Raw genomic sequence first — 131,426 nt, 5'->3', positions numbered from 1 at the left:
GCAATCAGAAGGGTTGTCTGCTATAAACTGAACTAAACTCAACGCAACGGTTCCGTCACCCGCTTTAATATCAAGTGTGGAAATGTCTCCAATGTGGGACGTAGCGACAATAGTATATTTATTAAAAAGTTAGTGTCCATTATTAGCGTCATAAAAAAACCCTACCTACATAATCTTTGATGGGATTTTGTATCAACTGAACTGCGAATGATAACCAGGTTATGCTCTATTGAAGAATTACACCGCTCTAATAACAAGGGCAGTCCGTGTGCATCTGAGTCTGGTCATGCCAGCAATGTTTCAACTTCCAAAATACTCAAAATGTCTTAATTTTTTGGGATAAAAACGCTATGATTATCCCGTTGTAGCGGTACAAAGATAAAGACGGCCGTCAATCACAACCTTGGTGCACAAGCGATAACATTTATATTGTACACCTGATAAATTGTGCCGATAAAGTTATACGGCCCTGTGATTGCTAGAATATAGAGGCTGACTATTACACCTGGGGCTCAATAAACATTCACGGCTATATACTCTCTGTGACGGAGTGTTCGTTCACACACGATCGAGGACTCTCAATGCAGAAAATTGCCCTTTCCTTTGTAATTGCTTACGTTGTAAGTAGCGAGCATGTGACCACGATGACCAGAAAGATTGATGCACTTGACTTACTCTTTGAGACACACTGAGTAGATAGCACGTAAATGCACCCAATCATTTAATATTACTTCATACCATTGTAAAGACTTTCAAAATTCCAACAGAATTACAAATTACTTTCAGCGAACACATCTATACCCGTTCCTCTACAATTGAATGTTAAATATATGAAGAGACAAGCTTTTATTGAAAAGGCAATGAAGTTAGATACATGAGTATTACCACAGCGAGAAAAAGCTGCTGAGTGCACATTTTTTGGATGTTTACGTCGGGAAAGAAATGATCGACAATTTTATCATGAAATGTAAGTACAACGACCCCTTTTTGACTAGATATTTCCAAGTGCCTTTTTATGAAGTCTTTTGAGATAAAGTAAAAAAAATTACAATATTATCACGACATTTTCTTGCGTTTCAATATGCAAGCCTTAAACTGCACGACCCATGGATAGCGATCTACCTCAAGCAGGATCTCGATTACAGTCAACATTTGAAATTCTTCCTCATCGTCATGTTCCTACCGAAGTGGCGATAAAACGAATGGAACTGTTTTTGACAATTATTTTGAACAGCTTCCTGTCACGGCCGGGCGTGGGAAATTGATATCTCGTAGTCGTAGCTCAAGTTGGTTCTTTGTAGGGTGGGTGGATGGATTTGCCCGATGGACCAGCGGACTGTTGCGCCCTTAACAAAAAAATAATCAACCAGCGGGCTCAAGCAGCTTCGCTATTCGGATAATTAGAGTCTCTCGTTACTGGTCCGCGAGCTATATAGTCAAGACGGATAACATACACATACGCCAGCATAGGGACGTTGTGGATAACGCACCCCCACACTAACTTTCTAAGAAAAGCATCAATGTAATCTGTCCCGGACAAGGAAATAAAAGAAGCAATTTTTCGGCGACCTCCTCCGTACTAGTTACTTCACTGACTATGATTAGCACAAACAATACCACCCTTTGTCGGTTTATTCATGAATATTGCAAACACGGAGACCGAGGGATATTGTCATTGTGCTGGTGGTAGGGTATCACATTTTACTGACAAGGATGTGCAATGAGTGTGTGTGGATTATAAATTTATTGTCGATTGTAGTTGATTAGTAAATATAAATATCAACATTTCCTTTTCTAAGGAAGTTAATCTAGTGGGGCAAAAGATTATTTTCATATCATTTCAACATTTTCCCTCTAATCTTTAAATGCCAACAAATACCAAAATGTGATCAGTCTCCATGTCATTCACTTCTTCCTGAAGTATGTTACCTGCTTTCCTTTCTGTACGCAGTTTCGAGAAATTTACGTTTGCAACTTACACCTTCGTAGGAATCCGTGACGTCATCGATCCAACGGGATGTATACGTGTGTGTAGTATACAGTGAGGATTCGGTGGGCTTCATCCTTGCGGATTCTTGTTGGAAACAGTTAGAATATGTGAATAAAGTCATTTAAAACAATTACTTTAAGGGGCGAATTTCTCTCATTTACACAAACTACGGCAGACAGGTACCAGAGATGAAAGTATTTGCCCTATACTTGGCCTAAATTGGTCCAAGGAATTGAGCGCAATAAACAGTGGGCGGAAAATCAAAAGTTATCGATTGTGTGACATCTAACAATGTTAACTGTAATAAGCTGTTTTAAATAGTAGTTAGGTTGGAAGCAGAGTCTTGCGTGTCTCGTAATTTCTTAATCTACTAAACAAGTGGCTCGTCAGGATTGTGACTTAACCACTATGACCGGACATCCTTATGGTGAACGAATGACTCAGCCGATAATTACATCTATGTTTCATAAGTGAATCGGTACATTCATTGATAAAAGGGAGTCTTCGACGACTCTTCTGAACTTTTTACTCGGGGTCGCAAGACCCTATTTGAGACACACATAAGGAAGAGCGCAATCATCAAAATACAGGAGCTGTGAGTTGGACAGTGAGAGATCGACACGTGTCTTTAGGTCGGAACCTACATCGAGAAGAAGCTCGTATGTGGTGAGAGCAAACAGACACTGAAAATATCACTTAATGTTATAAGAACTTTCCGATAATTTACATCACTTATCCGACAGGAAGAATTTGTCTTTCTTTTTTCAATCTGAGGCTTCGACTCTCAAACTACCATTTACACGAGAATGACTTTTCAATCAGGTGCCGTCTTCTTATGCTCCGAATGCTTTCCCCTATACTAATCTGTCCCCACTCATCCCAAAATATTGAACACAATGCCACACTAAAGAACGCCAACCTTCGAGAAAGCAGAGAAGATCAAATATGTCATCAAGTCTATAGACCGCACGTTTTGTTGGCAGAGTACTCCTCACGTACAACTTTTCTGACCCTACCAATCTTTGCTTTGCTGCTCAACGGCTTGTGCGTACTGTTTGGATTTCAAACATACCGTCTTTAATCATTGTGTTCAGGCTAAAACCCGTTACCCGCGAAGCGTCTTTAATAGATAGGATATAGGAAGAATGTTTTGTGTTCTTTTATGATAAACAGAAACAGATCTTTTTGGAAAGACGCAATGTTGTAAATTTACCGAGAATACACTTGTTAATCCTAAGACTAAAAAAAAAATATGTATATTTTCTATACTCTTTAACTTTACCTCAATTTTTAACGATTTTCTTATCTATGGTGAATATGTTCAGAGTCGACACGTTTCCAATGGAGTGCGGCGAATTATTGAAACACAGGTATTTTTTTATTTCCAAATATGGTTAAGAGGCGTGACAGCCGTAGAACGCCAACAGCACAGTATTGGCGGAGCACCTTGGTTTTGTTGGGCCAGCTAAGTGAAAATCGGTGATTGGCCATCACTAACGAAGGTGAACGAACTCTCTTAACTGGATATTTCATCGATAGATTGCGTGTTACGTTCTATGGAACGAAGAAAAAAACCGACAATATCTTGATATATATATTAGCCTCAAAAAAGGTATGAGAGCCAAACATAAAGTTAAATGCATTCCATGCAATTTGATTAAAGCCGTTATATGAACACATATACCTGTTGTTCCGATTAATCAATATCAGATTTCGAAATGGCTATCAATTTAGTGAGAAAGAAGATTGCAATGATGATGATGATGATGATGATGATGATGATGATGATGATGATGATGATGATGATGGGGAAGAGGAGAAGGAGGAGGAAGAGAATTTTAATAGTGGTAGTGGTAATGATGATGATGACGACGACGACGACGACGATAAATACGATGACGTCAGCGAAACTGAAGATGGCGACGGACAACGACTGTTGTTTTTTCTAATCGCTCTTCTATGTTATGCTGTTGATAACGGCGATTTATTAATAGTATGGTGGTCAACCAGGTGCGCAAAATATACTGAGGACGTTTTCTGTGACTCAGCTGAAGCAGTGCGCAATGGTTTAGAATAGTTGGAACACGTGGTTGCCAAACGACTTTTAATCAATAGGTGGCGGCCGCTTTTATATGTGAGTATAGAGGTTGTAATTTGATTTTGTGGTTGTGTTCATCTTAATGTTGTCATAAACTCCTGATGAAAAAACGCACAAAGGGTCGCGGAGTAATTATTACACTTGAGTTAAACGACACATCGACACATCCCATGGAACGCGCATAAACGGAAAACTAGTGTAGGAGCTGCCTTCTCAAATACAAACGAGGCTATAGGTGTGTAAGGGCAGCATGCGCACTGCACGTGCATGTTGATACACCAACACGCAGTCGTTGAAAGTGTGGTCTGCATTAGCCAGAAAAATTGACCAATTTACATCCCGGCGTTGATATTTGACGGATCGTACCCAGTTGTGTGTTTCTCAAATGTGACTTTGAACGAATCTGTGCAGAAATGGATTAAACCGAAGTGTCACAGATTGAATCAAAGGCTGAAGGTCGTAAAATTTAACGCGTATAATTGAACTTCCTGTGATGTGCAATAATTGCGTCTTGCTCATGTCGGTTACAGTTGACAACATACTTCATTTCTCATACAGCCTGGGCAACACTAAGCCAGAAAGATGAAAGCTATTAATATGGGAGCTTGGTTATTAACCTTGACAATATTGCTAATTGCGATTATTAATAAAATGGAAACACACAATGAAATTTTAATATACCTTCCTCCTACATTTCAATATCTCTTCGAAGTTGTGACGTCAATGAACGTTTCGTTTTGTTGTTTGACTCATCGATTAACCGCGAACGCCCTTGCTCACTGTGATGCGGTTTGATCCAGACGACAAAGCCTGCTGACGGCGAGATATCACACGGTTGTATGCAAAGCAAGAATGTGGCATTGCCTAGTCTGGAGGACTAACGCCTAATCATGATAAAACACGAGTTTAACAATCATCATTGTCCCTAATTTCTTCTCTCTAAACTGTCAGTCAAAACGAACAGTCATCAATTGTTTGAAGTGATAAAAGCAAGTCGATGCGTTACTTGTCATCTTTTTTCAGTTGGCTTTTCCGTCAATTTGCTCGGTTACAGTTACTCAGGGGGGCAGTTTCGTCTCTGAGGGGTTTTAGAAGAAGAAAACTACGGGCATGACTACTTCTAATCTCTTTGTTCATGCTTTTGTCAAGATTAATTTTAGGCGGATGACTACGCAAAAGTAAAAAAAAATATTGCCAATTTCTTTGTAATTCCAAATGCTGAAGGGAACAGAGAGTAAAAAAAAGAAAATAATAAAAAAAGGTAGCGTTATTTTTGTAGATACTTTATGCCCTTTCATTTTGTGTAGTGAATATTGCTTTACGGAAAAATTCAGCCCCTAAGGATGTTGGGAGCTAGGTAAGACTGAAGCGTTACTGTTTCCTTCAAGCGCTGAGTTCTAAAACGTTCCTCTGCAAAAGATTGTTTGAAGAAAAGAGTGCGTTGCTTACCAAATATTGAAGATTCCATTTTACATTCAACAAAAGTGCTCAGAAAAACAGTATAGGGTCAACATTTTGTCACACTATCTTTCCTCTTGAAAGCTATAGCATGGTGACACCATTATTTGAATACTGCTTTTCAAAACGCATTCCTTGGTGAAAGTTTCAAGATATTGACAATATTACTAGGATGGTTTTCTCGCATTTCTACATGAAAACCAATACAGTTGGCTGATACTGTACTATACCCATTGGCCGGGTAGTCCCCTACCTTTAAGCGAAGGTATTCACTTGGTCTAACAAAGCAAATATTATTGAAAATTTTGGTTCCTTACACATTACCACGCCGTACTGTCGATAAATCATTCGCACTTTTGCGGATCTGCGTAAGATTATCTTTTTTGAACAAAAGAGGCTCTATATTGATTCGCGGATACTGTCCACATCAATTTCGTGATGTGAAATTTCTGATTTTTTTTATGGTTATTCGTTAGGTACTGCTACACCAGGGATTTTTCGTATAGAGATAATGTTATATCCTCCTAACACTTTGAATTTGTGAATGTCGTAGACTTTTGTGAAAACTTTCAAGTTTTCAAGATAAAATTTTTTGTTGAAAATAAACGATGACAGAGGAGGTAAAGACAATCGAAAAAGAAAACAGTCGGAGTGAACTTTGTCAGAACATTATTTTATTCTTCCTGCTTATTATCATGCGAAACATTTTCACTTGTCCCGAGATCGAAAACGTGAGATATTTGTATTTCTACCATTTCTAAACCTGCCAAACCTTGGCAGGCGAAATTATGCAAATCATTGTTCTAACAACACGACTTCGAAGATGGAGCTGGTTACCTCAGGAACATTCAAGATTCTCATAGTGAAGGCTTTGGGGACAGATATTTGGACGCTCAAATACCAAATTTTGCATGGTTAACTCTGATTTTTATTGTTAATTTCCTAAGTTGGAGCAAAAGATTAAGTATTTCACTTTCAAGGGGCGCACTACCACAAGGTCGTAATGAAAGTGGCCGAAATAATCCATAACCTGCCCGAAAATACATTTTATTATTCCCGGGACCGCTTAATGGTTTAAAATCCTTTCTTAATAATAATGTAGACACCAATCTAATCCCAAAATTTATCAAGCATTGCCTATACGTATGACCATAGGGCAAATAAGCTTTGAGATTTTTTTTCCTAAATAGCTCAAAGCGTCCTACAAATTCCCCTTTTCATGTATTTTTTATTTTTGTGTGCTTAATCCCTTCTCTCAGTATTTCATTTGCCATTGATTCAGCTTTTGACCTTGAATCATAGTGGAGATGTAAGTCACACAATTAATACTATATCCGTGACCGATGGCTGGAGGCAATGAGCAAACGACTCTTCGCATTAACTCTTGACTCAATGACATTTTCCGATAAGATTTCAAACATGGTAGTCGTCAAAAAGCTTCTCATGACACAAATGCCTCTTTTTCTTACTTCTAGAGGGTAAGTGTAGCCGACTTTTCACAATGATGAATAAGAAGATTCGACTAACACGTCAGGGACAAATTTTCGGCCTCTTTAAATCCTATTTTTTCTCGACCTGAGTACAGCCTGCGTTGACCGATTTTAAAACCTGTACTGAGAAACATTTCTTTTACCATAATTGCTTTTGTGAAAATCTGAACTTTATCTCATGGCCTTGAGTCAACACAGAGAAATGTGACTGTTTTGAATTTCAAACAAACTAGGTAAAATTGAAATAATTTTCTTCTCTCCTCTGAAAGTTTGTTCCTCTCACTGACAGCAAAAAAGTTGCTCGGTAGCCTCACATTTCATCACGAAAATAGTAGGCTATTGTTTCCTCCAGGAAGGCAATGAGACAATTTTAAAATGTTCATTTTTTCGAGGTTCATAGAGCTTTAACTTTATATCTTCAAGTTGCCCTTTTCAATACTAGAAGGGGGATGGCAATACCCTCTAATGTCTATGCTCTTTGCCACTCCCACGTCAAAACTTTACTCTACAACCGGATATCGTACGATGTTGCATTTAACGAAGACGGACAAGAAGCACGAGGGGTATAGCGTTTGAATATTTCATGCTGGCACCGAGCATGTTTGTTTCCCAACGAGTCAATCAATGATATCTACCACACAACTCTCTCTAGTTTCAGAGATCACGTGTGCGTTTAGGCTCCCCGGAATGTCGGCGAAATCTCGAAATCTGGAAAACTGCAGCATTGCAATGGGCGATGAACGGCTGAAGACCGCTCTTAAGGGACGGACCAATAGATCTTTGGAGGTGGGGGTTGTCACAATCAGATTGTGAATATTTTTTTACAATTGTAAATTTTGGATTTTTTTTTCCAAGTGAGTCATGATGTGCTAATTTTTTCTGAGTAACTGTCAGATTTATCATTTTTTGATTTTATAATCTAGTTTGAAGATTTTTTCCCTAATTTCTTTGCTTTTTTTGTTTTTGACTACCCCCTCCAAAGATCTAATGGTCCGTCCCTAAGAAAAGAAAAGACGGCTTTCTGCGGTCAAATCTGCATTTCAATGGCCGTTTACACACTGTTCAGTGCTATTTTCAAACACACCTTACAGTGTACACATTACCGCAAATCGATGTAAATTTTTCAGTATTTTTATATACCCCGGAAAAAGTCCCTCAATATCCAGCATTATTTTTAACATCCGGCAAAATCAATTAATAACCCTCAGCACTTGTAAGTTGTTTGTATTCGATGTATATCATGTAGGCAGCACGAGATATGGTTACGGATTTACGAGCTACGACATTTCAGTTGGGAGTTAAAGCGTTACATTAGAAATGGATGCATATGCTAGAGAAGTGGCGGGAAAACCTCCGCTGAAATGAAACTTTTATAGTAAGTTTTAATCGTCAAACTTCCGTTTGTCTTCCCAAATTCCCAAAGTGGCATTACAAGGCTGTCCACGTGTGATTCCGGATGAAAAACTTAAAACTAGAGTGGTTATTCCTCAATTTGAGATTACTTCGGTAGCATGCATAGCTCTTTATTTACAAGGGACTAGGGAGAAGTTGAGAAATGGTTGCGCAGAGAGAGAAAGTATTCATTCTTGGCGTGTGTAAGCCTATGATAGAAAAGAGACAAAAGATTTTTATGAACCAACGAATAAGTAAAACTATGCGGCCTATTATTGTTTTGTCTTTCCATCGCAGTGTGTCCTTTAAACAAAATAGAAGTCAGGACATCATGATCAGAGGACAGTAATAGATATGCGAGAGATGTTGATAGATGTGGAAAGTTTGATTTTGACCTTCTTGCAGCAGTTAAATCCACCATCAATAGCGATAAACGCGATTAAATGAAATTCTGGGTGTGGGAAGGTTATGTAGGAGGGGAGTGGGCTAGGATATTAAAGCCTCTTCTGTATCCGTCAGTTTTAGAGTCTGGCCGTCAATATTTGTCATCGAGTCTGTTCCAATCTTTCTCAGTTCATAGTGTGATGAATGTCCCTGTTTGCCGAGACAATGAACACCCAATATTTCTACTCTTTCTATTTACACGTGTATATTCTGGGGTTTTTTTTGTAATATCCGCTATACATGTGACTTAACTCCAGCTCATTCTCCAACAGAAAAGTTTGAACCAGCCAACCAAAGCTCAGAGAGGAGTGGATCGTACATCTTGTATTTCATGCAATGAAATTCTAATATTCGACCGTATTGTAGAGTTTCTCAACCAAATCAAAATTCCGCCTACTGGGCCTGTGGCTAGGATCAAGATATATAAATTGCACTTCATTATCTGTAGAATTAGTCTCAGTTCCTTCGATAGCGTCTTCAGTCCCTTCGAATCAAATCAAGAATATATCAAACGTCTTACATCTACGTTCTTTCGAACTTCCTAAATATTTGATATTTCCGTTCACTGCCTTCGAGGGTTCGTTCCATGTACTTTTTAATCAAGCCAAATACACCCCTTTCACGTTTGTAATTTATTTATGAGTGGACCCATTCACAGTCGTATATTGTGTTGCCTGATATATCTTATCATACAACGACCATGTAATCCTGCAGTCTGTCATCGTCACGTGATACGATGAGGAGTCCAGAGCGGGTCTTCTTGACGACAACATAAACCTTGTTTGATCTTCTATACTTATCACAGAGCAAATCTGACTTTCGTTTCTTTAGGTCGGCGACGCCATTTTCTATGTTCACTGTATCGAAGCACTGTTTTTACTTTACACAACTCAACAGAAGCACTCCGATATTAGCATGCAAAACAGCATCATATCTGACTCGCACAATACGCTAGGACATCACACTACACTACACTACACTACACTACACTACACTACACTACACTACACTACACTACACTGCACAGCACTACACTTCAATGCACTAAACTATATGCTGCACAGCACAGCACTACACTACACGATACCACACTAGTCTGCACTGAACTACACTACATTTCACTACTCTACAGTGCTCTACTACGGCGCGCCAAATGTTTCAAAAATATTTATCGTCATAGAGTAAAAATAAACTGTCAAATTTTCTTTCTAAATAAAATTGCATACCACGCGGCGGCCGCTATGTATCGAACTACACGTAACCGTGGGTTAAGCCTCTGAACGGAGTGTGGCAAAGGAAAAAATACTCAGGCTAAAACACTCCGTTTGGATTCGAGGCAACGTTTTCAGTAGTACATGTAGAACGCGAACGCGCCCGACTTGACAAACACTGATCAAGCGCCACTATTTCTCTATATACTGATTAAAGGTATACAGTCACGTGTAATCTAAATATACCCATATATGGTCAAAGGGGCGTTCCTTGGTATTACAGATGTCCATGTGAGGGCGCTGCTTTTATAAAGCGGCCACCCGCTTAAAATCTGTGATTGGTTAGATTTTCTCTTTCCATGGTAACTGTGGCAAAATTGGAACAGGTGACAGTATACCTTTAATATAGCTCTGGGTGGCAGGGCTTTGAGTTACCGGCGTTACACGGCCAGACCGTATAACGCCGGTAACTCACCGCCCTGGCACCCAGAGCTACTGTATAGGCTACTGCACAAATATCGTAGCTCCATATATTGGACAGTGTGGAAATAAAGCTTTCTGCAATGGGGATCGACATGTCGTGTATGTGCCGGTCTAGCCCTGCGAGTATAATGAGAATGTCTGGCGTTGCGAAGGCCGGACACTCTCGCCATACTCGTTAGGCTTGTGCCGGTCCTGAGGGATCGCGTTTGCATCATAGTGCGTGTTTATAGTTGCGTCGCTCGTCTTGTCGAACACGGGAAACGATGGACGTTCTCTCAACACGCGGCAGATTTCTTCAAAACTATTCATTTTTAATGATTTGGGTGATCTTTGAGGATAGACGAGTAATTATCAAACAACCAGGTGGTTTATTACCATGGTATTTGAATTCATTCCATCGTAGAAATCCACGGTTACATCACAGTCGTTTGGAGAGCTATTCAGCGCTGGGACTATTCGCCCCATAGACGAGTATACAGAAGCGAGAAATACCCCAAGTCAGGAAATGAAATGGCTATTTCGTATAGGGATTGTGCCACCATGTCATCTTCGACGTTCGATTTTACCGTGAAAAGTAGCAAGTTCATCTATCATGTAACCGTCGACCGTTCCCTATCATTCTCAAAATTCATACCTGGTACTTGATTTGCTTCACAAACGCTCGTTTCGTGTGATTTTCGGCCGAATTCGACGGACACGTCGCTAAAACATAAGCGTGAGCAACATTCCGGTCACCTTACAGTGGACGTTGGGCACCTCCACTTTACTGACGTTAGCGCCGCGTACCCATGAGGGGTGACTGGAAGGTTGTTCATGCCTTATGTTTTGGCGACGTGTCTTCTGAACTGGGCCGAAATCACACGAAATTCATACCTGATACTTCATCTGCTTACAAAATGCTCATTTCCTGTGATTTTCGGCCGAGTTCGAGAGACACCTGGCCAAAACATAAGCGTGAGCAACATTCTAGTCATCCCTCATGGGTAGGCGGCGCCAACGCCAGTAAAGTGGAGGTACCCAAGAGGTGACCGGAATGTTGCTCACCCCCAGGTTTTGGCGAGGTGTCCGTCGAATTCGGCCGAAAATCACACGAAACAAGCGTTTTTGAATCAGATAAAGTATCAGGTATGAACTTTTAGAATGATAGGGAACGATCGACGGTTGCATGATAGATGAACTTGCTAATTTTCACAGTGAAATCGGACACGGAATGTTACATGGCGCGGTTTTTATAGCCATTCTGTTTCCTGACTTTGGGTATTTCTCGCTTCTGTATACTCATCTATGGGGCGTCCCAGCGCTGAATAGCTCTCCAAACGACTGTGGTTACATGCGGTTCGATACATAGCGGCCGCCGCGTTGTATGCATACCACGCGGTGGCCTCCGGCCGCTATGTATCGAACCACACGTAACCGTGTAGAAATCATATAACGGCGATGACAGAGCGGCTCGGTGCAAGGCCTGCATTTGAGCACAGGCGTACGGAACGTTTCGTAGATCGTCGTCGGATGGGAAGTGACTGACACTGTGAGGCCGAAGGCCGAACCTCAGTACTGCATATTATACAGTACCGAGGTTCGGCCTTCGGCCTCACAGTGTCAGCCACTTCCAATCCGACGACGATCTACGAAACGTTCCGTACGCCTGTGCATGTGAGCCGCCTGCCGTACCGCACCTAAGGCATCCATATGTTCACAGTGTTGCTATGAAGGGACATGGGTTGTACGTCTCGCTCGTGATCTGAACTGTGGACTGTCTCAAATTGGCTCAGTTAACTTGACTCTCTGGAACTATTCACTGTTAACCTGGACGTTCTTTAGGTGATATTGCACTTCACTTCATCAAGTACGGTTTCAAGTAGCTCTGCGTGGCAGGGCCCAGCCAAACAGAGCTAGGTTTCAAGATGTCAAATTTATCACTGAAATGCTCAATTAATATTTCGTCAAACATTTGAGTATGTGGTGATCGCATTCCCGGCTGTTGGGGATTCATCGATCGAAGGAAACGTGAACCATGAGTTTTTTGAATAAATTAATTGGAATTTCGCGCGTTTGGGTTTTTTTTGTGTGGCGAGTGCTCGTTTTTTTTCCTTTTTTTTCCCTTTTTTTCTTTTTTTTTGCTGTGGCGAGTGCTCATTTGTTTTTTCTTTCCACAGGCCCACGCGATTTTTTGTATTTGCTGTGTCCATGGCATTTTTTATTTTTTTATTTTTATTTTTTTTATTTATTTTTTTTTAGTAGATGATGTCCACTTTTGTCTAGCCATCACTGGCGAATTTTTTCTGTGATTTTCTCTCTTTAATGTTAAAGCGGCTGGTGGTTCATACTATATTTTTGATTATCTACAATACGTTTTTTATGAGACGTACTGCTTTTTAATTTTCTTAAGTACATAAATAATTTTATGTATGCATGGCTTTTTTTGTCTGATTCTTTTATAATGATTTTCTGTATGTGGTTCACATTTTTATTTTTTGTAATATTTTTTCCGAGTGGTAGTAGTGGTTTTTTAGTGATTTTCCTGTGATTTTTGTGTACGTACCACTGTAAACATCTTATACTTTTTTTTGTAAAATCAGCTCTAATTGCACCTTTTACGCGAACTATTATACGTGACTGTATGTATGTCGATAGGTACGGATGTATGACTTTTTCAAATCGTTGAAAATTGTTTATTTCCTAATTACGCTTTAAAGAATATTCTCAAGTTAAAATGAAGTATTAAATGACATTTCTGTCTTTTGGTTTTTAATTATACTTTTCTTACTTATTTCCTACCGTAATGACACCTAATTTTTATTTCAATCGAGAAAGACAGTTTATTTTTGCACTGAATCGATAAATATTTTTGCAACATTTGGCGCGCCGTAGCTCTACATTACATTACACTACACTACGTTATTACGCAACGCAATGCAACACAACGCAACGCAACACAACACAACACAACACAAGGGTACTACGCGATACATGAAAATAATTTGGACAGTCTGAGGTGTCATCTTGGTGTAGCTCTGTCTTTGTCCGTCGTTGAGGTAGTACGGCACGCCAAATGTTTCAAAAATATTTATCGTCATAGAGTAAAAATAAACTGTCAAATTTTCTTTCTAAAAACAAGTCTTAAACGTGTATGAATAATAAAGAAAAAAGTTCTTTCGTCCATATCATTGCATTTTATTAATGTACCTTTTCATAAAAATAGCATTCATTTGAAAATACGTGTCATTAAATATTTGAATGTGCCTGTACAGATAAAGATGACGTGCAACCGTCTTTCTTGATTGAAATAAAAATTCGATGGAATTACGGAAGAAAATAAACAAGAAAAGTATTATTGCAAAAAAAGGGCAGAATGTTATGTAATGCTTAATTGTAAAATATTCTTTAAACCGTAATGAGAAATTAAACTTTTCAAAAATTTGGAAATACCACACTCCCATACTTATTGACGTACACATACACGTGTATTTGATATAAAGGTGCAATGAATGCTGATTATAAGGGAAAAAAGAAAAAAAAATCAAGCACACACAAAAAATATTGAAATGATTAAAAACAAACCACAAATAGTACTTGCACTACTACAATAAACAAACGAACCACCATCAGGTCTGACTAAAAAAAGAAAGAGAATCGCAATTGAAAAGTCGACCGAGATCGCGCCGGCGTTGAGGCTTTAAAGAAACCAAAACGAGGTCAGCTTGGAAAAAAAACCAAAGCGAGGTTACAAAAAAAAAAAAAAAAAAAAAAAGAGGTTACCAAAAAAAAAAAAAAAAAACTCAGTAGAAAAAAAAGAGGCCCGTTCGAGAAAAGAAAACAGAGTGGGACACCCCGCAGAAAAAGCCCAACATGAAAATTGAATATAAATTGTCAACGTCATGATTGTTACAGTTTAATGCCAGAGGGTTTGGGATCATCACACTCGGATGTTGGACATGATATTTGGGGTATTTCAGCGATAACTCTCAGCTTCTAGTCTTCAATATCATCTCATGGACGTCCAAGTTACCGACACGTCCCATTCTATATTAAACAGTTACCAGTTTTGGTTAAAAGTGGACAAAACACTCGTGGTGGTTCGTCGGCTGCCAGCGGTCCCCTCGCTCCAATGTACACTCAAGGTGGTAAGCCAGCGGCCGGCGGTCCCGTCGCTAGTACAGTAGGCCTACACGCCGGCAACCAGCGATCCCCTCGCTGTAAAGTGTAGGGCCGCCTCTCCCAAACCATAGACAGTCTGTGCCCAAACCCCAACAAAACGATGGCTTGCCGCTAGCCCACGGTTACGTGTGGTTCGATACACAGCGGCCGCCGTGTGGGTATGCGTAGTAAAATTGCATACCACGCAGCACGCTGTGGCCTAGTTCTGCATGGCAGGGCTGTGTGTTACCGGCGTGACACGGCCTCCCGTATAACGCCGGTAACACGTACACAGCCCTGCCATGCAAAGCTAGCAGCGGCCGCTATGTATCGAACCACACAAGTATCCCGTGGGTTTAGCCTCTAAACGGAGTGTGGCAAAGGCAAAAATACTCGGGCTTAAACATTCCGCTTAAATTCGAGGCAACGTTTTCACTAGTACCTGTAGAACGCGAACTCGCCCGACTTGACAAACACTGATCAAGCAGCCGCTATTTCTCTGTATACTGTAGCTCAACACAACCAGCAAAGGGAGTGGTAGGGCTACGGAACCGCAGCAAGGCCGGGCTGTGAGTTACCGTATACGGCCAGGCCGTATAACACCGGCGTTATACGGCCAGGCCGTATAACGCCGGTAACTCACAGCCCTGCCCTGCCACCAAGAGCTATGTATAGGCTACTGCACAAATATCGTAGCTCCATAATATTGGACTGTGTGGATATAAAGATTTCTGCAATGGGGATCGACATGTCGTGTATGTGCCGGTCTAGCCCTGCGAGTATAGTGAGAGTGTCTGGCGTTGCGAAGGCCGGACACTCTCGCCATACTCGTAGTCGTAAGGTAAGGCTTGTACAGTTGCGTCGCTTGTCTTGTCGAACACGGAAAGCGATGGACGTTCTCTCAACACGCGGCAGATTTCTTAAAAACTATCCATTTTATCATGATTTGGGTGATCTTTGAGGATAGACGAGGAATTAGCAAACAACGAGGTGGTTTATTATCATGGTATTTGAACCCGACGAATTGAACCATACGTATAAAACTATGTAGGCCAAACGGCGATGACAGTGCGGCTCGGTGGAAGGCCTGCAGTGGGCTCCCTGCCATACCGCGCCTAAGGCATCGATATGTTCGCAGTGTTGCTATGAAGGGTCATGGGTTGTACGTCTCGCTCGTGATCTGACCTGTGGACTGCCTGAAATTGGCTCAGTTAACTTGACTCTCTGGAACTATTTACTGTTAACTTGGACGTTCTTTAGGTGATATTGCCCACTTCATTTCATCAAGTATGGTTTCAAGTAGAGCAGGGCCCAGCCAAACAGAGCTAGGTTTCAAGATGTCACGTTATCACTGAAATGTTCGATTAATATTTCGTCAAACATTGGAGTATGTGGTGATCGGATTCCCCGCTGTTGGGGATTCATCGATCGAAGGAAACGTGAACCATGAGTTTTTTGAATAAAATAATTGTAATTTCGGGCTTGTTTTTTTTTCTGTGGCGAGTGCTTGTTTTTTTCTTGTTTTTTTCTTTTTTCTTTTTTCTTTTCTTTCTTTTTTTTTTTTGCTGTGGCGAGTCCTCATTTATTTTTTTCTTTCCACAGGCCTACGCGTTTTTTTTTGTATCTCTGTTCATGGCATTTTTTTTGTTTTTTTCGTTTTTATTTTATTTTATTTTATTTTTTTGTAGATGAGATCCACTTTTGTCTAGAGCCATCACTGCCGAATTTTTTCTCTGATTTTCTCTCTTTACTGTCAAAGCGGCTGGTGATTCATATTATATTTTTGATTATCTATAATACGTTTCTTATGAGACGTAGTGCTTTTTAATTTTCTGAAGTACATAAATAATTTTATGTGTGCGTGGCTTTTTTTGTCTGATTCTTTTACAATTATTTTCTGTATGTGGTTCACGTTTTTATTATTGTACTATTTTTTCCGATGTAGTAGTGATTTTTAGTGATTTTCTTGTGAATTTTTTGGACGTATCACTGTATAAAATATTTTTCTTTTTTCTTTTGTAAAATCAGCACTCATTGCACCTTTTTCGCGAACTATTATACGTGTATGTATGTCGATAAGTATGGATGTATGACTTTTTCAAATCGTTGAAAATTGTTTATTTCCTAATTACGCTTAAAAGATTTTTTCTCAAGTTAAAATGAAGTATTAAATGGCATTTCTGTCTTTTATTTTTTAATTATACTTTTCTTACTTATTTCCTTCCTAATGAGACCGAATTTTTATTTCAATTGAGAAAAACAGTTTATTTTTGCACTGAATCGATAAATATTTTTGAAACATTTGGCGCGCCGTAGAGGTAATATGCGCCTGGAAAGTGAAAGACTTAAACTTTTGCTCAAACTCTCCTCAAGAAAACTCAAATCATTCTCTTTTCCAAATCATGAATAAAAATCAGGGGATACTTCGCCAATTGTGGTACCAGAGAAATAAATTACATAATATTTGCCGAGAGTTGAAATTCAAAATGGTCGCCATCCCTGTGTTAACTTTAATTGGGGAATATTAAGTTTCCGATTGTCATAAAAATAAGACGGTGAAAATTTTATTCACCTCAAGCGCTTGAAAATTATCCCATCCATATGGTAGATCAGAAAGGTATTGTTAAGAGTTTAGAAGTCTAATATATGTCCCTGAGGCCCGCGTTCTACCTTAAAAGAACTACAGAATCAAAAGTAACGGGGTGCGGTAAAAGGGAGCGCCCCCTCTTCCGCAGAAGAAATGTTTTCAATCGAATGGCGTAAATAGCACGCCCTTGAGCTATTTTAAAATGTGTCACTGATAACTCCTGACAGCACAGCCAATAAGACACGATTACCGAAACATATAAGAGAGCACCTGTTGTTATCGGTTAGGAAAGGCTATTTGTGACGCTCATCATATTTCACGAATGGTTTTACTTCAAGCAATGTCAACAACCACCGATAGATCAAACTCAGCTTTCACTACTAAAATAGCAGTCATCGTCACCTGCAAGTTCACGGCCATAGATAGCAAATAAGTAAAGTTCGTGATGGCGACCATTTGTCCTGGGAACACGCAGCTGTTCAAGTGGAATAATCGTTCTAATATTTTTTCTATGGGCATAAGGTTCACGAACTGGCGCCCCCTCGCCTTGCCGCCCTGTTTCCGTGGGTATAGAGTAGGGCCTTGTGAGTTAAATCGCCATCCATCCGTTAATTTAGCCCAGTTAATGAAAGCAGAAAGGTGAATATGTGGAAACAAATAAACGATGCCTAGCGTTTAAATGCCAATTTCAGTCGGGGCTCAACCTCCAGAACACCATATTATTCAGTGTTCTTCCACGAGTAATGTCCCGCAACAGGCGCGGAACGTTCTGTAGCAATCCTCGACGAGGGTGTCGATGTGGAAATGTCGTACAATCACCACTGATACTGTTTCGTCCCCAGAAGTCCTGCTCGAATCATCAACTTAACCTGATCAACATTTCTAATTTGTGGCATTCTGAAGACTGGAGAGTTTGTGCAATCTAACATTCACAGGGCACGATTTTGTCACGATTACAAGCTCATCATTTATCAAAATGTCAGAACATAACCAGAAAACGATATCAAAGGCGATAACACAGGCATGGTTATGGATCTAAGTACGGCACAACTGTCATAATCCCTATTACAAAAGACAGTTGAGCAAGAAGCAATGGCATGCTAGGTATATCGAGTAATTGTGGACGTTCCAAAAAACCGTTTTCACAATTATTTGTACACGCCTTTTGCTGTAAGTTGCAGCCGTGCGCCTCAAATCTCAGTGATCTAGAAAAATAACGCCGGTATAACAACTATTCACATAAAACGATCCTGGTCTTATGATTTAGAGTTCGAATATTGCTTTGCTATCGACGGTAGTGCGGATAAACTGCACAGGAATACACTTAGGGCGCGGGCATTTTCGGATATCTATCGGTACATTGAATCTGGGTTTTGGCAGACAGTTTTCGAAATCCCTTTGCGCCAATTATGATCAGAATAGTATCTTGAATTGATGTAAAGGACAAGCGTTAACATATTAACTTTATCATATCTGAAACTTATCATATTATATTAAACGAATATTATGAACAAAATTAACAAAGTCAGCCTGCAGCCTTACCTTGGATGTAAGCTCAAAGAATTTATTTTTCTTCCATTGCTGTGACGATGTTGTTTAATAAACTTGAAAAGTTATTCAAAAGAGTGGTCTCTTAACTTTTGTATTTTTGATACTAAATGATCGATTAGCGATGTTAGTAAAACTGACCTCTCTATTTAAGGTAGAGCAATTCTAAGTGTTATTTTTAACCCAGGTAGCAGATAGCTTTTCTGTTCATGATATATTCACAAGTTTAGACTGTTCGGCGGCCTTTACAGGAAGATGGATGTGTGAATTATTTTTGAATATTGAATATTGCTGAACAATAAGTGGAAATGTTTCGTGTAAACCGAGCACTGACGTCATATTTGCTCTGGATTCGATCTGATGTAGCTTTTGCTGATAGTTTACACTGAATTCTGTCCGATTGTACTCGAACAAATGATAATGTCTTTAAGAGATAGACAGAATCACAAACAAAACGAAAAGTGGGCCAGCGTTGAGGAGGTGGTGAATAGATGCACTAAAAATTGATCGGTGATTTTTTTCAATTTTACTCAGGTTTTGTCAATGAATCAGGTCATGTTGTCATGGTAAAGGTAACAAAGAAAATAAAATGATTTTGAGAGTGTTTATATTAATGTTGTGGCGGTCGATGGGCAGACGTACATATGCACTGTGTCTGAGAATCAATATCATGTCGATTGTCTTAACGAAGAGACGCTGCATTGACGCACACAGGTTGGATGACTTTGGCGTCGTACACGTGTTGGATTCATACACATCCCCAAAGTGTCTGTGAGATATTCCTTATCTGATTCTCATACTGTGTGCCAAAGATCATTCCGAGAAAGCGATATATCTCTTCCCCGAAACACCCAGCTTATCGTGTCGTTTTGGCTGACACGTCGGAGCTCATCGCGTCCAGGGTTCGGTCCAATAAATAATCTAAGCAAATCGCTCTTTATGACATCTTGACGGGATTATCAACGGGTTACAAGTTAATAAGACTAGTCAAGCATCGATTATGTTCCTCCGTTGCGTCTGATAACAACGTCCTTCACAGGTTATTGCCTTTGTAGTTATGATGTACTCAGCAGGGTCTACTCGGTAAGGTTTCAAAATGAAGTGATCGATCAGACACTGAGTTTATCCAGAATTGTGATATATTTTGGTGGAGAGAGAGAGAGAGAGAGAGAGAGAGAGAGAGAGAGAGAGAGAGAGAGAGAGAGAGAGAGAGAGAGAGAGAGAGAGAGAGAGAGAGAGAGAGAGACAGACAGACAGACAGAGACAGAGAGAGATAGAGAGACAGACAGAGATACAGACTGGCAGAAAGAGACAGAGAAAGAGAGGCACAGAGAGAGGAGAGAGAGACAGACAGACACTGTCAGACAGACAGACAGACAGACAGACAGACAGAGACAGACAGACAGACAGACAGACAGACAGACAGACAGACACAGACAGACAGACAGACAGACAGACAGACAGACAGAGGCAGACACTGTCAGACAGACAGACAGACAGACAGAGACACAGAGACAGACAGAGAAGACAGACAGACAGACAGACAGATATAGAGACAGCTAGACAAAGAGAGACAGAAAGAAAGCGAGACAGAGAATCAGAGACACCGAGATAGAGAGAAAGAAAGATAGAAACTTGTATGTGTGTGTTAACTTTTATGGATTTCTTTAAGTGGAGACGATACGACCTGAACGAATTCATTTCTGAACATTTTATCAAGGCATGGTGTTCTGTCGTGTCGGCATCGCTGACTGTTCGACTGGGAGTTGATTTAATACGCTCCTAAACGGTCATTGCAATAGTAACGGCAGACCTTATCGTATGATGAGTCAGAAACCCACTTTATCCATGCGTTCGAATCGCACGTTTGCCTGAGAAACTTCCATACATCAAAGAGTTTTTCTTTGTGGGTGGGTTGACACACATCCCTGATTGTCATGTAGCCACCGTCAGGCTACACTCAAAAAGGCCAGAGAGGCTCTGCGCGGAACGCCCCGTAGAAAGAGGCGAGCAAAATTAACACAGTGGTTGTTATGCTTTGATCGATAGCTTCGTAAAGGTCCTAGATTCAATATCTAGCATAGGGGCATTCACATTAAGTATGTTACGGATAGAAAGAATGAGAAATATCCATATTTTGAAATGTTGTGTGCAAAATACTGATGCATGAATTATAAATGAAATTGTAAAAGAAAACTGAGTATATTGTTGGGGAAATATACCTTGTTCTCAGGAACGGGGGCTCATGGGATATATTCGTGTTAATTCAACTCGTAAAACGCACCTCATTATGTATTTATGGCGCATTATAAAGTAAATTTACCATATAATGCGTCAGACTTCATATACCTACGTGTATTCTGGCTTGTAATTCAACGGATCAAGGTCGGAGACGTGACCGACCACGCTTCTGGGGTTGAAATTTACGGCGTACAAAAAACCAAGTTCCGGCTCAAAAGAGGACGCTGGCACGTCTTTCGGTGGGAAAGTCAACCGAAAGCATTGGTCCGAGCAAGCGAGACAATTGTCGCTTGGCGTGGGAACGTTTGGTATTTAGACAGCGCAAAGATGCGATGCAAAAAACCGAGTGTGCTTATATCAATAACGCCGCGCATGATTTCTGTTCGGTGAACTTGTGTAAAGCTTGCGCTCCGATATATAGAGGACTGGCTTGTATGTTAATATCGGGCTGTAAATCCAATTAACGGAGAGAAAAAGACAGTCGGTAATACAGAGGATATTGAAACGAGCTCTGAGTTTACTTTTTATATATGCGGGCCATTGTGTTTCATCGCTTTTGTTTGACAAGTTAGAGCAACAGTTGTTTTCGCCTAATATTGTTTAATATTGAGTGTCCCACATTTAAGTGAAGTCTCTCAATGTGTTGGAATATTGAAAACAGCCGAAAAGCTCGCATACAGATAACGGAGCAAGTTCATGTCTGTAATCTCGGGATAAGATTGTCTCGTTCGACTTGCTTCACACCAGTTAAGAAATCATCAAAACGTCACCGGAGGACACTGTGCAAAAGACGTAACCAAATACGGTGAAAATATTTAATTTCCGTCTTTCTCCCTCAATTGCTCTACATATTTATAAAGACGAAAGACCATAATTGGGTTTTGACAATTTCATTAATTGTTGGCGGTTCATTTGCTGAAATAATATGTACTAGCTCGCAGTTAACGAGAAAATTAAAATAAGTAAATTCATTTTTATTGTCCTGTCTAATCATAATTATGTGCTTAACAATCATACGTTTGCCTATCAAAAGATTTGAACTACGTTATCCCGTCCTACTAAACTGTAAAGATTGTCTAGAGAGCGGCGACGTGGAGACTGAAGACGATAAATTTAACGATGAAGGCCCGTGACATTTGGAGACTGGTTTCCTCGAAAAAGCTTCCTAACCATCAATATTTAAATTGTATTACACGATTTCCAACCCGGGCTTGCGTCTTCTTTGTTTACGCTCTTAAGTCGATTTCAGTCATGATACAGACAACGACGTGCGCCGGTACCGTGGCTTCGCGGAAACGGCACAACAAACGAATCAAAGGCACTTCTATTTGTACAGAGAACGGAAAGAAAAAGGCCAGTCCCTCGTCATCCTACGGAGGAGGAGTTATTAACCTTTGACATCACAAAACAGACGGGTCACACTTGCTCTCTCTGGCATACACCAATATATTAGCACATTAATGTATACACACCCCCAGGCGGTGGTAATTTTCGAAGTTTCGTCAGTAAGGGATACTTGAAAAAACGCGGTGCCCTTAAAATCTATATTGTACGTCAATATTACTGACTTCATCTAAAATCCAGGGCAAGTACAATTTTTATGGGATATGGATCAGGCAACATTATTTTGACAGTTTCTTAGTTGCTTGGCTTAATCGAGAGCAGGCTAGACTGTGTATAGTACAGAAGAGAAACATTGAGAACGAATATATATGTATATATATATATATATATATATATATATATATATATATATATATATATATATATATATATATATATATATATATATATATATATACTGCAAATGCTCTCGGTCGAAATATTAAAACAAAGAATCGCTCCGCACAAAAGGAAGACAAACAAACACATAACCAAAGTTACATTATACGCCATGCTTTTCCCCCTTCGGTTAAATATCATTAAAACTATTACCTTGGAATATTACGCGCCGTGCTCGTGCACTAAATCATCGCGAAGTGACTTTTATCTCAGGCATTATTCCGAGAAATGATTGACTCTTATGTGGCTTTCTTTATGGTGGGTAATTCATCACTGCATAGCCGGGAAGCCACGTCTGGAGGAACAAAAATACAATAAAAGACCAGAGAGCGACAGAAGTGTTGCGTGACAGACCTGGCTAGTAGGCACTGACACAGATATGGGCCCCAAGGTGGCAATAAATGAAATAGGGCACCGAGATTAATACACTGTTGGAATTAGACAAATTGAGAAAAATATAGTCGATGATGTTGAAATACTATAACTTTAACGAGTTGGCGCAAGTGGGGGTGATTTCGTTTACCAGGGCAATCTTAACGACTGACTTAAAAATAATGTGGTAGATCGCAGCCTCTACCCGAGATGGAATTCCATCTCGCGGCTTGGCGCAGCCTGACTTATGGCGATAAGCCATCTCAAATGGAGAAGACGTAGAGAGGAGACGTACTTAAAATGGGCCTCCCTTCCGCTGTCGTGCGTTTTGAAATTATCTCCATCTTGTTGTGGCTGTAGATTATGTTGGTTAATGGGACCGCACTTTGTGAATACCGTTGAAAGACATTCGGATTTGTCAGGATATATCTCAACATGAAAGTGGTTAAGTGTAAAACTCGCCTTTGAGTCGATACTGAAAAAATTTAAACTTTTGCTCTATCTTTCCTCGAGGAACCTTTCAATCTTTTTCACTGCCAACAATAAAAGTAAGCGGTCACCGTGCAACCTTTGGTATTAGAGAAGCGAATTACCTAATATTTACCGTTATTTGAAATTCTAAATGGCCACTGTTAACTCTGTGAGGAAAATGGATTTTTCAATTTTCGCTAGGGTTGAACACGTCTATCGCTCCACCGGCTTCAAAATGACTCCACACACGAATAAAAGGATTGTAAAAATACGAGCGTCAGACTCTGTATATCTGTCCCTGAGACGCACAGCATCTTAAGTGGACAGTCAAGCACAGTCGCCGTTTTATTTTTCTCAACGCTATATAGACAAGAATCTCGAAAAATACACCGCTTAAAATAAGGTGGCGTAGCACATAACGCAGCCTATTTTGCTCAATATCACTTTTTCGCAAAGATTCATTCAATTTTCATTAATTTGTCAAGCCAAAATTAAAATTTGGAAGGGTTCACCTTTTAGTATGACAAACAGTTTCTAGTTTGGTGAGACAGGAGTGTAAATTTATGCAAATTTTATGCAAATCACCCTATTTTCTAGCTGCTTTTTTCTTCCATGTTCAAAATTTCAAAAATTAACTCCACTCAGGCTCGGTCAAATTTGGTGAAATTTTCACATTATTTTAAAATACTTTATAACATAATGACAATTTTGTTTGGCAAGAAAATTCTTACATTTTGAATAAGAGTCCTTTCAATTTTGCTTTATCGCTTTATCACTTTTTTGACGCCTGCCATTTAAAAATGAGAAAAGACGATGCAAAACGAAACTGTCGATTTTTTGCACTCATACTAGTATGAAATGAGATACTTAATTTCATGAAATAAGTTTTTGACTGAAATTCATTCTTATCATTAATACCAAAATTGGAAGTTTACCCTTTTCATCCTTCGAATACACTACTGCTACCATACTAAACTTTAAATTCTCTTTGTTTTTTTTAGAAACTGCATTGTACAAAGGGGTTTTATGTCATCTTTGATAAGTAATATTGCTTCCAAAGAAAGTACGTTAGTTGTATTCAACGTTACTTTAAGGAGAAGCTGAAAAAAAACAGGATATTTTACTAGACTAACCAACCGACTTCCAAATATAGAAAGCGGGCATACTATAAATATACGCCGACGAGCTAACAATTGCTCTGGAGATTTCATTGTAAACTATCGCACGGATCGAAGATATTTATTATCAATATAATATTTTGCTCCTGGTCGATTTTGAGAATGTATTCGTCACAGGAAAGGCGCTAGAAGCAACGTCTTTTGGAATGTAACATCGTTGATGCTATTATGTCAGCTAGATTTGTTAAGAGGTCACGCTGAAATGGAATGAAACTGCGCACGACCGGTTCACATCACACCCAGACTGGACGTGTGAAAACTAAACCTCCGCCAACGAGATTAATAGAACGTCGTTAAACAGTTCTGCGCGTCGTACACGTCACTGTCACGAGTGCAATTTTACCAAATAGCTCCTAGAGGATATAACAGTCGTATATGAGACTGAATCTCTAAAAATAGATCTTGCGTATCTTCACTGTGTGTTTATCATGTATGAACATTTTTATGTGACATACATTCTTCCTCTTTTCAACCACCACTACTTGCAAACGGAAGCTGTAATTTTTATCTTCTTTGGAAACATTATCCTTTTAAATGCGTTTTACACTTCGAAACATCGAAGCCATTTCCAGAGCCTCAGATTCATGATATATTCATGAAAATGATATTGGAAAGTAAGATCTGCCTAAAGAGTCAGGTGTTGCCACTGAAAGCCGAATGTTTGGAAACCTTCAGAGAAGATGCATCGTCATAGCAAAATCCATAAATATATGACTATGACTAACAAAATGGCAAAAGACATGAACAATGATGTTTGTACTCTGTGGGCAATGAAAGAAATGAAAGAAGTGGATCAACCGCCCTGTCTCTGCTCCGATTCCAGTCTCCCAATCTCTGCCTTCATGCCTGCCTCTCTGTTTCTGCCATCCGTGTGTTCCTGCTCTCTCTCTCTCTCTCTCTCTCTCTCTCTCTCTCTCTCTCTCTCTCTCTCTCTCTCTCTCTCTCTCTCTCTCTCTCTCTCTCTCTCTCTCTCTCTCTCTCTCGCTCTCGCTTTCTCTGTTATCCTTTAATCTATGTCCGTCTGTCTATCTATCTATCTATCTATCTATCTATCTATCTATCTATCTATCTATCTATCTATCTATCTATCTATCTATCTATCTATCTATCTCTAGCTTCTCGCATGTCCCTATTCTGTCAATCGACATATCCGTTCGACATGTATAAATCGCTAAGTCTGTCTAGCACAGAGAAAGTTTAAAATACCAAGTCAAGTGCTGTTTGAAATGGAGGTTTGATCCGATAGCCGTGTTGACTAAAACATTCTCTAGAGACGTCTTTATGAACTTATCTTCCTTGCAAATGCAAATGAAATATTTGTGGGTCGTGTTACGGACATCTATTTCATACGTACAGAAATGATCCATCTGGGAGAATGATGACGCACAACGCAACACTGGAATCATTCTGATCTTCTGATATACTTCTCCTGTAAAAGGTCCATAACAAGTATCTTTCAAACACGTCCTATGACCTCGTTATAGAACACCAAAACGTATATATCTTAACACCTGAGGTATGACGACATGCGGCAGTGACAAAATATGACCCACCTGGATAAATTTTCAATCCAAAACTTTAATTATATATATATATATATATATATATATATATATATATATATATATATATATATATATATATATACACATATATAACAAGTATCAACTATTTAAGTTTCATGCATCCTGCAATCCTCAAACAGAACTAAATTAGTTCTGTCTGAGGATTGCAGGGTGCATAAACCTTAAGTAACAGACATTATCACTCTGTACATGAAGTAATTTATGTTATTATTTGTGATGCCCTGCTCTAAGCATCGAGCACTGTAATTTCCCATCTGTATACTTGTGTGTATATATATATATATATATATATATATATATATATATATATATATATATATATATATATATATCTTCAGCCATATATGTATATATGTACATATCTTCAGCCCATTCGCAAGTTTTTTGGTCAAATTCTTACTAACTTTCTGAATCAATATGCATGAAAATAAAGTGTGACATATTGGTCTGGGGTCGTTTCACCCATCTTTCTTACTAGTCTTTTTATTGTAATTTAACTTCTTGGTAAAATTGTCAAAATTATTATTTTTTGAGTATTTGTCATAAACTCTTGTTTTCGCCTTTACCTGTCAGGTTTCAAGTCTCAATGATTGAAATTCGTCGCAAAATGATACATCGGGGTATTAAAAATAAAAAGCCCGACATGATCACATTTCCAATCACCATGGACACGTCAGCATATTAATCGCTATCATCATAGCTGTAAATATTGATCACGTGACCCTGGATTGCTTGACTCATTTCAATTTTGCAGTCGTCGAGATCTGTATGCGCTATGCAATTAAGAACAATCGCAAATATCATACCATATAGTTATCAACATTAAGGTGACAACGAGATACCCTACTCAACCTTCGTTCTCCTGTACAGGCCGTCAGCAATCATCCTTAAATTTGGCCATATTTATTAATCAAGGCGAGGGCTGCAGAGTGAGGTACGCTCTTGGTTTTTTATTGCGTGCTTCCGTTTCGACGAGGCGTTTTGTGCGTGCATCTGAAGAGAGCCCGCAGTGCTGCTGCTGCCCGATTACTGCATAAATAGGCCGTCAGCTTCCAAGCTGACGAATGCTGGTATAACGATAGTGCTCGGAGCTGCATCGCCTCTAAGCATCTCTTCTAATACATCCGGTCGAGCTACAGGAAATTCAAGGATAAGAAGCAGGGGAAAAAAGAAATCTTGACCGCCCAAGAAGGAAAAGTAAGTGTTTTTCCCTGAAAGCTCTTCCTGTTTTTGTGTCATGCAATGGAGAAACAATTTTTATGTGAAAAAGCTGGTAAAATTTGATTTGCAATACATTCGCTCATACATTGAAAGGTTTGTCAAGGTAGTCGTACCTGTTTGGTAAAGTATTGTGGTGCGAACGAATTTTCATTTCGCAACGGCACGGTTTGGACAATGGCCACCGAAGAAGTTTGTGTGTTGTTGACGATGCACATATGAACCAAAATATGTCTTCTTGCAAAGTGAGGGTATACGTGTTTCTCCGCAGTTTTTTGATTGCACGGTTCGCTCTCCTCTTGTAAACAAAAATGATGGAAGTGTATTGGCGTCTGAATTTGAAAATTTACAATTATATGACGGACTAATGCCGAGCCGCACACGTACAGCTAGTAATTATGACTTCATATTTAACAAGTGCGCGACAAAAAAAAGTTTAAGCAGTGGAAACGAGTGTGTGGCTTCTGAAAATATGAAAAAGTTCATGTCGATAGTGCAGTGACCGTCACGTCAAAACTTTGGCGTCACTGTCAGCGATTTTGTCAAAGAAATTCTTTGGAGAAAATGAGTAAAGGTCGTTTACTGCCGAATAGTGTCTAATAGGACTCTAAATAAAGAACAATTTTTGATTTATTTCTGCGCATTCAAATTGATGGCATACTGTCCGTTTCTATTATAAGGAAAATTACCTCACTATTTAAGGTGGGGAGGTTAACTGATAACTTCGATTTCTAGAGAGGGGTGTCTTAAGGGCTCTGTCAGATATGATTTTACCACTTCGGAGGGGCGCTGGATAAGGGAAACAAATATGAAAATCTTACCAATCGATCACTTTCATTTTCCCCGTAAAACGCCTAGCGAACGCGTCTATTTCCTGTTTCGCACACTTTTTATCAACTGGCACATTTGACTATGCGGTTATTCCGTACTACGGTGTTCACAGCCAAAACGCAGAAATGAAATTACGATCAGATGATGCGAATTACCACCATTTTTCGGTGGAACATTTGGTTCATCTGAACCAATGGGAATGTCTACGAAAATCTTTGAAATCGTTCGCATTGACTGTCACACAAAGTAATTTGGGTGATTGTGTGCAATTAGCACTCGAAAGAAGCGAAATACAAAGTCGTATGCATGAATGAACGAACGTTCGTTAACGTTGAAACCTGAGAAGGATTTTTTTATAGATTATTGATGTATTGTATACTAAAAGTATGATAGCAAAACGATTTTCTGATTTCGAGATAATCTCTTGACCTCGTCGAATGATGTAATCGGAAATACCTGTCGTTGCCATGACACCTGGTTATTTAAAAACATGTCGTACGCCTTTTAATTATTTTCACACTGTAGATGAAAGTTCTTGCATGCTTGGTAGTAATGTTCATAGAATGGCGCCAAAAGAAGACATTTTTTGAATTGACAGTATTAACGTCTGACTTTAGCGTGAATTGGCTTTTGCAGTGCCATGGGATGGGTGGAAGTGTTTAATCATTGTCTAAAAATAAGTGGACGATTACCATTAAAGACAAACTGTGATTTCTTTTTATCACCAAATATCAAGGAGAAGAGAAATGATTTAAGTGAAAAACAGCAATGTCAAATGAATCGCCCAGAGTCTGGCCCGACCTCTTGAAAAAAATCAATCTTTTTTAAGAAAAAAGCCCCGCTTTTAAATACTCTTTCAATTAACTTCCTATTAAAAGGTATACAGTCACCTCGAATCTAAATATGCCCATATATGGTCAAAGGGGCGTTCCCTGGTATTCAAAATGACCATGTGAGGGCGCTGTTTTTAAAAAGCGGCCACCCGCCTAAAATCTGTGATTGGTTAGATTTTCTCTTTCCATGGTAACTGGCAAAATTGGAACAGGTGACAGTATACCTTTAACACCTGTGCATGTTCGGCTGCGGTAGCGCCATGATGAAGTAAACTGAATTTGTACTTTAGAGTAAAATATTAATTGACAGTGACAGCTGCGAACTTTTATCCGTACTTGGCTCGAAGAACTTTGGACCAGTGCCTTTTAAATCGCGTAAGAAAAATTAGGGTCGCCGTGTACATTGACGAACAAAGTTGTCGACGAAGTTGTCGTGTAAATTGATATTAAAATGAGACTCATTCACTCTGTTATTTCGAGAGAATTATTTAAAACTTCATTTCCAGGAAGAAAAGAAACTATGAATACTCCATTTTCTCTTCTGTTTACGAAGTAAGTCCACAAAAGCGGTCGCGTTGCGAATAACAGAACGGCTTTGAAACCGAACGACTGGACGTCTGTCCCATGGGCACTCTTAACGCTTTTAACGCGAGGGAATCAATCCCCGCCGTCTGTGAGAGAGAAATGTTGCCGGGACGGGCTGTTTTACATCATCACCGTGACGCGTACGTTGATGTTGCTGTTCACAATATCGACTGAACTGCTATACAGAGAGACAGAGAGATCTGTATACATCTAGCAAAACTATGGCAGGGTACGCTGATATAACGTACTCCCCCAACCCGTCAACAATAATGCTGCCATCTCAGCCTTAGTTAACGTCAATATTGCGTCTGTTCCACGATAATTTGATTATAAAACCCTGGCTCTAAAGCCCCCCTCCCCCTCACTCTCTTTCTAATCTTTGAATAGTAACATGTACATGTCAATCAATGCTTTTTTTGTATTGAGCAATATTGCATTTTCACTCTTTGTAAAGCTTGTACCCAATCGACGTAACAACACTCAATATGCATTTAAAATACTTTGCGTTCTACCTGCAGCAAGCACTGATTTGATGAAATAGGCGTTTCTGATACAATGGCTACGACACTTTCATAAAAGGCGGTGACTGAATTAATTTGCGATTAGGTTTCCTTTATCTCCATATAATTACTACCTTTAATTGTCCCGATTCAAATTAGAAAGATCGGGTTGGCGAGCATCATTAATTTCTCCAGCTTAACGTCATTTTGCGCTGAGCGAGTTGAAAGATTGGAGTTGTGTAATCAACGATTTTGTAACTCAAAATCTGCCAAATCCGCACTGTCATTTCATCCTGCATTGTTTTAATGTTTTGAAAACAATAAGCGGGCGTCAATTGTTGTATTTTTAATTGTCAACACAGAGCTCAGAATGTGGGCCTATAGCTGAATCTATTTGCCTATAACGTACACGAACGTTAGTGGCGTTTTATTTCTTAGAGAGAAAATCGATGATTAGGAAATCAATGCCTTCGACAATTCAAAGAATACTTCATTAAAAAAACTATGATGTGGCTCCAGGCGTTGTAACAAGATGTCTTCAGTATTGTATAAGTGAAGCGAAGGGAACTGATACCTCTTTCCAATCCCCTCGATATTACTCGTGGTACCCGCGAAAGGATATGAAAGCGTGGATGTAATTTTGGCGATCGGGGTGACCTGGCATCGGGCAGGCAGTGACTTTGCAAATCTAAACAAGGCACAATGATTTCGCGAGGAAATTTAGAAAGTTGGGAAGTTTTACTAGCTTTGAGCGCCACCAAGCATTATACAACTTTGGATATTAGGCGCTATATAAGTTTTTGAGATAGATAGATAGATAGATAGAGAGAGAGATAGATAGATAGAGAGATAGATAGATAGATAGATAGATAGATAGATAGATAGATAGATAGATAGATAGATAGATAGATAGATAGATAGATAGATAGATAGATAGATAGATACATAGACAGGCAGACAGACAGACAGACAGACAGACGGACAGCGTTTGTGTTCTGATCAGATTGGCTTATTGTCTCGTGTTTGTATATTATACAGCAGTCTTTGATATTCAAGTGACAAAATGTTAGATCTTCGTTCCATTGGTTCCCAAATGAGCACTTATCAGCCAAGCCGAGCGTAACACGACGCCTGATATGCAAATGTTTCCAGAGAGGGGTGACAGAGCCAAGTAGACGCGAACATACCGACCCATTAGGAATATCTAGCGGGTCAAAAAGCTGAGCTAGGGGAAGGGTCATGACCATTTCTGTAATACCAGAAATGATTGTTCAAAAGAGCAAGATTGTAAAGCAAAGTGGTCTGGTCCTCAGTCTCGAATATCAGCAGATTTGAATTTTCAGCCAGGACAGTGACAGCGTTTACTATATTCCAAATGCTGCAAAATAGAGAAAGCCCCTCGCGAACTATTTCGCGGATTTAGTGTATAATTCGTCCTGTTAAACCCAACGCCGCGTGTATAAGTAGGCGTAATCGGCTTTGTATCTTCATCTTCGCTGACGATGCGTCACTAAATGGAGAAAACACCGACCCGAGGAGAGAAAAAAAGCCTCCCGGGGAAAATTACCCGATCCAGCATCGTGGAAATGAAATCAGAAGTCTTAGAGCGAATCAAACTCAAATAGGGGCCAACTCCCCTGTCAATTAAGCCAGTTAAGTATAAACATTATAACCATCACACCTATCACTGGATATTGGAAACGATATCATATGAATACATACGGATTAGTTACACTAATCATGCCTGATGGCTCGCGGCGACCGATATTTGATAGGTTCTGTTTCATAAGACGGGGAAAACTTATATCGGATTACGATTTATTTAATCTCGGGGATTGACTTCCTCAAACTGCAACTTTAAAAACTGAACTGGGTTTGAAGTTTCAATCTATGCCTAATTTAATAAGTCTGTGCACTCAAGTCTGTGGAGCTGTTGCAGTAAAACTTGTGGATGAAAGAGACGGGAGATTACGGTGAGAGAGAGAGAGAGAGAGAGAGAGAGAGAGAGAGAGAGAGAGAGAGAGAGAGAGAGAGAGAGAGAGAGAGAGAGAGAGGAGAGAGAGAGAGAGAGAGAGAGAGAGAGAGAGAGAGAGAGGGAGGGAGAGAGAGGGAGAGAGGGGAATGGATAGTGTGTGTGTGACTGACTCTGTGACAGACAGAGTAAGAGACTGGCAGAGACTCAGGAAGAGGCTGTTTGAGACAGACACCGGTCAATGAGCGACAACGGGATTAAGTTATTCCCAAGACTTTTCATTCTGTTTGAATGAGAAATCACGAAATGACATAACGTAGTACAGCTTTTTCTTCTACAAATAAAATAAGTTGTTATAGATTCAGTCTTACTTCACGAATTGATCGATCACATCTAAATTTCGTCTTTTTAATACTGACAGCTCGAAACGTACTAGAATTTGCGTTTTTATTGCAAAATTGCAGCGTGTAGTTCCTCGTCATAATCTCTGCGAGATGTATGATTTGTAGGGGAAAAAATCGTCTGCCTGAGCACAGTATGCATCTTCGCCAGAAACCGCTTACAACATGTTCACCATGATGTTCCCAGTTTTCCCCGCCTGTGATATAATCCTACATTACCTTGTCAACGGTAATTACGGGCTTAGTTGATGGGCAGGAACCCCGCTCTAACGTTGTAAGCATCCACGTTGTATTTTCAACTTGACTCCTTAAGGTTCTGGTGGTATATTTAGTACATTGCAACGTGTATCTGGGGGGGGGGGTTAATAATAAAGGCTAGCATTTCAAAATATTGAGTGCATCTGATGAACGATTCTGTTACAAAAGAGCCAGCCGACGACATCGGTAGAGATTTCAGTAATCTAGTGAGCGCGCCAATGTTGTGACCGGTGTGTAACAGAAAACCCATAAAAGCTATATCCATGGTTACATATACCGTCCGCCATGGACTGACTTTCACAGCTTTGTTAATGCTCAGCATCATGTGCTGTGCAATCCGTGTACTGGATTGTGCTCAGGCTGTACGATGGTGTAAGTACCGCGTCTCTCACCCCCACCGCACGGCACCGAGTAGGCTTTCGAACCGCCCATATCAGCTTTCGCTCTCCAAAGCCGGCAATCCTCGCGCTTGCCGGCAGAGACGCATCGCCTATTTTGAAAAGTAGCTTGTGGTTTGCCATAACGTACGCTGCTCGAGAGCGCTGTTCTCTCTTTCTTTGAGTATTAATTAAAACACTCCACACCAACCACGTTATTCAGAGAATAAACCAACTCGAATATCATAAACATCACATATGGATGATGTGAATACGACGTCGCTTAGCAACGCGAAACAGATACTGACTCATAGGTCGCGAGTAGCTTTGCTCTTTTTCACTGCATGACTTTGTTGGACTTTATAGCCCAGCCTGTATGAGAAATTAGAATCCCAACTGCCTGAACGGATGCAAAATTTTTAAAGTTCAGCAACCGTCCCCGTTCCTCCTGGTAATTAAGTATTGACTTGTGGCCGCCAGTCATGTGTGTGTCTTAATCTTCATGAAAATTTTCCATGTATGACGGTTCCTGCGGAGTGTTTCCACTCACATATTTTTTCATCTGTTTTTTCCCTGACTTTTCATTGCTTCATATGCGTCCTGAGTTATGGCATGGGTGTTTTCGACTCGCAAGATGACGAGCCCCTCGCCGTCCAATCTCTTAATGGCTTGTTCTTTGAGGTAGCACGAACCTCGAAACTGAAAGGCGTAAACTTTTGCTCAAATTTCCTCAAGGTAACTTTCAAGCATTCTCTTTTAACGTCAGGAATAAAAATAAGGGGTCAACGTGCAAAATTTGGTACTAGAAAAACAAATCTGAATTCGACGACACTTGAAATTCGAAATGGCTGCTATTTTGTGTCAAATCTATGGGAAATTCAAATTTTCGATTTTCACAAAAGGATGACGGTTAAAACCTTATTTGCGCACAAAACGTCAAAATGAGTTTACACAAGCAATAGACCAGAAAAATATTGTTGAAATATGAGTAAAATATCTGTCCTCGAGGTGTATTCGACCAGAAATATCGAGTTTCAATTCGCCATAAATGATCCCAACTCCTCTACCCCAAGAAATATCGAATTTCTGTTTGGTATACCTTGTCGTATTTTTGCCCTTACAGACCCCTAAAGGTGTGTCAAAACACCCAAATTCTTCCAGTTAAAGTGAAAACAGTCCGTCAGAGAAGTGACCTTCAATTAAACCTCAACGTAATTTTCAGTCCTTTGTATGGAGTAAAGAATATCGCCCGCAGCACATAATGGTCTGCTCATAACTTTGGTTTCCGGTTTTCGATGTAGAAGGCGTTCCATCACGATGTATTCGATGAAGAAAAAGTGCACTTTTAAATTGAGCCTTCAATATTAACTTGATTCAATACTTCCATGGTTCTCACGTCTTTGTTAGTTTCAACTTCACAATAGCTGAACGAAGTGAAAACACGTCATGTAATATTTGGACAATGTAAATCAGTACTCGATGCCCAAGATTAATCGTTACATGAACAATACTCAGTGTAAAGATTTAAAATTTCCTCAATGATATCAATCCAGTTTTCCAATCACCCGTTTGGACACAGAAACACGAATCGCAAGTAAACCGATTTCAAAAGGACCCACATGAGCAAATGTTCAACGGTCTCCGTTGATAAAGCCTTTAATTTCGAACTTGTAAGGAGTTTTCCCGTTCTTGTTTTTTACATTGATATTTTGCTACTGTTACTTTGCAGCCCATAACTGACCCAACATCTACTGCTGAATTTTGCTTGTTTTCTACGAAGTATCTTGAGACCTACACCTCAGACAGGTCTTGTCTTCACTTGCTGTCCCTCCTTTCCGGAAAATGTCTAGTAATCAAACTAATACATAAAAAAGAGTAAGGCAGCCCATTCCTGGCTAAAGTTTATTTTAATAAATAAATACATTAATTCATTCATTAATTTGATATAGTTCATTTTTAATTGCAAAGCATTTGGGCTTAATAGCAGGCAACCTCGCTTATCTTATAATATCACATTTTGTCTGGCAACTTTTGGACGCTGTATCTCACGAGGCGAAACGGTATAACATCATTCACAAAATACAACTCCACTCCGCTTCTGGGCACTTTTTCTCGAGGCTTCCACCACACGTCATAATACATTTGATATTTCTCAGTTAAAAAACTAATAAAAATGACAAATGCACTCTTTCATTCGGTAACTCGTATATTTGGTCGATGTTACATCTTTTCAGAGTAACATTGATCAAAGGTTCATTGCTATGTATTGAATGCCCAGGGCGACTATTATGATCTGTAATTTGTCAGCGGCTGGTTAAGGTACAATTAATTATGATTTGTTCCACAGGCAGTATAAAAAGCTCGGCCTTCTATTCCCCGCGACCGTATATATCAATCAGGAAAACCCTCATCAAAAGGTGTGATTACAAAGAACAAATAAAACGAGAAATCGCCGGAAGAAAGACGCGGAATGTTCTTCAAATTGGCCGCTTGGAGTGGCGGTTTACATCACGACTCGGTCGTCAGAAACAAATGGTTTCTCAAGCTGTTTTATTACCCTCCGTTTGCTAATTTCTCGACTCTGGAGACAATTTATTTTCATTTAACGATTCTTAATCAAGTGAAATTAGAGCGCGTGGCAAACGTCGCCAATTGGCGCAATATACAAGGTGAGAAGGTCGGGACTCGGAAAGTTGCCGCTGATTTGGCGTGATCAGTTTCAATATGATAGCTTGCGGGGAAATGAACAGAAACATTGTTTTAGCCTGTATTTCACAATCTTGCATTTACCAACTGAGTCAGTCAAACTCCATGTCAGGCCATTCCATTTGAGTTTTGCATAACACCCGAGGTAACGCTGAAGTATTTTTTAAAAACTGTGAACGGACGTCGGTACTGTTTTATTCGCGGAGTCACTCATGCATGTTTTCTGTTATCTTTTGCCCGTGCTCACGTGGCACGATCATTACTTTGAGGGGCATGGAATCTCTTGAGTACATTTGTTTTTGGAGATAGGCGACTGTTCGATCTCATCGTGCAGCAGGTATTAGCATCCTACGTTCACAGTGTCGTGAGAAAAAAGACCGGTTGTCGGATGTTTGGAGTGAATCCTTAGGTCAATACATGCCATTCCGGTGTTGCTGTATCCCACATTGGTTGAAAATAAACTACAGAAAGCAGTATACAAATCAGAGCGAGAGAAAGCAAAATTCTAGAAAAACCTTGTTTTTACAAATACACAACTTGGATTCATGTTTAATTGTCTGTAGGACACAGTACTGACGTGTCTCCAGGAGTTTTCAGAGTTACTTTTGATAATTACTTATACTTACTTGAGTACCGTCTCTGCTAACATATCTCTTCGGGCTTGTCAGTGAAACTAAACTGCACGCACATTGGCTTTATACATTACACAGTTCACAATTCAACAAACTTACATCCATGTAGCCTCTATCGTAGTATAACATACATACATACACACATACATACACACATACATACATACATACATACATACATACATACATACATACATACATACATACATACATACATACATACATACATACATACATACATACATACAGACAGACAGACAGACAGACAGACAGACAGACAGACAGACAGACAGATAGACAGACAGATAGACAGACAGACAGACATATGTGTGTATATATATGCACACACACACACACACATATATATATATATATATATATTAATATATATATATATATATATATATATATATATATATATATATATATATATATATATATATATATATATATATATATGTATATACTCCAATGCTATAGTCAAATAATAACACATGAGAGCGAGGGCAATATCACGATTTTTTGCCTGCCCAAGGGATGGTGGTCATGATCGAAATACTGATGATGCCCGAGCCGTAGACGAGGGCATCATCAGTATTTCGATCATGACCACCAGCCCGAGATATATATATATATATATATATATATAATATATATATATATATTATATATATATATATATATATATATATATATATATATATATATATATATATATATATATTAGTCCCCCGAAAATAAGGGAATATAAATAAAGTGTGATTTTAGTGTCTTGATTTCGTCATTTTCTCATCGTCCTCATCGTATGTATAATCCCGGAAAGCAAATTATAAATTTGTTTGAAAGTAGTAGCACTAAGGTCTGCAGCTGCATAAATGCAATAAATGCGAAAAAAAGGGTTCCAGGGTACAGATAAATATTCGTTTAGCAACCAATCCATCACCATCAGCAACTTTTGACTCTTCACTCCATTTGGAAAACACGGTGTGCAGCAGATACTCGCAACGGTATTACAGGCAACCAAAGCCGCAGATGAAAACTACTTTAAACCCATTTGAGAGAACCAACACACAAAAAACAGGTTTAATTGTGTTTCTTTTACAGGTGCATTTCTTATTGCTATGCATTAGCAGACGTGGCCATTGCCCGTAGGATTTGATTGGTTTTAGATACAGTCTTGAACGGAAGTGTTGATCTTTAGAATTTACTACCTCATAACATGGATGTCCTATTTCAATTTACTCTAAGTGGCCAACTCGCGTGTAGCCTGCCCTGTGCTGGGTAATAATTTGCACCTTTCAAAAATTAATGTTGGAATATTTTAAGAACGGGGACAGAATTGAAGGCCGGCCGTGTGCATTTCGATATTTCAATGGCTTTCGCACTCTCCCGGCGTGACGTTTCACGTATGGAAGAAAAGTTATTCGAGGGCACTGAAATAGCTGGCATAGAAACGCTTGAATGGGTTTAACGTAAAAGTGATTATTTTGTTTCGGTTTCGCTCGTAGAGACATGCTGAGTCTTGTCGCATCTGAAACGCGATCAATATCCGGTCAACTGTACTACACGAACAGACTCTATGGCATATAACATTGAGTAATACGTTTCAAATTCATTCCATTTGATGTTGTCACACATTTTTACAGCTAGCTTAAGCTTATATTTTCTCGACGTCAGTCAGAAAGAATGCCTTCTCTTTGATTCTGTGTTTTTAATTTGTGGCAACGTTTTTGGGGTAGCAAAGTCTGGCCTCCCATAAGAATGGATCCATCCGATTTTGTAGACTTTGATTCAACATCGAACTCTTCTAACGCAGATTTGACAGGTCCATAGTAGATTTTAGTATGTAAGGAGGTCAGTGGCACTCAGTAACCATAATTTTATCAAGTGGAGCTGCAACCTTTGAGATTTGGTATGCAAAACATGAGAGAGAGAGAGAGAGAGAGAGAGAGAGAGAGAGAGAGAGAGAGAGAGAGAGAGAGAGAGAGAGAGAGAGAGAGAGAGAGAGAGAGAGAGAGAGAGAGAGAGAGCAGCATTGGTGTGTTTCACTATAACATGAGTGACAGGGCTTAAACTAATCATTAATTTCTACCGTTATTCTCACACATACGTCGTCTGACAGTTCTCGCACAAAGGCGTAGTCTCGCACAGTACGTGAAAAGCAAATGAATATATCATGCAGTTTCAACATTCCTTGGTTACTAGTACAGTGAAGACTTGATTGGAAAATTTCTGCCGACATGTCAATCCATGTTGTTATAATCAAAGTACGTGAATACCTAAGTTTATGGCCTCGTGTACCATGCCTTAAGTCAACTCACTTGCGACCAGACTGAAGCATGTAATGAGTATCTCATAAACATATCCTTTAATTTTGCTAATGGCACTTTGAAACGCTATGGTGAATGAGGGACCGTCCTTGTTGAGATTGTTAACATTTGAGTAATCGATTCTTTAATATTGACTTATAGCTTTATCTATCAGACAGGTGTGATTAAATCGCATCAAATGATACCAGGAAGCAACCAAAACAGCGATGGCAGGTGCCTATTTCCCGGTTCAAGCGAGCTATGATTTATAGTGTGTTTTCGTATTACTCGAGATGTGATGTCGGGAAACACAAAAATTTACACATATTGATCGCCTCCCTTACACTCTATGCAACAGGCGTTATTATATAATCCTGAACTTGTAATTGGTTGTCTATTATGCACTGGATGTGTCTATCGATTCAATTGCACGGAGTCATCATTATCATTCTTATTGGTTAACTCCGAAGCTATGGAGGATTTGTGTAGACAGTGCGCACAATCATCGCACCCAGGTGTTATGCCTAAAGTTTCGAAAATATACGCCGTCTGTATATATGTCCAAAGTTCCTAAAATGCGCCGTCTGTATAATTGTGACGAAGTTGACCTTTAATTCATGGATGTGTACTTAAAGAAGTTTCGTTTTACAACCACGAGTAATGTCGCTATTTATTTAATGTTAACTCGTAATATTAACGACAACGACAAGAGTGGTGATAAGAATTCGTAAATTCATACTTTGATCTCCTTTAGTTTGAACGTGATATCTGATAGTCTTGCGCGGGCAAAAAAAATTAATGTGATTCGATTTTATGAGAATTGATCAGGTACAACAAACAGTTAGTTCTGAGCAAAGACATTCACAGAAGGGTGTATAAAAGTGACGTTTAACCGATGAAAAATATTTGCCCGAGATACATCAATTCAGTGAAGTCACTCTCTTTAAAAGGAATGATCGATTGATGAATCAAGTTAAGTGAAATCGATGATTGCAGTTTTCTGTCCTAGTTTACCCAGATACAAATACGACTGGCAATTCGCACTGATAGAAGTTTCAGATCTGACGTACAGCTTTGATTTGCCTTTTCCTTACAATAATGTGGCCTTGTTAAAGTTGTAACTGGTGGAGAATCCGCGGTTAAGCGTCCTGCCCACATCATGATGCCTACCGTACAACATGAAATCAACACGGTGTCGCCATCGCTCTCTCACAGCACACTGTTGTAAAGTATTGATCGACTCACAAAAACAAAGGAGGGTCTTGGAAAATTCACGTCGAAGCCATACAAATTGCATGTATCTCGGTCTTCAGCGGTCGATTATTGGGTCTGTCTTATTTGAATGGATTCCTTAGGCGGTCAAATTGTGTGAAAACAATAAGGTTGAAAAATGCCCCGATTATACGGTTATGAGGTATGTCATCTGCAGGCAGTAAGCTTGGATTTACAATCTGTGTAATTGCCATTTGTCTGCCTTGTTGGCTTTCTGCCTACTGTAGGCCGACTTTTTACAGTCAAAGATTAGACTGTCTAGTAATGAGTCACACTATTTATAACTTGCGAGGTTCATTAAACTAGACAACTTAAAGCTAACGGTAAAGCCTAAACTAGGAAAAACAACAGGTCTAATTGAATTTACATTTCCCAGCAATTTCTGACCATGTGCTGTTCAAAAATAACAATAAGTTTCTGTGAAGATTTGAAATGAGACAAGTGCATGCCACTTATGTGACTTAAGGACACTATCCACTGTGTTATGTATCTCTTTATGAGACATTGTACATTGTACTGATGTATGCAAGTACCCTCATGGTGCGAGAGATAAAATTAACTTTATGTTTATGATTAACATAATCAAATACTTTGGAGTTGTGACTGTCAAATTTAGCACTCAGAGCCGCCTTGGGCGATGAAAATTGCCGGCTGATCGTTGAGAACGTTTTATGTTTTATAATAGCATAAACGATATTTACATTGCCATTAACAAACTCCTTTATCCGATCACATTTTAAAATTTGATTTACACAACACGTAAACTTCGTTGCGATGTGACATGTAACACAATGGAAGTGATGCAAACATCAATGTGTTTTTTACCATCTTACTGAGTAATATGAGTCGATTGTGCTTGCCCGTTTTATTGTGCAATATCGTGGGATTCAACTGCCCTCATTTACCTCGCGATTCTACATGTTGTTCTCCAGAAGCCCGCGCTTTCTCTTCTATAACAATATTAAGGAGTGTTTTGGGGTGTTTAAAGATCGGCGACCTACATATGATGGGGTAGCAGAACAGTTTGTGGAGTACAGACATTATCAACCCATGTATCTCCAATGAGGAAACTGCACCAAGCTGCAGTAGCGGATTTGTAGATGCACAAACATATTATTGTCTATGAACAGTTGAGACGGGACCGTATGGTTATAGATATTCAAGGATACTCTCGAAATTTGTTCTTTTCGGAGAAAGTTGTAGGTGCACGACATTGAGTCAACGCAGAAAAGCAGTTACTTGAGAAGAAAGCTCCTATATCGTTGTCTGAAAAAAGTTAATATATAATGTGAATTCCTCATTAATAGAGTGTGCATACTCTAATGTAAATAATTATGTCCGGGAACAGTTTATAGATCCGGGAAGGTTAAAAATTATTGGCTTTGTACAAACAATCATACTGCTACTCTAAGTCTTGGCAATCAACTCAATCAGCTGTGAAATATATATGTTCGACGTGAATACTAGATGATTAAAAATCAAAAAGTACAACGATTACTGATTAGCCAACCGATGACATGTAATTCATGGCGGTTCATAGATTTCAATTATATATGGCATGTTTGCTAAAAGGTTATTAAGCTGTCAGTAACGATGGAATTACATATACTAGCGATGGGCTGATGTGTTCTAAATGTCGTGCTCGTGGTCTAGTGCAAGGGCACTTGACAATGAAATCGTGTGTCGTCGAATTGAAGCTAAAGTAAGAGTGTAACGACCGCCTTTCATCACCATGGACCATTTTCGCATTGAATGATCGACACAGAGTCACGTGTCCGAGACATCTGCAAACGCGGGTGTTTAGGAATTATGCGCAGAGAAATTGACCCGACATTCGAGGTCAACAGGCAATCCGACGTCTCAAGTCAAATGCAAACTTATTAAAGTAAGTCTATCTCTGTGTGGGGGGGTCCAACCAAAAAGCAAGCAAAATGACACGTTACGCTATTTGCCTGGACGAAACACACTTCACGTTACCTAAGCACGAAACGTTACGCCGTGAAGTATGCATGTTTTCCCCAATCCGCAAAGAAAATAAAAACTTAGGATCGTGTGCGCTCTGTATCATTTATCAATCACTGAAAATTGCTTACTGAACGATCAAGTGGAATATTACAAATTACCACCCGAATACTTAGCTTGTTACAGTTTTATTACACCAGCATGTGGTCTCGTTCACAGGCACCACTCTGCCCCAACAAATTAACCTTTGCAGCGAAGCAAGCCACGGTGTAACCTGCCCGAATCAATTACACAGACTATACCCTGCATGCTCTGTTTAGATTTTCCCTGTCAACTCAACATTCCACCTGTCGTGTGGTTTAATCCGAGTAAATTGACTGCAAGTGAAGTGAAATCGGTGACACACACCTAAAACACATCGCCCACTCCCCCATAATGCACGAGTAAATAAGCTCCTGCTGAGGATTTGAACACAATCCAGCGACAAACTAGACTATTAAAGGTATTAACAATATATTACATTGATTTGTACCCGTACTTGCGAGTTTCAAGTACTTGAAACATTCTTAAAAACCACTGGGCAACCGGTTGTAAATAATCAAAAAACCACATTAACAATATTTATTCTGTTGGCCCTGATTACGAAATAAATTTGTACCGCATACACAATCGCTTATGTAATTGCCATTTGTTTGGTTTTGATGTACTTAATTGTAACTGTAAAAAAATCGTACCTTGTTCGTGACACATTCAGGTGTAAGAGACATTTAAATGAGAGCCATCTATATTGGAAATTACCCTTTATCATTGACAAGTGCAACGTTTCTCTCAACCCCACATTTCATCGCAAGTTCTCACGTAAAGGTCTTCTAACTACTTAGGTAGAATGCGCCTCGGCGACAGATATTCAGACCCTAAAACTTTGTTAATTCTTTTCTGATCTACCACTTGTGGGTGTTTATTTTAAAGCTATTGGTGTACGAAAACTTGTCAAAGTCTTGGTTTTTTTTTTCGAAAATCGAAAATTGTATTTTTCATACAGTTAACACAGGGATGGCAGCCATTTTGAATTTCAGATATAGGTAAATTTTTAGTAATTTGCGTCTGTAGTACCAAAGTTTGCCCGGTGACTCCCTCCGATTTTCATTCTTCATTGTGAAAGAGAATAGTTGAAAGATTCCTTGAGGAAATTTTGAGCAAAAGTTTAAGTCTTTCAATGTCGAGGCGCATACTGGAGGCATTTTGCGCCATATCACCAGAGCACTTTTCATTGTGGTATGTATAAGACAGCGAAAAAAACATTGAGGGTCGTGTGAAGCCAAGTCGTGTGTAACACAAGGACACGCAAGTGGTAAGCAAAAGCTAAAGGGAATTTCAAATTTACATTGAACTCACATGGTCAAATCAGCGTTGACGCGATTGGAACTAATTGGGAAAATATGATCTTTAAATAAATATTATTTAAATTTATCAAAAGCGTTAGGTGCCCTATAGTTGTAAGTTCTAAAATTACAAATTACTCATAAAAACTAGTAAATTGCGAAAAGAGAAAAAGTAGACGAGTTTAAATTTGCCGAATAAACTAACATTACTACAATACCCTATTCTCCCAAATTAGTCTCAATCGTGTTCGTTATAGAAAGCATATTGGCTGGAAACGGTGTCAAGTGTTTCGAAATGAGTGAGCGCATCCCGCGGTGATGCCTTACACGATACACCCCCATTGTAGTGAACTTTCCTAAATTTATGATTGTGTCTAAGAAGCACACTGGCATAAGTCACGACCAAATGATAATTAACAAAATATAACCTGTCCCATGCTCCCTTTATATCTGCCTAGAGTTGTACTCTACAATATCTACACAATCGACTCAGGCCATTGTCAGGCGACACTGACTGTGAGCCGTCAAATCGCCTATAATGTTAAGTATATGACGTCTCCAATATATGAAGTTTGACTTAAAAAATTAGTGCTAGGATTTCATATTTCCTCTCCTGTCTGATCCTAAACTGCAGCTTCTCTTACACTTTCATTCATGTTAATATAAACTCCATGGCATATCTTGATTGCGTCAATACTCACCGAGTTATCTTAATTAGCGGGTTAAGTTCGATATGCACACCAATTAACCTACAGGCTTTCGTATGAAAATAAGCTAATTATTCACTTTTTGATTAAGTACAGGGTTGTAATCACTGGATTTCATTTATCAAAGTCGCCGAATTTGTCTTCGTGAACAATGCTCTTACCATTGTTTGTGTGTTATTTATACGTCAGGGCGTACACTATTGTGTCCATAGGGCATTATAGATTACACTTACAGTCATTTCTGTCCCGATGGAACTGACAAGACTATAGAGAATATTGCCCAGGGGACCGCCACGTGGAAGTAGATGTTCACTGTATTAATTCGCGCCGCCTATAAATCAAAGTGAGTAATGTGAAGAATTCAAACAGGTGTTCGAATTAAATTAAATTTAGTGACATATGCGTTCTTTCTTTCTTTCTTTCCGTCTTTGTCTAATTACTCTCTGTAATGCTTGGGTGTTACCCCGGTGACGAAAACGAAAACTTTGCATCAATGTAAGCGCCCTTTCTGTGAGATCCTGTGGATATTTAGGTAGAATTCACCTTGGGGACAAATATTCGGACTCTCAATTTTTTTAAATACGTTTCTGGCCCGCCATATGTTGGGGATCATTGCTATGCTTGTGGATTAAATAGAGTTTTCACTTTCACAGTCTTATTCTTGACGTTCAAGGATTGGCTTCATGTGTTCAGACGCTACTTAAAGTCCATACATTGTGTGATATTTATTGTAAATACAAATAAAGGAACTGCCATTGTTGCAAAACTCGTCTGCAGTGCTTCTCAACCAAGATCAGCTCGGCTCTATAGTCAAACTCTCGATCTTTAATTTTTTTGGCTGACTCTTTTTTAAAGCATATTTTTACGAGAACTTTTTTCTCATAAAACGTGAACATTTCTGAGCTTAGGGGACACTCATTTTTACTCAGTTTCAGCCTGGGGGTGGCGTCGACGCCAACGAAAACAAAGTAATTATTACCATGGTATTATTCGGAGGCAAAGACCCAGAAGCCATTGTATCAGCAATTCCATCTCAGAAGTTATCTTAGTTTCCATATCCCGACCGATTTTATTAACATTATCAAGAGTGGATTCAGTTAGTTGGGTTTTTATTCTATCAATATGTTGGGTGGTAATTTGGCTCATGGGAGTGCGGTGAATCTATAAGAGCGTGTAAGTGCGCCTCGAATGCAAAATAAAAAGGAAAGGAAACAGATTAGCGCGAGTCAACATTTGTTTAAGACTTTCGTCGTCGGATTGAATTTCTAGGAGAGTAGCGTCGAAGGTAATATCCCTCAGTCGGGGATTTATATGACAGCAATAAAATGACGATAACAGTCATCGGTGTGCCGTCTCCTGTAAGATTCGGCGACACAGATAGGTGTACGTTTCCCGGTCCTAGGCAAACTTGCTCGGCTAATCAGTCGTTCAAATCTGTGTGTTCGGAGTGTGACAATGTTTTTGAGTGGCCAAATGGGAAATCAGCGAGGTTAATACCGAAGCCATGACGCGCCGAAACATGACGCACGTCTTTTCCTTAAGATTCTTACTTTTCACTTCCAGAGGTGTGTAAATGTCTTTTACAATTTAATTCGAAGAACGCATGCGCACACAGGGCGGAATCAACGATCGGTCCTCGCACGGAACTGGCAACTTCCAAATTATAATCATAGTTGGTCGCCATCGATTGGTTCGTTTGAGATCATCGTGTGACGTACACAGGATATTTCCCGAAAGCTCGTTAAGCGGACTTCAATCATTCTGTTGTGGAGAAACGTTTGCAAGAGTTCCGTGTCTACTTTCTCACCAGTTCGCGTCGTGTTAATATGAGAACCCTTCTATCTTTTTAATTTGGTCTGCAGAAGAAACCCTTTCTTCTACCCGCTGAAAGACCACGGGCGGCTACCAAAATTTGGTAAGTGTTTAGTTCCTACGACTGGGACGGATCGACAACTCTGTCGATCCGCGTCAGATTCTGTGTGTTTCATTGAAAAAAGGCATGTTCCAGCACATTGCATTTCTTTCTGACAGGACTCAGTGAGGAAGGTTGACTTTTTTCAATCGACTGCAGTGTGCGAATGATAATAAGCATTGTAACACAACGTACGGTAAAGTCAATGATTTCATAGCCGCTTATCAAAAATATGAATCGTCATGTTTTTACTGGAATCTAAATACGCTTGCCTTTGTTTGAATATCTTTTTTTTGTTTGAGTTTTAACGTCAGGGTTAACGGTGACATATGCAATGTTGGTCATCGTGTAATCTTGTCTTTAACACTTTGCGAACACCGAATGGTATTCGGAATGCTAGGCTAGACGGCAAATGTTACTTTCAATAGAGTCTGGCCTGTCGAAATGTTTGTCTTTTACGCTGCAGATTGATAGATTACATTAAAGCGTGCTTGTCTGATTTCTCGGTGAAACGTTCAGCAACTGGTGTTATTTAATTATTTACGTATTACCATGGCCACCTGTTACAAGTTCGGCGATTTCGAAGCCAGGTCGCCGCGCGCCTGTCACAGTGCAGGTTACCATTGGCCCTAAATTTAAGATGAAACATTTACGAATTTAAAACTGGGCGCCTGAAATTAAAATTGCATTAACGCAGAAGAAATCCTGACGTCAATTTGAAATTTCTACTTCAAACTCTTAGTATTGTATTTGTCGCCTTACATTCACCACTGAGACATGACTAAGTTTGATAAATTTGCTCCATAAAAAATTAAAATTACGTTCGCCAAGAAATGTGACGGGATAGTTTGACTTTGTATAATTAATTAGCCTTTTTTTTACAAATTAATTGCGCAAAAACTATACAAACGATTTCTTGGAGTGCCCTGTACACAACACCGGGCTGATTCCCACACATCCGTTTTCGTTCCCTGAACAGGCCGCTTCTAGTGACAGTTACACTGATGAAAAATGTCTAACGCGAGTTTTGACACAAGTGTTTTCAAATATTGTATGTCTACTCATTGAAACATTTATGCGATGGGTTTTTTTGGTGGCGCCTTGTATAGTCTCAAGTGATATCCATAGCAAGTGAAGGCCGACAACGGAACAGGGTAAAATAGGAACCGAATTGGACATTCGAAATTGAACAGATGCATCAACATCGTAGAAATTGAGGATTTAAGCTTTGGTGACACATTTGCGACAATTAGCCATTGAGACGACTGTGGTCGACGTCATCAAAATGTACGACAAGTAGTCCGCGCTCGCGCACCGGCGACTCTCTGGAGTACGTTTCTGTTTTATCCGCGACGAAAGTCTCACGACTTCTGTGAGCGTTCATATACGAAATGAGATGTTGAGTCAAGACGACGCAATCATGTCTGTCTGTCTGTCTGCCTGTCTGTCTGTCTGCCTGTCTGTCTGTCTGTATGTATGTATATGTGTATGTAATAAATACTCCATATATATATATATATATGTATGTATGTATATATATATATATATATATATATATATATATATATATATATATATATATATATATATATTATATATATAATATATATATATATATATATATATATATATAATCTCAAACTACTATGTCCCTATGCGTCTCCCCTTACCGGTAGTTTCTACTATTGACAAACGATGTAACTTGTTGCTTAATATAGATAAGATAGGCTGTGCCTACGGCGACATGACACTGACCCTGATGATCTTTCTTGGAGGTCCCAACGGGACATCGCCCCACCGATTTCACGTCACGCTCCGCTTCATTATCAGCGTGACATCACAGTTGTCGCTGCTCCTACTTGTCCATGCCAACAGCGGTGCTAACGGACATAAAATTAACTATCCCGGCAGTGCAGCGACGTTCAACGCGTCCAATAAAACATTTCATTATGTCCATTATACTCGGCACATAAATGTTGTCGAAGGTCAACTCAATTACTCAACGTCAGTTCATTATCTTTCTGTTTAACTCCCCACATTGGAACACATTTCACGCGAAACAGGAGAATCCTAAACCAATATGAGGCCAAATTCATTAAACTTTGGCCCGTAAAGTACAGCAGAATATACCCATATTGTTTTGTCGATGAACACAAACTCGCTGAAAGCAAAGTGCCAAACGATAGCACGGTCTTCAACGCAAGTCTCTCGGGAAACATTTCGATTTGTAGTCTTTCCCTCTCCGTAGCGTTTACTTTGGGGGGGGGGGGCGAAAAATATCGTCGCACTTGTTAACTGCCATTGAATTTTAACTTCCAAAATTGCAGTGGCGCGGCACTATCTAAAACCGTTGCCATGTCGATTTGACAAAGAAGCTATCCCACAAACCCTGTACAAGATTTGTGAATATAAAATCCCTAGAGGTGCGTTACACTAAAGATACTTTACTCCAATTACTCCACTGGGACAGGAAAATTAATGTATATCGAGGAAGCATTCTCAATGAGAGGAAAATGATAAGCGATCTACTAGTATCTATGTGCTCTGCCCTAAATTATTCTTCGGTCTAGCCGGGAGGTACACTGTCGTGACACATTAGCGCGGGGCAAATGATGATTGTCCCACCGGACGGTAACATCGCCTGAGGAATATAAAAATCAGTCAGCCAGCAAGCACAATATATGAAGATAATTTGCTCCTTTGTAATTACTTCAACCAATACCATATAATACAATTATTGCTTGCTCTGAAAATCCTTTTTCAATGATTCGGCCTCGTGAGGAACATCGCATCAGCCTCTCGTGTCTCTTGTTGTACACCGCCCTCATGCGGCAGATCTATAACGTGTTGTCGTGATGTCACCTGCCAAAGTTTATACACTGTACGAGTATGAAGTTCCCTTTAAGGCTGTCGTATTCATTGTATTGTATGAGTTGTCTTTCACTTGCTTGTTTATCAAGTCACATTTTGAGATAAACTTTGTTCTTTGGTGTAAATCTGTAAGAGTTAAATCTGTGGCTGAAACAGCCATTTAGTTAAATCGTCGCAAGACTACAGAGTCGCGATTAAACAGCATAGTTTGAAAGTATTTCAAAATTGAAGTGTTATTGCAAGCTCTTTGCTCCGTTCCCATTATTTTGCGACATAAATTTTCCAACGCGTCTTCTCAAAATTAATTCACGACCGAGAAAAAGGTATCAACGGAACACATCCATCATCCGGTACAGATATATCATTTCATTGCGTTTTACTGATCCGCCGTTCCCATGTGAATAGCACTGCTGACGGCCTCCGTATTTTCGCTTGATAACCCGGTCGAGCATTCAGTAGTGATGAGTGGACCTGAGCCAGTAAACACCGACACGTGGACAACTCATTTCAATTAGAAGGGGGAGGACCTGTGATCGAGAGAGAGGATTGGAGAGTGCCCAGTCTTATCGGTGGCGCCGAATCTGCCCGATTATACAACATCACATTTGTTGGAACAGTCACTTACTGTCTGTCATTTGCGCGGCATCCGAGGAAGAGTTTTATTCGCAAAGAAAGGCACTTTGTTCAAGTTACCAACACAGCGTTTGTTTGAACGAGCTGCAAATTTCAAAGGAGAAAAAAAAGCGGGAACTCTCTGGTTGAAGTGAGTACACTTGACTTTCTTAACTGGCGGGGATTGTAGTATCAGTCCCCGTCATACCCTGTCCATGTTCAGTTAATTTTACTAATTCTGACATCGCTCAGGAAAGTAAAATTGATAACTCGATGTAAGTACTGTTCCACACAAAACCACCTTTTGTTGTCGTTTTGCACTAGTTTTTGATTGTCAAAAATCCTCCACTACTTCAAGATAAAGAGGGCTCTCCACAGTGCTCGCATATAGCACGAACCATCGAGTTCAATGCTCTCTCTACCTTTTCAAAATCAAATGGACGTGGCTTTCGGAATTGGCGATGCCGGTGGCATACGAAATAAGCTTAATGTCTCGGTCTCTTCAATGGATTCAAAGAAATGCAGTGAGAGTCGTCACTGAATGTGTCTGTTTCGAACTTGATACACGTGACTACCCTGATGGTGAAGTTAAGGGTTCCTACGAAAGCGGATGATATAGGCTGTTTTAGTCAACGATTACCGCAGATCAGTATCACTTTGTCCGGTGTTCGAAAAAACAACACTGAAGAGTTGAACACTAGAACGTAGTCTAACAAACAGGCTACTTTGATGGCATTTAGTGTCTTCAAATAACGACTGATAAAGATTAATTTAACGCAGTTCGATCAGTCTGAGTTCTGTCTGATGATGTTTCGCATCTCTTCATGCGATTTTCACCTGTTCTTTGAGAACGCAAAATTGTATCTCCCGTTCAGAATCAGTACAGTTTTTATTATGACATGGTAAGTCTATCCGTGATCTTGGAGTTTCCACTGCCTTTGATGAAAAACTTTCAAATCGCGTTATACCATCTGTTGTCACGACTTTCTGCCATTGATCGATCGTTTGATCGATGGCGATCCATTATTAAAACATAAATGTCGTGAAACGCACCATATTTTGAGAATGATTTCGGAAATATTCGATTAGACGGGGTGAAGTCGTCATCAAACTAGAAAATATCTCATCGCTTTCAGGCACATCAGGAGCTTTAGCGTTCCCCTGCTGGACGCAAGAATATTCATCTGTGTCTTCTCCTGGAAACATCTGAAAAGTTGTATAGGTTTGATGTTGGAAGCACCATCGCAAACATCTCCCTCCCCTCTCTCTTAACCTCTTTCCCTCCTCATCCTCTCGCAACCTCTCCCAAGTCTCTCTCTCTCTCTCTCTCTCTCTCTCTCTCTCTCTCTCTCTCTCTCTCCTCTCTCTCCTCTCTCTCTCTCTCTTCTCTCTCTCTCTCCTCTCTCTCTCTCTCTCTCTCTCTCTCTCTCTCTCTCTCTCTCTCTCACGCAATACACCTATCAACCTCCAGCCCCCTCTGTCTGCACGCACATTGGCGTGTAAGGCGAATGTCTGAGTGTAAGTAGTGTTTCCGTATGTATGTATGTATGTATGTATGTATGTATGTATGTATGTATGTATGTATGTATGTATGTATGTATGTGTACGCATGCATGAATGTGACCGTGGATAATAAAATATTGAATTTTCTTGTGTCGTAGTGTAGTGTGTGTTTTTTATAATATCCTATTGTCTAGCTCTGATATCGAATAGCATAAAACCAGTCAATGAATTTGTCGACGACAGATTTCCGCTCCAGCGAATTTTAAGAGATTAGAGTTGGGTTCGGATCGATTTGTGTCACAAGGGCATTATCTCTCCATCTGTGTTGGTCTTCAGAAAGCCTTGACAATGCAGCAGTAATGCATTTAATGTAATTAGCTACGCTCAATTACAATGACAGAATGTGCATCGAGTGAAATCGGTACATCGCATATCACAAAGCTCCAGTGTCATTTGGCGATCATATCAGCGACTGTCTTGATTCTGTTCCGTTTTGGGCCTAGGCTGTTAACACAGACTAACTACTGTTGCATTATTATCCCACGTCAATTAATCTTATTTTGTCAACTTCTCTGTTCAGTCTGGCTTTATCTCTATTCCAGCTTGATTTCCTGGTGGAGATCATCATTTTTTGAGTGACCATAGCTCTTCATGTAACGATGTGTAGGGTAGTCGTACAATGGTGTGAAGGCCACCTATGGCGGTGGAAATCGGCCATGTCGAGAGAACCATCATGTGAAAGTTTGTGAAACAAGCTATGTAGATACAACTAACTAAACAAACAACTATAGCAACAAATTAAATATAGAAAATTAGAAAGCGAAACAACGAAACAGGGGACTTGTATTCAATTGGTAGAGATATAGTGGAGAGCTATAATTGACTTCATTCTTCGCCATTTTAATAGGTAGAATCGAGCTATATTACCTATAGACAGACCTGCGGTAGTTTTGGATATCATTCTTTTCCTATGAATTGAGACCAGCGAGTCTTCTTCTTTCCGGTGTTGTTGTTCGCCAACGCCATGATTACAGTTGTTTTGGCGACAGTGGCGGTCTTTTCAGACTTTTTCGCTAGAAGCAAAGTTCCCCATTTCGATGAACCCTTTGCAAAATTTCATGAAGTGGTGTTTTGATTGTACAGAAGTACAAGGATGACGTTAGTTTTCAGAGGGCCGAAAATGTAGAAATTTAGAGATGGACAGATTACTCAACCATGCAAAAAATTATCCATTCTCCTTTGTTATAATCTGCTCAAAAATTCACAATCTTTGCCCGAGACCATATAGCCTAGCATATCGAGTTCTTGGGATAAAGCCTGCTTAGCCTCGGAGATTTTTTGAATATTATGAATATTTGATGAGTAGTAATGAGGGCTGCGAGTTTCTGTTGTACAATAACGTGACAAAACATAATTGGATTTACGTTTACAGCTTCTGGCCAAATAATGGTCCTTTTATGCTTCTTACGATGAAAAAAAAATCTTGATTGGTAGGAAATGTCAACGTACAGATATTTAGAACAAGAATTCTTTCCCTCGTTCGAAATTTTTGCTCTGTTTTTTTTTAGAAAAGGAAGGAAAATGTTGCAGTAAATTTCTGTTGTGTACCGTCGGGGGAGTTTTAGCAAACAGAATTGAATTATCTGAAATTCAGGTCACGAATGCATGATGCGTTATTTCATCTACAATCAGACAAATCAGAGATAATGATGAAGATTTTTGTATTGATTTGGATCATGATGACTTTCTGTCACCGATCCAACTTTTAAATCTTAAATTTGTGAATTCGGTGAACCTTGACAAAAAAGGTCCTTTACATTACATCATTGGCCGAAGTGGTTTGCTGTAGCCATGGCGACATGAAGTTCCGCGAAGAATATGTCCGGGGTATCCGGGATGGTATTGCCGTTGTATTTTGGTATCACAGCATTCATTACGGTTGGTGGAAATTCATCGCATTGGTCGATAGATCCGTTGATACGGCTCTAACTCGTTCGCTTGCAAACTACAGGAAGCTCCTCTCGGTCCGCCGTGTCCCACGCAAATTGATAGCGATTCTTTGAGTACATCAATGTTTCCTGCGAACAAGGTTTGCCGGCTTCTTTTTTTCTGTTACAACTCAACTTTTTTCCAGTGCAACTACTTGATACTGTGGTGGGCGATTTCGTTTTGTTTACTCGGATATCGAAGGAAGGATATATTCTTGGTGTCTTTTCTGTTTAATACTCAGGGACACTGACATGACCTTGAAAGTAAAAGATCAAAATCATCTCGCTCAATATTAATGGGGCTTACGAGTTACCCTAGTGTTCAATTTCAAAGTCATGACTGCCGGTAATCACAACGTGGGCGATTTAGATTTATACTGTTGTACTATTAATGAAAGGATCATGTGTCTATGATAAAGTATTTAACAGGTGCTGCGTTTATGTCCTATATTCCAGGAATTTTTTCCGGCCAAATGATAAATAAATTACCACTTTTGTCATAAGGATGTGAGCTTACAGCCTCTGTTATGACACAACTTACCGGCAAAAGTAAAATAAAATTATACAATCAAATCGCAGCCTCCCATTCACCATGACGAACGATTGATTTAGATTGATCAATTTTTAGCATGGCCAGTTTTGTCTAGTCCATTGTAAAAGTTTCCAAATAAATTAGATTGTTATAAATTTTATTCAAACATCTCACTTTTGATCTTTTCTCAAGATCATCATGTCTGATGGAACATAAAAATAGAAACTAATAAGGCTGGGTACGGTAAGGTTGTATCTCAGGGTGTGATTAACGTTGATGGAAAACTTTGTTGACATATCAAAACATACCATTCTATTTCTTTTTGTCCTTGACCAGATACTTGTAGTGTTAAGCCGATGCAATTTTTCATTCGTTATTGACGTTTTTTACGTTGACTATTAATCAAAGTTATAGTCGGCAAGGCAACGTCATCCACAAAAATAATCCCCAGACCAGGTCCACTGACGAGCTCTGGGTCCACAGGCCAAGCATAAAATGTTACGGCACGAACCTTAATAAGAAGGACGCTGTTTATTTTTACGTCAAATTTAAGGTTTCATCGGTAGACAGTGAAAATAATCATTGATGTCATAAAATATGAATTACCAGGATAACCATGATGAATATTAAATACACCAAGGAGTAAAATCAAGGCTAATAAAGCTTGAAGTTTGATATAATCATCGTGACCTCTACGGCGAAACTCTTTTTTCAAACACCGATGAAAATCAGGGTAACCTCTGACAAGTACTGATCACCACAGGAATTAATCGTCCGCTCGTTTGTTTTTCTTTCCTCCGCGCATCTTGATTTTTAAAAGTCAATTGATAGACGTTAAATGGCAACTGGTGAAGCATAAAACACTTGAGAATTAAAAATAGCAACCGTTTGAATTGAATACGGGAAATATAAAGTATTCACATTCACGCTGATTTCAAACTTGTCTACCGTCTCTGTGAATCTGAATCCGATTCACTTTTCAAAAACTCAAATTGCATTACTTACCACAGGATCGGAAGCAGATTTAAAGGATAGCGGCTTCGGTGGTACAGATCTGCAGCAACGCTTGTTCTGGCGTGCAGCATTTCCACTGTCTCATGCTTTCACGATAACCTTGCGCAGGTTTGTTTCAAATTCAACCTGTCCACCCTAATTCCCCGTAAACTGGTCCACACTCACTATGGATAACAATGGGTTTGGGTGAAACAATGGTGGTGAAAGGGACGAGGGAGAGTAAAATATTTGCAAGTACAGTCCCCGCTCATGCAAGGTATAGCGAGACTTTCCTTTGTTAATACTAATAAATCAATGACTTGTCCGGAAACAGGTGTCAATAATATATGTGAAAGATGTGTTGATAGCATCATGAATGTGAAACGAGTGTAAATACTAGGCATACCGTGCGTTAACATATTGTTCAGTTTACGTGATCCGGCAATATCGCTAAGCTTGCTCATGATTTCACTGAGTTCGTGATAGAAAAAAATCGTATCATTTGATATTCATGCCATCCTTATTATAGACGTTACAAAATCAAGAAATGCCATCGAAACTGAAAGTGTTTTTGAGTAATTGCATTTTGAATGGAAACCTTACACAGAGGATCCAAAAGTAACATCGAAACTTCTTCCACGGATATGCTATCCAGCAAGTATGCTATCCAGCAAGTACATAGTTCGTGAACAGCGTTGTGTACTCTTCGTGAAGAATCCGGTATACGCTGCAGACACTTTCATTATGAAATATGTCTTCAAGGATAATGGCGCGCAGACGAATAACGGCACGCTATCTGACCAATAAATAGCGCGCGAACGATAAAACGCGTACGAAGAATGGCGGCCTGTACTATATTCAGATATTTGTGCTGAGTGTACGATGTACAGAACATGTCAAATTCTGTGGAGAGCGATTCGAAGTATTAATGAGAGTTGCAAGTCCATAGTGCCCAGTATGTAGGCCAACTATACCATGCAACTGAAACATGTCTCAGAAACAAAAACCGATGTTTTTCAGATCCACATCTTTACATTATTTGATTGAAAACGAGGCTCTTAGGACTCTGAGCTAGCATACTTTCGCTGAGCGGCTTTCAGCTTTATGATAAAGTTATAAAATCATCAAATCAAGTCTGTAGCTCGACTTAGATCGAGTTTTTGCAAAAGAGGAAATAACAATCCTCCTGAAAGCAAGCAGCTTGAAAACAAACATGGCGATAAAAGCCCGAGAATGGCAACTGTAAAAGATCATAAAAAATCCGAGTAGTAATAAAACTTTCTCCCGGGCATTTCTTTGAGCAAGATACTGGGATGTTTTTTTCTGTTTATGATATTGAAATGTTTGAATTACGACTGTTTTGCCGTCACCCAGGTAGTTCCCGCACTCGTACTCGTATGTCAAGTCTATTGGGATAGCATTCCCATATGTAAATTAATGTCACTGCACATTGCGGTGTCTCGGTTCAACGCTGGTCGACTCCCCTTTCCACGCGAGAGTCTACAGAAGTCTGAGAAATGAATTTTCTGATCAGTGGCTATCAGCTTAATGGAGCGGGAAAATTGCATTAACTTCTCAGTGGAAGATGACAGCGTATTCGATCTGACCGTCTGACCTTTGATCCTGATTATATTAGTATAGTTGAAAGCACAGGAAAGGAGAGGCGTATTTCATCTACCGTGTCAAGTATTGCCCGGATGTGAAATGAAATGGGAAGCAGGAATCACTGGCAAATTATTGATTTGATAACAGGATTCTTAAGCTAGATTTAATCGCAATTTCAGTTATTTCAATCGTTTTCAGATTGGCAAATTTCAATATTTCAGCTTATATATGCTGAACAGCCACAAAGTGACGATTTCGCGTCCGCAGACTTCACGGTGATTTTCGAAGACAGGGGACATTCCGACACCGAACGCTACCAGCCATTTTCCTCGACATCGCATTGGAATTGTATTGAACTGTCACAAGACAAGACTATGTGATTGATAATTGTAATTTCTCGGTGACAATACGTCTGCTAGAGAAACGTCAATTGAACTAAAGTTGATACTATGATTGTGTTGTCCGTGGAGAATGTTAAACTTACAATCACTCCCGAACGTGTGTATTTTGATCCAATATCGATTACTCCATACGGAGCTTTTATGCTACGGGCTTTTATATAAATGACTTTTTACTGCACTCAGCGATTTTCACCGGTACTTCGGGAACTACCATCGATGGGCATCGAAATAATTGTGTTTGTTGTCTGTGTTTGTTGTCTGAGTAAGGTATAGAATATCTGACGACTTAATATTGGGCTAGATTGAAAGAAGATCAGCAGAGCTATAGAAAGCCACGGACGCTCACGTTCACATTGTGTTTCTCTTCAATTATTCAAAATGAAAACTCCAAAAACGAAACACATGACCTAGTAAAATCATAAAGCCTACAGTCTATTGTAAAATTCACGGAGACTTTTTCAGTGACTTACATTTTTGCGTTGGCAGTGGCAAATGATGAACACTGTATACTTCTGTATGTATAATGTGTATGTATGTATGTATGTATGTATGTATGTATGTATGTATGTATGTATGTATGTATGTATGTATGTATGTATGTATGTATGTATGTATGTATGTGTGTGTGTGTGTGTGTGTGTGTGTGTGTGTGTGTGTATGTATGTATGTATGTATGTATGTATGTATGTATGTATGTATGTATGTATGTATGTATGTATGTATGTATGTATGTATGCATGTATGTATTGCATGTAGGGTTGGATGGACGTAACTATGTAAACCCGTTTTCGTTGATAGGTCTGAATGCAACGGAAGGCGCATTTAAAAAAAGACACGATCCCGAACTTCTCTTGCCATATTATTATGGACTTCTTAAGATCTCGAGAATTGAGTTCAATCCCTCTGCAGTGCACTCGTAGCTCGCGAGGCTTTCGAGCACGAGCTATCTCCGCCACTTCACAACGTCCGCGAGTTTTGCGGTATAATGTCGAACTTTCGTTCTGGGTAAATACATCTGATATGTCGACAGCTTCACTCTGCCAGATATGATAGTACTCTCTTGGTGAAATCTCCCGCCATTATCGAATGAAATGGGGTGACCTTTGACTCCGGTTTGAACTTTTTGCGAAGTCAAAACATCGATTGCTGCTAAAGCTATAGTTGTGCCATAGCCAATTTAAAATGAAACTCGATTCCTATGTGCTACAAACTACTCTTTCATCAAATCTATGATGTATGAGTCCATGAAGAAACGTAATGGGCGGGTATGTAACTTTACATTTGATAACAAAAAATGTGCGTCGTTCTCAACAACGATTTTCTTGCCATTCAGGATGCCACGTTATTATAGTCACCTTGACTGCTGCTTTTTGAAATATAGAGAGTCGATTCAAAATGTTTTATGGTCTACACGAACCTTTCATCGCCATATTTTACAATTATTCCTGACTCAACCGCAAAAGATATTATGGGTAGACAAGTGCTACAGTCATACGGAATATATACCTCCATCTCTCTCTCTCTCTCTCTCTCTCTCTCTCTCTCTCTCTCTCTCTCTCTCTCTCTCTCTCTCTCTCTCTCTCTCTCTCTCTCTCTCTCTCTCTCTCTCTCTCTCTCTCTCTCTCTCCAACATACACCTAATTTTATGTTAGCGTGATACAATGATAAGTTTGAAACTCGTGAATGAATGTAAAAGTGTGGGTGGACTGATGTAAATTGAACGACAGTAAGAAATGACATGCAGACACACAGGCAGACAGATAGACAGACAGGTAGGTAGGCAGGCAGACTGCAGAAATAAATAGATAGATAGATGGATGCATAGATAATTTACATAGACGTAAGAGGAAACGGCAACTTGCTAAAGATTAATTCATGTTAAAAGTATATGGTCAATGTAATGTAAACTATACAGATTACATGCGAAATCTTTCTAACTCGTCGAATGAGAAAGTCCATCGGCCATTTCATCATTCAAGCGTCTATGCCTCAAAAATTTGGCTTCAGCTTATGTTACAGATTTCATAAAACATGGGGGAACAACAATTTAGCGATGCTCTACCTTGATGCATAACGTTGTATATAATGATAGATAGTGTTTTTTATCTTTGTCCTGTCAGAAATGTTCATTATACAGAGAGCTATGGCAAAACAGATAATTAGAATAAGATTTTTATTAATAATGACCAGAAATAAATTCCTTCCAGACGTTTTGAGATCAATGATAAGGACTAATATGTTTCTTCTGAAGAGAGACAATGTCCACACTAAGACAGACGAAGCTTTGGTCCCGAAGTATGTAACTCGGAAAATTGTTTTAAAAATTCGATATTTTTGTGTGTGTTTTGAATGATGAGAGTAAGCATTAACGTTAAATAAGGACATTTCAATTCCCTGTAGTATCGCGAACGGATGATTTCATCGAAAGCCGGAACCAAACATACCATATTCCATAATTGAACAATTTTCCTAAGAGACTGCAAAATATGTGTTTCATTTCTGCGGCTAAGCCACGGCACCGAGGCGCGTGTCAATTTGCACCTGTTTCTAAAAAAATGGTCGCGATATTGAAAGAACGTCGCGGATCAAAGGAGTTTGATCGATGATATGATGGTTCGTTGTTGTAACCGACGTCATTAATGCGACCTTGCTCACAATGGGACTTCCTGTGTATAAAGATAAACGCGGCCTCTCAGTGACGCGCAAAAGTAGGGGAAATAAATAAACAAATAAGTAATACGTAAGCAAGTTCTCGTCGAAATCTGAATCCCAAAACCTGTAATGGTCACGTGTGTAAGAGCATTTAGTTAGCATTTTCACCACCTTGTGGTAGAGTACAAGTTTGTTTGTGATTTACTAACATATTGTTAACATTACTGTACACAACAGTTGGACTACACACGTTTTTTAATAGTAGTTCTTCACTCTGAAAGTAAACCTGTCTCAGTTTGTAATCTAACAATTCTGAAACAGTTTTGTTCGGATCAGTTTTGTTCAGTAAACAGTTTTGTTCGGAATGTGTTTGAGTCGCCTGTTGTCATGACGCAGAGTTCCAGAGTCAAGAGTCTTCGACACTTTGGTCAAAGGTCACATGGGTCCCCGCATATGACCAGGACGTGTGGTTGAAATTCATTCTTGATTAGATCGAAGGCTGATCACCGAATTGTCTATCTATGTTATGCCCTGCAACTTTCACGCAGCTATTGTGACTTGCGTCAACCCAGTCATGGGTTGTTTATAAATTGTGACAAGGAGTTTGCACATGCGCAGTCCTAACGAACTTATTCCTTTCAACGAAGACATACAACTTATGAACTATAAAATATAAATTATAGATGCGGTTCGATGCAATTTGTACTTTCCTGTACCGACTTTGGCGCCCCTGCGCTGCAAGATGTATTACACTGCAATCCAGGGCTGCCAAAAATTTACTACGTGCTGTCAAAACAAACTGAACAGAAAAATCAGTCTTATTTACTGTCGACAAGAACCATGGGATTGTATTGTCTCGATAGCAATATAACGAAAATCGAAGATGAAAACTTTAAGGTAGTATGCACCTAGAAAGTGAAAGACTTGAACTTTTGCTCTAACTTTCCTCAAGGAATCTTTCAAATATGCACTTTCCAAATCAAGAATAAAAATCGGGGATCGCCGTGCAAATTTTGGTACTAGAGAAACAAATAAGTCAAGATTTATCGATATCTATTCGAAATTCAAAATGGCCGCCATCTGTGTGTTAACTCTATGGAGAAAAATAAAATTTTCAAATTTCGAAAAACTAAGCCGGCAAAATGCTTTCTTACACCAAGAGCTTTAAAATGAACCCCATATATAAGTGGTATATCAGAATACAATTGTGAAAGTTTGAGAGTCCGAATATCTGTCCCCGAGGTGCGTTATATCTTAAAAGAACTGAACTTTACAACTAAGAAGTCTAAATGTCGCGAAGTACGACTTTCCTCTATCTTCCTACGACTTGGACTTGGCTCTGTCGGACGCACTTTTATTTTTCTCCTGAAACCTTGCAAGGAGACGTCTTCATAGAAAGCATCACAATGTGACTCGGAGGGTCTCTGGATTCATGAAAAGGGACACAAGCTAGTATAATTCTGTACTTGAAAAAGACAATCCGGTTTACAGGTCTATAATGAACTTGTCATAAAAATAGGAATATGAAAATTACTGATATCAGTGTCGTATTATCTTGAAAAGGATGCGTAAGCTTGTCTTGGCAACTATCACGCATCGGTTATGTCAAACGGCGGGAAAATATCAGTGACTGAATATTTCATTGAAGATATCTGTTAAGGATTTCAAAGTGCAAACGTCGTCAAATGTACGGGATTTCGAATCACTCAAAAACGAGAATCGTTCACAGTGTCTTGTAAAAAAGCTCTTTGCGGTCAACAGAGGTTCTCAAAGCTCACATTTGCCATCGTCTTAAGGGTAATAAGTTGGGGGTAAGTGTCACTATTTATCAAAAAACTTCGTATCGATCGATGACTGTATCTTCGACTTTCACGAAAAACAAATCTCGCAGAACGTGGGATTCATGCCCGCGAGGGCAAAAATATTTTGATCTGATGTACGTGATCGGAAAAGTTTCATATTATCAATTCACAGACTAAGCCTAAAGATACATATATTGTAAATATTTTATTTCACATATGAAAATTAAACGTGGCGCCTTTCACGAGATGTAAATTCATGCAAATAAAATGAACTTCGTTCCAGTTTTTTTTATTTTACTTGTTGAAAAATCACCATTCATTCAGTCAGTGATGTTATGTATATTTAGAAATATAAAATATTTGTAAGATTATTACAAAAAAAGAGTAAAGGGTATCCACGTGCCGATTCTTACGAGATTATCTGCATAGATTTTTTCAGAACCGTTTGATTTTTAATAAGACAAAAGTTACGCCTGGTTGCCGATAACGCGCGTGCGTTTACGATAAAAGATATGAGGTGAAATGAATCGTATGCTTGTTTACTCTTCAGTCATTCTTGGCGGGAAAACTTTTAGAACAGTAAAACTACCTATAACGACTGGAATGCCCTTGATGGCATAAATATTAAGTGTCATGTTTTGACGGACGTAGACATTGCTAGACATCCTCCCTTGGCAAATAGAAATTTATAGTGAGTACTGCTCCATATTAAAGGAAAAATCTCAAATACAGCTGTTAAACCGCTGTCTCATCCAGTGCGGTGACCACTTGCAACATCTATCTGTTCATTGTAAATGAATGAAGCCAGTTTAGTTTATGTTGGAAGTCGCTCATTTAGTTCCGCAAAGAAGTGACAATACTTGTTTAGACTCATACACCGTCTAAAACACCTCCAAAACAGGTCTTGTAATTTTTTAAGTTCCACACTCCAGTACTGGGTCATCATTATGAACCGTAACGATGACGTGTTTTAACTTGCCAATTACGTCATCGTATTGTGAGTTCTACTGTCGACGTCACTCAAAATACCTTTCTACCGTATATAGAATAAAAGACAAAACCATTGGTAACAGAAGAATTTTCATTTCCTCTGATATGAAATAACAAGAATGCGCGTGGGGTTTTTTTTCAAAGTGCAATACAATACTGTGTTCAAAGGAGAAAGCGGGTCGTTGGCTGATAAATGATAAAGTGTTTTCGTTTAAGAAAAATGGTAAGTGCTAATTTTTAAACAAAATACGTAACTTATTGTCAGGTATGTGCATTTTGGAAACCACTTTGTCAGCGAAGGCGATATCTAGATTTCTCATTGTCGCTTATTATTTCCATGTCGAAAGTCAAGCCTCTTATCGCGGCTATCAACAAGTTTAACATCCTGTTCAACATTTATGGCGCGTGACTTTGACTCACTGATAGCAAAGATTGATTGGTGAATCATAGCTGTTCCGGTGTATCATCAGAGCTAGTTAGAGACGAATACATCAATGTCTACGCCCTATTGTGCACGTTTACGCACGCATGCGTACGCGAGTGCGTCATAAGTGTGGCGTTTGTTCATGGCGGCAAAAAACCCCAACAAAACTGCGTTTTTCTCAATTGTGATACATGTCTTTCGCAGTATGTGCAGTTCGATTCAAGTAAACTGAAATTTAAACTAATTTCTTTCTTTCTCCTCTTTCACTTTCTTTCTATTCAGGATAGTTCGCGTGTTTAGTGATATTTCAATAAAAATGTCACACTGAAACTCAAATCCCTTGCAACACTAAAAGTCATTTTAAACCCGATCAGCCAATCTTCAAATCTTACAAGTATCCAAGCTTCTGCCTGTCGGAAAAAATTGAAATATTTTCATTTTTCTCTTGCCCAGTTTAAATCACATACACCTGCTAAAATATACGATGCACGTGTCCTTGTACAGCATGGTATGACTATGAACGCTCCACATGGTACCCGCTTCTGTTGTCATTGTACAAAAAGCATAATTTACCTTATTCGACATGACGTATTTTAGTGCATTTTTTGTATGGCCGTAACTGTATTGTGACTGATGACTCCATTGGCTTAAGGCTAGAATGTTTTGTTAAGGAATTTTTCAAAATCGGTGTAATACGTCACTGTGACATTGATACTCCTCCTGCAATTGACATGCACCAATAAATTCTCCCTAATTAGACGTCAAAATGGTTTTTTCGGGAATCCAGTGTCTATAGCGTTGCAAAATTCTTAAAAATCAATACTGGATGCAAGAATATCGCGTTAAGTTAGCTTTAAATTAGGAACTGGTAATAACCTTTGCACAGTTCTGCTTTTAAAGCATATTATCTACCCACCTACTTAACTGCCAGCCTGTCTGTCTATCTATCTATCTATCTATCTATCTATCTATCTATCTATCTATCTATCTATCTATCTATCTATCTATCTATCAGCCTGCCTGAATGTCTATCTGTTTGACAGTGTCTGTGATATAATTATCTATCTACACCCCTTTTAATTTCTAAAAGCCGCTGTCACTGAACATATATTGATATCTTTTGAGAATATTTTGCTTATCAGAATCAACAAGATATTTTGTCTGAGTGAGTCTCAGTAAATAAGCACTCACAACTTCGTTACTGCATGAATTTGAATTTGTTTGAGTGGCGGGAGACAAAAGAGTTATATTTCGCTTTAGTTCCGAATCGGTTTGACTGTCGTTTGATTCTCAGACTGAACCGTGACTGCGCCTCGAGAACAGATATTCAACCTCAAAGGTTCTTCAAAAGTTTGTCGCTATGCTGATTTTGTATGTGGACTCATTTTGAAGATGATAAATAGATAAGTGTTCACTATCAAGTCGTCTTTCGAGAAATGGAACATTAAACTTCCCCTATATAGAGTTAACACAGGGATGGCGGCCATTTTGAATTGCGAAATAATCAGTCACTTTTAGGGTACTTACATCTCTAGAACTAAAATTTCCATGACGACCCTTTACTTTTCTCCTTGGGCTTGAAAGAGATTTGTTTAAAGTTTCCTTAAGAAAGTTTGAGGAAAAGTTTAGATCTTTAATTTTTGCTTGGGGGCGCGTACAATATTTCTCAGACTGACAGCAATCAGCTCCGATTAAGGAAAATTACTGCCATTTAGTCATTTCAAAAACTGCATATTAAGGGTCTTTTTTCATAAAATTGTTCAGTTCCATAGTTGTAGATAACGTAAAGAGGTTTTTATGTTACTTGATCTGTCATTGAGATCGATTTGATTGGACTGGGATCTCCGTGAAACATCCCCTGTCGATATATGCAGTGAGCAAGGTTATGTGAAATTGTAAATTGTGTTGATAGTGTATGCCACGGAGGACTATTAATGATAGTACTGCCACTGCGCAGAAAATTTTTCCTTTGTCACCTAGAATAGGCTGACCAGAAATTGGTTAACATTTCGGTGTTGGAGTCGTGTTACGAGAATTAACTCCAGGGAGAGTGGGACATATTTAATTTGTTGACGCCACTTTAGAATGAGAGATCAGTGTTCCTCACGTGTAATAACGTCGATCTTCAGTTCTACATTCTGAATTTGTCAGAAAGCCCGACTGGTGAGTTACTTTGTGAGTTTGTTCCACATGGTGCTGCCAATAGAGTTACATAATCTCGCGGGGATGAAACCATCAGATGCCGTCTATATTAGGTGGCGTCAAGCATGCACTCACATTGTTAGAAAATACATTATTGCGGTGGAGGGTGCACAGAATTTAAAGCTGATTTTTTAAAAAGTAAATTATTCTTGACACACGTGCAGAGAATATTTCACAATTGTGTAATTCTCAAGTATCCGGTGTCAACGCCTTCTCAATGCTCAACGTATAAGGACGGCAACCTTTCCACATTGTTTGTCCGCAAAACAACGATACCAAAATACATACACGAGAAGAAAGCCCTGTTAAAAATTCTCTTCCCGAGACATCTCAAGAAAACCTCGGATATGATTGAGTATACTGATTTCCTATCTCACTGGGAAGATTATGCATGTAAAACTCATAAAAATTATTCGTTATTTTAGTTTAATGGTGGGATTTGTGGCTGACCATGACAAAATAAAGCGATTTTACTGCGAACTTTTGGTTCACCTACCGGTTACGAGAATAGCATTCGCCTCTTCTTGTACTTATCGGGCAAAAGTTCAGGCAGATTTTTAATCCATTACTATTGAGTAAAAGGAAACGGGAAACTACGTTAACTTAACGGTGAGTTTTATTTAAAAAAACAAAATATTAACCCTTGGCGTTATAGCTACCTATAATGTTTGTGTGTAGAGACGCGTTGTGAAATTTTATGGTTCCATGTTAGTAACCTTATCCCATTGCCAGATGTGGCACGGGATAGAAGGATTTACCTCAAGTTTCCGGGAACCTGTTCTGTCCTGTCGGTTCTCGAACAGCGTTTCGTGGGATATCATCATAATTGTTGCAGAGTTTTAAAATTGACAAATTTTCTCTCCGGTAAACTCATTTTGACAGCATCCGTAACCGCATCTGAATCAAAGGCGGCGATTGCCTTGTCGGGTCTGCCGGACGTTTCGGCCCTGGCTCTCTCGCTCACGTCAACGCCGTTATCAAACCAACGAAACGGATTAATTGGATTAAACAGCCTTTTATTTCCGCCCCTGCGACGACCCAGAAGCGATGCACGACCAGTGAAACTGAAATACCGATTTGTTTGTGCATTAGAGACCAACCAATGAACGGGCAGGGCCGCGATGACGTGTCGCAGTTTCGAGTAGCCATGGCGACAGTGCAAACACTCGGGTTGCGATGAGGCATAGGCCCAGAGTCTCGCGGGATTACAAAGTTCAACGCGGACTGGCTTCTGGGGGAGGGCATAAACTGATTAACAGCGAAATCTGACAATGGAAGGCTCACGTGGGCCGGCAGTCGTAGCGCAAACACTCTCCCCGGGTATAAAAGCCAAACTAAAAGTGCTTACTTTTGTCATTAGTTCAAACGATACTGTTCAAGAAACGTCAGCTTCTCCAGGTCTAAGTTGTGAGGAGGACTCTGTACGCCCTGGTGGATTTTTAAAATTTGTGACTGCTAAAAGATACCCAAATATCAAGGTAAGGGGCAGTATTCGTGATTTTCCATCGTTCACAATGACGTTAAACAATGCCGATAGTAGTTATGATCGGCCCCGCACCCTATGCCAGAGGTGTGCCATTATGTAGTTTAAGGACCTTGGTCTGTATTGGACTTCAGAGGGTATATGGTGCGACATAGAATTTGGAGGCTTTTCTCACTAAAAGAGAACCAGCTAAAATCTGTCGTCGCCAGCACACACGTAGCTTGCCGTTCATATTTCAGAATATTCATGAAAACTGTCGAGCGAACAAGAATTAATGTCAACACTTGCTTTTATGATAGGTTTCCAAAAGTGCATTGTCACAGTCGACTGATTGAAAAAAAAAAGTTTAAAATCTCAGGCCTTGCTTTGCTTTGCCTTGCCGAATTTGAGACAATATTACAACCGACTAGGTGTCATCGCAACTTGACTGGGAATCGATCCGTGTAATCAACCGTCTCATATTCCATTCTCTCAACACTGCGCGTGATGGCAACGCGTAAAGGGAAAGTGATACGATGAATGTGGATAGTTTTCGCTCTACCTCCAAAAATGTATAATCATCAGGGGGACTGACATGTGAAAGGCTCTTTCCCTTTCTTAGTTTGGCTGTATCGATCGAGGTGTTTTCCTCCAAAGGGTCCGCTTTTCCTTCTTTTTGAATTATTGTGTGCTCGCTGCCCTATGTATTAGTATTTGCACGAATCGCCGCTATTGTATTGAGTTGACTTTTCGCCACCATGTATTTGTTAGACAGCGTATACGCGTCAATACGAGCTTCTCACAGATAAGAGCTTGGCCTTTTAGCATCGCTTGTTTAATTTTATGTCAACATTTTTGTTTCTCGATAATGCGAAAGAGAAAATTAATTTTTTTAAAAAAAACGTCGAATAAGGACTATGCAATACTTGTTTAAACGCTTCTATCGTTATTAAAATGGTGGATCGAGACAATATCTCATTTTAATCTCCGAAGATTGGAATAAAATCCACCATTTTCGTGATTTTTGTGTGGTTTTCTATTCGATACTCAACTACTTCCCTCACTGTGGAAGGTAAAAATTTACATAGACTCGCCCCACGATGCTTCTCAAAAGTCCGTTTTTCTTTTGAACATTTGCTTAGTAATGCTTGCTCTACGAGAGTTAAAAAGCAGCCTTTAGTCCGTCGCAAATCGCCGCCTAATGTTCATCTGTAATGAAATTATATAGTTAACCGACTAAATACCCCAGATGTCTCCATATCGTTGTTGCTATTTCTCATGTGGCTCCTCGGTTTCCTATCCACGGCCATTTAGCAGCGTAATAGGATTATCTTTTACTTCGATGGCACTGGCTGACTCCCGTCAGGAATCGGCGAACACGCGAACAGTGTCTCATTTCATTTGCAATCAGTGGTTTGAGGTGCTTTTTACGCGACGTCCGGTGTGGTGCGCCCCGACAGCGAGAGGACCAGTAATTTCTACGGAAGCACACCGGCACCCAGTCTTGACTCCCCCACTTTGTTTCAAGTTGAAGACCCTGATGAGGGCCTTGCTTTCGGTGGGGAGGCGAGCTAGTTGTTAGAATGTCCAGCCTTTATTCATGCTTGACACGAATTCTCAGAGTGTAAATTTGGAGAGAATTAACTGGACCAGTGTCAGTCGTAACAATTACCAAATTGATTGTGATCAAATGGGATTACAAAGACGATGACAGTCCATGCCTCCTCCCCCATTTATCATCATTAAATGGAATATCCCATATCATTGGCACCGTCCCATATTTTACGAGTCGCTTTATATTAATCTCGACTCCCATTTAAGGTAATGCAAACATCCGGAAAGAGATTCTAATGTTTAGCACGGGCACTCCTGTTTTCCGCAAGAAGGCGACACTTGATTCTGGCGTTCCGTACATCACTCTAAATGTCACTGTAGATTGTAAATCAGTCGATTCGCTTTGCTTTACAATTACGTTTTATCACGATGGATTTAAGGGTAATATGGGCCATATTAAATAACAAAATTTTCCTCTGATCTACGATATCATGTTGACTTCACATTTTTTTTTGCGAATTGTTTTGTAGTCGTAGAATATTACGGAATAGCGTAAATATTGTCCCCGGCCTGCAAGTTGGTTTTCGTCGAATGGAATACCTTCGTTTTCGGTCATATCCAATGTACCTTCAATTAAGAGATGAATGTTGTCAACTGTCATGTTTTTTATTCGCTGGAACTGGAAGAGGAGCAGCTCTTTTGAACAAGTGTAATGAGTTGGTGATGAAGTGCGACTTTGGCTGTGGTCCAAGTGACGATTCCTGGATGATAATATCGTTCATTCAGATACATTTCAAATCTCGCAATCTACGAGACCCCGCAGCCGAGCATTTAGATGAGATAGGATGTCGGTAATTTTACATTTGATTATTTTGAGTCATGTCGTCTGAATAAGCAAAAGAAAACTTCTCAGCTATGTAGCCCAAAAGAAAAGACAAAAACTTGAAAATGGCTAATACTAACATAGAGTTGAGTGAAGGCAAGAACATTTAAGGCGCGGAGCGCAGTCTTCTCGAGTAAAACACGACAACACAATGTGAAAGCATGATGCAATAACCGCGACACATACCTTGTAACGGAATTATGTTCAAAATATGCCAATTGTGCAAAGTTCAAGATTAAACAATGGGCAACAACTTGAAGATGTAACAAGTAAAATAACACTTGACGAGGAAAAGTTTGTATGGCTTAACACCCCACAGACCAGATTCAGATCACAAATCAGCCACTGTTCAACCACCGAAACATCGATAAACACTTGTACGGACCATTACACGTTCAGCGACAGGCAATTTATCATATAAGTGATTGAAATGGCCCTGGGAAGTTCTATCGCACGCAAGTTCCATCTTTAACTCAATGAAGGCAGACACGTCCGTCGCACCCGAACAATGTAATATATGCATAGAGTACACCCTTAGAGACCCTGCGGCTCTAGAAATTAGCCTATGGATTTCCCAGCTTGTGTTCACCCGGGAAATCGCTACATGTATTTTGCATAAATTAATAAGGAGATGGTCCCGGGTAAGATTTTATCGCAGTTATCAAGACACATTCGGTAAAAAAAAGTTGGGAAAACATAAACATGACACAGAGGTCAAACTGCTGTAACTATTGATAACGTATAAATTCATCTCTTAACGTCAAAGCCACACTCTCTATATAGCGCAGCGCCGTATAGAGTGTCCTCTGTATGAAACGTAAGGTACATAAATGCACTAAGTGTTTGGGTGCGCAAACGCAAACTTCTGTTGTCCGGATCAATAAGAATTTTGCTAGATCACCACTCTAGATTCTATGAACACAGAACCATGTTGAAGTTGAGTTCAGGGCGTGGTAAAACACTTTGATAAACACTTTTGATGACAACATATTTTTTAAGCGTTATATCTAAATGTGAAAGGTCGCAATCATTACCCTTTGATTAATTAATTTCTTCCAGGAAAAAATCCCGGATGCTTTTGTGATCCAAAAATTACGTATGAAACGAAACATTTAAGAGTCACTTGACGGGGGTCGATAAGCCTTGTCGACAGACCTGACGTACGGTTTAATTATAACATCTAATTAGTTTTGCTGTTAATTGAGTAATGGACACAGAAGGAGATTGTGACCTTTGGTAAACAATTTCACAGAGAACGGTGTTTTCCGTGTTTTGTTCAAGATCATATGCGCATTTGTTGTTCAAACAATCGTTATACACCCTTTGTCGTGAAGCAAGTGGCGGAAGCCGCTAATCAAACTGTCGAACAGGACGGGTGTTGAATCAATTTGATTTTTGCAAAACCCTTGTGAAGAAGTTTAGATCAGGGTCCGAAAAAATCTAAATATACTTCGTACGCTCAGCCGCAGTGGGTTTGAATGAAACTGCCCTAAGCGGCAGAAGAGTGTTGAAGACAAAAGATGGCAACATTGGTTTTGATTACAAATCGAGTTACTAGATTAACTTGACCGCGAACTTCAGATGGCAAGGGAGACAAAACTGGCCGGGGTATCTTAGTGTGAAATTCTATTGAACTCTGTCGCGTCAACCATTGACACACCTCGGCATCCGTGCGCAAATCTGACCGATTTTGATGAGTGTTAACGCCTAAGGCATCGATCCATAGCAACTTGTGATTCTATTTCATGGCAAATCCACAAGAGACGTTTTAACAGTAGAATCTTATAGTTCATCGCAAGAAGGAAGAAGCGCGAATGTCTCTATGAGAGCGTACATAGTGGTAGCGCACACAGACGCGTGTATGCACACACTGCGTCGTGTTGTGAAAGATCTGTGCATGGCAGAAGTTGACCTTAACAGTTCCCGTAAGTTTCCGATTATGTGTACATGATGCATATTTTATTGTACTAGCTTAAAAAGAGATAAGAATGTAATTAAATATTCAAAAGAGTTGGCATTAGAAATTCAAAATTACATGTGTGGCTCTGTTGTTTGAACGCTCTTGATGACGAAGTAAAGCCGAGTGTCACGGAGCCGCGTAATCTAGCCTTAAAGATGCACTGTATCTCCACCGTTGCTTACAACCGACGATGGATGAGCTCGAATTCTCCCTCAAGTAACCGTATAAACACCTCTCACTAATTTGGGTCTTCGTCAAATGAAACACAAGCTACGCTAGCTGCGGCAACTTATGCCTGCCGACTTTTGAAGATACACATGTAAGTCATAATCGTAATGGGGTCACTGATATTTCATTATCCTTCGACTGTACTTCCAAGTTCTGCCACTGTTTTCCTAAAGGCTGAACTTAAAAAAACCACAAAGAATAGAGCTCCGTTAAGCGTTTCTTCAATACTTACATTTACTATGTACCCTAGATTTTCGAGCTGATTGTATTAAGCATTTTACCATATATATATATATATATATATATATATATATATATATATATATATATATATATATATATATATATATATATATAAATCATTCTGAATACGTCATGAAAACACATGACAACAGCTGAACTATCACGGCACAAATTATTATTGCCTGTTGTGCGTTCATCCTTAATCCATCTGTTAATCTAGGATTACATGATTTGGATTAGCTCTTCAAGAAAGCAAATGATGCTTTGCCCTCGGTTACAGGACTCAAATATAATTTGTGTGCAATTGTGTAGCGGCATCGAGTTTTCTTGACATCTGCAAACTTTACGCATGTCCATCATTCCCGACTACCTTAAAAAGACAAAGAGCGGTTGCATCATCATAACAGTCACGACCCGTAAGTCAAGAAATTGTGAATATCTTATATTGCTTACTTTCTTTGCTTAATAAAACTATATCTAATTTCCATATTAACTACAAAATATTGCTTATATATTGTGTGACTATTATTGTTCTTCATCGCCAAATAGGAGTTTTATAGGAATATACTTGACATGTAGAAATCGCTTCGTATTTGTCACATAGTACCTTATCAGACCATTGCACTTTCCTCATTAGCTCCAGTATTTGGTAACTGTCGTGTCTCCGACAAGAGCCTCCACGTCATTCGATTACTTAAAAAGGACGCACAAACAATCGGCTTTCCAAGATTAGTTTAAAACATTTATTTTCTTCAGCGACATGCTGAGAAGCAAGATGGGTCAAGACCTGCAAAGACTCTCTGACGTTAACGAGTGAGTTTAATGGAAAATATCATAATTACGATAAAAATTTATGTCATTTTGCCGTACAATCAATAAAAATAAAGGCTGTCGAAAATATGTAAGCATGATTTGTTTAGCCCAAAAAGACAAAAGGTCAATGCTTAGTATGATGCCGTCGGGGTTATTTGTTGATACTCCGATAGAACAGTGAATATTCTATCAACTCTCTCTGAGTATCAGGTAAGAGTGGGGGGAGAGAGAAAGAGAGAGAGAGAGAGAGAGAGAGAGAGAGAGAGAGAGAGAGAGAGAGAGAGAGAGAGAGAGAGAGAGAGAGAGAGAGAGACAGACAGACAGACAGACAGACAGACAGAGACCGACAGAGACAGAGATAGAGAGACAGAGACAGACAGAGCGACAGAGCGAGACAGAGACAAAGACAGAGACAGACAGACAGACAGACAGAGAGACAGACAGACAGACAGACAGAGACCGACAGAGACAGAGATAGAGAGACAGAGACAGACAGAGCGACAGAGCGAGACAGAGACAAAGACAGAGACAGACAGACAGACAGACAGACAGACAGACAGACAGACAGACAGACAGTGACAGACAGTGGCAGACAGACAGCAAGACAGAGACAGACAGAGATAATTATACAGTCACAGACACAGACAGACAGACAGACAGACAGACAGAGTAACATAGAGCAAGACAGAGACAAAGACAATTTGACAGTCATAGACACAGAGAGACAGACAGACAGAGACAGACAGACATAAAGACAGACATTGCGACGAAGGACGAGACATGTTGTCTACAGAGAGAGGGACAGACACACAGTCGGAGACAGACAGACATCAGGCAGGCAGGCTGAGAGAGAGGGAGAGAGAGTTTATGGAGAACGAGGTACATTGTGTCTATGGATTTGTTATGAATGACATATACTTGTTATGGTCGAGCTTTGTTCCGAAAAATATTTTTGATAACTTGAGAGAAAGAAATACCACCATGTTTATGACACAGACAGCGCAATCAACGATGCACCTTAAATTTTATGAAAGTAACCCATCAAAATTTCCGGGGTTTAGAGTACTGTTCCAAAGTTCTATCTTCAACAACCAGACAGAATCACTATCAAAATAAATTTTAATACGATCACTCCACCAAAATGCAATGAACGATTAAACTGTTAGGAAAGCTTGGTGTATCATACATGAGGCGTTCCTACACGACGTGTTTAAGGAAGCTGTTGTCATGACGACGAACCTCCGTTCAGTGGCATCAGGCCCTGGGAGCGTTTGCCGCAACAGGGGTCTGACGAGTGTTATACCACCAGTGAGTAAGCCAGTAAGCATCAGCAAAGCCATCCGCCATATTGAAAACGACAAGGATAGTGCGCTAGTTGTATCTAATCGTTTCCCGAGGGCAAATGGGTCTGTGTTGTCTGCAAAGCCGATTTGCCAAGTTTTGCCGACTCCTCCTATTTCTACCGGCCTCATATTAGAGATTAGCTCCGTTTATACTTTCTTAACTCCCGTGGGGGCTTGACTGAAAGGGATTGCATGGAAGAAGTCGATCATACGAAAAAAAATCAGGAAAATAGATGGATTCGCGCCCCCTGTACTCCCTCAATTTCGTCTGTTTTTTACAGTAGTTCGACTTTTTTGCTTGCCTACCGTTTACGCCTGGCTTTATCCTTTCTACCGCCTGAGATGACTTACTATCGTAGCTTTCCGTAATCGCAGTCAGCAAATCTGCGATTTTACGGTCATGTGCTTAATACTTGAACAAGTTTCCCTAATCTGAAACTTACATAGTGATTGAATAATTAACACTCATAGAGAACTATCTTTGATATCATTTATGCATGTTTCCAACTATTTATGTCTTCCTCCAAATTTGCTGGTTTGCGAGTGACAGTAAGCAGAATATCTTTTTGGTAGTTAAATATTAAATATTTTTTTCCAGACTTCAATTTATGGTTTCTTTTTCTAATCCAAAGATGGCATTTTTTCTGCTTTACTTTCGGATTCCGAACAGCTCTGATCTTTCTGCCCGGTTGTAACCATGGCAGTTGTGACCATGGAGAACTTGAGAAACAACCTCCAGTTTGGCAACAGGCCGTAATCAATGCCACAAACTCTGGCAAGTCTTGGATATGCTTTTAAATTTCTTCGGGCGCATAAATGAGTGGTAACAAACATTGTGTGCACCAGATGAATTGCATTTGGGTTATCGATATCCTAAACGCCATAATTGATTCATGTGATGATGGGCTCCGTATCCATGACAACGCAGATGTAAATCTCTGCTGGTCGACAGGTTATACACCCGAACTCGATATATCGAACAAGCTTTTAGACGACCAATTTACAAACTGTCCGATTGTGTACTTTCGTATTCTGTGCGTTATGCATTTGGCTAATCAGATTTTCTGAAGATTTCTTTCCCGGTCAAAACACCACTATTCACTGATGGCAAGTCCGTCAGCAGTAATTTGTATTGTTTTGGGGTAAAAGACATATTCATGAAAAACATACATCCGCGTAGAATACAAACTCCGCAGAAGTATTTGCAAGCAGCAGGTAGTTTTGTGTGACCGGAATGTTTCAACCAAAAAGTACAACGTTATGTTTCGAAACCGTCTTCTGAATACCTTGTCTGTTAGTCTACCCGCCTGTCGTGTGATGTCTCTTTGTCTGCTTATCTATCTATCTATCTATCTATCTATCTATCTATCTATCTATCTATCTATCTATCTATCTATCTATCTATCTATCTATCTATCTGTCTGTCTGTCTGTCTGTCTGTCTGTCTGTCTGTCTGTCTGTCTGTCTATCTATCTATCTATCTATCTATCTATCTATCTATCTATCTATCTATCTATCTATCTATTTATCTTTTTATCTGTCTGTCTGTCTATCTATCTATCTATCTGTCTATCTGTCTGTCTGTCTATCTGTTTGTATGTATATTTGTGCGCCCGTCTCTCTGACGTTTCCAGTTGCTTTTGCGTCTTCCAAGCATGTGTGTCTATATATCTCATTGTTTTCCTACATCATTCTCAAATAATTGTCCACATTGTAGTCTATGTCTTTCCTCGAGTCTTAAGGGCCCTGTCACTCCTTTACGATTTAGCCAGCATATGCCGACGTACCAAAATTTCTCTGAAACGCTGGCTTGCTGAACTAACGATGTATTTTTCAATTTTGGGCGTATACATCATAACGTACTCATAGGTTAAAAATAAGTTTTGGGTACCTGGACAATTATCTCGACGCATTTCGACTTAGGAGTAACTTACAAGTAGCGTGTGTGAACGTGTGTCAACGAGCGCATAACCCACCTACAACTTGGGGCCTGCCTGTGCAGGACGTATGAACCATACTACGCCGACAAGTTTTTTTATGTGCATGCACAAAAGTTTTCGACGACCTTGACGCTGAAACACGATGGTACCAGCGTGCTTCAGCGTGCTCTTAACTTATACAAAACTTTCCCATAACGTATTCGACGTACGCCCAGCGTGTTCGCGGCCAAATTTTTTATACGTTGGCGTACGCCTGGTAAATCGTCGAGGTGTGACAGGGTCATAAAGCGGGCAAAGTCTCGTATTCACTTTTGATTTGCTTTTAAGGTACAACTTCACGAGGTTATCGCGACTGATCAAACTTGGACCTTCTGGCCCTTTCCAGTTAAACAAAGACTAAATACATTAAAACTTCGAGTTTCAGAAATCATGTCCTTTGTGCTTGAATACCGCATCAATAAACCGTGGCAGTAATTATCTACCCAAATATTTGCTCAAAAAATGTCTTTTTCCGTTTGGAAAACTTCTGAGTTTAATGGAATCATCCATTCTAGGTTAAACGCGAATTTACGTCAAAAAGAGTCGATTTGAAAAAGAGGGAAATTGGCAAAATACGACGCAGCGAGTTCTAATATTCGTCGGAAAGGGTTAATTTATTTAGCCCCTCAGGGAAGACAGACCGAAGCACAGTTTAATTCGTGACCTTCACAACTTGCCCGGAAGAAAGGTCAATATTGCAACACTCTCAGTAACTATGGTGCAAATTGACGTATCTCAGCGTCTAACCCATCAAAATCTAAAGAGTGTTAAAAGGTGAATGGGTTCCGATATTAGGATGCAGTGCCGTGACGTCATGGATGTTTCACGTGGAAAGAACTCTTCTGTGACAAAATCACTGACAGTGAGGAGGCCTCTGGGACTTTTAAACAAAATAAGCTCGTTCAGAACGAGGCTCTGAGGAAAGAGGAATACTTCAGCCACTGATGCTCGGACCCCGGAGATACTTAATAACGCTAATCTTCTGCCGACAGTTTCCTTCATAATGATGTCAAATAGAGGTGACATTTCCATTTTTCTCTTCAGCTATCGTTAAGTAAGCTCTAACGCGCCAAGGGGGATACGAAAGGATTCAGGCGCACGCGTTTTGCTATTTCTGGACACGCAAATGAATGCCCATGCGTGCTAACATTTATACCAGTTTTGGATTTTTCCGCTTTCCTGGTTCTTGTTTTATTCACAAACTTTAAATAGCGGCGGGAAGGTTTCTTGTATTTTGTTTTCTAAAAATATGACAAATTATCCCTACAAACCCCTAGTTAGCAACTATTTCTGATAAATATCAACGCCTTGAGGAGGATTAAAGTTGGATTACATTGTTTAAAAGCTGAATTTTTTTACTGCTTCTCTGAAACTCGAAAAAGTGTAATGTTACCGCCCAGGGATTAAGCCTGAGAGTGGCGATTTTTGATGACTGTATGTTCTAAGCTGTCATATTCTTGACCTGTTCCTGGCAAAGAATGAAGCCTATTAGAGCTACGAGAACAGAAAAGCTCAATCTTAAACATAGTCGTTGACACGAACACCTCGTTATCCTACTTGTATCTAACCAGTGGCCATTGACTTCTATCTTATCGTCTGCATTTTCTGCAATTCCCGCCAAAAGGATGGGTTAATTTTCGAGTGAAGCTGTAGATGATATAATTGTGTGAACAAACCCATACCAAGCATGTAACTGATTATAGGAATAGTATTGCAAAGTATTGTCAAAAAATCCCATATCGGAGTAGATTCAGGCTCAGTTCGTGCTTCTTCTTTGACGGTCTCCTCGTGGGTTTTTGTTAGAAATTATAATGGTTATAGAATTTGGATGAAGCCCCGGAAAGATGTAAAGAAACAGTCAATCGCAATGTAAAATTAGGATAGGCTGAAACTACAAAGCAATCGTGTAACCACGAATCCAATATCAAAGAAAATTCACGTCCTTTCCAACTGAATTACATTCTCGACAACTTTCTCGTCAAAAACTTCAAAAATATTTGACATCAAAAGAAGTCGCTTCAAGTCGTTCCGGTGATGGCCGCACAAGTAATTGAAGATGTGCAATTTCCGAAAGCGCGGTGTTATTTTTAGAGTCTATGCAGAACAAAACACGTAACGATTCTGTTTGTATGAGGTCGCAACGCTGTAATGAATAGATACTTTCTTTGTTGTCAACCGCCAATATATGTCATTTTAAAATTATCAAATACATTCAAAGCAATTAGTCCCTTTAGCTATTGAAAAATACCGACTCCAAATATGATCGAATCCAAAGATGTGAGGTTTACAGAAATAAAAAGCAGAGCTTAACGAAGACAGAACACTTCATATTTGCTTAAAGTGGATAATTGGATGTATATTAAGCCGAACTTTTTGCTTTCTGATTTGTTTTAATTAGCATTTCAGGACACTCATATCAAATACAGCCTATTAAAGGTATCTTCCTGTCTGCGTGATGAACAAATCAACAGTTACGGAAATGCCATCCGTCGCAAAATGTCATAAAATGCGACTCACTCGTCCATATTATGAAATAATGGAAACAGTTAATATTCACAGTTTTTACGGGCAATTATTGAGATTTTCCAGCAGTTTAGCGTTCTCATGACACCCCATTACAAAATCCTCGGGACAAAATAATTTCTTTTTCAACACTCATGCGCACTTTATGGCTGTGCAATGTAAACTTAATAATAAGCAATGGAGTTTTGTTGCGCTATGTACATTGGTATTAAGGAAAATATTAAGATCACATGTACAGTTTACTGTCCTTCATAGTAGTTAAGTAGTCATGCTCCTATCACCCCTTTTACATGGTTACAACTTTGAATTTTGTATGTGAGATATCCGGTTCAGTATGGGCTCGGCTATTGCAATAATACACACGATTATTCAAAAAACAAACATTCATCGATCGATAGTGACGAACCGCCGCTCCCCACGGTTCAGTGCCCACATCACGGCCGTTGAATGCATTTCATTCACTCATTGCGATCAAAAACAATGCAAGATGAACAGACCTCCTCCGGTTAAAACAAAAGCATCAATTTCCACCATCGATTGCCAGTGGAACTGACATATAGGAATACAAAAGGAAATTAGTATTGATCCATAGCTTTGTGATATTGTTTTATAATAGGTAAATATGTATCGAAAGAAAGTGCGTTCTAGTAAGAGACGTTTGTTTATAACCAAGAGAAAGAGGAAAAATTAAGAGGGAAAGGAGAGGAGGGGAGGGAGAGCATAACATAAAACAAGTAAAGTTAGATTTCTACTCTATTAGTTGTCAGGTTACAATGTCCAGTAACCCCCCTCCCCCTCCCGTCGGTGATTTCACGTTATGAAATGATTCTTTGACGCCTATGCGGATTGAACTGAGGCGATCATTACGTGGGATTCGGCTCGTCATCTGCGAGGTACGTGAGAGCAACGTCGGTCTTTACTTCCACTGCGTACAAACGAACTCGTACAGCTGCTCGGCAAAAGGTGTACCTGAACGCGGAGGCGAAGCTGAACATGGCTCGTGGACAAGGTCGATTTACTTGTCAAGAATGCGTCAGAAATCCATAGCCTCCGTGCATAGAGCACCGTTCGTCTGTCTGTCTGTGAAAAGTTATCGACATTTTGGCGCCATTATTCGCCGTTGAAGAGTTAACTTTCAAGTTTGAAGTAAAAACGAAAAGAGGTTGAAAATCGTAATATTTAAAGCTTATGCATCTTGTCGTCAGTGTGCAACGCATTATAATTTGAAGACCAAACTGTTCAGAATATTCGATATCTAACACAATTGGGCGACTTATATCTTAAGAAAAGCTCATTGAGAGTATTTTACGCAGCCGTGGTGAAACAACCTTAGCGTAGGGATCAGTTTTCGCTCAGAAATTCGTACTAAGACGTATCGTATAAGTGTAACACCTTATGAATTAATTAAGTTGTAAGGTGGGTTTACCTTTACGATTTGTTGCTGTGGAAACTCGTTGAAAATCTTACTTACATTTCGAGCAACTTCCGACATCGAAGGGTAATTTGGGATACAATGATCAGATTATGTAAACCTGTTTCCCTTGGATCAGCGCTATCATCAAATGTAACGGGACGTTTAAGTATTAAGTCCTTCGAACCCAACGTCAATGTTTGCGTTGTGAAATATCCATTAAAATCTGCATTTAGTCAGGTAAGAGGACCCGAGAAAATGCGGGAAATTCGTTTATTTGTTCGTTTCCTCTCACAATTGCATCGGTCATGCTAGAGACCTACGGCTAGCCAGATTGATGGACAGACAGACAGACAGACAATGGCGGGAAATTTCAAGTTGCTGTTGAGAAAAGACAGTCAGCGCTTGAAATCATCGCAAACTGAAAAAAATGAAATAGGAGATAGAGAGAGAATAAAAGAAACAGTTTGAGAAAGACATGGACACAAAGAAATACAGTCCAAAACTAAAGTGTACAAACATGTCCAATGGGTATGCTGGCGCACAGGGAGGGGGCAGATATACCGGCAGACAGACAGACAGACAGACAAGGAGGAGAAGGGAATTATACAAAATTACCATTGATTTTAGTTTTTGCTCGAGACCCTCGATTGCTATTCGGATGTACTGATCAATGCTACCGTTGAGTTTTGTTGTACAATGAGAGGCATACGAAGTCTCATAAGGCGAGCAAAGTTCCTGTTCGTTAAATGATTATCATGAGTGTACGAACTTGTTCTATAAAAGTTGTATTCGTCGACTGTTTCATTTGGGACGTTGGTTACCTCTCCATAATTACAACCGCACACGCTAAAATATTGGCCGATAAGGTATATTATCATTCCGCTAGGACACAGGGCCGCAGATCGCCGACACACATTCTGATATGGACAAGAAATTCTACTACAGTATAGTGAGCCAATAGCTGCTATTCCGAACTTCAAAACTTGACTCAGCCTAAAATCCAGTTAGTTTGTATCGAACACGCAGTACGACTCTGAATCAGTTTTCCTTTGTTTTCTTCAATTGAATACCGGCCTGAAAATGCAATAAAGAACATTTTTTTCACTTTAAAATTACTACAATGTCACGGTCACGTACAGAATTAGCATTGACACTCAGGTGCAATCTTTCTATTCAAAGACACCGAAACAGCCACGCTGTAACTGTTTAGTCGATATACCCATAGTTCAGCCCCTATCAACCTTTTGGCTAATTGGGTTACAAATAATTCATTTACGGTCAAGCAAGCTGATTCATGATATTTTCGAGTTCTTTTTTTTCCGCTTGCCTGACGTCATCGTCGTATAACTTAAATTAACACTCCAAATCAGAACCCTTAAAAAAGCGTAGAATTATACGAGCTTTGTTTCACTAAATATCAAACTAAACCGTGGTTCGTGATAAAACGCCCGAAACTCGAATCGAGTCCAAATCGATCCGTTTCAATGCGCTCGAAGCCGTTAATCAAATTTGAGAGTACACTGTTAAGATCGTAGGATTGGAAAGGTTAAATTCTAAGCTGCAGCTTCGCTGTGACAGTGATTTTTACCGTTTTTTTTCTCCGGGACATGGAAAACTGAAAGAACAGGAAATAACACACCATGTTATTCAATTTGCACGGCCCTGAGTGTCGTAAGATATTAGAGGCAAGAGCCAACCTTAATATAAACCGACCATAGTTTATCAAACGTTTTGTGCGTTTGTTACATTCAGTGAATCAAAGTCTCAATTACATCACTCATTATTCTTTCTTGAAATAGAGGGAAAGAAAAAAGATTGTGCGCGGGGAGTCGTCATGGTTACTGGTACGGAGGACTACTTAAGGCAACGTTCTCGGGTCGTTACCTCTTGATGTGTGAAACTTTTTAAGACAAGGTCAAATTTGAACAATTTTAAAACCAAAGTGAGTATTCTGGCTAAGATCTGAATTGATGTCCATTTCCAAATGTTTTTTCTTCGCCATCTGAGCGAGAAAGGCACGGTTTATTTTATCCGGACAGGTATTGATTCACAATGTCAAGTTCATATCATGTAACAAGTGCGTCCATTCGAACGACTAGCTGATATTCTTCTGAGTGTTCTCGATAACGGGGAAAATATGACAAACGTGATTTACCTGGGTACATTTGAAGAGATGAAAAAAACGTCTCGGGACGAGGCCATGCCACTCTGACGTGACTTCAAACATGCGCACGGATATTAACCCCAGCCTCGACATCTTTTGAGAGGAGCACGCAGGACTCACGCCGAGCTTGAGTTGAGAAGCACGAACCAGAATATAAATTATTAACTAAATCCAGACATTCTCTGTGAAACTGTAAATCTCTTTCGTGCGTAGTTTTCTCTCTCTGAGCACGCCTTGGCAAGTTTCTGTTTGTATACGGGTCAGTTTCATTCTTAATATTAACTCAGCGATTCCCCGAAGACGGGGCGAGTTATTTACCGGTGCATTATGAGACTGCTTGGTATCGTTTGTACAACTTGACTCAATTATGTTCTGTCTACTTTTGTCAATGTTATCTTCTTCCACTTTCATGAATTATTTGGTTTTCATTTTGAAAACTAAAAGCCGAGGGAACTCTGCGTGTTTTGTTTCGTTGACGTTGCCATGGTTTCCATAAGTCGCCTTCTTGAAAGTTTGCTGATTTCTTTTTCACTTCTGAAGCATTCTGTATGCGTCTTACCTGCAACAGGTAACGCACACACAAGCGCAGCCGTGTCCAGTTGGTCTCCGACGCACCTGTGAGTGATTCCGTTCTATTGTTATCGTTTAATTACCAGTGAATCCATAGTAAGTGTTTGAAGACATATGGTAAAAGGGGACGGTATTTTACTGTTGCTTATATTTGCAAACTTTTGTCACCATGGTCCGATATTATTCAATTCATGTCGAAACCATTAAAATAACCAAAATAACATAACATGTAATTAGGTCACTCAGTCTTTTTTGATAGACAAGAATGTGCGATACTCCTCTCTTTCAAATCACGCCATTGGCGGCTATATGGAAAGGTATGAAACGCGTGTCTTATAGATGCTACCATTGAGGCCTGTGTAAACCTCCTTATTGACTTCTGTTGAGACTTCGGCCTTGTTAAAATGATACTTCTGGCTTGACAGTGACCTTTGAACGGGCATGGAGACATGTCCCGCTAATTACAAACAGTCGATCGATCTTTATTCTGGTTTCCGGCGGTTACCCCCTTTATTATGCAAATCGATTATCCAGGCCATATGCTCCTCGCCACTGTAACTCACTTCAAATAAATGTGTTCTATTCTATCGAAGATATTGTGTAGTTAGACTCATTTTAGAAGTGTTAATCAACAAGTTGAAGGCATTTCTTGCCGATGTTAGTTTCCTTTTAGTACTGATATATATACATATATATATATATATATATATATATATATATATATATATATATATATATATATATATATATATAAACACAAATTACTTCAAGAACAAAATAATAATATCTGTTACTTGAGTTTCATGCATCCAGCGATCTTCAGACAGAATTGGAAGAGTTTTTAGCTCTAGACTCTGATTTATATGGTTGGAACGTACCACTGTGCTCAGTTAATTTTCCTCGTATCGTTAGAATACAGTCTTAAGAAACAACCTGGGATTCGACTGTGCGGCAGAGATCTATGATAGAAGTGATTTGTTTCTGAACGAGGATATGACACATTGCATCGGAATCGATCGGCAGCGCCGTCACATACTTCCCTTACCGATCCCTCCGTTGCGGATGTAGCACCGATGAATTTCACTTCATTTCAATTTTGTCTTTCATTGGGGGTCATGCCGTCCTCATTACGTGTAGCCGTCGGGGGTTTATTCAAACCATCGCTTTAATTCAACTCGTTTCAAATCTAATGTCAAAGCATTAATCCACAGAATTTCGTCGACTGTATAATGGTAGCATTAGCTCGCTTCTAATATAATTGTCGACACAGATGGGATTTGCTAATCAGTTTAAGGGAGTGAAAGCGACCATAATGATTTGTTTCAGAACGTTTTCTAGGAGCATTGTGTCAGCATAAACATGGTTTTGCAATCAAACGATTCATGTTATGGACACAAATCGGCACAATGCACTGGTGTCCACCTAATAGTCACGTTGTTTCGAATGAGACAGAATCTTTTGTTTAATAACGTCTAGTATCACGTTTAGTTAGCACCCCCTAAAAACTGCAATACGCTCATAGTGATAAAGTTGCAAAATATTTGCTCCGTGCATGGCAAGTATGTGTGGTGATTAGTCAGTGGGTCTATTTCGCTGTCCATTGCAATAAATCATAATAATTTGATTGATTAACGAGAAGAGCAATCTGGCCAGCTTACCTTAAAAACTGGCTGACAAGGTCGTGTTCGACGCTTCGGTGCGTGTGTCGTTAAAAAACTTTACGACTGTAAAATTGATTGTTGTGGGAATATGATCGTCATATTTATGTGCACAGCGAGGATTTTCGTTTCTCTTTCCATGCAGATAAAATTTTCCAGCAGTCTTCTTGAAAAAGTCAGGGAAACAGGGGCACTTTGGCATTGTGATATGTCTTAAATCTTCACATTTATCACAAAGGAGAAAGATAATTTACAATACCAAGTTCAAGACAACAAATACTTCTCCTATCAGATATAAAATTGGTATCGAGTGGTGATGACGACCACGGGAAGAAACGACGTGGTTTTCGTCAGGTTAGGCAATCTCAGAGCCGCTGTAGATACTATACACTCAGCGTAACGGGCATAAAAACGTGAGCCCATGCATGCCCCGCGGAGCCTCTAGAGATCTTCTTATACTTAAATGCACAGGCGATTTTCTAGCATCGTTATCGAATTTCAGAACATCCAACTTAAACAGATGCAAACCATCCAATTTTCCCCGAAATCGTCACTATTTCAATTCGTCAGCTTGAAATATTCATCGGACATGCAAGCCGGATTCAAATGCGCCTCGTGTTCAGTATTTTTTATTAATTTGTTTGATGCGTAGTTAGTGAAATTTAAGGGCTCAACTAGCTGTTGTACGCATTTAATTTGTGTGATATGTATTCACGTAGAAAAGTATTCAAGTGTGAATGGATGTAGGGCAGTAGCCGTACACTGTCGCCGGGGGTCAAAACTTGCTGTGGACATCTGAAATTTTGGATCATGCGGAGGCTAAATTTACACACTACACGTCAAAAGAGCAGATTTACATGTGAAAGTAGGGAATGTAAAAAGGCTTTGCACTTGTCCGCCCTTATTGGAGAAAACATACTATTGCATTTTACACATACAAATATGATTCAATCAGTGAACTTAACAAAGAACGACTCCTTTTTTAAAGGGAAAGTAGATCATGTCGATGTACCTTTTGATATTTTATTACTATTTTGTTTTGCATGTCAATAACAAATTCTTATTGTACTCCCGAAAGCATGTTGAAAAATCTACTATTTAGTTTGTTGATACCGCGTCTATACATTTGCATGCAATCTTATCACTAAACATTTGAATTCTAGTCCGGACCAGAATTCACTTGTCAACAATGATAATGTAGTATACACATGTACGGGCCGGTTCGACGAACTGAACACTATATGGCTCAACATGTGTTTGGGAGTAGAACAAGACACTGCGGTTGACATGAAAAACAAAAAACAGTGAAAAATCATCAAAAATTTACACCTACAGTCCCTTTAAAGGGAGGCAATCGTCGGAACTCTGCTCATAGGTTGCCAGGGACCAATAAGACCGATGTAAATACTATATCTAGGGTACCGTACGTTGGCGATTGATGAAAGTTAAAACATTTTTGTTAACAATGAATCTCGTAAAAGTTAAACGTTGCAGCTATTTTGACATGATGCATCTAGATACCATGCATGAAATACATTGTTTGTAAACGATAAAGTCGCACACGCGCAGTTCTGACGACTGACTCCCTTTAAATGTGTAAATTCGATTATAAACAGAGTCATCAAACAGGAAGAAGTAAACCACAATCGCTAAAGTTTAGTGAGACTCAGTTAGGAAAATTTTTAAGAAGAAAAGTTCCAATATTGTAAAAATTATTTATTTATTTGTTTGTTTGTTTGTTTGTTTATTTATTTATTCGTTTAATGAGCGGCAGAGTTACTCTGAAGAGAAATTTTCATTGCCTCAAAATACACCTTGAACTACAGGGGTAAATTGTTTTGTGAGAAACAAAAATTACGAAAACATTACAAACTTCCATTTACGTTTCCTTTTATAAATACTTTCAATTTAATCTTGAAATTATTTACATCGAGAGCACACTTCAAATCACAGGTAAAAGAATACTGAATCTTTTTTACTCTTGTCTGTTTATAAGGTAGCATTCAGAATAGCGTAATTCAGAACGTGTTTTGTACTGATGAATTGTACTTCGGAAAGCTCACATACCAGACACTGAGGAACTGAGGAACATTTCCAGTTACACATTCGAAAGCCAAAATCACTAGAAAGTAATACATTGCAAGACATGTGTTAGGGAAAACAAAGCGCCCTCTGGTATATCAAGTTATGCCTTTAGAAATTGAAACCAAGGTAAATTACGGCTTGACTCTGCTGTCTCAGATGGAAAAAAGCACTCCTGCTCAGAGTCATTTTCGGGCTAGGATTCTGAAAATGAGCTTATTTTCGGATTTCTAGTCTACACCCTTTAGACACGCGAAGATCACACAATACACACCGTATAGTAGGATGAAATGGAATACAAGTATCACTGTGTCCTGCAGTTGGTCTTTCAACGACTTTTTGTTCGCTTTTGCGACCAAAGCGGTTTATTAAGTCGCGCCTACGATAAACATGGCATGTCAAGGCAACTCTGTGACTTGGTTACACTGTTACGGGATCTAGAAAAGCCATATTAGACGTTGTAGCATAATTATTACTTATTCATTTATCTTTCTATTATGGCAGTCGCTCCAAGACAGAAAGTATTGTCATAAGTAGAAATTGGCCAAGTATTCTTTCGGTGTGACGCGAAAACTTAATACTTTCATGAAAGACGGAGATTTCATTTTACTCAAAGCAATATAAAACAAATAATCTCTTAGACTAATATCTCCTGTATTTAATCTTATGACGAGGATGGTCATTGTTACTCTACATTAATTAAATATTTAATCGCACATTTTATGTAAAAATATCTCCCCTTACACTTGCAAGACATTCCATTAATTATTAATTTTTCCTCCGGAAGTCGATGGGCTTCTGCCACCCCCTGCTTCCTACTCAATGGTAGGGCCCTGAGTGGAGCATTCATGCTTTGTCAAATGGACTATGTATTCTTTGTACATTCTTTTGACAAAACCGGTAGTTTTTGAATCTGCTCTCACGAGATAAAACTCCAATTAGTTGGAAGAAAACTGCGTACAAGACGAGGCCTTTTGACGTTTCTACATCTAATGTGATTGATCTACTCAGAAAATCTTTGCAAAATTAAAAAAAAAGGCAAAGTGCATTGGGTTGATTGTCTGTTTTTTTAATCCAACTTTGATGTGCCCAAATCAGATAAACCGCAGTCCCTCCATCACTTTGGTGAAAAACTTTCGCCGATTGTAAGCTCGATCGATCGATGTGAATTCTTGTGAGGTAAAAGAAGTGTGTACTCGTACTTTATGTTGTCAGACTTTGTAGAACCGGGTATGATCACACGGAATGTTTAACGGAATATAATATAATATAACTTTATTTCAAAATGCACTACAAGATAGTTTCCTTGAATAGTTAACTCAATGTCCATGTTTTTGGAAGGATATGCTCTCACGGGCCAATCCGTCGGTGAAATAGCGGTAAACTTTTATGCTTGCCGCACAGTATTTTTCCCACATGATTCAAACTTGATTTTCCCTCTTACCACTTCTGTGATTGTAACGGAATAACAAGCATATTCGCTGGTCGCCAACAAGACCATCATAATTAATTAAGTCACAGTTATAACGTCTCATGCAAGATAACCACATTGTCTTTTGTTTTCACAGAGTCTATTTAAAAGTCAATATATTCTAACTCTCGGCACTACGCCTTTCATTGTTGAAGACCACGTGTGAAGACTACGTTTGCCGACGATTCTGTAGGACAGGATAATAAAGTGATACACGTACATTGACTTTCGGTATCATTGGTACATTTCGCCTCTGTCAACCCCCCCCCCCCCCAGTCTAGAAGATTCTCCCTGTTACTTTCAAGTAGAGAAAATTTTATCCCCAGGGGTTAAAACGTGTGGCTTACCTTATGTCTGACTCAGGCTCCAGTAAGTCCAAATATGTGACAAACCAATGTCGAAGCGTTAGCTCGCCATGACACTTATGGCGTATTAGTATATCACGCCTTTCGATTTAATGTCGCTTACACTGAGAAAAATACGACTGTCCACCAAATAACTACTAACGAAGTTCAGATAGGAAAACACGTTCACTTACAATACAAGTAAATGATGTCACAGTATGTGTAGGTAGATATGTACGTACGTATGTGTTGTGTAGGTATGTATGATAAACAGGTAGGTATGGAGGTATGTAGGTAGGTAGTGGCTAGGAAGGTACACGTATGTTGGTATAAATGTATGTATGTAGGGTACAAAGTCCTCGATACAAATTGACGAACGGTATGAACCTCAGGTTTCTTAAAACCACAACGACTGCAACTCAAGTTTCACGACTTACATCGATCTTCAGACACGTCGGGTCAAAAAAGAAGGACAAGCCTTAATTCCCAATCATCAGACTCGTTTATTTAGACTAGCCCGCATCAGTCCTTTATTATGTTCGCTCGAGCTATGATGAAACATACAGAATAGCAACACGCTCTACGCACACCAGAAAATGTTCGTATTTGTAGGATTACATGTATGTCCTGTAATGTTCAGGCATTACTGGACTGTTTGCATAGACCCCTGGTTTTTCTTTTCATGTTGGTAGTTGGATCTTGTAGCTAAAACCGAAAATAAATTTACAAAAACCGAGTCACCGAATATTTTTTGCAAGAGAAACAAGGCTATCGAAAGGTTCAAAACATAGCTTTTACTGAGAGCAATGGCGTATTACATACATTGTATAAGATGCGATAGGGTTATAAAATTGCCACGTCCTTCTTTTAAGTTCTCTCTTTATTTTTCGTCGACATCGAATGCCCAGGTCGTGAAATAAGTCAACATAATGATCCCTTGGATTTTCAAAACGCAGATTTGGTCGACTTTGATGGATCAGTGTCTCGGGATATATAGCGCAACCTGTAGCGCTGGTAATAGCGCGGAACGACTTAACGTATGCCGGGATTGGCCGGAAGTTGCTCTGAGAGAACCGGAAGTTCAGGCGATTACCTCTCAGAGTAGGATTGATGGCGTTGATCGATTGCTTACATGCAGTGAAAGTCAGATGTGTCACTCTTGATTATGTCTCATGACAAGTAGATTCTAGGTCATCGGAATCAGAATTTTCTCGCGCATTGTCACACGCTCAAATCACGCAAATTTCTTGGCTACATCAGATTCTAATGAAGCAAATCTAACAGTACGGTGAGAATGACTCTCTGAACGGCGATAAGTCGGCGTTCGCTTCTTTTCACGGCCTACCTCTTTATGAATATAAACAATTTTAATTATAAATTTTAAATCGACTTATAGCACCAGCCCATGGAGAATAACGTCAATAGAATAATGCTGCTTATGGGAAATGGGAAAAAATAAAATTTTCGATTTTCAAAAAACTAAGACGGTGAAAACTTTTCTTTCGCCAAGAGCTTCAAAATGAGCCCCCACAAGTGGTAGGTCAGAAGAAAATTGAAAAAATTTGAAGGCCCGAATTTCTGTCCCCGAGGTGCGTTCTACCTTAAACACGACAGCAGCAGACCGGTAAGCACACCTGTAAGTGGTTGTCGGTCGACAAATTTGAGTCTCAACTACATGGGCCACTCGTGAGTTCAGGTTTATATGGCATTTATGTAAAAACACAAGACAACAAATTACAGTAGAGAGAATGAGGAAAAACACATCATAATTTGCATTCTCCAGCCCTGAAGCAGCCATTTTGGAGAGAAACTACATCGAGGTTTGTCTCGTTAACTTGACCTTGAATGACACTGTGACAGACATCTTAAGACAGTGATATTTTAAGAAAACAGACCAAGTGATTGCTCTGTCGCATTCGCAAATATTGCATTGATATTGTCCACAAGCTGATGGACGAATGTCGAGTGTGTGCGCGCATGCAAAATATACGGGCTATTAATATAACACTTCGTGTCCAATTTTTGAGCAAATCGTGATTCTCTCATTCAATGTCTTTATCGCTGATGATATTGACACATGAATGTAATTAAAATTCAAAGTCAGAAAGTTAGTTGTAACCGACTGGCATGCAATCGTTGAGATATTATTGCTTCAAATTATAGCTCTGAAATAAGAACATAAGACCAGATTTCCTCAAAACTTGTCATCGTGACTGTCATATGGATTTGGCGCGCAAGAAATATTGCGATTTGGAACATGTAGTCATCTGAAGTTCTTGATAAATAATTGATAAATAGATTGTCATAACTATAATGTGTATGCACGTCATCAGTATTAGCTGTACAGATCCGATTTAAATATTCACGAGCGAATGTTGTATAGTTCCTTCTCAGAACACGTAGAAATGGCTCAATGCACAAGAAAACGCAAGGGAATCGAGCCAAATCTTAAAAGGGTCAGCCAGGTAGATCGTTGGATTGAACATGACAGACACGTGATCCAAAACTGTCGTTCTTCAAGTTGAACAAGGGGGCAGGAAATATTCAATTCTTGTGACTTCTGTTTGTCAGGCTGAATACTCCGCTCTTGAGGTGTTTTTGTGTATTGTCTTAGTGGCTTGTATTACAAACAAAATCCTTCAGATTGTCCCCGCCCACGAATCAGCCGTTACCGTCACCCCTTCGGCCATTCATACAATTTTCTCGATTCCAAATACGTTTTTTTTTTGGCTTTCGGTTTCAAATCTACGGACCAAAGGGTAAATCCAAGGCTATTACATTTAGTCAGTGTACAAGGAAAGAAAGTAGTAAGTATACCGTCCGGCATATATTTTGCTAAAAAGAGTGTTTCGCCTAGTTAGCCCTTTTTGAATGACCTCTTTGTTTGAACGAATTGCGTCCAAGCCGTCTATAAATTGCTAGCAAGCGTTTAAAGGTTCTTTTATAACCTAATGGATAGAGTCGTAGATGGTATAAGCGGTCTTGGTCGGTCTCCAGCAAAACTTTCATAATTAAAAGTGAGAGTCTCGCCCGAAGGCACTATAACAACTAATTTACCTTAATGGACGGGTGAATGTGAAAAGATGAGAAGATTTTTCCTCTTTGCGCTTGTTGGAAATGGCATGTGACAGGGACTGTGTAAATGTCGGGTAGATTTGTTCACCCGCATCGACTGCGTGTCAATGACTGAGATGTCGCCAGATTTAGAACTTGATCGAGACACACGATGCTTTTTAGTTGTGTTGGGAAGTGCAAGGCACCTTCTAATAGTTGTGAAGCGGAGGGCATCATATTCGGGAAGATGAAGTCGTGAGTGTGGACAACTAAACGTAGATGGTGTTGCATTATATTTTCACGTTTTCATTTTTTGTTCAGTATTTGCAAATATCAACGGGCTCGTACATTACATATTGACATCAATTTTGCATCATAAGTTTCGCCGACAGTACATACATCGAAAATTTTAGACATTTAATGCTCGCAGTAAAGGAAACATTACCCAGTGAACATACTATGACACAATATACACTTCGAAACAATATCCGAAACACCGTCATAAAAATTAATTCACACAAATGTTAAAGATGGTGTGCGCATGCGTGTATGCGTTTTCATGGTTGCAAAGTTTCTCAAGGCTTATATGTAAAATGCCAGTTGCCATTAGATCAAGGAATAAACAGCAAAATCATAAGAAAAGTCCTCGGGATACTTGATAAATGGAATGTGCATGTCACTTGGCCTGGGCAGTACTTATGTAATATTGTGGTACGATCACATTATTTCATGTCTTGACATGCTCACTGAATTTTCGTAAGGTAATATGCGACTCGAAAGTTAAGTATTTAATTGCTGTGATAAAACTTTCCTCAATGAAAGTTTCAACTGTTCTCTTACTAAATCAAGAATAAAAATCAGGGGTGACCGTGTTTGGTACTTAAGAAATAAATTACCTGGCGTATTTGAAATTCAAAATGGCCCCATAACTGTGTTTGATTCACGGGAAAAAATAAACTTTTGAATTTTCCAGAAAATAAGATGGCGAAGACCTTATTCCAAGAGCTATGAAATCGGCAGTCTTGAGCAGAAGACAAGAAAAATGTTTTAAAAATTTGAGAATCCAGATATCTCTTTCCTAGAAGCATTATACCTTAATACGATAACATAACAACATAAACATTGTATGAACAATAAAAAAATTATGGATTATTGTGTCCCTTTAAGGTTATCAAAATATGCAAATGCGATCAGTGCACACTATCATTCTAAAGCGTCATACTGCTGCTTGGAAACTAACGTTCTTTGTTTGTCCGTTGTACTGATTGGTGGCAAAAAAGTAATATCGCTTTCAAAATCTAACTCGATTTGGCAACTCCACACTCCAACCGACGCCGAGAAGAAACTTTTTAAGTGATAACCAGACGGCGCTGGTCTGCACCTTTTTACTAATCAAAACACGTCAATTCAATAAGCCGTTGGGCGAAGACCACCGACTGAAGAGGCCAATCTTACACGAGCTTTCCTCTTCTCTCCGACAGAGACTTCCCTCCGAAGAGCTGAGCCGAAAGTGGAACTGACATCACAGCAGACATACACACAAAGTGCGGTTTAGAATGCTTAGAGAAATTTTGGTAGCAGTAGTGTTCACGGTTGCCGTTCTAGGACTGCACATAACATCGGCAGTGACCTTAGACGACAAAAATGAAATCACAGAAAATCAGGTACGTGTTGCATTATATATATATATATATATATATATATATATATATATATATATATATATAAAGTTGTTTATATCTCCTAAGGGGGGTCTCGTGCACGATGCAGAAATGCAGAGTGAAATGACAGAAAAATGGGAACACATCAACTTATATTCTGTACCGATTACTCGAGTTTCACGCATTCACGCGATCATCAGATAGGTAAATTTTACTGGTTGAAATTTGCTTTACGAGCTTAAAAATCTGTATCAAGTTGGGTCAAAATAATCGTTGGTTTGGCCGATGTAGTGTTTCACATCGTTTGCAGGGCTTGTAACTTTAGCGTCGTAGATAATGCATTGAGACTGGCAAGCTCAATGGCATTTGAAATGTACGGGAAAATCAGTCACCATGTCAATGTCAATCCTATCAAAAGCGAGCAGTTACTGCAATGTGAATCAGTAATGCAATCTTTGTCTAACTTCAGTGCATATAAGTCAAAACCTGTTAAAATTCTTCTGAGTTGGACTCCAAAATGCAGACACGAAATCAAATTTTACTTGTCAAATTTCCGCCCGACAAATCACTACAAATGGTTTGACCCACCTTGATACAAATCTTAAAGCAGCTTAAGCAAATTTCAGACAGTAAAATCCACTAGACAATTTTGGTTAATCTGTCTTCCTTGTATATTTACCCATCTTCGTTCTACTCAGATATTTAAGCGTACAGTAGTTAGCCTATTTAGCATTATGCGTTACAGATTTCAGCGCAAGAATTGAAATTCAAACCAATTGCAAATTCAGAAGTTAAGTAGCTGAAAGACGCAATTAAAGTTGATCAAATAATATATCTGCTTTAGGGTTACAGCTTTTCAATAAAGGTACAAGACCAGATTTCCCCGAAATAAGACCTCACGATTGTAACATGAATTTGATGCACAGGAAGTGAGATTAAGAACGCGTTTGGGAATCTTTTAATGGTTTAAGTTGGTTAATGGCGAGAGAGAGAGAGAGAGAGAGAGAGAGAGAGAGAGAGAGAGAGAGAGAGAGAGGAGAGAGAGAGAGATGAGAGAGGAGAGAGAGAGAGAGAGAGAGAGAGAGGAGAGAGAGGAGGAGAGAGGAGAGAGAGAGAGAGAGAGAGAGAGGGAGAGAGAGAGAGAGAGAGAGAGAGAGAGGAGAGAGAGAGAGAGAGAGAGAGAGAGAGAGAGAGAGAGAGAGAGAGAGAGAGAGAGAGAGAGAGAGAGAGAGAACATGGAACAGTGTAGCCACTATTATTACTGGTTTGAAATCATACTTAACTCATTCAAGTTGTGACAGTTATTGTCAATTAATTATCTTACATCCTTTCTTCGTCGACTTAAATTAAATTTTTTATCAGGTCGTAAATTTCACACGGAAATGAATGGCTGAAAATTTTAAATATGATCCGTTATAATACGATTGCTTACAGCGTTGATGAGTTTGGGGGTCTCTCCACAAATATCCAATACAGACGTGACCCACTTGAAAACAGTTTAGCATCGTTATCAGTTTGTTCACAGTTAGTTAAGATAGTATGCGTCTTGCGAGTGACTGACTTAAACTTTGGCTCAAACTTTCCTAAATTAAACTTTTAGCCATACTCCTACCAAATCAAGAATTAAAATCACGGGTCACCGTGCAAAATTGTGGTACTAGAGAAACAAATTACCAGACCTGTACCGATCTTTGAAATTAAAAATGGCCGCCGTCCCTGTGTTAACTCTATGGGGAAAAATTTCGATTTACGAAAAACTAAGAATGCGAAAATATTTCTGACTCCAAGAGCTTTAAAAGGAGCCAAAACCAGTGGTAGATTAGAAAAGAATTGTAAAAGTTTGAGAGTCCGAATATCTGTCCCCGCTACCTTAAAGGGACAAAGTCGGTCATTTTTCATGAACTTTGTTTGATACGAGATACTACTTATATTGTTTGACATGTTGAAAGATACTTAATGAATGGGTGACCATGCATATATTCGACACCGGTTTTAAACAAATTAAATGAAACCATGAATTAATGGTCATTACCATTTATTCTTTCTCGGGATGGTTTCATGTATCGTGTCTAAAACCGGGTTGAATATATGCATGGTCACCCATTCATTCAGTATCTTTCAACATGTCAAACAATATATACAGAGTCTCACATCAAACAAAAGTCATGAAAACTGGCCAACTTTGTCCCTTTAATCCATGGAGGTAGTCTTAACTGGTACTTCCATGCTTTGGAATTGTGAGAATTGTACAGATTGGCTTCAATACGAACGCGTCCATTTACATGTAGAAAACTATCCATTTGACGATGCGTTTTCTAAATGTACCGTACTTCAATCCCGTCACACTGAGAATTGTGTGATAGAATCCATATGAAAGGCTACACGTATTATTATACTGATCGATCATGTTGTGAAAATCCATTTATACAGTCGTGAGAATATTGCAGAATTGAGAAACTGAAAAATATAACTATCTGCGTGGTTAGTCTAAAAAATGAAGTGCAGTCGATAGATGCAAATATTTTGATATAATTAATTAAATATGTAGGGATCGAATATGTTTGAATAACAAACGACATGGTTGTCTTTGAGAATAATTTTCAAATATGTATAATGGAAAGAAAATTACAATTAACTTGTACTTGATTACTCAAAATATTTTAATCATTTTGAATGAAGGATTTTTACAATGCGATAAAAATTAAACTTGAGCGGAAGGTTACAATTGTCTCCAGCTGGCTTAAAATCACGACACGTTAATCGATGAAATTTCTTTAAATGAAATTTGTAAAATGTATAAGGATGGGAAATTTAATAATGGACCAATACGGTAGCTTTGTGTAACAAAAATGTTTCGATTTATATTTTCCTTCCGGTTTGATGAACAATATCAAAATTACAACAGAAAAATGTGTATATTACGCATTTTACGAATTGTCCATCTAGATATCATTATTTTCCCCCTCCCCCGTGCACTTTTTATAACGGAATACTTGTTAACTCGAATGTCACGTATTTATTCTGAAGAAATTCCCTGCAACACTTCCTATTTTGAGAATATTCCCGGCAACACTTTCTCTGACATAATGGCTCAAATTAAGTCCTTCCCCTGGCAAAACACTACATCTATAAACGACTAGCACAACATAGCTGGACACCATATTCTCTCTCTTTAAAAGCAATTTCCTCTAGTGTTTTTGGAAAGATCTCACTTTGAACCAGTTTACAGTCCGTTAGGTCATCAGAAAACTGGTAACGCATTTCTTTCATCGGTGGCGTCACAAATTGTTTGCAGGCTGTAGTACGTTCCTATCATTCTGGAGTACGCTTCATGTAAGATACAAGTAGCTGCACTATACCCCAGTGGTATTGTCGCAAATTGCTTGCTGTCAGCGCGCGTGACAGGAATCGCGCCGGGGCAAATCGTTGTACACTTCTCAAACCTGATATTTTCAAGTTAGCCTGAGGGCAACGCTATCCAGCTACAGCGTGGTGGGACCTTTCAGTTATGTTTAAACTCAGCATAGTTTTCGCTGATGATCTCTTAGGTTTAATTGTCGGATTTTTGCAGTTGAGATGCGAACTAAATCTTATCTCCATGTACAGTTCTGAGGATTTCAGTGCAGTTTATATTCCTTGAAGTTCACATACACACCAATTACCCGGCCAAAATCGTTCTTCGAATCCAATTGATCACTATACGCGCCACTTACTTTCGCTCCACTTCCCGGACATGTCTGACAAATACCCTAAGAAAATACTTCGGGCGAAAGTCTTTGCGCATGCGGCTCAAAAAAAATAATGTCAAAGTAGTGACCGAGTTACGTACTTGTTTTAACCAAGTCAAGACGCCTCAATTTGTTTTACCTCTACTCTTGATACCACTTTCATCGAAACAAAATAATGAAATAGCGAGCAAACTACCACCAGTCTAACAGCGTTAACAACATCGCCACTCATACACAACATATCCCACGTCCCTAGTCTATCTTCTCACCGTCTTCAAGACACTTTTGGCTTCCTCGGAAGAAGTGGAAAATAAAATGGCCGCAAGCCAATTACGGGGAATCAATTCTCCACGGAATAATTTAGCTGTAGTAAAGGTGAAGGCCCATCGACGCTTTAGAGACCATCCAGGGGCAGCCAACAAGCCGACTTTTCAGAAATTGTAACCATGAATGTTATTTTACATGGTGCAGTTCTAATGCATTTTTATCGAAGCAAAACTTAAGAGTAAATAATAGCTAAACTCTCCACTTCGATTTGAAAATTTCCCCTCCCCGCCGATAAGTTTCCCCTCTCTCAATTCCCCGCCAGGTAATACTTACCCCTTCCCTCCGCTAACAAAAACTCCAAAGAGCGCTCCTCCACTGCTGTTAAAAGTGTCTAAAGTCATCTCATTGCCCAATGCTTCTCCCTTGCCCATTAGCATGGCAAACGCCAGATAATAACCTTGGCCGATTAATACTCCCTGCCTGCCAATTGGGCCTACTTCAACTTGCCCACTGAGCAGGATATATTGAAACTTCCCCAACCTGCTAATCAGAAAATAACGCCCGCTCACCGGTTTCCCGCCCGCCGATATCCGCCCGGCCCGGCAGCTAAGGAAACGCCTACAAAAAGCTTTCTGTACGAACAGCTTTGTCGGATGCCCCTGACCATCGGTCTTCGTCGGTGAATATTGACGCGGCCGACTCACTTCTACTAGTGAAAGTGCCCTAAATGCTTTGATCATAGCATTCTCATTCCGCCATCTCATTGGTAGCGTTTCAATATCTGATGACAGACTCGCTGATAGTGCCCTCTAGCTTCTCAGACAAAATCTACCGAACGGTATTTGAATGCGTTTAATCACGAGAGAGAGAGCTAATTCTCCATCTTTTCCTAAGTCTTTCAGACTGTCTACGCTATCTCTTGAGTCATTGGGGATCCTCGGGGAAATAATGCATTAAACTGATTAAAAGCCCGGCGATGTGTGGATAAGGATGTATGTCTCCTGTCCACGGCGATGTTTCCACATTGTTGATACGGCTTCAGCCCTTGAGTTACTTTCTTTTGGAAGAAAGTTGGCTTAGCAGTGCAGCAATCAAACTGAATGTTAGATGATTCTTACGACAGAAGCAACAACAATGTTTGATCGTCTGATTCATAACTGTGGCCGTTCGTTTTAGTGTACATGTCTTCGAATGAGGCCAGAGTATTTAAATTATTTGTTTTGCGTCCATACAAAATTTTGACAAATCTACATATGCAAATCTTACATTACTTGATTGTTTCTATGTAATTTAAGTGCCTATTCACAAGAATCAAAGCATTAACTATCCATTATTTATAATATAGTGTCACAGTGATATTCTGAAAGCATTTAAAAACATGTGAATTAAGATTTGTAGGCAAGAAAAGCTACGTGGTGCTCAGGCTGTACAATCCTGTTTAAATATTGAATACACTGTGTTTTCCTTCTCGAAAACCTCCAAAACCTTAAGCATGGGGACGTAAAACAAAGAATTAAATTATTGCGGCCTATAAGGAAAGCACATTATTCGTCTGTCACAAATTGCAAAACGCCAGAAAATGTACTACTGTAACTGTACTTGTCAACCCGCCGACCTGAGACTCCGAATTCTTGATATTACGCGATAGGTTGTTTTTCAAATCATTCGCCCCTGCTAATAATAATGTTCATTGTGATTACGCGTATTGATAATTCATGCAGCGCTGATACCATCAACGTAACTTTTAACGGTGCTGTCATGAACTATTAGACAGAGGGTCATCTTACCCTAGATCATAATCTCTCGCCTGGTGAAAACATGATGTAACAAAGGAATACTTGTTAGTCCTCTTTCTATTCGAAGCACGACCAAGTAAACGGAGCGCGCGCCCATGTTGAGTTTATTGTAAGTAGGCCTATAGGACGCAACAGATTAAGGTAGTATGCGCCTCGAAAGTGAAGACTTCAACTTTTACTCCAACTTCACCCATGGAACCTTTAAACCACCCTCTTTCAAAATCAATAATACAAATTCGGGGTCACCAGGCAAATTGTGGTTCTGGACAAAACAAATTACCTAACAATTATCGACAATGGAAATTCACAATGGCCGCCATCCCTGTGTTAAAGGTTTACAGTCACCTGTAATCTAAATATGCCCATATATGGTCAAAGGGGCGTTCCTTGGTATTCAACATGCCCATGTGAGGGAGCTGTTTTAAACAGCGGCCACCCGCTTAAAATCTGTGATTGGTTAGATTTTCTCTTTTCATTGTAACCGTGGCAAAATTGGAAAAGGTGACAGTATACCTTTAACCCTATTAAGGAGAATCAAATTTTCAATTTTCAAGGTAGTGATACTGAGAAAACTTAATATACTCGAAGAGCTTCACAATGAGCCCACACAAAGCTGTAGAGTCAAAGTATCGTAAAAATCTGAGCGTCCGAATACATGTTCCTAATGCGCATTTTACCCTAATAACAGCCCAAACCCTTCGACATGTTTTGCAGGTTTTACAGATTCCCAAATATTGGCCCACAGACGAACTCCTAGAGGTTGGCAGTTCGTCTCTCCTCAGCGACAACAGAGAAGAGGAGAAAAGGAACGGATTCTGGAATGGCAAGAGGAACGGTTTCTGGAACGGGAAGCGGAACGGGTTTTGGAATGGCAAGAGGAGTTTCGACGAGAAGAAAAGAAACGGATTCTACAACGGCAAGAGAAGCGGAAAGGTGCCTCCCGTCGGCGAAAAGAGGACGGCTTTGTGGGATGCGAAAAGGAATCCGATGCCAACAGAAACAGAAAATGCCTTCTTGAATTTGCTTTCATCGAAACTACCAGAAAATGAACAAAAGGTATTAACTATTTAATATGTGTATGTAAGGTATATAGGTATACGTTTATTGTATTGTATATATATATATATATATATATATATATATATATATATATATATATATATATATATTTGTGTATATATATTTGTTTTAAGATACATACAACATACATACATACATACATACATACATACATACATACATACATACATACATACATACATACATACATACATACATACATACATACATACATACATACATACATACATACATACATACATACATATGCTTGAAAGATACTTGTACAAGTGGAGTCATTTTTCACGGAAATTGTACAAAAGATTAACATCGACAGAAACTGCTAGCAAATGTCGCAGAAGTTGGCCAGTGTGCTTATTGCCAGCTAAAAAGAGGGAGAAACCAGCGTTTCATAGCCGGCAGCAGAGCGGAATATCTTCTGTATTCTGGTCAATAACTGATGACAAGGAGGACGCTACTTAAGAACGATTTGTGGCAAATTATTTCTGCAATGCATCTTAAGTTAAAGTGATTCGATAAACCAATATTGACATAGTCATCATCTCACGAGTGAATATCAGAGAGTTAACCCCGCTGTGAATTCTCGATCGATGGCAAAACGCCTCTTAATGCATCCCACGCTGTGTCGATTTCATCAACGACATCGCATGATAGCGGAAACTGATAATCTATTTTCGAATTTCAAAATATTGTTACGCTGTCATTTTTTTCTCTTACTGCAAACTTTTTTCATTCAAAACTGAATGTGCTCTGATAATTCATTTTCCGAAAATTCACTTCACATAAAACTGCCTAAGGAGACCGAGTTCGATTTGCATAATAAGAGGTTTGATCAATCAGAAACTGTACTTGGGGTTGTTAGGTCTGAAAAACATCGTGAAGAATTTATGTCTTCAAAAATTGTCTTAACAAGACTGTGTAACTTAAGCTGTTTTTACAAAGCTGTTATGATTTATTCATTTGATAAATTGAAAGTCCGATTAACTATGCTATGCTGCGATGTCCCTGGTCATTGTCAATTACTGTGCTGTTTGGAGTGTTTTTCTTCAATTAGACCAAGCGCTGATAACCTCTCACGCTGTCTGTCATTTGGAAAATTGAATGTTGGCTGCACGATCGCCAAATGTGGTAAACTTTGATCACTCTGACTTGGCGATGTTCCTGGGACAAACTCTGGTCATCAAAGTAATAGCCGACGCGGTCATATGAAAATCTTTGTTGAATCAAATTGTTATACAGGGCAGATTTTATAGGCGTTGGCCTCGCGGTCGAGACTTGACACTGTAAAAATAAACGTCGCACCCCTCCAAGATTCCAAAATCAGGATGCGTGCATCAGGTCCATGAGCTCAAGAAACCTCAGCCCTTAAGAACAAAAACTAGCCTCAGAAAACACGTCTCGGAACTAGGCTAGTCACACCACAGAATATCATCAAATATATGGAAAACTAGAACCTTTGATTAGGGAACCTGCTTGTTATGTCAGTTGTGTAGTGTGTATGTGCACTTCATATTTTTTCTTCACAAAAAGCGAGAAGTTCCTCTGGTATATTCGCTTGTCTCGACTGCACGCGACAGAGCCATCTTCTTTATGCAAATATTATAGAATGTGCGCAGGCGTACTCTCAAGCTTTACCCAGTCAACAGTTTCTTCGAACTATTAACCAGTTAAGGGTTTTGGAAATTGTAAACCGGTAACCGGCTCTTGGTATGCATCAGTGCCAAAATGATGCATACTATGTGACCGTTAATTGACTGATCACAAAAGTGATTTTGGACGACGTTTGTTACGTCGCTATTCTTGATGACAGGGCTGTCATGACGTTGGTGCGATCAGATAAGATCCCAAAACTATCCCATATGTGCGCTAAAGCTCGCCGTACACGTTGATATTAAAAGAAGAAAATGTACAGAAAGGTGGTTCTCTTCAAGGGAAACTTTACGTTGCGAAAGATGAAGCACAATCGAGTGCAAACGCTGTTCAGATGAAATTTATAACCATTATCATGATAACTGTGGTCTTGTCAAACAAACATTTAACATTTTCACAAACTTACTGTTACGAAGAAACTTTGATATTCATAGAAAATTTGGAGTGCTAAAATAAAAGTTCTGGAAAAATTCACCTATTTATCGATCCGAGGAAAATATCTCAAAACGCAGAAGAAGGCCCTCTACGGCTTCCATTTAGGATGTTCTATAACACGTTGTCATGGTATTTGTGGGGCGAACACTTGAATTATTGACCAAGCCAAAACAGTTTCTCTTGAATACCAGGGTAACACTGCATCATCTTAAGATGATAACGTTTCCTGGAACCAATGATAGGCCTTCAATCTAATGATCACGAGACGGTGGACGGAGCTCCGGGCAAAACTGATGTCTTCCAATTTTAATCACATAAGATTTGTAACATTACGCCGTTCTACATCAGTTGTTTCACTGTTGAACCCGATTCAACAGACACACAGTACGTATAGCAGCATGGCTGGTGATTTGATACGGCATAGCAAAGCTTTGGGTCTGACGTTCGCCAGATGGCCACGATTTACGCAATATTAAATAACACAGAACGGTGGGTGTCTGTGATCAGTCTGCCGACGCTCATACCTCCACGAAGATCTTGAAATCGTAAAAATGAACGCATTCATAGTAAATTTGATAAGAAAAAAAAAACATTTGTGGGACGATAGCTGTACGTTTTGACATATCCACGTAATTATTTTTGTTGAAAAAAAAGTGCCCTTACTATCATCTCTTGTGCATATCAGAAAAAAGTCCCACTCTAACTTTAGCAACACCATGCATTGCGTACTACGATAAAGTTTGACGTGAGAGGAGCTTAAACTACCTACAACGCAAATAAATCTACAACCTACTTCAAGTGTGTATATCTATCTATCGATCTATCTATCGATCTATCGATCGATCTATCTATCTATCTATCTACCTACCTATCTATCTATCTATCTATCTATCTATCTATCTATCTATCTATCTATCTATCTATCTATCTATCTAGGATGAATATAGTTACACATGCTACGAATAATACTTTGAACTATCTGCAAAACTCTCGTTTGCTTATATATGTATATGTATATGTGTATATATATATATATATATATATATATATATATATATATATATATATATATATATCGAAAGAAACTGTTCTGCTCTATCATTTATAAAATAAATTTAATGAGAATATTATACTTTGAAAGCGGAGGGTTATATTTGTTGTAGGATAATACCATCGATACTCCCATCTCGTCAAAAAAGACAAATCGAAATGTCCAAACTTTACTATGGTTCATTGCAAAGCTAGTTCTATGAGGCACGTATCTGAGGACCATTTGAGGCCGTGTATCAAGTCGACGTACTGTGCACCAGATCCGATTGTTTTCCACGGATATACGATATATCATAGGGATAATTTCGTTTAGTCGAAAACATTGTTCAACGACGAAAATATTGAGGAGGGCATAAATTTATACGGGCTGTCAAGCTATAAATCACCGTCACGGTGGCGTGGTGTACTGTAGAGCACTTGCCCTTTAAAAAATATGTTTTATTTTCATAGTGGAAGTAACGCGGAGTCCATTAGCTACTAGCTTAAATAAGTTTCAAGATAATACCGAGGACGTTTGAAATACAAGCCTGTGAGACAAGAAAATGAAGTCTAGCAGATTAAAACCAACCATGCAAAGTATCGTGTGTACGCTCAATAAATTCAAACTCGCCTTTGTTTATTTTTAATACCTCACTGTAGTGGTTTGCGGAAATATTCCATTTACCGTTTCCTGATTTGAGATGAGCCAACTGTGGATTTCGGATCACTGTTGATGAGTTGCCATGGGATTGACATTTACAAATCCGCAGACAGATTAAATTTTGTGGGCAATGGACAGTCCACATGCAGGACAGATCTGCTTAGATGTTAATCGGTTATTGCACCAGATTGTACAACTCTCGATACATTTTTAGCGGGCGCTGGCACCAAATTTAGATCGGTCAGCGAATCTGCGACACCCCTATGCATCGCAGATGGTGTTTTCAGATACAATCTTCGTTTTCAATTGAACTTGTTGGCCCCAATGTACGAAAATGTAACGAACCACTCTCCGAACAGCTGGGGTTCAAAACAGCCGAGTTTGCTAGCAAAATTGTCCGTATCGGAGACTGCGTATGAGTATATGCCCTTAGCACTGTGACACCCTGAACAGCAAATTCAAAAATATAACCGATCAGAAAAGCGTGAGCTGGTTGCTCTCGCAACATAAATACATATTTAGTCTAAAACAGTCCGATAGCTTTAGTTGTTGCGATTGAGTTCAAAAGAGGAACTGAAAATGATCTGGCTCATGACGTCACTGAGATCAGGTGCTATTCTCTCATGTACATTACAGATTTTAAGTAAAAATACCGCCACATAAGTTGTACAGCTCACACAGGACCTAAAACAAATGGAAAACGCATCTGTCATCACATGATCCTCGTTGGGAAATGAAGGGCTTGGGTCACTAATTACTTGACATACATGATTTGAATGTATGCATGTAAAATATATGTATGTATGTATGTATGTATGTATGTATGTATGTATGTATGTATGTATGTATGTATATGTATATACACTTATATATATATATATATATATATATATATATATATATATATATATATATATATATATATATATATATATGGCTTAAAGTCAACAATGTTTTGAGAAGATTCATAAAAAGTGGTGATCAGTGGCATATTTGACTTCTACATCAATTGGGAAATTTTGAAAGCGTCGTCAATCATTAATCTCATTCATAATGTTGTCATAAGATTCTGCCTCACAATGGCGGCTACGCGTATGCGGACTCTGTGGCAACAATCGGATTGTCCGATTTTCGTTCTTTTCATCTTCTCCTTTTTTGCTTGTATGTTGGACACTCACCGATGAATATATCTTGATCTGGAAATTGACTCAAAGTTCTTTGTAAATTTGCAAACATGAGACGTTGCGACACCGTGACAGCAAATACAAGAGGGGACGGAGCATGTATTTCACAAGTGTGCAGTTCTTTCATGTTTCAATTTTTCTAAACTGAAACCGTCGTTGCTGTCTTCGGGTATAAGCCCAAAACGCCAAAAAGTGATCCGAACCGCGCATTACGTAAATAAGTTCTGCAGATGCTATACCTTATCACGATGTAAAGCTCCACTGACATGGAACTAGTCGTCAGACTCACGGATTGGAACAAAATTGAACAAAAAAATCACGATTTCTTGATAATCCCGCCTTGAGTTCACGTGAAAGGACCAGATAACGTTTTGAGTGGATAAATAAACCAAAACAACCGCCGCTGTTATCTGCGTAGCGTTTAATATGTCCGGCGGCCGGATGTTCTTCTTTCTCAGATCTAATCTGTTGATGCAATTTGCCAGTTACGTTTTCATCTGCTACAGGTCTTCACTTATTCCACAGATAGTGGATGCGTCGTGCACGCGGTCTATTCGAGCACTTGATTAATTCGTGCCGCGACAACTATCGTATTGTCAACGGGGAAATGACCGAACTGCGAGCGGGTCTTGCAACGGAAGTCTTGCCTGCCGTTCTAACCTACGAAAGCATTTGAATTACCAGGCTTACAGTTTATCACACTATTGGATGATAGTACGTGAAATAAGATCACGTTTATGCTGCACGGAATGCTTACTTCCCTGATAAGACATCTAACCATAGACAGTAGAGAGGAAAACCTCTACTGCATACATACATACATACATACATACATACATACATACATACATACATACATACATACATACATACATACATACATACATACATACATACATACATATATACACGCATACATACACGCATACATACATACATACATACATACATACATACATACATACATACATACATACATACATACATACATACATACATACATACATACATACATACATACATACATACATACATACATACATACAGACAGACAGACAGACAGACAGACAGACAGACAGACAGACTAACAAACAGACAGACAGAAGTTCGTAGACACATACATATGGGACTATTATGCTGAAAATACAAAATATGTTCTTATTTTAACTGTTGCGTCTGCTAATAGCCATGTGTGCATTACGCTTTGTAGATTATCATAATACTTCTCACATTAATAAAAAACACTTCTCGGCATCAATTTTAACTTACAATTTGTAAATGTCCTTCTTTTTGTTCTTGAAGTGCACACCGTGTGGACCAGATGGCAAAGGTCAGTGCGTCATGTACGGGGTCTGCTGTGACTTGAAAAACGGCTGCTACATGCTTACCAAAGAAGCCGATGCCTGCGTGACCAGCCAACCGACCGGATTCTGCGGCGGAAGCGATGTAGAATGCGGAAATGGCGGGAAATGTGTCGCCGACGGTGTTTGCTGTGATTCGACCGACAGCACGTGTTTCGTGCATCAAGACTGTGACATTGTATGGTATTGATTGAGAATATGAACCGGAAGTGTCGACAGTTGTACAAAGTGTAGTTCAAAGTCATCACATGAAAAAAAAAAACAGTCATCAAGCTCCTTGTGATTTTCAGAAGTTTTGAATGAAAAAAGAATTTACATTATGGTCGCTAGATGGCGTCACATTTATTTAATGTCACTTTTATCAAAAAGTTGTGTTTTTTCAGGTTCTGATATCAAAGGTAAAAAAGTGAAGAAATTAACAAGCGAACATCACAGGGAATTTGATGAAAACAAAAAAAAAAATCATTATAGCTTGAATCAATATAGCAAAAGAAAATTTATCCTCAAAATAACTCCTCAATGAGAGTGCGCTATAGTGTTGCCACCTACACGTTCGAGGTTGCAAAACAATTTTCCGTAATCTGATTAATAATCACGTCTGGAACGAGGTTGTTTGTAAAATGGAAGAACTTGTCCGACGATTTTCTCGATTCTTCATAGCTTTTCTCATGCTTTGCCGATTTGTACTGAAAAAAACTACAATACGAAGACTATCCGTGTCTCCTTTAAAAACAAGCTACCAGGACGTCTTTCAGGCCCACGTTTATGGCTTTGTGTAATGGGTCTGACAGCAGAATTTCTAGATCTGTCACCAAAACGTTAAGGAAATTTAGACATATATAGATACAACGTAGGATTTAGATTGGACATAATTTCTTTCATGTTGTCTCCTAGCCGTTCTAACTAAAATCAAAGTTTTACGTTGAATAAAGTTATGTTTTCTAATTCACCAGACGAATGGAATAAATTTTTCTCAAGGTCATTCAATGTCATATGTGTAGTGAACCGTTTCTCCGAGGTTATTGCTGCCATTTTGAAAGAATAGTTGTTTTAGCTTTTCAGTTTATTCTTTGTAAATTTTTCTATGATTTTAATGGCGACTTTACCATTGAAGAGATGATTATGTCAATCATTGGCAATTCGGATTTAATCTGAAGAGGTGGGAATGGTTTGAAACTGGCATGGGCGAAAAATGGGCGATAAAGATGGTAACATAGTCGAAATTAATATTCCTCTGCAATGGATATTTGTCAGGTTCGAAATAACCAATCAAATCGTGACAGGTAATAGACATATCAAGGTCACAGAAAGTAAAGAATATTATTTCTTACCTTCAATCTTGGTCCTGGAACGAGGCTGTAAAAAGTTTATGGTCTCACCCTCTCACAAAGTCAATATAACAAGTTTCGATGTCTCTACTTTTTCGAAAGATCTGTTTGAATGATTTTTAGTCGAATGTTCCCCCTTTTTCAGAATGGCAAAAACTTCCTTGCTACACAAAACAAAGCGCGCGTATTACAAAGCAATTATTTCCCCCGAAGTATTTTTCGAACATTTCACAATCAGACACCGACATTTCACACTCGAATACTCTGAAAAGAAAAAAAAAACCCGAATATTCTTAATGTGTATACTGAGAGTAGGAAGTTGAACAATATTCTAAGGTCTAGAAATGAACTCTAATCATACCTACCCTGTCATAAAACATTTGCATTAAATCCGGCCAAGACCTGTCCAAGTCATGTTTGTCCTGGAGTGAAAATTGCACACAGCACAACTTAACTCCGCTCCTACGTCAGAGTCATTTCAGGAAAATCGGGAAATTTAATTCAAATTCAGCCCTTTATACACACACACACACACACACACACACACATATATATATATATATATATATATATATATATATATATATATATATATATATATATATATATATATATATATATATATATATATATATATATTAATTAGCCATTTCTTAAGTACTAGTCGGCAAAGTTGAATAGTTTTTCGTTTTTGGTCTTTCATAACAGATTTTCTGACATCGAAACCCTTTTGTTTAAAGTTCAATGAGAGGCAGAAAACAAGTAAACTTTATTAAGACAATTTATTCAGCCGGAGATATCTTTATGAATCATCAAGTATACATGTTGATCGTTGTACTGGCCAGGTCTGTGACTGCAGAAGTCAGCGATTGGTTGGTCTGTAATGACGTCAACGTCTGATCTCAGAAACAAACTTCCTTCCTTCCTTCAAGTTCGATTATCCCTCTCCTTACACTTCCCTAAATCTATTTTCGTATGCAATTTGACTTTGAATAAAATCTAGTCTGCGTCGACATGTTTTCCTGGTGCATTTGCGTAAGATGCCCGAAGCAAGTTGAACACCGGAACATCGCCACCGTCGGCAGTGTCACGTGCTTCTTTCGTCCGCCTTGTTTTGTTGTATGCAGTTAGTTTCAACAATAGGCAAAACGTCTTTTACACAAAGTGCAGGCGATTTTATAAACTGGCCGCCGTATCCCATCATCACTACTGCTGGAAGAGAAATTTTTCGCAATTTCTTATGACGCAATGAGTATTAGATGTGTTAAAGCATATATGTACCGTTCAAACGTGTCCTATAAATAATTACAGAAATTATCTTTATCAAGAAAAAAATGGAAAATGACTGGTAGCATATTTTAATGAATAAATAAACAATGGTATTTATGTTTAAAAGCAAGTTGGGTTCATGTCTTGCTTGGTCTGATAGTCTGACAGGTGTAGTGAACTGTAGATAAAGGAAGATTTTCGAATGCAGTTACCAAGATTTCGTTTGATGCGACTCACAATAACGAAAGTGAGACATGTTGACCAATAGTTCGATATCCGCAGTTGGCTTTTTGTTCTCTTTTCAAAGTCAAGATCGAACTGTTAAATGTGATTATCACGGTAAACTGACAAGGAGGATATGTTGCAATGCTACAAAATGTAAGATATTTAGTGAAAAAACTGCGAACGAGTGACCAAGGCGTTCATACGATTGACTGAACAGGGCAATATGAAGTTCTGCGAAAATGAATCACAGCCCTCGAACACTCGGGTAGATGCATGGCGCCCTCAAGTGATAAGTGTCCACAACTGTCCAATTGCCAAAACATTATAAATAGTGTTCATCCGTTTTTAATCTATAGGGCCATTCAAAGATTATTCTTTGTTAGCCGTCCTTTTATTTTTTAAAACCTACCAGCCAGCCAGGGGAAAAAACAAACACAGACGAAAAAACACAAGTTTATTAACATAAGCTCATTTTTCTCATTTTTTATTTGGTTTCGTTTGGAAAAATAAAATTTTTATTTGTAATAGTGTTAACATCGTGATTGTTTTTGTAATTTTCCCTGAAAAAGTTCCAGCACGCAGACGGCAAACAAAAATTTTATTTAAAGCGCCGAAGGACATATAACACAATTAATGATGGTCCAACCCTGCCGGAGATAACCTTTACACACCCATTTCCGTCTGTAGAGGTTCCACTGTTACTCTGGAAAACAACGGAATTGGACCAACTCATAGTAGTGAAAGGGTGAAACTAATATGACATGTGATGGTGATCAAATATTCTAATTTTACTCATCCCCTATTTATCAATTACCGGACATAAGTACTATAGACCCCGAGCGCTTAGGGTCTATATGTGTACATAGGTTTCAATTCTAGCCATCCCAAACCACTGTAAACCAGTCTATTTGGTACATTTAAGCGAGAGCGAAACCAATGGACCTGTTCTGAAGCACACCAGAGACGAAAGCGCCGATCCCAATGAACTTGCGGTGGCGCTGCTGTACCCATGCCAATACTTGAGGCACCACACAATGCGTCAACAGTACATTTCGAGCACGTTTTGTCTGACCGTGGTTCAAGGTTTCATATCGTTTCACCTGCAACCGCAGAATTGTTATTACCATCCAGTCGACAAAGTTCCTGACACCTAAAAATCAGAAAATATCGATCGCACACATGTCACAGATTTCTAGACCTCTGTTTGACACAATATGATCCTCTCAGCTAACCTGGCTAATCTAAAGGTACCACGATTTTTATAAACTATCCACTCTTAACATTTATACCAGATATTTTGTCTCAGAAAGCATTTCGGTGGCCCTCCAGTAATCGCCATTTTAATTAATCGATACACAACTCTCTTATCTTACTCCCAGCTTTCAACAAGGACAGCATATAACCAATTTCCTTTCCCGTGAAAATTAAAGAAAATGTTCGTTTATGTAATTTTCTCTTCGTCTGCGTGATTGATTCGATGTTGTAACTGTTGATACTTCAAAAATATTCACACCAACTGAGACAAATCATCATAAAAAGTAGATGGAGGGTCTGTAGATGTAGTAGAAAAAAAAGACCCCGCGAAAGACGTCGCCAAATTTCACTAATTTCTCGGGCTGTCTCTATTTTTCGTCCGGCCAGTGTTCCTGTGAGTGTAGTGCGCTGAGAATTTGGTCAAGGAGGAGACCTCTATCTTAGACAACATTGAGGACGAGGGGCCTCCTATGTTAGCAAACATTTAATAGAGTAGTTGGAGTGCATCTCAATGCTGAATGCGCTAAACGAGAACTTTTCCTGGCCGTGTAATACATGTCATTCGATAATGAGCCAAAGCAAAGTCGAATGCCCAATGGGATAATATTTTCATGTACAGGCTTCCAAAAAGTTTAATGGTCGCGGTAAACAGGACCGAAGGAAGCGCCACCTACGTACATATACCTGGCATACTTTCAGAATCTACATCAGTGTACGCCGGGTACGCTCTACACACGATAGTAACTGAGGCTATATCGACAGTAAAGCCAGAGAAAAAAATAATTGCCTGTCGGATATCTTTTGGCAAAGCTTCAGAGCCAGCGAACAAACTTTTGTCAGTAATTTTTTACGAACCAGCAAATATCCAAAAGGGTACAATGTTACTAATGGCTTGGAGTCTAGATTTTACAAACTGTTCACAATAATAGAGGATATATATATATATATAAGCAGTGTTGACAGAACAAATTTGAGCGTTGTTACATGTTCCCAGAAGAAAACAAAATATGAAAAAAATATGCCCTAGAAATAAAACGATTGTAGCATTGACTTTTTAACGTCCTCAAACATTGCCATAAATTTCCAGATTTGCTAAAGTAGAACTTCCCGGCCTAATCAACAAGCACTTAAACATGCTTGCTTTATTCTGTTCTTTAAAACGGTTAGATTTATTTGTCGTCGAAAAGATGTATGAGAAAAAAAACAGCTCCAGACATGAAAATTAATTTGTGATCAGTCCTGATGGAACGACATGAAAAGTTAGAGAAAAATCAAGTCTTGTACAATTACCCAATCTAAGGTTAATGTCACTATTCAAGTCTCCGCCCCGTTCGTCATCTTCATTATGAAGAGTTCGGAACCAGCTTTACGATTGTAACATCGTCTAGATTTTTTAAAGGAAATTCCAATTTTCTTGAAAACGCCATAGACAAAAACTCCCCGACGAATTAAGAGTGTGTATTCCAATAGCCCGCTGTCCTCAAAATATACATAATCATTATAAAAACATTTAGTTTAAGACCAATAAGTTGGGCCCGTTCATGGCGTTCACTTAATCTCTCAATCTGGACTGTCTACCGATAATTCTTGTTCGTCCTCTCAGATTGATAGAGCACCGATATGATATCAACGACGTCCTCAAAACCAATCAAAATTCAAATTTGAAATCAAAAGCTCGATTAATGGTATACACGGTATTTGAGTCGACAATGCGGCGTATCAGATGTATAATTTGACACGACTCTGTCAGTAAAGCGAAGTAACCGAGCTTTTCGTACCAATAAGAAGTTGTAAAAGTTACAGATTAAGTCGAGGAAGTCGAGCTTGAAGAGATCGGCTTTACGGAGTAATTTTCGTTCATATCGGCAAAGTCCCTGATGAGTTTCTTCCCATGATGCTCTGCCGTGAAGGAAGACTACAAACTTGACCAGAGAGAGATTGCCAGTAGTTTACAGACTCTTCTAGCATCTTTAAAAGTAGAGAAGTCCTACGAAGACAATTTTGAGACTCCCGATGGCATTCCTTGAGACTTAATTGGAGCAATGACGGATGATAAATATTGTTACGTCTCGCCGAGAGGGGAGATATCTGTCGACCGTCAAAGGGCACACAACTCATAACTGCTTTAACCCGAATTAAATTGATATGTTCTTTGCCTAGAGTTTATAATGCTTGCCTACGGCAGCGACCGAAGAAAAGTCAAATGGGGCAATATCGATGAAAGTATGACAAATATTCAAACACGGAATTTACAAATGATTTTGGCTGCGCTATAGCTAGTTCTTGTGTTTGTTTAAAGTAATAACAACTCGAATGTGTTCTTGTATTTTCTAAGTACAAAATAAAATTCCTTCGACTGCCGATGTTGTACGAACACGAAACGTCTCACTCTCGCTCCGATATCGCGTTCCAAATCAGCAGAGAGTTTGAAAAAACGGAAATCTTTTCAAGAATGAAGCAAATCTCAAAATATTCTTGAGAACTTCAAAACCACTCTGTTCACAGCACACCGTTCGTTGAGCAAAATGACAACACCTAAAAGGGGAACACTCTAAACACCCTGAGTATAAATGGTAAATCAAAAGATGTTTAAGAACATTGTTCTAAAGAACTATACCAGTACAAATATTACGTGCAACATTGTTTTATTGAACATATACATGTCGATATATATTTTATCAAGATACATTTTTGTTTAATACTCATCATTGAAATGAAATTTGACGAATTTAGGTAGCATAAATATGAAACAATTTTTTTTAAAACCCAAATCTCCATACTTCACATCCCGAGCGACCCACAAGAAATACCAAAAACTTCCCTGGCGAAATGTTTTGGTTTAAGTTTTCAGTTTGCAGAAGCCTAATAGTTCTGGTATCAACGTTTTCAGTGCGTATAAGATGGCGTAAGGGTGTGCTGTCTGAAATCAAACAATTATATGCTTAAACAATCAAAGTGGTGATGTGTTGAGCCGTTGAATACTGTGAGATAGTTCTAAAATGGTCATAAGTGATATCAGCTCGCTTTTTGTTGCCATGGATAACATCGCATCACAGCCAAGGATTTGAATTCCAGCTGAACTTAACCGAGTGGAGGATCATAGACGTATCAGAGTGTGTAAAAATAACTTTTAGCCCACTAGCCCTCGATGAAAAATAAATATATATACTTGGACAGAAAGACGATTGGTAGTGTAAAAACGAGATCGTCTTGCCTTCATCAACCTAGTGTTTGTCGTGTAAAAGAATAAATGACCCGTCGGCGTGTCGAGCCGGTGTCAATCTCGGTCCCCCGTCGCAACGCATTCAGGACCAGCACGGCTTGTCCGGTACGAGCCTCCACGGTGACCATTCAACCACCCGTGGAACTTTTATGCAGGAGATGTTGATCTTTTATCGAGCCCGGGGTCCAATTTGCGGGAGGCTAGCTCTATAGGCTTGACATGCGATCAAGCTGAATTGATAAATTTATAAATTTTTAACTGATCCTACTAATTAAAGAATAAAGTGTCATTATTTTCGCATGCAAGCAGGTAATATGTGTGTCATGATGGTGCGAGAAATACGCCTGTATGTGTTTACACAAACAAAAACTTCCACTGGAAAGAAACGAGAGATCCCGTAGAGGTAAATCTGTAGGTTTTTCTTTGATTTCAGTTTTCTGTTACAGAATAATATAGCAAAACGAAAGTTCTCATTTCTCTCGGCCCAGTGACGCCATCTCGATTAAGTATAGTCTGTGTCGTCTTGCTTTCATCAGTAATCTTCAAGGTTGTCTTCGCCGGACGTCAAGACGTTGTCTTCGGCGGGCTTCATTTGTTGCCACGCCCTGAGCTGCGAATCCAGTTCCTTCAAGAGCATACTTAAGGTGGAAGGCGACTGTAAGAAGACAATAGAAACGCGCCAATGTTAATTTCAGAGAAAAAGAAGAGACGGCACACGTTCAGATAGAATGCGCCTCGGGGACAGATATTTGGACTCTCATATTTTTACAGTACTATTCTATAGTCTACCGCTTGTTAGGGGCACATTTTAAAGCTCGTAGAAAGAGTAAGTAAAGTTTTCACCTTCTTGGTTTTGTGAAAGTCCAGAACATAATTTTCTTCATAGTGTAAACACACAGGAATGGTGGATATTTTGAATTTCAAACATAGGTAAATGGTTGGTATTTTGTTTTTCGCTAGTACCGCAATTCGCATGGCGCCTCCGATTTTATTCTTGATTTGGAAAGAGTATGATTAAAGATTCCTTGGGGAAAATTGAGATAAAGTTCAAGTCTTCCAGTTTGGAGGCGTGTACTTCCTCAAACGTAAATTAAAGATACTTGAAGATGGGTCTGCAGAAAGGAAGATGTGCTGTCACTATTGAGGAGGGGTCGTTGCCATGTCGCTCTAAATATGTAATTATCAATCGTGAAGGGCTGATTATCACAAATTGAGTGATAAATTTTCCACAGGCGGTAACCAACAGGTGATTGCCTCTTCAACTCTAATCTTAACTTGGCGGCTCAACGGTAGGTAGTGGCATGGCAGCGCGCCCTTCACTTTATCACAGCAACATCAAAATGACCTTTCATATAGCCAAGCTCATCGAGTATATCGCGCGGAAACTTCCCTGTGATAAAGGGACTACCCTTTCAACAATGTGCTGCATGGAAAGAGCAAGTCCCGAATCAAGGGGACAAAAGCAAGGTTTACGGGAGGACAGCGTTCGCCGCTCGAGCGTGGATGAGGAGACGACAGCGGGTATTAGGGACGTGGCAAAAATTGCATAGGGAGGGCCGGTATTGTTGCACACTGGTAAGAAATGAGCAATATGGTCCAATTGACGGCTTCAAGGTTGAAAATTCAAAAAATTTATTCCTATATTTAGAGAGACATAAAGTCTTGTGTGGGAAGATAAGAGCCTCGATGTGCGTATATAATATATATATATATATATATATATATATATATATATATATATATATATATGTATGTATGTATGTATGTATGTATGTATGTATGTATGTATGTATGTATGTATGTATGTATGTATGTTTATATATAATCCCATGGTATTTTTCTCTGTTTGACGTCATCGTATACGAGTGTTTTTCGCGGAGCCGTACAACTTCGAGCCGAAGGCGAGAAGTTGTGCGGCTCCGCGAAAAACACGAGTATACGATGACGTCAAACAGAGAAAAATACCATGGGATTATATATTTATCACATGAACAGTCTTCTTATTTTTCTTTTGACGTAGATGGATCAAAATTATCGTAACAAATTGCATGAATTTCCTCGCGATTTGTGTTTTACTTACGCGGATTACTTTCATTTAAAGAGTAAAGCGGCCCGTCACCCAGGAGATACTTTCATTCATAAATCCCATCAAGCTGAAATTTGCTACACTAAAGGTATCTCCACCAACCAGACGTACGGATTCGGTCACGTGAACGTGTCAATCATTGTCTCGCGCTGTACGGATGCCAAGGCAAGTTGGCCATCGGCGGACATAGCTTTCACCGTGCTAGCGACGGATAATCATAGTATTCAGAGTTACTAAGAATATTTACAATTATATTTATGAAGTAAATGAGACGACACGATCGAAACAGTAATTCTCATTCTCAGAGATGCCGTGGCTTTCAAAATATCACACAAGTTTACGACCTTTGCAAGCGCGAAAGATTCCGTTCGATGACACACTCATTGCATGTCTGTGCCCACAACGTTGCCGTCACCGGTCTCTGCCGGTGTCAACTCGTCCGGCAACTCGTCAATCCCGATCTCGGTCATCAATGTTTTCGTCTTACGAACTTTGATGTTTGCATTGACACATATCTCGTCCATGGATACATCCGAATTTTGTTGACGGAAACTCTGTTTTGAGTGTTGTCTGAGTCAACTTTCGAAGTACATGGGATTCCACAGCGCTGCACACAGCTCGACAGCTTATGTCTTCGCTACAGCATTATGCCGCGCTGCAAGTTTGATTCCGAGCGAGACTTTACGGAGTGTTTGTGTGATTAAGGAAATTGATCGTTGTTAGTCGAATGACTTTAGGCTTGCGCCTCCTATGTCGCTTTCCCGAAGATTACACTATACTCATTTATTCAGTCTGAGGTGTAGGTTTCGGTTTTATCGCCAACCGGGATCGCCAGGTACGACGTCCACACGACTCGACTGGAGCCGAGACGTTACTGAGCCATTAAAATAACGATCGTCGGTATCTCCATTCGATTCTCGGAAAAGCTATTGTTTTTGCGACTTGAAATTTCGTTGGACAAATATGCCTTCTATGTTTCCATGTCTGGATTTATCGGGTCACCTTTTAGTAAAATAATGTGCGAGCTAGCACGGCATCGATCACAACAAATCTGTTCGTGTCGCGACAGCTGCATGTATGAACGGTACCATGAAAGAAAAAAGTTCCGGTTGATGACGTACAACAGGGGTAATTCGGATTTCTTATAAGTCCTGTTCTACGTCACACAGGTGGGAATTCGGGCCAGTTCATGTGATAAATGTATGTATGTATGTATGTATGTATGTATGTATGTATGTACGTACACATGCACGTCATCAAGTTGGAACTAATGAAGGATATATGGACACATATGAAGTTACCCAATATGCGTTGCTAATTGTAAATAAAAGTGTACGACAATTATGTACGGTGATTGAAAGTTCAGGATATTATGTGAAAGAGAAATTAGATTTTTGAATTTCTCCCAAAAATATCGATGGTATAGAGGGTGTAACAGGTGGCGTAGGATTTGAAAAACGTCGCCCTCGCCCCAGTGATGCCTGTTCACTCCCTTAATTATTGCCTGAAACATGATGTTTATCCAAAGGGAAAACCTGCCACGGGCTGAAGGTGCACAAATCTGTCGTGCCTAAAATGCAATTACTAAAATAATTCGATACTGAGATGTACCACGAATAGACCTTGGTCGGCGTCCATTCCTTTCATTACGGTAATGGCCCTTGAGGACTCGGGACAAGATGCTGTACCGAGATAAAATTTGATAACGCCTCACCCCATTTAAAAGGAAACGACTACGTTTCGTTAAGTTGTACTCAATTTTGCCCAAGGGAAGGCAAGGCTTAACACCGATGACTGGAAGAAATCAAAGATCCATTGAACGCAGATCCTATCGGACAGGGTCGGTTTATGTTCTTAATCTTTCTAAAATGAACAGCCGTTTCATGGACTCGTTCATTCTGGGTTTTTTTCTCTCTCACTATTTTCAGAACTAAACGTGCCTGGCTTTAATTGTGTTTTCCCGGTTCTCTTGTTTTTACTTGACTCGTCAAATGAGCTCAGCTATCAAAATGTTTGCTTCCCCGTCAGGCGCTGTCTTCGCAGTGATCAAAATTTCACTTCACACTCTCTTGGTAAAAGATTATAATCGTGATGAATTCTCACATGTTTGAAATATATATATATATATATATATATATATATATATATATATATATATAATATATATATATATATATATAGGCTATGTAGAAAGGTCACAATGCACACTAGAGACTCTTGGTAAAATCATTCTAGTGATAAAGGCTCAGATTTTTTTCAGCTGATCTAGAATTATTGATATTTAGAACTGTTCTTCAAAGTTTGCACTGATTGAGAATCTTAATTCTCTGTACACATGCTCTAAACCTTGCTGAATATTCACCAAATCTCGGCAGAGTGAGTATTGATGAGTCACTTTACAAATTATAATGAGAGTCAGTCACTTTGGATGATACTAAATGACTCAGGCTATAGGTTCAATGAGGTATAATTCTGAACAAGTTTCCTGGATTCGAATTACTCACAAGTCTCCTGTCGAACAAAACTGTAATGTCAAAATAATTGTAACCGTGCTTTAGAAGAGACTGGAATCCAGTCTTTGGAGTGTTCACGGAATATGATAGGCGATATAAACTCCAACATTATCAGCTAAGGCCAGGAAGAAAAAATAAATTGTTCATCGGAATCGCCGCTTCTACTTTGGCATATTTGGAATTTTTTTTTTTTTTGATCGCGGCAAATTCTTACTTCCGCATTTCCTCGTTTTGTAAAGGTTAGTACATGTCACATCATGAGTATTAATTTGATCGCCAACATTCGGACGTGATGGCCAACAGTTAGTTCAAAAGACGCTACTCAGTGTTTGTCCTGATATTACGTTCGGCAATTTGTTCAACAAGATCGTGACAGCAGATGGACGGTGCATCTGATTGAATGAAAATTGCATCGAAAGTATAAAAATTTACGGCAATGACAAAACACATGGTTGCGTCGATGTTAAAGTACGATCTGAATGATGACTACCGGTATATACTTCACTCCGATCACAGTAAAGTGTTGTTAGACCATTGTGTAAAATGTGTAGAGACAGTGGTAAAGAGGCCAAAACATGGGGCCAAAGTAAAATGAAAAAACTCAGATGCTAGGTCCCACCAGGACAATATTAAAGGACAATACTGAATTGTTGGATTTCAGTGATTTGCTGTACATTTCAGTTTTATTCTGAGAGAATGTTGAACTTCTTGACCGCGGAGTGACGTCACTTTCACCTCACGCACGCGAGTGAGGTGAATTGGGATTTGACTATACAGGACAGTGAACAATGCAGAAATTATGTGACAAGGGACAGAACTTAGTGTTTATCATTGACATAATCTTGAATCTTTGAATACTGGTGTAAAGGTTGAAAAATCTACACTTCAATATTTTGTTCTCACGGTAGTGTGACACAAAAATGACGTGAAAAACCGCAAGTTCCCGGATGTCTGCGGTCAAGAATACTCAGAAAATGTTGTGCAAACACTAACATCGTTTATTGTTGGGAAATATAGTATTGAATTCAGTTACCAGTATCAGTGTTTCTTGTCTGAGATATTTCTGGTAAAAAGGGTAACAGTTATCTTGCCTTGTCTGCATCTGTGCAGAAATGCCAGAGAACCGCGTTTACCTTCGGCCTAAAAAAAAATAAAAAAAAAAATTTTCGCTCGCCGCTCCTGGGACTTGGTCCAAAAAATCCGATGAACAAGATTTTTTTTTCTCTGGCCTAATTGCTATATTTATTGTGTAATTTGTTTCCTTCGTCGTTCCCGATCGATATTCGTCGGTTATTATCGTAATCTCGATGTGTTACACAAGTGAAAATTTTCAATATTCTAAAAGTGTTGCGGATGTTGTTCATTTACTTGAATTCACTTCAGAAAATTACGAGAGACTTCAGTCGTGATAGTAATAATTTAGCCAACACCCGTTTCAGAATCAGATTCTATTAGTTGCCAGGAATCGTACCAGATTGGAAGTTCCGAGTTAAACTTCGGAATACGCTATGTCGAGTGTAGGAAGCCTGGGGACTTAGAGATGCCAGTGTCATTTCATTTCGGTCAATGTCAAACAAGGGCGTTTGATATGATTTCAATGATCAGGAATTTATTGGTGAGAATTTTAACGCCAAACAAGAGCCTAACATCTTGAGCTCTCTCCAATGTTTATGCAAAGGTGATTTTGATTCGGAATCTAAAGCCATGTTTTTTCACATTTGTTACCTTCTCTAGTCGTTCTTTGTTACTCTCACACACAGTTTCTAAACCCTCTTTCCTTAGCTCTTTCACCTTCATGGTTTGGCCCGAACCCATTGCTATCGATGGTGACATGTGCACCTGTTTACAGGGAATAAGTTGAATGAACTGGCTGAAGTTGCGCATGGATACTCCACGTGTCCTAATTGTTGACGGAACATTTTCGCTTGATATTGTACATTTCCTTCGAACAAACGCTGAAATACATTGAAAACATCACATTGTTTCACATCTTAAAAGAGGATATTGAACCTTTCATGACACTCCAGTGTTTTAAAGTAACTTTTCTATCTCATCACGATCTCTCATGGTCACGTAACATTGAAGAAACATGTTCTTGCTTTGTGCTGCGCTTGATAGATGACACAGTGACAGTTTATCATTATTAAAAATGTGTCGTTGCGTGGTTTCAGAAGATACACGAAAAGTTACACATATCGGGCTAGAGCAAGTATCACCGAGGTTTTCTTGGCGGCGTTTACTCCATTGCGTTAGGCAGCATTCAACGATGCTAAGTTACATTCTTTATGAGGTATCCAAGAAATAAGCCATCACGTGATCGCGTTTCGGGTTGGAAATTTTCAAACTATGTTATATCGTTTCGAAATACATTTTGTTCAACATAATCTTTCCCCCGCCTCTCTAAACAAAATATACTACTAGAAAAATATTGTGCCTTGTCACCGTGTTTCTAGTATAATACTACGTGGAAGTCTAAGTGGACAACCATTTCCGAAAAAGTAATCCACGAATACAGTTGGTAGCCTACTTTTATCCAAGACATAAGGTTAATTTTAAATTGTATCTGATTACTATTTCTGACAATCGACTTAAATTAAGTCCGACATCATCTTTCAAGCAGCTTAATTTCATCCTATCAGACTCGGACAGGCAACACGGTGACAGTAATACAGTGGAAGTATTTTAAGGCTGAAATGTTAGATAAAACTATTATACCACAAAACAGTCAAATTTTCTTTTCATATAAGCTAATCACTGTTAAAAATCAAATAAAATACGAGATATAAGGTACACCATTCTCAGTATCCCCTTTGTTTTATCGTCCCGAAATTGCAAAATAAGTATTTAGCATCAATAAATTACAACTGATGATCAATTAAACATCATTGTTCACCTGGTTTGACAAGATCACAGACTGTTGTTTGGGAGAGTCTAAGAGCCAGACTGGAGTTAATACACTCCATTTAGCAGTAGACTGCGGTTTTATTCCGGGACACATGTAAAAAAGTAATAGTCCCGGGGACAACCGTTTCCAGGAATTGGTAGTCCCAAGGTAACTTAAGTTTGGCTTTAAGGTGATCAGGGACTGTCGTTAATTTCGAACCCTGAATACAGTCGGACAATATGTAAAATGAAAATTGTTTTGCACTTAATGATGATGTTCTTCGAAAAGAGATAATCCGATAAAAAATTGCCTACCCTGGCTCCATTACTGGTTCGTTTTCCGGACTTCCATCGGAATCTGTCTTTAAGGGAAAAGTGAGGCTGTGCCTGCGATGACGTCATCAGCTGAACCAGCAGCAGCGACCCGAGGAATAGACAGGTTATACATGTTGTGGAACTCTTCATGGCTGCCCTGTGAATGAATTGTGGCAGGGAAGAACATAATGAATAAATGGAACGCCACAAGCTCTTTTTATCATGACTTGGCGTTTCCATTTTTAAATTCAATCAAATACGTTTTAATGAAGTTGCAAGCTGCATCAACAATCTGGATTTTCTTTTTTGGTAAAATAGTTTACTAATTAACCAGGTATTGAACAAACACTGAATAGGAAGACAGTAAATCCCCAAAATAAAGCTATTTTCGTCACTACTTGTGTGGTAGAAGCCGAATATTGAAAATATCAGGTTAAATGGACTAGTTACACCAGTAACTGACATAAGTAAGATTTTTGTTGAAGTTTGTCACGTCACGAAAACCTATTCATTTGAATTAAAAATATTATCGTTGGATTACAGCCGAAATAAAATTCTATGATTAGAAAAGCTTTGAATGTAAACATGTTAGAATTTCCAAAAACAAGCCAGAATTTGTTTATGATTCTCACTTATTTTTGTGTGGACCCAAACAAAATAATGAGGAACTTACGCTCCTAATCTCTGATAAAAAACTTTTAGCTCGTCAGCATCCAGAATCGCCAAAGAAAAGATGTGGGCTTTATTTTCCACCAAATTTAAGATACAAAGCGTTCAGTAACAAATATTTGAACTCCCAAAGTCTTAAAAGTTTTCGTTCGGTTGTCTCCTGGGCTTGCTGTGATAGCTGAGAATATCAAATTTGGCTTTGTTTAGGATCAGTGGGCGTTTATTCTTCCATACAGCCAGTGAGAGAGTTGCGGCCATTTTGAATTTTAGATATCATTGAGTTATAAGAAATATGCTTCTCAGGTCAAAATACTTGCTCTGTGCTTTCACATTTTCAGTCCAAACTACACAATAGAATGGTGTAAAGATTGCAGAAGTAATATCACTCGTAGAAACTTTCATATTCAAGTTGTGTAACAATCGACCACATTCTCCTTGGTTATTTACACACGCCCTCACAATCGTCAATTGAAAACACCAATACTGTTTATCGCGGGAGCGGAACCAATCATTTCGATATTGCCCCATCATAAAAAACCTCAATCAACTACTCATTCAGTGCTTGGTTGTAATCTAAAGTCTGTATATCAAAGCCACTGTCCGGTATTATAGCGAAATCGATATCGTCATTAACAAAAAAATGTTTTACGAGCGTCTACCGGAATGAATTTTGTGCCAGCGTTGGCGACAAGGTCGTGGATCCCTGTTGTTCGAATCGTAAATTTGACTTTTAATCAAGAGAAAGGGGACGTTCAGTTGAAGGTTGTGTTTTAAAAACAAAAAGGGCTGTTCACTTTCTGTCATCTCAAGACGAGTGATGTTTGTTTGAGGGAAGAATTGCGCTGATAAATTAGCACACGAAGGGATTAAACGTCGCAAGTTCGGACATCAAGTTTTAGATACGCTTCCACGTATGTTCAGTTTAAAAAGGAGAGTCCGCTGCGATATCCCGCGCGCATTGATCTGTATTAATAAATTGGTCAGAGTCAAAAGTTAACGACACAGGTCATAAAACCAAGCAATCATAAGACCGCTGAAGGCCTCAGATCAATGCGACGATAATTATCCGTAGCTTTTCCCCTGCGCCTTGATCTGAATGTTAAATGCACAGATTTAGCCATTAAGACTTTTCATTATAGGTTTTACGGCATACTTTGCCGACAAATGATGATATTTTTTCTGAAATTATGCATTTACGATCAGAGCCTATTCCTTAAATCCTATCAGGCTATCAACCACTGATGATCCAATATACAGAGCAATTTATCGAACGGGATTCTGGCAGGTTTAATTCAGTTCCAAGGTATTTCGACACAAGATAGCCCTATTTGATCAAGAATACAATACACGCTCTTTCATAAAGCGACCATTTCGAAATTTCACAGGGCGATAAAAGTTCATTGCAACAAAAATTATGGACTCGAAAACGTACATAACCTTGTTCAAATCACGAAATTCCGCCTTCTTTCTCATATTTAATGATGCATTTAATCTTTTAAACAAACCTCGCCGAGCTAAGATTTCTTTACCTTTTTAATCGGAGTAACTCGATATCCGCCCTGTGACTGTCTTCGTGACATTTGCTGACGGGAAAGATTTGACTGTCAAAGTGCAGCTATCTCAAAATGAAGCTCTTCACAGTAATTTAAAATCAATTTATTCTGTTACTGTGTGAGAAGACACCTCTTTATTTCAAACAATATATTTTTATCAAACGTGCTGCTTGTTAAAGTACAGGCAGGGGCACTGCATTCTCATGAGAGAGAATTATCATGAAATACGATATCATAAGATATCGTGCTGCTGTGTTGCCAAAGTATTTCATATTATCTTCAATATTACACTAGTAAGGCGACCTTTAAAGCGAATGACGAATTGGAGTCAGCGACATCTGGCAAACTTTACCAGTACTAACAGTTGAAATTTGAGCAAGGAGCTTAAACTGTCCGGAGATATGACAAGCTTCTGGACATTTCTCTTGTACAATTCTTCCTTTTCTTCCTAATCAATTTTCGGCGCTAATTTTCAGTGTTGCCAGGAATGTGCACTTATGATGAATGGTCTATTAGCTTCGGATAAACAGCATTATGTTTGTTCTTTTTTTCCAAATTTATGTTAGTTTCTTTTCTGTCCTTTCCGTGTTTGTTATGTCAAGTTATTCATACCTTACATCTTATTAGCTGCCCCGGGATCTTCCTAGTTGGTCTGATCAACCCGCGCACGCGCAAACTTTCATCTATCATGCACTAAAATTCGTGGGCGCATATGTGTCCAGAGGAAGAAGAGTGCGTTTACCCTTTTGTTATAGGACCTGCAAATAGCGCGTCTCCGCGTGTGCTGCGCGAACGCATTACACGCGCCCAACATGGAGAGAATAGCACACATTTTAGTGGCAATTAATTACATTTTACTGTACCGAAAACCTTCACATCTCATTTTACTGAACATTCTTGTTTTTTTCACTTGTTTTGCTCATGGTGAATACTTATACAAGAAATACCTAGAGTGTCATCTTTTACTCGTTGTCATGGCAACCCGTCGCTGATCTCACCTGACATGCGCGCAGAAAATTATTTCCAGTGCATATTGACATTTATCAACATTTTAAGTATAATGATATTACCAAATAAACGGGTTCATGTAATTTAATCGCAAATGTTATCACAGCCTTAACGAGAGCCAGCAGAAAGATCAAACTCTAATACGCGTTCCACGTCCTAATTTCAGACGAAGTCTTTAGTCAAATAATTGTACAAATACATGTACAGCCATAAGCCATATTTTGACAGTAAAGTTACGAGCGGTCATCATTTATTTATTTATTGTTTGTTAGTGTTTTTTGCTTGTTTTTTTGTTTTGTTTTGTTTTTCTTGGTTTCAAAATCATGCTTATCGAGAAAATGGTCATCATTAACAAAACACTTAGACAAGCACGGAAGTCGTCTCACTCTGATGGAAAGCCACTCAAACAACGGGCTTTTATTAACCATGCAGGCAGGCAGCCGCTCAGTATTTTAGTCGTCCTGTGCAAGTCTATTAAGTGCCTATTAAATCACTTCAAATGTTAAATTGGCAGATAAACAACATCCGTCCCTACGGCTTAAGTTGAATTGCAACAACGAGGACAGGAAGTGCTGTCGTATGAAGAGTTTGGTCAAGATGAATTAAGGGCATAGAATTACGTCTTCCTGTTGTCTGTCTCTGTGTCTGTGTCTGTCTGTCTGATAGTCTCAACTTCGGTCATAATTTCTGTGTCTGTCTGTCGTGATGTCTCTTTCTGTCTCTGTCTATGTGTGCATGTCTATCTCTCTGAATCTATTTCTCTAAGTCTGTATCCGGCATCTGTACGTCTCTATCTCTTTTCTGTCTGATCTCTCTCTCTCATCTCCGTCTGTCTGTCTGTCTATCTGTCTAGTCTCTGTTGTCTGTCTGTCTAGTCTCTGTCTATTTCTGTCCGTCTCTGTTTGTCTGTCTGTCTGTCTGTCTGTTTCTGTCTCTGTCTCTGTCTCTGTGTGTCTCTCTCTCTGTCTCTCTCTCTCTGTCTCTGTCTCTCTCTCTCTCTCTGTCTCTGTCTCTCTCTCTCTCTCTCTCTCTCTCTCTCTCTCTCTCTCTCTCTCTCTTTCTCTCTCTCTCTCATTATCAGTGAGTGAGTGTCCAACAGATTATCCTTTACTCATAAATTTATATTTCGAATGTGTTCACATTAATGTAGCTATAAATGTGAGAGTTTTATTTAGTGCATAGTACTTTTTGCCTAATTCTTGAGTTAGCAGCCACCTGTAGAAGGTATCTTCAATCACGATGTGGTTCACGTAATACTCTTAAAATTCTTATAAATTATGCAGAAATGTACAACTTAGGTAAATCCTCTTAAAATAGAAAGCAGAACATCAAATACGTCGGCTCTGATGTCTGCTCATAAAATTGCAATGGGAATTATATTTTTAACCGTTTGGGGAAGAAGTTTCTGTAACAGTGATATACACCAGTAGCGTTGCTAGATTAAATTATTAAGATGCTTTATGATTTCCTGCATGACAGATTTTATACCTATTGTAATTTTTTCTTTTATAGCAAGTGATCATAGTCAATTAGCCGAATGTACTTTGTTTCATTTGAAAACAAGACTTTTCAATTTACATCGAGACAGACTGATATTGGACGGAATAATGGACACGGAAAATTTGGCGGGAGGTCGACAAAGTGAAGCAAAAGACATACAAGCGTAGTTCTATTGTCTTACCAAATTTTTTGGGTTTTTTTTCATTAATGCAAGACGTGCCTCAAAACCTAAAGACTTAAACTTTTATTCAAACGTTCCTCAAGGAAATTTAAAACAATTTTTTTTTAAAATCAATCATGAATATTAGAGACACAGTACAGGTTTGGTACCAGAAAAGCAAATTACCTAATGATCAGTACCTAGATTTAAATTCAAAATGGCCGCTATCGCAATACCAACTCCACAGGATTTCTGACAAGAATATCTCAGATAGTAAATAAGTTTGATACCCAGGTGACGATAGTTTCATAATTTATAAGACCGGTTTTAAATGACGTGATTATATAATCAATAATCAATGTCTTGCGATCACCCTGATCAAAGTTTTAATCGGTTTCGACGATAGACAGCGGGGACTGAAGTATCTTTTCGACACGCCTTAGACAGTAGCATTCGGTAACATACTCTTCGAATTTTCCGTTTAATAGAGTGTTTGCAATATTTAGTAACTGGGTATGTCAACGTAAGTCAATCCATTTCAGTACGTAAAAGAGGAATAAAGCAGTTTGGCTTTTTTTTCTCCATCACTCCCAAAAGGTCACAAACTCCCCACGATATCATTGTCGATTAACTCTTCAAACTAAAGCCTTCCACTGATTGACAATGTAAAGTCACTATCACAACCTTACATGCAGTCTGTTGCATAAAGACAGTTCAATTCCTACCCTGAAATACTTTCTCACTCTTGTTCAGTGCGACATCTTTTCACATTGAGCTGAGCAGAAGGTATGGCATACTGTCAATCGGATTTGATCTAAAAACTAATACAGTACCAGCCCACTTAACAGAATCATGGGCGCCCAAAACCACTTGGGCGTTTACGGGCTTCTAATAAAGACGTTGCCATGGATTCAGTCCTGAAATGACGAACAGTCTGAGTATTCTGATTTGTACAGTCCCTGTTTTGATCGATATATCAAGATACCAACCCCTTGAATTTGCACCTTGGCTTCCACCGCGGATTAGAATCTAGACAAAGTAATTTTTATCATATGTTGATCGTCGTCATCGGACTTGATGAATTCTTCCATAATCGCATCTAAAGCAAAGTTGGACTCTGACGATGGTCTTTCACACGCGCTAGGGCAAAAAAACTTAGGAACGAGCTCAAAGAAATACTTAAAGCTGGGAAAGGACATATGGTGTCCCTATACTTACAGCTCTCTTACAGAACAAGTCGTAATAAATTTTTATAAGATGAATCAATACGATTCTTAGCGAATTCCTAAACCTTGTCGAGCTTCTTGCTACACGGATTCGAACTTTGTTAACATTGCGTAGGTTACTGAACCAATATTGGAAAGGACACACAGTGTAAGGCAAGTCAGATTTTTAAAAGGTTTTGCCTTTTGTAGACGTGTCCTAAAATGGCAATCCAAGTGTGGAATCTTGGTACCTTTCGGCTGATTTGTCTTTATATTGACGCTGAAAGGTCCCATATTGCGTAAAGGAGTCATAATCCGTGCTCGATTTTATTAACCTTCCATTTATCCGAGCACCTTTTCTTTTTAAATCACGTTAAGATACTCCATTAGGTTCCAGTGACACGCAACGTTAGATCGGTGAGAACTCGGCGTGGGCCTAACGTGGCGGTAATTGGGCCGAAACGCCCCTGTAAAAATTCTCGGAAATGTAGTTAACCAATTCCTTACAATTGTTAATCAGTCTTGACGACGCTGACTCTGTTTTGCCGACAGTGCATTTTATGCCCTTTTTGTCTCAATGGGTTCGCGGATTCCACTTTTTTAAACACTGAAATAAAGTTCCATTTTCTTTGTAATTCAAGCATTCAATTTTCTCACGGATTTTTCATCAGAGCCTGGCCGCTATCTGAATTTTGCATGTCGGTAAAGATATGGAAGTTTGCTTGACTGTTCAAAATATTTGACCCCTATTTTTATTTTTGATGACGAAAGTAAATTGTCTGAACTTCTCAAAACACAGCAAGTGCAACCTCTTAAAACTTCGACATGAAGGTGTGTGTGACCTTGAAGACTCTTAAACGAGTCGTTTAAAGAAAACCACAGTTTTCAAGTCTTGGTCGTGTCCAATTTTTCAATGTTAACCGTCTTTTGATTTAAAAGCGATTTCGTGTCGAAAGACGTTTCATGAAGTTTCGTAAGGTGACTTTTACTTAAATTCTTAATAGGAAAATTGAAGACACCCTCGCACGAAGAAATGGCAACAATGTGCGCGGGAAGAAACTCCGATATGTTCTTAAGATATGAAAAAATTTCTCTTTGCCCAACCCACTGTAAAACAGTGTAAGATTTTGAAAGACTGAACAGTCCTCCTAAAATGAATATTTTGTCTCAATCGATTTCTAAATTAAGTTTACTTACTTTGGTCATAGGTACCAACTTAACAGTGGCATAAACTCCTTTCATATTGTGAGAACACCTGTAAACCACTGATCATTTATATGGAAAAGAGAATTCACCCTTAGGATGCCGTTGTTAGAAAGTAAAATCTAGATGTGACAAGTTTTTCTTTCATTAGTTTAGAATTCCTATTTAAAGATTGTGCGTAAGTTTCATGCCAGGTTTCAGAATGTCTGCCATATCAGCGTCGCTTTGTTTTAATCAGAAAGTCTCCTTATTAACAAGATAGAGTGACTTGCGTTTGACAAAATCGATTTGACGAGCGAGGTCCCATTTGTCAAACTAACTAACTGAGTAAACGTTGTAGTACATACTTATGCCTTGGACTCACGTAAAACGTCCTGCTATCTATCGCCTTTTGACCGCCCTCGTCCATCCGACCTTTTTTTTTTCTTTACTTTTTCCTCCTGGCTTTTCGAAGACTTGTAATGTCAACGCTAGTTTTCGGAATCGTACATCTGGCCGTACTGTTCAATCTTCCAACGTCGAAAAATATACGGCAATCAAAGGATGAGACTGCTTGGCGGCCTCGTAAATGCCGAGCATTAAAAGTCCATTGAAGGCGATCCAGTCGATCTCATTTGATGGCTCGGATGAAATTGATTGACTACAACAGTGTGTGTATTTTACCGATAGCAATAATTTTCTCGTGTTGGTAAAGGGGATGGATTTACTAAAAGCTTTTTTGCAAGCGCCATTTTATGTTTTCTAATACTCTTTGAGATTAAAATACTTAGAAACTAAAAGGCGGAAAGCACAACCCAAAGTGCCATCGTAAAAGTAGCGTGTATTCTCGCGCCTGTTGTAATGTTCATTGCAAAAGAAAGTTTAAAATTTGGATTGTCCATGCTGACGTTGATGGAAAAAGTCATTTAGTGATAGGACTTGAAAAATATTTTAACTAAAATCTTAAGAAGTTCTGCTCTACGGACAATAGAAAAAAATCACTTGCCTTATATTTCCTTCGACGTTGTCAGGTATGTGTTCGCTCGGCGATTGTGCTTGCTATGTGCCCCGTTGGTGTAACTGCTCGAACGCCTTTGGGACGGATGCAGTGATATAAGTCAAGTGTCCGCTTTTTATCCTCCCGTGAATGACTCAGTGGAGCATTTGATGGGTTTATCGGGCCTTCCAGTGAGCGCAAACGCCGTCCAGCGATTTGAACTCGCCCAGTGATCGATTGCCGAGTCTCCTGATTTGCTGATTGGAGGGTATCAGTGTGTATGTGTGCAAAGGTTTCGAAAACACACCTGTGGATGCGTAGAGTCTTGACACCTTTATGCATGGCCGGTCCCTTGGAACTCTAGCGACAGCACCGCCTGTGACGTCATGACATCGCTTCCTAAATGTCCACCCACTCTGCGCGTCTCGACATCGGAGAAGTCGGAATTTAATCATTATTGACAATTGAAGTGACATTTACAAAAAAAAGTCCCGATATTTCATGAAACCAACCCATACAGTGCTTTTTATGAGTTTCAATGTTGTTATGCCGGTTTCATCGGTCGGTTTATTACGGCAAAGGAACGGTATAGCTTCTGTTATAAAATTCTACCCAATCACATACACGATGCTCATCTTAATAATTAGCGCTGTAAAGTTCGTTTATTGGACAAAAGAAAGGACACTGACTCCATTCGACCATCATTGACCAAATGTATAGCGAAATTAATATAATCTGTTTGAAGAAAGTAATTACGTTGGTGACGTACATGTATCACTGACGCACATTTTCAAAAGAGAACAGACCCCGCGTTGACGAACGTTTTACGTTCAGGGTGAAAATTGCTCCGAAATCTTAGCATCTTAGAAGGGACGTAAATATTTCTCTGCGTTAAGTTTATATTACTCGATAAACCTCGAGATTTTTGCTCTCAATCTCACCAAAAGATAAACAACGCTCAATCATACTACGAGATTATAGTGTCTTGGATGTTCCCCGTCATAAACTAGTTATCAAAAAACGAGCAGTGATTGTCAATTTCTTTTAAAGACGCAGAGCTATGATGACAATGAACTTTTAAACCTTTATCGCCTTTTTTTCTGTAGCGTTTTGTCAGTGAGCTAACATCAGAGGGTGATTTAATTGCCTGCCGCTCTGTTTTTTTTCGTGAAATGTCGAGTAGAAGCCTATCAGGGCGAATCATTCAACGAACAAATGCATCAAACGGGGTGGCGGACGAGTCAAATGTCATATTTACATGTTTGACGATGCGTGGCGAAATGGAAGCATCCTTCGATTATCGTTGCAAAACCTCTGTCCCTCGACGAACGCATTAATCAAGATTTAGAGAACCTCACGGGTGTTTGTCAGAGGGCAACGCCGAACAGCAACACACAGCGACCAAATGTCTTCTCTCCGAAGGCGAAATATCAACTTTAACAAAACGTTTTTTATCTCAATTAGACATTTTTGGTGCGATTTAAATACAAGTTTTATACAAAACACTGACACATTTGCTTTTATGCGTGTAAATCTGAGCTTGGACATTTAAGATAGACAGCAGATACCACAGAGAAATGTTATCTTTGTAAAAGAAAATTATAAAATCAATAGTTACGAATCTTTGTTTTAAGGAACTGTAAGTTACGTGGTTTATATTTAGTTAATGTTGTTCAATCTTAAAGGGTCTGATGTAAATTTTTGCACAAATTCATTTTATCATTATTTTATTTGTATGTCCCTCTCCTAAAATTGATAGACGATCGGCTGGCCATGGGTTTGAATGAAGTGAGTTTGTCAGACTGGCCATACCAAATGACTTTGCGTGCTTAGCTTAGCTTAGCGACCAAATCACAATCGAATGCTGGATGTTTAACCGATGTCGGGGATGTTTTCTAATCTAATTGGCAAATGAGATTTAACGTTTCAATGGAAGTTCCCGGCAGTGCTTAAGACGTTACGCTGAGTGCAAAATAACACCGGTAGCTACTTGCGAGGTCGTATTGAAAGATGAAAATTCCCACAGCGAATTTTCTAATGGCAAACATTTTTCTCTCTTGAGATATGGAGATTACAACTTCTCTGGAAAACAATACGTTTTATTGGATAACTTCACTCATCAAAAGAGACTTGTGCAGTTGGTTTTCTCGCACCCAAAGTAAGACTTACATGATTTTTTATAAGATTTCCTCAAACAATATGTATTATAATTTGCCATTTGTTATTTCGATTGAAAATACAAACAGATGTAGGTTTCAATACACTTGGTCAACTCAATATAATTTTTACAGGATCGCCACGAGAAATCCATAGCAAATAACCTTTAAATAATATCTAGTAACATTAATTAGCTTCTCTGTCTGCGCTAATGACAGCCCATTTTCAGCAGAAATTTCCAGAATTTTCACCTCCAAAAAATAACAGTGATGTTATCGTGACCGTTTCTCCCATGATTTATTTGCCCCACTTTGCATATTCCTGTTAGCACGGTGCACGTGTATGGACGCATGCGTGCACAAAACGGTACTCGACTTTGGGATTGTTTTTACGCGATTCAGC

At 39.1% G+C, this 131,426-nt stretch overlaps 1 protein-coding gene and 1 long non-coding RNA gene across 5 annotated transcripts; one reads left to right on the top strand and one right to left on the bottom strand.

The window, feature by feature from the left end:
• The first annotated feature begins 27,191 nt into the window (after positions 1-27,191).
• On the top strand, positions 27,192-106,479 carry LOC139120082 (uncharacterized). Of its 4 annotated transcripts, none has more exons than XM_070684161.1 (4): positions 27,192-27,665; positions 92,127-92,309; positions 98,812-99,153; positions 105,439-106,479. In XM_070684161.1, exons 2-4 carry the CDS (start codon positions 92,202-92,204, stop codon positions 105,685-105,687), a joined length of 699 nt encoding a protein of 232 aa, XP_070540262.1. In that variant the 5' UTR covers positions 27,192-27,665; positions 92,127-92,201; the 3' UTR covers positions 105,688-106,479. The 4 variants fall into 4 exon arrangements, with proteins under 4 accessions (XP_070540262.1, XP_070540261.1, XP_070540263.1 ...); XM_070684160.1 differs by lacking the exon at positions 27,192-27,665 and adding an exon at positions 46,109-46,328; XM_070684162.1 differs by lacking the exon at positions 27,192-27,665 and adding an exon at positions 49,819-49,959.
• Positions 106,480-113,194: 6,715 nt separating this feature from the next.
• Positions 113,195-129,205, bottom strand: LOC139120081 (uncharacterized). The gene is made up of 3 exons (XR_011549035.1): positions 128,877-129,205; positions 120,594-120,750; positions 113,195-113,451 (listed from the first exon to the last, which is right to left on the bottom strand). It is a non-coding gene; the product is annotated as an uncharacterized lncRNA (long non-coding RNA).
• Positions 129,206-131,426: the final 2,221 nt, after the last annotated feature.

Source organism: Ptychodera flava, chromosome 20 (genome assembly GCF_041260155.1).
Source record: "Ptychodera flava strain L36383 chromosome 20, AS_Pfla_20210202, whole genome shotgun sequence".
In the NCBI taxonomy this organism is placed as follows: Eukaryota; Metazoa; Hemichordata; class Enteropneusta; family Ptychoderidae; genus Ptychodera; species Ptychodera flava.
The sequence above is the reverse complement of the archived record's forward strand: the minus strand, read 5'-3'. Positions and strand labels throughout refer to the sequence as shown.

Bases quoted from the DNA above. Each gene is read 5' to 3' on its own strand.
- LOC139120082 (XM_070684161.1), top strand. From the start codon at position 92,202: ATGCTTAGAGAAATTTTGGTAGCAGTAGTGTTCACGGTTGCCGTTCTA. The intron at 92,310-98,811 runs GTACGTGTTGCA...CATGTTTTGCAG, and splicing joins ATGAAATCACAGAAAATCAG to GTTTTACAGATTCCCAAATA. The intron at 99,154-105,438 runs GTATTAACTATT...TTGTTCTTGAAG, and splicing joins TACCAGAAAATGAACAAAAG to TGCACACCGTGTGGACCAGA.